Source organism: Schistocerca gregaria, chromosome 3 (genome assembly GCF_023897955.1).
Source record: "Schistocerca gregaria isolate iqSchGreg1 chromosome 3, iqSchGreg1.2, whole genome shotgun sequence".
Taxonomy (NCBI): domain Eukaryota; kingdom Metazoa; phylum Arthropoda; class Insecta; order Orthoptera; family Acrididae; genus Schistocerca; species Schistocerca gregaria.
The window spans coordinates 569530551-569641825 of record NC_064922.1 but is presented as its reverse complement, the minus strand read 5'-3'; the positions used below and the strand labels follow the sequence as shown (position 1 = coordinate 569641825).

The 111275-nt window shown below is 41.9% G+C and overlaps 1 protein-coding gene across 1 annotated transcript; it reads left to right on the top strand.

Moving 5' to 3' along the window:
- Positions 1-24589: 24589 nt before the first annotated feature.
- LOC126355906 (juvenile hormone esterase-like) lies at positions 24590-110595 on the top strand. The gene is made up of 10 exons (XM_050006418.1): positions 24590-24758; positions 28672-28806; positions 44120-44396; positions 47125-47310; positions 53051-53250; positions 61625-61775; positions 64298-64479; positions 83243-83372; positions 93205-93343; positions 110274-110595. Exons 1-10 carry the CDS (start codon positions 24693-24695, stop codon positions 110440-110442), a joined length of 1635 nt encoding a protein of 544 aa, XP_049862375.1. The 5' UTR covers positions 24590-24692; the 3' UTR covers positions 110443-110595.
- The last annotated feature ends 680 nt before the right edge of the window (positions 110596-111275 follow it).

Sequence of the window (111275 nt, the reverse complement as noted above, 5' to 3'; positions counted from 1 at the left end):
TGGCACCTTTCTCTTTCCTGGGGCCAGAAGAAGAATCTCAGTTTTCTCTTTCAGTCATATGTATATTATTATTATCAGTAATTTCGATGCAGCAGCTGTTACGTTGATTGCAGGATATCTATCGTATTTATTTGCCTATGGTATCTGTGAGATATAATGGATAAGATTCTTCTGGAAGCCCAATGGTCACTAGTCTCACGACTTCTATACACTAACGTAATGATCGTCCAATCGTTCGGATGTCACTTCTCTCAGTAAATTGAGAAATTCTAAAAGAATGTTAGATATTGGTTGTCTGTAAGTTATCAAACCCTCCGCCAAATTCCGACTCTCATTTCTGATCTCACATGTCTTCCAAATCGACATTCATTTCCTCTTCTATCACTCCAGCAGGCAGATCCTCCCTGCTGTAGGAGCCCTCAGTGAACTCATAGAAGCTCTCCGCACTCTCGTTGGAGTTTATGACGAAATTACTGTTTACTCTCAGTGTAGACGCCGACGCTCTTAATATTTTTAGGCTTTAGATGCGGAACATGTCCATCCGACGACCGTTTAGTTTTCGATCTCTTCACATTCTTTCTGCAACCATTTCACTTTAGCTTCCCCACATCTCCTACAAATTCCATTTCTAAATGACTTGTATTGCTGTGTTCCCTTCTTATCCTGAACGCCGTTGAAATATTTCCTCTGTAACTCAAGGATTTATAGCAGTTACCTTCCACGTCCTTTGATTTGCCCATCTTCAGTTATTTCAGTTCTTAGGGAAGTCCATTCGTCTTCAACGATTGGCAACTGTGGTATTCTTTATCGCAGTATTCTCGTCCTCAGAGATCTTCCACTGCACATCATCATTCCTCAGCAGCTTAGTGTCCTACTTACATAGACAACGATTGTTCTTTGCGATAGCACTGACATAGGCAATAATTATTCTTTACGATACTCTTACACTTCAGCCAACTCTTCATCAGAACTAGTGACGTGAATCTACACTCCTGGAAATTGAAATAAGAACACCGTGAATTCATTGTCCCAGGAAGGGGAAACTTTATTGACACATTCCTGGGGTCAGATACATCACATGATCACACTGACAGATCCACAGGCACATAGACACAGGAAACAGAGCATGCACAATGTCGGCACTAGTACAGTGTATATCCACCTTTCGCAGCAATGCAGGCTGCTATTATCCCATGGAGACGATCGTAGAGATGCTGCATGTAGTCCTGTGGAACGGCTTGCCATGCCATTTCCACCTGGCGCCTCAGTTGGACCAGCGTTCGTGCTGGACGTGCAGACCGCGTGAGACGACGCTTCATCCAGTCCCAAACATGCTCAATGGGGGACAGATCCGGAGATCTTGCTGGCCAGGGTAGTTGACTTACACCTTCTAGAGCACGTTGGGTGGCACGGGATACATGCGGACGTGCATTGTCCTGTTGGAACAGCAAGTTCCCTTGCCGGTCTAGGAATGGTAGAACGATGGGTTCGATGACGGTTTGGATGTACAGTGCACTATTCAGTGTCCCCTCGACGATCACCAGAGGTGTACGGCCAGTGTAGGAGATCGCTCCCAACACCATGATGCCGGGTGTTGGCCCTGTGTGCCTTGGTCGTATGCAGTCCTGATTGTGGCGCTCACCTGCACGGCGCCAAACACGCATACGACCATCATTGGCACCAAGGGAGAAGCGACTCTCACCGCTGAAGACGACACGTCTCCATTCGTCCCTCCATTCACGCCTGTCGCGACACCACTGGAGGCGGGCTGCACGATGTTGGGGCGTGAGCGGAAGACGGCCTAACGGTGTGCGGGACCGTAGTCCAGCTTCATAGAGACGGTTGCGAATGGTCCTCACCGATACCCCAGGAGCAACAGTGTCCCTAATTTGCTGGGAAGTGGCGGTGCGGTCCCCTACGGCACTGCGTAGGATCCTACGGTCTTGGCGTGCATCCGTGCGTCGCTGCGGTCCGGTCCCAGGTCGACGGGCACGTGCACCTTCCGCCGACCACTGGCGACAACATCGATGTACTGTGGAGACCTCACGCCCCACGTGTTGAGCAATTCGGCGGTACGTCCACCCGGCCTCCCGCATGCCCACTATACGCCCTCGCTCAAAGTCCGTCAACTGCACATACGGTTCACGTCCACGCTGTCGCGGCATGCTACCAGTGTTACAGACTGATATGGAGCTCCGTATGCCACGGCAAACTGGCTGACACTGACGGCGGCGGTGCACAAATGCTGCGCAGCTAGCGCCATTCGACGGCCAACACCGCGGTTCCTGGTGTGTCCGCTGTGCCGTGCGTGTGATCATTGCTTGTACAGCCCTCTCGCAGTGTCCGGAGCAAGTATGGTGGGTCTGACACACCGGTGTCAATGTGTTCTTTTTTCCATTTCCAGGAGTGTATATCTGCTGCTTGGGACGTCATACAACGGCTTTCTCATTATTATGTAATCCACCTCATACTCTCCCATGCCTGCAGGCCTTCTCCAAGTATAGCTCTTCTCTTTTGATTCTTGAACAGCATGTTTGCAAATACCTGCTGAAACTGATTTCAGACTTTAAAGAGGCTTCTGCTACCTGTTTTTTGAAACGGGGCCCACATTCTCCCTGGTCCCTGTACTGTTTTCCTTCATCTGCTACAGCGATCCAATACCAAATTATTGTTATATACGAAGTTACATGTTCAGTGCCCTCATAATCTCTCTACTCTTCATATTCTGCTCGAGACCTTAGCATATATTCCTGAAGTACTGTTGTTGGTGTTCCAAGATGCTACTCCAAGCGAGTGTAAAAATGAATGTGCGCAACGGAAACACTGAACGCGAAAATAAAGATTTGGCCCTGTCTGACTACCCTTGTTGTTCTTTAACATATAAATTACATAAATGAATGATTAAGGGAACTAGTAACTACAAAATGATAAATGTTGATTCTGCTTTTACATGTTTTGTAGATTAAAACCCCTTTCATATACTACAAATGTGCATATATCAATGTCCAATGGACATAAAGACATACAAATGAATTTCCTAACTTATATTACTGATCAATTGCTCAAATCTGTCCCTTCTTATAGCTACGCGATCTAATATAAATAACGCGAGATGACTGACATCATCTACGTACCAAACACTAGAAAACAATACTTTCAATGATGATCCACAGTGGTGTGCAACCTCAGTGGAAATAAAACATACGTGATCACAGCTGTTTAGCTTTATAGCCCTAATAAGCCGAGGCAATTAGCAATATCACCATACGTACTGCGTCCGATGAGTCGGAGTGATAGTTCTCATACACGTCTGCGACGATGGAAGAACTCTGGACACAAAATAAGAATCTCTTTCGGACACTAGGGTGGCAGAAGGTGGTCCTCTGACTAGTATAATCTAATACTGTCTTCTCTTCTATGTTTTCTAAAGATAAGAAACGCGAACTCCCAGCCACAACAACGGAATTCATATAACGTCTCTGCGTGCGTATAGGCAGAAGCAGTGCTTTCAGTAACTGAACGCTGAGTACTCAACGACGACTCCCTACCCGGAAATGAAGTCCAGAATCGTGTACGTTCGCAACAGTACAGTGGCTAACCATTCTAACAATAAAATCTCCTGAGAGAAAAGACAGCAAGACCGTCTGTACCAACAAAAGCTGATACTAAGCGACCGTCAAACACGGCGCTCAAAACAGAAGACCACATTCTCTCCACCGCAGGCTTCTCAGCAAAGCTCGGCTCCCTACCCTCGTACTTGCAGAAGGCGAATCATATACTCATTCACTCTCATCTGATACTTTCCCCTCTTTGGGGAAGTGTCTAAGGGAGTTTGTAGCCTTTCGGCTTTTACTCCACTTGTTTACTTGCGTGTGTGATTATTTCTGTTCAAATGGTTCATGTGGCTCTAAGCACTATGGGACTTAACATGTGAGGTTATCAATCCCCTAGACTTAGAACTACTTAAACCTAACTAACCTAAGGACATCACACACATCCATGCCCGAGGCCGAATTTGAACCTGCGACCGTAGAAGCCGGGCGGTGCCGAACTGAAGCCCCTAGAACCGCTCGACCACAGCGGCCGGCGATTATTTCTGTGATTTTTGGGTGTCTGCGTAATGTGATGAATGTTCTGTGTGTGTCTGGTACTTGCCTGAGGTTGGCGAGAGGCGAATCATATTCTCAAAACCATGGAATATTTTTCCTCACTACAGATTCTTCCGAACGCTGACGAACCATATATTAGTCTTTGGTCGTCCAACGCGGAAAGTTTGCGAGGAAATACCTATACCCGTTAATTAAGAATTCATTCAATGGTACGCTTCTCAGAGTAAAAATCCTCGGAAATAACCCAGCCTGCGTGATTTCCGAGGTAACGCTTGCTCGTTCCTATCAGTGGCGTCCATGATTTTCAGAGTTTCTGTAGTATTATCCGGTTACCCTTCCGGCTCCCCTACAACCGCTGCTATATTGTGCTTCAGCGCTCAGGCGTACCGGCCGTCCGTTCAAATGGTTCAAATGGCTCTGAGCACTATGGGACTTAACTTCTGAGGTCATCAGTCCCCTAGAACTTAGAACTACTTAAACCTAACTAACCTAATTACATCACACACATCCATGCCCGAGGCAGGATTCGAACCTGCGACCGTTGCGGTCGCGCCCCGACCGTCCGTCTTGGGCTACTTTCTGTCTTATGCAGACCAACACATCTGTGCGGGCTTTTCCACTCAGGGCCTGAGTTACGCCTGTCGTTTCATTTCCACTGGTGTCTCAACCTGTGCTAGCACAGGAAATCATTCATGACGCCATTCTGATAATAAAGACAACCATCACCTTTCATGGAGTAAGCGTTAACAACTATCTACAAGGTGTACGCGACAAAGTCAGTCTTCTTTAAATATTCAAATATAAGATCTACAGCCTATCAAATGATACCTAATTCCGTTTTTAAATCATGGAAAAGTATGTAAATGAGTGCTTCTAAGTGTTAGCTGTCATACCTGATGACAAAAATCCTACTGACTGTTCATAATAACTGCCTCTTTTCCCGACATCCCTATTCATAACAGACCGAGCGAGGTGGCGCAGTGGTTACCACACTGGACTCGCATTTGGGAGGACGACGGTTCAATCCCGTCTTCGGCCACCCTGATTTAGGTTTTCCGTGATTTCCCTAAATCGCTTCAGGCAAATGCCGGGATGGTTCCTTTGAAAGGGCACGGCCAATTTCCTTCCTCATCCTTCCCTCACCCGAGCTTGCGCTCCGTCTCTAATGACCTCGTTGTCGACGGGACGTTAAACACTAATCTCCTCCTCCTCCATATTCATAACAGAACCTGCAACTGTTATTCCATCGTCTGTTGCTGTGGATATGAACCTCCAATCTTCTAATCAGAATCCTTATCTATTTCACTTCACTGACTCCTACTATATCTATATTGAACCGCTCGGAAGCGGAACCTACGGATCCTAGAAAGGCTATAAAATCGTGCACAAGAAACTGCTACCGGTTCAAAAATTACAAATTTTTGCGAACTTATATTAAGTCCTCCGAGATAGAACACATTGTGGAGATCCTTTTGCAACATTTCTTGATAAACCAAAATGTAAAATATTTGCCAGATATCGATCGGCTAGTCAAAGATAAGCAAGAGCACTCATAGATCCTGAGAGACAATGACATAATTACGCTCTTCAATTATTAGCTTTGTTAGTAGTCTTCGTTTCTGTTTTTGTTCCTCATAAAGCGTGGACGTGGTATTATATTAATGAAAGTTTATTTGAATAATCACCAGTTTAAATCAAAACGAAATCTCTGCGTTTATCCCTATTTGTGAAAGCCTAATAACACACTCTTCTGGACCAATACGGTTATTATTTATACGAGATGGATACAGATAGCAGCGGCGATCTTCGCGACGGCGCAGCACAAAAATGGAGATGGGCGAACATGCCCTTTTCTTGCTTTGTGGCCGCCATTTTCAATTTATTTTTCTAATTTGGTCATTTGCCGCGACATTAATACGTTCATCACTTCTCTTTTTCTTACGAGTCCGATTCCTTTCGTTATAATTTTTATCTGAGTCTTATTTCTACCTTAAGTGATATTCTTTGCAACGAGGCCACAAGAAAAGGTAAGTCTAAGGAAATGCGTGCGCCTACCTCTCGCGCATATTCGTCATGTGTGATTGACTTTTACAATAATTACAATTTCTTACCATCATCCTCAAATGCTGTAGTTATTAGACAGCACACTCACTCGCGAATCTACGAGCCTTTTCTCGTTCTTGCAGCCAGTCTGGTGTTATACATTACTGACGTTTTATTAATATTCTGTGGCATTGTTACTTTCCACTTGTGTGTATTGCTATTGCTGCAACCCTGCTTTACCACTAGAATTATTAGGCGAGTTTATAACTAAACCCATTTTTCAAATTACTGCAACGGCTGTTGAAATAATCGGAAAGATTAAAAAACAACGGAGGAGACGAATTACAATGGCGACCGAGTGCCATGTCCATGACTGAACCAGTAACCAGTCAAATGATTAATTCTGAGATTCTTAAGTAATTTTTCCCACTTCCAGTATTGTATTCACAACTATTGTTCTTTGTTTCATGATACGCAGACTCAGTGCCGGATACATTTCCGTAGAAACACTTCAAAGCCGGTTATCTCTGTGAATTTATGACAACCTATTTCTCGGCGCTTTTCAACCGTGTTCCACTGTTCACGGCTGTTAAAACATTTGAATATCTTCGTATTTCATTTAAAGTAATTTAGTAGCAATGTATCTCATACGTAAGTAGGACCTACTTCTAAGAGCGTAACAACACCAGTGTACATGTGCTACGGCTTCAGACCAATCATCGCGTTTGTGTTTGTTTACATCAGGTTTATTCTTACGATGTATGGAGTATGGGAACAAGTCTTTACCAGCATGCCCTGTACAGAACTGCGGAATTCTAAGCGCCATCGGTGGCAAGACCAACTTTATAAAGATACAAACTATGATTGAAGTGCAAATGGGCGACATCATTTACCAGTCTATTTTCCTGATGGTAGAGGGCATAATAGACAGATGTATGTTTTGTATGTATTTTTTGAGAGACGTGATAAGATCGATTTTAAGTGAAGCGAATTCCAACTGTCTGTTAATGGTCGAAACTGCGTTATCGATCTGATTAAGGTGGAAGGTAGGAGTGGCAAACCTTCTCAGACGATACATATACAGATCCGAAAAATTAATCGGTTTCAGTGCCTTGACTCAGCATAGCAGTTGTGGCAACGCGTCCATCCTGAAGAAATTGAAGGGAAAATTGAGGAATCTACGGAAGTATGTTCTCAGGAAAAGGAAGAACTAAAAAATATTTTGTTTAATCACGCACGTGTATTCGACGAAAGACCTGGTGTTATTAAAACCTATCAGTACCGCATGGATGTTCTACCCTCCAACACTTCCTACAAAAAAAACTAACTTTACACCATTGTGCCAAAGTGAAGCAGTAACCCAAGAAATAAAACTAATGTTATCCTGGAACATCATACAAGCCTCACTCTCACCACACTGCAGACCGCTACTTTCGGTGAAGAAAGCTGACAACAGTGTAAGGCTTGTTCTCGACGTCCGTGAGGTTAATAAGATTATTGCTCCTGTTACTACCCGGCTAGAATATTTGGAAGAACAAATCCAATCACTTCCATGATCTCCGGAGCGTTGTCTTCTGATTGTGGAAAGTAAACAGCTTCTATTTTCGCCGGCAGATCTTACCAGTACTAAGTTTTGCATTTCGGGTTTAACGTCAGTACTGGAAGTCTCATAACTGTTCTTGACACAGTTCTAGGTCCCGATTTAGTAGACAAGCTCACCGCCTACATTGACGATATTTTAATCGCTACCGCTACCTGGGAGGAACATTTGGCCCTACTTGAAAGGATGCTACAGAGATTTTCGGCATCTGGAGTGACGGCCAACCTCAAGAAATTTGGAAATTTGTGGCAAGGACCATGGGACCAGATTGCTGAGGTCATCGGTCCATAGATTTACACACTACTTAATCTAACTTAAACTGACTTACGTTAAGGACAACACGCACACCTATGCCCGAGGGAGGACTCGAACCTCCGACGGGGTAAGCCGCGTGAACCATGACAAGCCGTCCAAGACCGCACGGCTACTCCGCGTGGCCAACCTCAAGATGTCTAAGTTTGTGAGAAAAAAAATTAAATTTTTAGGCCACATAATCTCACTTGCGAGAATAAAGCCAGACCCTGAAAAGATGATGGCAATAAAGAATTTTCCTTTTCCATATGCGAAACGGCAGCTTAAAGCGTTTATGGGTTTGTGTTCTTTCTTTCGACGTTTAGTACCTAACCAACAGCTTAGCAGTACTAGTTTGTTAGCATTGTTGAGAGAAGACAAATAGAAGATTTGGACACCACAGTGCCAAAATGATTTCAGTGAAATAAAACACGCTCTGATAAAGTCTATCATCCCAGCCCACTCTGATGTGAACCGTGACTTTTGCTTCGCCAACGACTCATCATTTTCAGGTTTAGTTGCTTGCCTCTTTCAGCTGAACAAAGACAGAGGCGCCGATGACATCAAAGTAATCATTTTTCCTAGCAGGACAGTTTCTGAAGGCGAACGAAGACATTCAACAACAGAGTTAGAGGCTCACTCAATCGTGTGGGCATTTAAAAAATTTCACTATTGTCTGTAAGGTAAACACATAAGAGTATACAGCGATCTTACAAAAAAAAGGGCTCTGAGCACTATGGGACTTAACATCTGTGGTCATCACACCTAGAACTTAGAACTACTTAAACCTAACTAACTTAAGGACATCACACACATCCATGCCCGAGGATTCGAACCTGCGACCGTAGCGGTCCCGCGGTTCCAGACTGAAGCGCCTAGAACCGCACGGCCGGCGCGGTCACACAGGGATCATGCTTGTAAAGGACTATAAACTTCGGAAGTATTTTTGGGATATGTGCAATAACTTGGCTAACTTACAAGAAGAAGATAAAAGAAGGAAAAAAGTAAGGTTTCACCTTTACGAACTTTACCATGACGTTTTGTTTTCCAGGAGACACATTGACAGTGATGTGTGGTGAGTTTGCATCCCTAAGACATGTCAAGAAAATTGAATTTGGCACACACATTTCATTTGGGAACACTATGGTGCCCTTAAGTTTCATCAGAAACAAAATATCTATTGTTACATCCCAAATATGTTTCGACACACTCAGCAGATTCTAAAAGCTTGTATTATTTGCCAGAAGGCTAAGCCTTCAAACCAGAACGGTGAAACGGAATTGCATCCCATCATACCTAAGTACCCACTAGAGTTAGTCTGTATTGATGCTACTGGATGCCTGCCTTCTGCTCGAGGAATGGTGAAATGCATTATTGCTGTATGCGATGTTTTCTCCAAGTTTGTGAAACTATATGCAACCAAATCTACCGCAGACAAGCCTATAATTAAACGCATTTTGAATAAATAGTTTACGTGTGTTAGAAAACGCCAAGCGACATCATCCGACAATGCAACAAATTTTACTTGCAACGCCTGCAGACAATTTTTAAGGGAACAGCAGACCCGACAGATTTTAATTTCAAACTATAGCCCACAATCTAATCCCACTAAAGAGTGTTTAGAGAACTTAATAGATTAATGAGAACCTATGTAGCAAGTAAGCTACCAAAAATAGATCGAATACCTAAATGCCTTCGAACAGGTAGTAAACAACTTGCCTATTTCTGACACTACTGTTCCAGCGTACGATTTAATCCATAAGGAGAAGTAGCACAATCGGTGGGTTAATCCCATCCCGATTACACCTAGGGGACAACTAAGCATGGAGGACAAGGTAAGACAAGTGCTGATTTCCATCAACGAAAACGCCAGACGAGAAAGAATAGGAGAGAATATTTAGCAAAGTCACACGTTAAATCGTCTTTGTTAGCTAAAAGGAATACGAAATGGCAAAGTACGTATACAGGACCGTACACCATAGTACATATTCCTCATGACATGCTACCTGACTGCGTACCCACACAATTGGAAAAATTAAAGGATTGTATGCACACCGAGATCTGAAGAAATTTCACAATGTTGAAGAATCTTTTACATCTAAGTTTATGCACATGAACAGTATTTATATGGAAGGATTATGAAAGAGATATTTTGTGGTTAATGTAATGATGTAAATATTATACAGCAACATGAACTCTTTATGTTATGCCAATCTTGTTTACATAAGAAGTGTTTGTGGATGCCATACACTATTTATCTAGGACACAATGAAAAATACGTGACTAGTGTTTGAGCATAGTGTGTATGAGCTAGTGGTATTTCTTTAGTTTTAAGTTTGCACGTACAGGCTGGGGAAAAAAGAGCACAGACCTACAATGGAAGCCAATTAGTTTGTAAGTAATTTTTTTACACATCTAGTGTATCAAGTATGTAAGTAAGGGTAAGTCACGCAAAAGTCTCACTCCCTAAGTCAAGATATTACACGATAGACACGAGTACACACTGTAGCCTTAAGGAAGGTTTTATCGGCGTTTCCACTACACGGAATTAGTAAATATCCTGTTGCAAGAGAAGCTGCATTAAGTGTGGTATGTTTTTTGTTTGGTGAGCAGCCCAGTTTTTTGGTGCTGAAAAGGAAATAAGCTTCTAATTATACTTATCGAACGACCTAGCCTAAGTAATGTGCATCAAGCTACACTTACGTTCTTAGAGTATTCATGTGTTTTGGTAGCGATACAGATATTTTTACACGGATACGAAGGTGATAAACATGCTATAGAGGTACCCTCAGTAAGCAGAGATTTTATGTATATACGACACCGTCATATATAAAATATAAGACAAGTTGGAAACACATGTCCTGAATAAAACTTTAGCCAGCATCGATGGCAACACAAATATTTATAGGTGCAGCTCCAAGAGATACTTCGAGACTTCACCTAACGTCGAAATCCAGGGAAGCTATTTTTAAGTCACTATTATCTAATGCAAGATTATACAATTTAGCACGAGCTCTTACAGTAGGGCCTACGCGGCATACCATTCTGATATGGATATGGATATAAGGGTTCTGTGGTCCAAAAACAAATCACATTGGGCATAGTCTATATAAATTCACACAAGCTTGAAAAAAATTTTACCTTCATAGTTATTGAATTTAGCATATGTTAAAACGAAGAACTAAGTAAGAAACACCTATTTTTTTATATTCACCAAAACAATTTCTACTCCAAGATACAGTCCTCCAAAGATGACACTGCATATAACATTCTGAAGATACGAATTATGGAAAAAATTTTGAAACGCTGTATCTCGGAACAGTTCTAGATATGTTGTTGGGGCTTTTTTATTTGTAAGATAACTACTTAATGGTTACAAATAAATCCTCCATTGGACTTATCTGTCAAATTTCTTTTACTATAGCGTTCTGAACCTTTTTATAATTATGGAAATTTGTTCCAAAATGTCAATCCATAAAAGTTTAATTTTTTCTGATGATCAGTACCATATAGTTCTACATTCCCTGAAAGAAGAGCTTCCTATTTTAGACTGAACAGGTTTTACAAACAATTGAAATTTTTGCCATACATAAAAACTGTTTTATGACCACATTATCACATAACAGGCTCATAAAAATCAAAACCTTGCCTTATTGGACATAATCTTAGATTTGAAAGATAAATAACTCATTTTTAAGCATTTTGAATAGTTCCAAAATGGATGTGAAAGGTCCAAAGACTTAAAGGTTTCAATTTGTACAACTTCTAAGCTCTCTGTTTTGTACTGAAGTTAGCCGGTCAATGAGCTAAAAATGTGTTCTACTGCTTCAGTATCTTTCTCTGACATAGAGTGATGCCTTCCTGTTGAACCAATAGGAACTGGAGCACTTACAATCTTCAAACCATTGTAAACAGGAAATGAGCACTGATGGCGTTATTGCTGTCCTTCAGTTAGAAACCTATATCCAACAGCTGGTCCATGTGATAGTATAAAGATCACTACAATTTAGTTTAACTCATAACTGGTATCTATAATTTCTGCAATCCACCAGTCACAGTCATACACACACGCCACAAACATCTCCCTTCTCAGGTTTTGAATCATAAAATTATCCTGCTGTTTTTGAGGTGGTGGCCGAACGAACTAAATTTCTTCTTTCTTGCTCTTTAAAATGCGTGCTTTATGAGTTCGCCCATCACTTTGAGTCCAAAAATGTGTCTTCTGAATTCTTTTAACTTAGTTTTTTTTTTACCATTCTCTTTTTTTGCTCACGGAATTATTCGATTTCCTCTTTGGACAAAAAAATGAGGGCAGTAGATGTGTAATATTTCACGACTCTCGTAAAATCCTCAGCATCCTGAATAGCAGCTGTATTTTGGTCTGCAAAGATTACGTTTTGTAGCACTGTGCTTCTTCAGGCCTCCCACACCATCACAAGGCCCCTTCCCGCGACCAGTAGCACCGTTTACCCAGTCAGTTGCCACAAGCGGCTTACTCAATTCAAACAGCTGGTAATGATTTTTAAGATGACTAGGAGCACCATCAGAAATAGTGATGATCTTTTCTGCCCTTGTTTCCAGTTGAAGAATTTTGCGCATTGCTAGCGAAACATGTATTGAGTCATACCCAGTGTCATTACTTATAACTGCAACACTTGCAGTCTTGTTTTGAAAATATGTTCAAAAATGGTTCAAATGGCTCTGAGCACTATGGGCCTTAACTTCAGAGGTCATCAGTCCCCTAGAACTTAGAACTACTTAAACCTAACTAACCTAAGGACATCACACACATCCATGCCCGAGGCAGGATTCGAACCAGCGACCGTGGCGGTCACGCGGTTCCAAACTGAAGCGCTTAGAACCGCTCGGCCACACCGGGCAGCTTGAAAATATGTCACTCGTGTAAAAATTGAAACCTAATCATTACTCCTGTGATACCCTTGTGCTTCTTGTGAGAGAATTACAGTCCAGTTCTCAATAAAACCAAAGTAAAGAACTAAACATAGTTCCTCAGCTTGTATACACCCTTTCACTTCTGCAATGTGTTGTTGTAATTTCTTCAGATGGTAGTGTGTGACTGATTTCGCTGACCATTAGCAAGTTCATCAATGAAACTGTCAAAGGCAACAGTTTTCTTAACTAGTGTATTTTCCTCTCATGTTGGATGTGTAAATTCTGCAGAGTTATCTGATACATCTTCAGGGCAAAGTGTCTGTAAAGACAGTCCTCACTTTCCTGGGCAGTCGGCCCATTCTTGAAACAAACAAGCCTCCCACTTTACGTCACAGACTACTAATGACTTTACACGCCCAACCAAGGTGTCATATGTCAAGTGCTCCAGTAAGTTCTTCAAAGTCACCACACAAATTTCGTGCAGTACACACATAAACAGGCATCTCTAGGAAGTTGTGGAACTCCCACTTAGGTCTTAGTGCATAAAATTTTGATCTTCCAATATGTGAAATTTTATAGATGTTCTTATTCACTGCAAAGTTTCTTTAATATTTTGAGTCATGCACCTCTTCCCTTTCACAACTTTTTGACCTTCAACTGTAACAGTTAAAGAGTCTTTTTTGTTGGCACTCTGGCGAGAACAGCCCATTTATCTTCCAGATAAAATCCCTGCACTATTTGAACTTGAGCTGCTTCTACAGGATGACCATAGTAGGGATCTGGTCTTCCAAAGACTCCTTTTACAGACCTCACGTTTCTTGATTTGTCTATCAAGTACTTTGATCATAACGGAACGTGGTTCAAAACTGATTTCTTTGTCTCTGGAATAATAGATAAGACTTGCACATTTTCACTGTAGAATGCACAATATTAAACAGCTGAATTGATATTTGAGGAAAAAACTGGCAAGAAGTGCAAGAAAGCTTTGGTTCATTTTCTGTTGAAGATGGAATTTCTACTTTGAAGAGTGTGGTCAGTTATACTGTAGTGTATTCATCGAAAGCTTTAGTAATTTCTCTGCACATTCTTGATGCACAGAGCTTACAACTCGGTTTCACTAACCGTTGTTTCTGAACACGACTAACGCCTACGCTGTAATTGACTAATTCAGGGTATATAATTCCTCTAGTGATGCAAAATCTGCATCATCTGCACCATGGCCGGTATAACCTTGTTCAAATACTATCACTGTTGTTATTCTGTCAAAGCATTTAGAACACAAAGAGTCATCACTGGAAACATCTTCACTTTGAAACAAAGTCTTCACATGAGAACACTTACTCCCAACCTGAAGAAAGTCTGTTTCTTTGTTTGTCTTGTATATCACTCTTTTATGGATATGCAGATAGTCAGCACACTTCATTCTCCTACAGCACCAGTCAGGAGACATTTTAAACAGTCCTTTTCACAAAACACACTGCAACTGTGTCAACTGGCATACACAGAACTCACTGGATGGTCTCAGATTTCTTAGCCGCCTCTTCAGTAAACAAGTTAGCACTGAACAACTGCAATACAGAAACGTGCAATGAACAACCACGAGAAAGAAACTGATAAGGAACTACAACGAAGTGTAAGAAATACCTCCAAGAGTGAAAGCGAAAAGAAATAACTGCAACAAGGACAATAGAAATAAATATTGTAACAAAGAAATTGGTAAGAAGCAACTTCAGTGAATACATGCATTACTCTTGAGAGTAAAAATATGATTTTCTAAAATAAAACCTGTCCAAGTTGTGGGGTGGCAGGTGGAAAAATTTAGTAATTATATTTTCTTTTCTGTTGACGTTATATTTTCTTTTCTGTTGACGTTCTTAACACCGGCCCTCTAACTACGATGTTGGCAACCAAAAAGTGATTACTAAAAGAATGATGCCTGTAATTAGAGTTCACTGTGCCCACTCTGATGGAGAGTAAAAGTTATTGATTATTGAAGTTCATTACTCTGAGGATTTAGAATGATGGCTGGGATTCATAGAAAATGCACTTAACTATAACAATTTTCCCTATATTCTGAAAACGATAAAGTGTAAAATTCCAGACAAATGATTACCCATATCAGCTAATGTACTATCCGAGCTGTCCAGAGTCTCCGGCCGGTGTGGCGGAGCGGTTCTAGGCGCTTCAGTCTGGAACCGAACGACCGCTACGGTCGCAGGTTCGAATCCTGCCTCGGGCATGCATTTGTGTGATGTCCTTAGGTTAGTTAGCTTTAAGTAGTTCTAAGTTCTAGGAGACTGATGACCTCAGATGTTAGGTCCCATAGTGCTCATAGCCATTTGAACCATTTTTTTGTTTTGAGTCTATTGCAAGATCCAATTCCCCTAGATAATGAAACTGTTCACTAATCGTTATCGATGTATATGTTCAAAGTGAATGCTCGCCAAAATTTGATGTTAATACTCATCAAACGCCAAGCTAGTAGTGGTAGAAAGTCTGTCTTGAGGCGACATGTGAAAAAAGGGATTTCGCAAACTAAGACTAAATCAATGAAGTAATTTCACAATTAACACTTTACCCAAATGCGAAGTCAATGTTACGTGCATACCGTGTTACATAATTCGGCATCCAAGGTTGTTCCAGGCAACTGCACAAACGCGACGCAGCTTCTGACACGGAGTGCGCGCTGATACGAATCTGGTAGAGAACTGAGCCCTTACTCCAGCTCGCACGCCCTTATTTATATAGCCGCGGTGTGGACCGCCGAATCAGCTGCCGATAACATTTGCCTTACTGACTAGCTGCTGGGGCTAGCAGAACACCACTTGAAGTTACTAAATAATTAAGTGCCTCATTCGCTGAAGGCCAATGAAGCTCTCGATTTAATTGTACAATTAGCACACAGGGAAGTATCTGTAATAAAATTCTGATGTGGCTAGCCTAAATAATTTTGGCGAGAGAATTATTTTAGTTGTACTCTGTGTAATATATGAGCTCTGAACTTGCCTTTTGGAGAGACGCTACAGCTATAGTTTTATAGCTACCTTTCTGAAACTTCTCACATACTTGTTACTATAGCACATCTCCATTCTACCTAAATCTAAGCATCCTAGCTTTATCTAATCACATAATCTATCTTGTTTCCGAACTTTTAGGACACAAAAACCAGAAAATCATGAATTTCAACCAAAATATTACTTTGTGAGATCCAGCATGCTATTTCCATGAAATTACAATGAAAAAGGAATCTGAATATAAAGTTTGAAGTTTCTAGCTCCTTCCTGTTGCGCCGATGATTTTTACATAAAACTCTAAATTTAGAGAACTGTTTAAGTTACCTAACTGAAACTTAACGCATTATTATTTTTGCTTCATTCCTGACATGCTGTCAACTTTTCAGATTATTTGCTTTAATTTTGAGGTATTGCACAACATTCGTGACGTCATAGCTAGTTACAGAGGACTAAGCTGGCACACAATGGAAAGAATATGAATTTTATATTCCGTGAGTTGGCTGCTTCCCTACGAACTTAAAAGTGGAACCCCTCCTTTGCAGAGAATATAGTGCTACATGGTAGTAATCAGCAGAAAAAGTTCTAACTTTCCGGGATTAGTATCTTTGGAAAAAAATTAAATTATTAAAAAATTCAGAAGACGACAATAGGAACCTTTGGCAGATACGTCCAAATGGAGGATACCATTGTGATCAGAAAGCAGTTATCTTTGACATGAAAAAAACGTCTAAAATGGTTCAGATGGCTCTGAGCACTGTGGGACTTAACATCTGAGGTGATCAGTCCCCTAGAACTCAGAACTACTTAAACCTAACTAACCTAAGGACACCACATACGAGGTGCATTTAAGTTCTAAGGCCTCCGATTTTTTTCTCCAGACTGGAAAGAGATAGAAGAATGCGCAATGTTTTAAAATGAGGCCGCGTTCATTGTCAATACGTCCCAGAGATGGCAGCACCGTACGGAAGATGGAATTTTACCGCGAGCGGTGAGAATGAAAACTGTTTTAAATACTTAAAATGGCGACGTTTTCCCTACTTGAATAGCGTGCAATCATTCGTTTTCTGAATTTGTGTGGTGTGAAACCAACTGAAATTTATCGACAGTTGAAGGAGACATGTGGTGATGGAGCTATGGATGTGTCGAAAGTGCGTTTGTGGGTGCGATAGTTTAATGAAGGCAGAACATGGTGTGACAACAAACCGAAACAACCTCGGGCTCGCACAAGCCGGTCTGACGACATGATCGAGAAAGTGGAGAGAATTGTTTTGGGGGATCGCCGAATGAGTGTTGAACAGATCGCCTCCAGAGTTGGCATTTCTGTGGGTTCTGTGCACACAATCCTGCATGACGACCTGAAAATGCGAAAAGTGTCATCCAGGTGGGTGCCACGAATGCTGACGGACGACCACATGGCTGCCCGTGTAGCATGATGCACCAGCAATGTTGACGCTCAACGACAGCATGCATGGGACTTTCTTTCGTTGGTTGTGACAATGTATGAGACGTGGATGCCATTTTTCAATCCAGAAACAAAGCGCCAGTCAGCTCAATGGAAGCACACAGATTCACACCCACCAAAAAAATTTCGGGTAACCGCCAGTGCTGAAAAAATGATGGTGTCCATGTTCTGGGACGGCGAAGGCGTAATCCTTACCCATTGCGTTCAAAAGGGCACTACGGTAACAGGTGCATCCTACGAAAATGTTTTGAAGAACAAATTCCTCCCTGCACTGCAACAAAAACGTCCGGGAAGGGATGCGCGTGTCATGTTTCACCACGACAACGCACCCGCACATCGAGCTAACGTTATGCAACAGTTTCTTCGTGATAACAACTTTAAAGTGATTCCTCATGTTCCTACTCACCTGACCTGGCTCCTAGTGACTTTTGGCTTTTTCCAACAATGAAAGACACTCTCCGTGGCCGCACATCCACCAGCCCTGCTGCTATTGCCTCAGCGATTTTCCAGTGGTCAAAACAGAGTACTAAAGAAGCCTTCGCCGCTGCCATGGAATCATGGCTTCAGCGTTGTGAAAAATGTGTACGTCTGCAGGGCGATTACGTCGAAAAGTATCGCGTTTCATCGATTTCGGGTGATTAGTTAATTAGAAAAAAAATCGGAGGCCTTAGAACTTGAATGCACCTCGTACATCCATGCCCGAGGCAGGATTCGAACTTGCGACCGTAGCAATCGCGCGGTTTCAGACTGTAGCGCCTAGAGCCGCTCGGCCACTCCGGCCGGCGGAAAAAACCTCTTACAAAATATCTAAAACTGTTACAGAGAGTCAGAATTTTTTAAAAAATTCCGAAATCCGCATCTTCAAAATGGTGTTCGCTGTGTCATCTTTGGAGGCCCGTATCTCGAGGCAGGAATTTTTTTGGAGAAAACAAAAAAATACGTAATATCCTTTCTTTCAGGAGTGCTAGTTCTGCAAGGTTCGCAGGAGAGCTTCTGTAAAGTTTGGAAGGTAGGAGACGGATACTGGCAGAAGTAAAGCTGTGAGTACTGGGCGTGAGTCGTGCTTCGGTAGCTCAGATGGTAGAGCACTTGCCCGCGAAAGGCAGAGGTCCCGTGTTCGACTCACGCCCGGTACACAGTTTTAATCTGCCAGGAAGTTTCATATCAGCGCACACTCCGCTGCAGAGTGAAAATCTCATTCTGGAAACATCCCTCAGGCTGTGGCTAAGCCATGTCTCCGCAATATCCTTTCTTTCAGGAGTGCTAGTTCTGCAAGGTTCGCAGAAGAGCTTCTGTAAAGTTTGGAAGGTAGGAGACGGATACTGGCAGAAGTAAAGCTGTGAGTACCAGGCGTGAGTCGTGCTTCGGTAGCTCAGATGGTAGAGCACTTGCCAGCGAAAGGCAAAGGTCCTGTGTTCGAGTCTCGATCGGGCACACAGTTTTAATCTGCCAGGAAGTTTCAAAAAAATACGTGTTTCTTACTTAATCCCGAATTTTAATATGTGCGAAATTCAGTAACATCTGAGACTATGAAGGTATCCCCCCCCCCCCCCCCTGCCTCAAGTGATACGGATTATGCCATTTACATGTTATCAGACAGACGAATATCTTGACTTGATTTTTTTCCTGACGATAATTGTGTACCAGTTATAGTCGATTGAAAATATTTTGTGGAAAGTTGAGAGGTGACAAAGACGTCAGTGATCACGAAGAGATACACATGTTATAATAGAGACGAGACATACTCACAAGTACATATACTGAGTAGCAGTTGAGTACTCACCAACCAAGTTTCATTATTACGACAGTATTTCGTACCATGTTTGAGTGTTTTAGTTCTGTTTTTCTTCTTTGTATGTAATTTTAGGTATACGATATTGTTTTACGTTTTAGTCATTTTGTTTACCAATTTTTGTGCTTTTCCCATGCATGTTTACGTGAGTGTGGATGACGCAGAAGTGTGACCCCCACAATTAATCGTGAATAGTTGAAAGACAGATTTGGTCTCACTTGGAGGCAATTTCTCTATGTACTCATTACTTCAGTCATTTACTTTTGTTACTATTCGAAGCGGAAGTGCATCTGTAGCACATTTCAGAATTGATTAAATGCTGCCGCTCTTGAAAACGTGTTCTCTTGCGCTTTGTTAGGAGTAGAATCATATCGCGGCCGTGGATTTCTATAAGAGAGGCACGTATTTTCTAAGGGCGTACGCACATACCAATCCGTGTCACGATTTAACTGAAACAATATGTTTTCAGTATGATTTGTAACAGGAGATGGAGTAAATAATTTATGTGGGAGTTAATTGCTATCTGCAATGTCGTTGCTGGTTTATGGTTTAGTCTATGTGCCATTTCCCCTTCATTCTGGAACGCCACAGCAATGTTTTTGGAAAGCATTTAGAATTCTTTCCGACACACGTCCTTTGTATGTCAGGCTGACAAACTTCTTAACTTTAATTTTCCTAGAATTATTACTGATACCCGCAAATATGTTTTTGATCTTGTTAAACATACGTTTAACATATTGTGTCCTGTGTCCATTAGCTGCTGCTACTTGCTTAATAATGCCTAGTTCTTTCTGCAGCTCAACCTCATTTAGTGGCAATCTCAGGGCTCTGTTGCACATTGCGTGAAAATACGCTCTTTTATGCTTGATTGACTGTTTCCCATAGTTAAACCTTCATCTTGATTAAAAACCTTGTCGTTAAAGATGAAACTATTAAAACTCAATGTGAACTCTAGCGTATCCACGTGTTCAACGAATTCACCAATGCTCATTGGGCTCTTTTTTTCATCAGGTTTTTCCTTATAATTTAAAAAGTTTCTTCAATTGGTATATTAGTGTAGAGGTCCACGATTTCAAACGGGGCTACGTCGGCGTCCTCTCGAATTGCAAAGTCCTAAACCAGCAACGACAAAACAAATCAAATACAACGATTTCGGATTGTACAAGATCAATTGTGCTGAATGTGACAGTTATTAGATAGGGCGGACAGGGAGGAATTTTGAAATTCGATTCAGGGAACATTGCAGTCATAGCAATCGGAGAGCATTTGGAGCGCATGTAAAGGATAGTAAACATGACGTGAGCAATATAAATGAACAAATGGAGGTGCTACATAAAGCTCCAAAAAGTCTGTATCTCAACGTGCTCGAAGAGATTGAAATATATGCTCATCAAATGAAAAACCCAGATTTACTACTAAATCAGCAAAGTGATTTTATGCACAGGAGTTATTATCAGATTTTTAAAGACATGTTTGAGGCTTACTCTTGAATGCAACAGCACGCTCCAATAAGAACCAGCAGCAGCGGAACGGCCGTCAGCCTACTGGCGGCGAGGTGAACTGAGCGAGGACTTGGCGGGGCGCTGTGTACGTTCTGACGTAGGGAAATTCTCTCCACCATCAATCAATACAAAGAAGAGGAAACGAACATTTTCGAAAAGAACATATATCTTTTAATTATATTTTTAAATTTATTTAAAATTTTTTAAATTAGCGTAATTTATTTCAGCTCATGTTCCACTCAAAAAAGGTTATTCATATGCTATTTCTTTAAAATTGTCTTATTATGAAAAATATAGTCGCCGTTAATACGTATGGTAAAAAAATAACAACTTAGTACATATGCACAAATCATACACATAGAGGGCACTTTTTACTTTTACCAATCAGGTTTCTCCAAACTGTGATAAAAGATTTTAACAGATTAAAAATTACTTTATTTACGACAGCGAACCAATAGTCTCTACTAACAGGTTACTCTGTAACTGCAATATATGGTATGATGGAATTCCAAAATTTCTTTTGTAAACTAAGATAGTTCTGTCAGTAACTATGTCTCTGTTGATAATTATATTTTTAACTTTACCTGACAGATCTGAAGATGGGCTAGCCTGAATAAGTAGCCACCAAAGACTTAAATGCCACATTTTTATTCAAAGAACGATCGCGGCAATCCCAATAAGACAATCATGTCTAGTTTGTGTAGACATAATTACGCTCTTTAATCTTTAATTATTAGCTTTCTGTTCTTGTTCGTCATAAAGTGTAGACGTATATGTGAAACCTGGTACTATATTTACGAAAGTTTATTTTAATAACCACCAGTTTAAATCAAAACGGTATCTCCGCGTTTATTATTATTTATGGAAGCCTAATAGCACATTCTGGTGGACCAATATTGTTTTTATTTATACAATATGGATACAGATAGCAGCGGCAATCTTCGCGACAGCGCAGTAAAAAATGGAAGTAGGTGAACATGCCCTTTTCTTCCTTTGTGGAAGTCATTTTCTTTTTTTTTTTCTTTTTTTTTTTTTTTTGATTTGGTCATGCTTAGAGGTGAATGAGTTAAGAATACATATTTTCCGAACTATACCTTCTAAAACGCATTGTATAATGTTTACTAACTGTTTTATGCAAATATGTGTCTAAACCTGACAATGTACTGACTAAATCGGAAAATGCGTAAAAAGGCACATCAAATATGTTCTATGTCTGAAACCACTGGGACTAGGTCTTACGTCCATATGAAGTTATTTGCTTTATATTGTCGTTGCTGTCATATCGTGAATAGTGAGCATTAGCTGACAAACCCGGTATTGCCACCTTACGCATTTTGTCATTTTTCTATTAGAAACGACAAAAGATGAAGTGTGTTTGTAGTGAAACATCGAAAAAGTTTCACTTTCATGTATTTTTAAAAGTACCTTTGCAGTTATGAAACAGTCCTACTAGGAAATATGTGTAATATACAAACGGTTAAGTGCAGCTTCCAAATTAAAAAAACATGAACTCATTTAATGTACTCTAGGTGCAGCTACTTCGCGTGTCTACCATGCGAATTCGTAAACGTCTCCATTGCAACGCTTTTTCCAAGCTCTCTATCTGTATACGGCTATCGTTTACGCCTACAACCGTTTCGCTTCGCTGTTGAAAGCTGTCAGAAGCGCAAACAGTTGTCAGGGTTTTCCCTGAGTTGACTCGACTGTAGCAGTGTCTTAGAAGAAAATCTCTTAGAAGTACATTCAAGACACGGCGTTTTTTTCATGTATCTTATTTTAATGACGTCACGACTATTGAAATATGTGACGTACAGTTATATATTTGTGTAGGTACATTCAGTGATATGTGCGGATACTTTCAACGAAATTTGTACAATGGAAGCAATAAATTTAAACGTTACGCACAATGCATCAGTTTTTCAAGCATCTCTGTGTTTATTGCTTCATGTCTTCTGAAATTAGTGTGGTAACATGATATACTTTTGCGGTACATTTAGTGGCATATGTGAATGCTGCCTGCGAAATTTATTGCGAATACAGGCATCAGCACAAATGTACGACATTTAAACGTCATTCATGATGCGGGAGGTATTCATGCACCTCATTGTTTATGACGTCATATCTCCTGAACTGTGATAGGTAGGTTTTGTGACTGAGGGATGTGTGTACTGAGGCCCGTTGCAATCGGTCCAGTAAGTTAGGGGGAACTGTGTAAAACAGATACAGACACGCAGACGCACTCACACACGCACACATACACACACACACGTCAATTTTTATGATATGGGTGGTTTCGTCCTGGAACGCCTTGTACTTAGACAAACAGGGCTTAGTACGAAGACTCACAATTATATACCTCAACTGCAAAACCCCTATAGGACAGCCAGCAGGAGTGGCCGTGCGGTTCTAGGGGCTACAGTCTGGAACCGAGCGACCGCTACACTCGCAGGTTCGAATCCTGCATCGGGCATGGATGTGTGTGATGTCCTTAAGTTAGTTAGGTCTGATTAGTTCTAAGTTCTAGGCGACTGATGACCTCAGAAGTTAAGTCGCATAGTGCTCAGAGCCATTTGAACCTGATAGGACGAATAAATGTGTAAAGCTAGGATCATTTGTGGACCGGAACAACTTTACTTTGTAGAAATATTTTGACTGAAGAAGTTGTAATGTAGAATAAGAATTTAAAGAATTTTGCTTTGGAAAAGATTTACACATCACATAGAGGACTAGTGAAATACTCTGATGTGGAATCTATGCTATCTGTGGAACAGTAGAAGGAATCACTTAACAGTATATGAAGAGCAATACTTTCAAACGAGCTCCAGAGTAGGACTCTTAACTTTTGGAGCTTGTTTTACGGAACTGAGAACAGAGAAAACCATTCTCCGTATTGCGTATGTTAATTTGCTAATAATCGTGTTTAACTCTGAACTATTTTAAGTTGGTGGATCTTTCGTGAATTGTGATTACGAAATGGACTTGGTTTTCAAGTATGTTTGATGATTGTTTAGTTTAGAGATTTTGATACCATTCTCTTAACACTCTCAACGTAACTTTACTGCTTTTGATAAAGGTATCTTCTGGCTGTATTTCAATTGATTAATGTAGGATCACTTCCCATCTGTCGTCTAAATCAGTTTAGAATTTGCAGTAGAACCCGTGTTAATAAATTGATCTTTCATGTTTTATTTTATTGTATATTTCCGTGTAATGTATTAAATCGCAGTTCTAGCCTACGCATAGTCTATTTGACTGCAGCATCACAACTACGGGTTATTATTTACACCGAATTAGCTGCGGGGTATGAAAGCAGACGTGCACGCCTAGACCATGTAAGGACATCGAGCTGTTCCTTTTAAACAGCGTTTTGCATCGTGCACAGCCCCTATATCCAAAGTATGAGTAACCGCAGGTAAGGACGCAACTGGTTTTTCTCGAATGGATTGCAGTATCTTTAAAAACGTAACGTGTTACTGTTGAGTCTAAGTGGTTTTTAATTTTGTCACTGCCTGTTACTCGTGGTTCTCTTGACATGATCACAGTTTTTCGACGTGTTTAGCAGACTCATGGTAGATGTAGCCCTGACAATAATTTCGAATTTCTTCTTCCCTTTTTCGTACAGATATCCTGTATGCTTGTGGTAATATTCTGTGAATGACCACTCTGTGATACCTTTGTGTAATTTTCGTTGCTACAGTGCTTCTATACAGACGGGTCGCATAAGCAGAAACATGTAGTCCAATTACTGTTTTTTTATCTCTGGACTGTAAAGGCATTAGACGCTCCCACTTCAGTCACTTTCTTGAACCCACTCGACAGACACTTTATCAAGTAATCTGATTAAAATGTGATAGTGCAGATACAGCGACTGGGCACAAGGGACACAGTCTGCATAATCTTTGTACAGTGACGCACTCACTTGGGACGTGGTTAACAGTTTGTGCCACAGCTATAAGGCAGTTAACGTGCCCCAGTGTATTGTATCCATGCAGTCAATCCAAATGTCTCCCACGTGCGCCCTTCTGGTGCTCTCGTTGGCGGCCACGGTCAAGGTAAACGCAGATCCTCCTTTAGTGATATCTCACTTGTGACATTGTTACCTTTCTGTTTAACAGAGGAGTTCAGGAGGAATCTGTATTAACAGCTACGATCTGCTTTCTTAGAAACAGATTGAGATTTACAACATCCTATAGTGTAAAACGAATATTTTTAATATTTTATAGAGATCTTTGTCGAAAGTCGAAGTACTATTTCCATCCTCATTGTATTCCTTGGTTCCTAATTTGCATCATCAACTCTCTGGTCCTTATATGCAAGTATTGAATATTTGTTAATCGTTTTAACCCTTTCAATATACCGTAGATCTGTCTGTGTGCATACGCCTTGGGTCACTTTCGTCATTGGAGGCTGTACTCTCTGCTTTCACATCTCCTCGTCCTAAAAGGAAGTGTTATTTTGTTCAGTATCATAAGCATATTTCAACGAATCTTAAGTCTCAAATTTTCGACTCGTGGAAGAAACACTTTTCTTTTCGTCTAACGGCAGATGCTGTGTCTGATTATCTATTTGCTATCAGGAATTCATAATGTTTTGGCTTATCGTGTTTTACTCTAAACTCTAGTATTTACAGAGAAGATAATGCGATCTAGATCCGCTACCACGCTGCAAATCGTGAAGCGCATAGAATACGCCTCACCGTGGTTATCTTGATGCTTGAACGCCGGGTTACAAGAACGTCTTCCTATACTTCTATTCGTCTCATCGAACTTCTATAGTTTATTTCTTCGAATTTATTAAACTTTGTGAATGTGCATGAATGTAATATGTCCCCCCTAACGAAAGATATGTCGGGAAATTTGGGACACGGGATGCATAGAGAAATGTTATACAAGAGGAAACGAATGAAGATTTGAGGAAAATCTTCTCTCACGCATAGAAACTAAACGTCTATCTTAGCACCAGTTGTAAGTTTATGGTTTGTGTGTCCGCTGGTAGAGGCCCCACAGTACCGACAGATGGCTCACTAGCTCACTCAGTTGCTAACGTGCGTCTTGTCGAGACTACGATAGCTTAGCACAGAAGGCGTTCTGCGTCTTCGTTTCAAGGGATGCAATAAGGTGAGAACAGTGAGGGACTATGCCGCCTATGGACCAAGGAATTCGACGGCCGAATGAGCAGTTTCAAGACACTAGTTGTTGATGTAAGGTGAAATCCATTGGTCATCCCAGTGATGTAGAAAACATTCATGTGAATTTTGTACGATGTCCACACAAGCACTCTCGTCGTGTTAGTCGAAAATGAGCTATTAACCATGTTGCTGTCCACATGCCGTTGAGTAATCTTTCTTTTTCAAACAATGCTGAATTTAATTGCAACAAGAACTTGATGACAGAAGAACACGCTAGGGTTATGCGTGGTTATGAACGTCTAGATGAAAGATAACAATGTCATTTCAACTTTAGTGTTCACTGATCAGGCTACATTCCACTTAAAGGTGTAAGTGAACCGTCACATAGTAAGACCATGGAGAACACAGCTGTCACGTACTGTAGTCGAGCACTGGAGAGACTCCCAAAGGTTCACGTGTTTTGTGTCGTTTCCCGAAAAAACATTGCGGAGTGCTCTTTTTTTGAGAACGTGTTGAAGTTACGGCTGCTTATTCAGCTCCGAAAACATACTGAAAATGATGCACCACCACCATTCTGGCACCTTCTTGCCAGAGCGTTTCTTAACAAAGAGTTTCCTCGGCGACGGAGTTGGTTGTAAACGGTATCCGGCTATCGCATTTTCCCACTGGTCTCTAACGTCGCCTGACCTCATGTACTTGGCTTTTTTTGGGATGGTCCATGCAGGCCTCCGCCTACGTGCATCCTTTCACAGTAACTGTCACCGAGCGAGGTGGCGCAGTGGTTAGCAAACTGGACTCGCATTCGGGAGGACGAGGGTTCAATCTCGTCTCCAGCCATCCTGATTTAGGTTTTCCGTGATTTCCCTAAATCGTTTCAGGCAAATGCCGGGATGGGTCCTTAGAAAGGGCACGGCCGATTTGCTTCCCAAACCTTCCCTAACCCGAGCTTGCGCTCCGTCCCTAATGACCTCATTGTCAACGTGACGTTAAACACTAACCACCACCACCACCACCACTAACTGTAGCTGAATATCGACGGCACATAGAATTATCAGAGCAAGCAGTGTCTAAAGACACACTCGGCAAAGTATGTGTGGTACCCCTTCATCTACAATATCCTTGTTGTAGCGTCTTTCAATGTGCTGTATTGTGTAATAATAATCTGGGGATAGGGTGAATGCTTTTGTTTGAATTACAGATCAGTTGCAGATGATCTGCTTTTGCTAAGTCAGTATAATAAATCACTGGCCATGCGAATAATGTTGTGCGACTTTTCGTTAGTGCTATAATCTCAATTTACATTGGCATTATCAGGATCTATGATTCAGGAAGCTCCAGTACGAGTGCCCTCTGGAAGAACTGAACCCCATATAAGTAAGTTATTTGCCTCGCGGTTTGAGGCGCCATGTCACGTATTGTACGGCCCTTCCGGCCGGAGGTTCGAGTCATCCCTCCGGCATGGGTGTGTGTATGTTGTTCTTAGCAGAAGTTAGTTTCAGTAATGTGATGGTCTAGGGACCGATGACCTCTGCAGTTAGGTCCCTCAGGAATTCACACACATAAGTTATTTAAGATCAGTTAAGAATGAAAAGATAAACGAGACTTTTACACTTAAAATGCGTGTTTCTCTTCGAGGTACTTCATTCTGGAGCATTCGGAGGTGTGAAATCAAGGCAATTAATTGTCTGATGACTTACATTTTTCAAGATCCGTCTCTCTTATGAGGAAAGTGACCTATTAAGAAGAATATGCTCTAACGTGCTATGAACCTGGTTTCTTATCATCGGAAGTGATTACGGCAAATTACCATGATTTGCTATTCAAACGTCAACTGATAAACTTTTAGAATTAGTGAAAAGCCTCACATATGATAATAAGAAGATCAACTCCACGAACCGTCTCAGTCACTTTCAGATCCACTTGAAAATGGCCTAATTTGAAGGTTGAAACCATTCGTGGTTTTAATAAATTTCTTATTAGCAACTGGACAGGGTTTAATTAATTGATCATCCCGTAGCGTAATCAACACCCTCTGAATATGCAGAAACTAATAAACATCACAATACTGATCCCAAGAAAAATTATCCAACCATCTCTGGTATTCAATTCCGGAAATTATGTCCCTACTCTTATTTATTTATGAAGATACAACACCGTTTAAGGCAAATATTGCTGAAGATACGCTGCAGGCAGGTTGGAGCGAAGAAAGAGTAAAATAATAGAAGAGCTACATCCAGCATGAAAGTGATTTTCCTTCATTTTCAAAAGTCGGGTTCTCGTCTTTTTGAGCTCCAGGTCCAAAAGCTTTCCTTGGATATTTTATATCTATATCGACTTCGACAAAAAATCCTTCAATGTGTAAGAATGATCCTACTGACAAAAGTGGAGCAAAAAAATTTCTGACTACAGTTGTTGGGAACGATGTTGTTGAAGAATGTAAAAAATATCCTATTACTGCAAACGATTTCTCAGGAAAAACAAATGTGTAACTTCTGTTTCAACTCATCATTTTTTGATTCTAGTAATTGTAAATAAAAATGCATTATTCTCATAGAACTTGCGTACATTGGTGCTACACATCTAGTTATTTTCCTTTTATAACATTTTTCAGAAATTTTTGAAAAATCAACCAAACAATTGCAATAGTCGTCTGGAATTGGACTACATGATTAGCTCATAGAATAAAAAAAAATATTCCAGCTGCACCACCTTTGGCTTAATTAACAGTTGTGTATTCTGTGTTACATTTTGGGAGTTGCCTAGCAGCTGACTACAATAAGAAATAATTACAATAATTTTTGTAGTGCTGTAATCAAAGTGATGTAACGTTACTACAGGGTGACGAAGTGCTGGTGACCGTGCAGCAGGGCACGCTGAGAGGGTTCACGGCGACGAGCATCTACAACACGTCCTACACGGCATTCCTGGGCATCCCGTACGCCGAACCACCGGTGGGCGACCTGCGTTTCGAGGTGATTCCCAATAAAGTCAGATATATTCACGCTGTTCATCTTTAAACTAAATGTATGGCTTCATTGTTTTACCGAGGCTTAATCTGAAAGCATGCAGTCAACGAAGTATTACTTAATAACGCACAAAGGAAACGTAAAATGTGACAAAAGAAAAAAAAAAAAAAACAGCCTACATCGGTATGTATGTCTCCAGACTTCGTGGTCTCGTCATTTCTTTCTTCAATTTTCGTTTCGACACTTCTGATGGGATTTTCTTCAGGATAATTGAAAACGACATTGCTTTTTGACAGCGTTTTTGTAACAGGGAAAAGATCATGAAGAAGAGTCCGTCAGACGTACAGAAACGTCATTTACATAAGAAAAAACTGAAGTGGGACATGATGTGGCCAAGTGGCCTACCAACTTTTACCTTTAGTGAGATGGGTATGTTGTTTAGTTAGGAATGATTCACAACTGCTACAAAATTAAAATGCAAGTATTTGTGTGTTTATGATCTCATTCTGTTGCAGAGATATCAGAGTCCGAACTACGAATAATAAAGTAGTTCTGGGGGCACTAATTGGTTCATCCTTTGCTTGCCGTGGTGGCCGAGCGGTTCTAGGCACTTCAGTCCGGAACCACGGGGCTGCTACGGTCGCAGGTTCGAATCCTGCCTCGGGCATGGATGTGTGTAATGGCCTTAGGTTGGCTAGGTTTAAGTAGTTCTAAGTCTAGGGGACTGATGACCTCAGATGTTAAGTCCCATTGTGCTTAGAGCCATTTTAACCATTTGATTCATTCTTTCAAAGAGCTTATATCCAAAAATAATTACAATTTACAAATGTTTCAGAGAAACTACTCTTTCCAATTTCTCATTGATAATACTACCACCATTTGACTTTAACTACTTTTTTTTATTATTTTCCCTATTGATATTTCGGCGTCTAAGCATATAGGACTGGTATGACTGCATAACATGTCCTCATCAGAATATTATAATTTACTTACTGATCCTTCACAGATGCACTTACTAAAGGCCAAAAGCCGACATCTTGAAAGAAGAGGTAATAAACAAATTTACATGAGATGGTAGCAGGCTTGTAGTTTAAGGACATCATTTTGATTGTAATCTTCACTAAGGAAAGATCATCTACGTGTCTTCATTTGGAGGTGCGCTCACTCTGCTGTTATTAACTTACTGATTAGGTGTTAAGGTTTAGCGCACAAAGCATACAATATTCCTTGTCTTGTTTGACATTTTTCTTGCTTCATTTCTAAGCAAGATGTAGATCTGCATCCTCACACTTTACTCTTTCCGTTTCTGGCCACTTCTTCAACCAGCAAATCGAATCTGTGAATAAAAGAAAAGATTTCTGTGGCGCCGTGGCTTAGTTGCTAACATCTAAATTGTGGATGCAAAGGCATGGCAATTCCATCCCCAATCAGTTCCAAGACTTCAAATTTGCATCCGGAGACATTGCTAGCCCATCCATCGTGGACAGCATATTGTCTTGTTTCCACGCTGTACAGAGACGGCTGCAATGTTTCGGATCATTTTTCTCTTGAGGCACACAGTTTGCCTCTTTCGAAACAAATAGCTTCTTAACGTACCTCATAAGGCATTTGTGATAAATTATTGCACATTTTTTCACCGTTTAAATTGGCTGTAAATAAGGGCAAACAACCACGTTTCCAATGTCTAAACATCGTTTGATCCACTTCGCAATGAACGTCTTTGAGTTTCTAAGAATTTTAGCAGCAGCTCCATACGAAAGCTTTCGTCCCTTTGGATGGTTTACAAGGAACACTGCCTCGTGACGCTTCAGATATTTTGCACTCATTCTAAACTACAACCGACAGATCAAAACATTCAACTCACACAGTTTATCCATACACTGTGCAAAAGCGCATTAATTTCAGATTCGAGACCACTACCAGAGATGCGGACGTTATCTTTAAAATTATGGTGTACACTTTCTCGTAGAACTGAGTGTATATCACTGCTGTGTTGAAATCAACATTCAGGCGTGTGATGGCTTTACCTTACAAGAAAAATGAAATAGCCCAAATTCAATATCATGTGACTTATCCAGCATAAAATTGAAATTTGTGAGGTAACTGTGTATTGTCAAATATCTCTACGCATTAATTACAAGGTAATCTATTGAAGAAAGGTTGGAGGAAGACGCACAGCGCCCAAGCCTGCAACATATGTAACAACGAACTGGTAGAAGCCATGAGTGCAATAATGACAGGTGTGTGCAGTCGAGTGATAAGATCCACCTGCTGGTTCTGTGCACTCGTAGCCCATACACACGTCCTCTACCTGTTCTTACCTGCTTTGCAATCGTTCGTACGCTGTACTTCATATGGTGTGTCATAGCTACACCTTGAATTAATACAAACGCAACTCAGGAAGAAGACCAAACACTATTAAATAAATAGCACACACTGTGGCAAAGACACACTATATTTTAGAGCTCCAGTGTTTTCCAAATACTTTTGAGTACAGTAGTAACAAAACAATAGCAGACACAGCCGCCACGACCCAGAATTTATGGAGCCTATGTGGTATCCACAAAATTATACTGAGAAGTAACACATTTGCATTTAATTCAGTAGTGACTCTCGTCTGAGATCACAGTAATACTGATACCACGTGGAACTCTGAAACCAAATTTACAGGGTAGTTTTGATTCTGACAGGGAACTACGCACCGTTTTCTCCCAGATATCAACTACTGGCACCTACACCATGGACAAAATATCACCAGTGACTTTTTGACACAATCCCAAGAAAGTTCACAAAAGGTTGACAACCATCGCCCTACTTACCAGCAACAAGATGATGAAATGAACCACCATAAACATTGTTGATATAAGTTACCAACTCTAAGGCTGTAGATATTGCCACACTCAAGGATGAATCTTCAAAGGAGCAACAAAAGTCACTTCCTGTGCAATTGTTTATACTTTCACTTTCTCAGTCTAAGTTGAACGACGAAAAAGTTTATTGTGCCATTAAGTTGGAACTGCCATCAGCTACAGATCAATACCAGAAGCATTCGATTTGTACAGGGCCTGTGAGTATTAGAAAATGAGCTTGGTCAGTGAGCTGCCAGATCACTGTTAGGTCTCATATCGTCTCCATTGATTTTAAAACTCCAAGACATTTGAAAATCAATACCTGCAATACAGTTTTCTGCCACAACGAGAATCTTAACTGCAAATACAACCTCTTAGTTTTAAATACCTTTATCTTTCACGTCTATTACTTACACCTCCTCCTTCATTCCTGACCTATTTTGTCATATCATTTACTTTCATTATATTAGCTTAAAAATCATAAATAACCTGCAAAAGATTTAACTGCTGGACATAAAAACTAAGACACTTGAGATTCCTGATACTACCCAGTTCATAATGCCTACTCCTCTGTTCCCTCCTCTTCGCTTTGAGTCTCACTTCCTGAAACTCTCTCCCACTTAACAGCACTCATTCACGACATTTGTTCTCATGGTTGTAGTGATGATCGTTGCATTTAGAGATAGTTGTGAAAGGACTCCTGTCTCTCTCTCTCTGCGTTGTTTCCTTCGGTTGTGAGACCTACTAAAAGATATGGGAAAATGGTGCGGCATCATCACCTCATTTCTTGTTGCAGGCGGCGTCTCTGACTTCCATTAAGATTCATCTGCTTCTCAACCGACGGTTTGTTTCACCAACCTCAGAACTTGGCCGTGAAGTGCTACCCACTGCACCAATTGGCGATATGCATGATAATTCTTGGTTACTGTCTGCACCCACTTCACTTTTTCTTATTTCTTTGTCATGATATCCTCTGGATTTCATTCGCCTGATTTGTGAAAACATTTCTTTTCCTAGCTTCTAACAAAAATGAACAAAAAATATAACCAGTTTAGATAGTCTTTCAAGTCTTCGGAATCAAACAAACTGAATTAACGAAAATTACACATTGTAGGCCAAAGGCATTGCCACAGTGGTGACACCGGTTCCCGTAAGATAACCGAAGTTATGTGCTGTCGGGCTTCGCTAGCAACTGGATGTTTGACCGTTCGGCTCTGCCGAGCGCTTTTGGCGATTGGGATGCCCTCAGCCCTTGTGTGGACAATTCCAGAGCTACTTGACTGAAAAGTAGCGGCTGCGGTCATGAACGGCCGGGAGAGCGGTGTGTTGACCACATGCTCCTCCATATCCGCATCCAGTGAAGCCTATCGTCTGAGGATGAAACGGCGGTCGGTCGGTACCGCTGCGCCTTCCGAGTCTGTTCGGACGGAGAACGCATTTCAGGGTCGCACTTCCATGTCTCCTACACTAGCGCTTAAGGCTGCTTAGTCTACTTTATTATATAACTCAGGCTAGACACGTACACACATATATTTATAACGTTCAACGTTGGTTAGTCTCTTTTCCTAGATTTAAAGTGACGGTTTATGAAATTGCAGGTTAATGCTAACCTAACTCTGTCAAAGACTCTGTGCCACCTGTTACCTCTGTTTCTAACCTTGTTTCGTTTCCAACTGATATTTTATTACAACTCTCTAACAAGTACATTCCTGACACTGTTCACACCAAAGGTCTCTTGCTATATCTGCCACTCTTACTTACCCTTTTCGTTGTTTTATCCAGGTATATATTCAAAGCATCGCTTCCGGCCACTTCTTATCTATGACCTTCTGGGTTTCATGTTATATGACTAGTAAGATCTTTCCAAAAACCTTACTTATGCCTCAAAATTACCTTACCTCCCTTTGTTCGTGATATATCAAAACTCACAAAATAAAAATTAATAACTGTTTAAATAAAAAGTCAAAAAATAAGAAAAGGAAAAGAGCAGAATAAGAAAAAAAAGAACTATTATATAGTCGACACAATTGATCAACTGCGAAGCTTCTCAAAGAGCTGGAAATCACCTACACTTTTTCTGCATTTACTGACTATACGTCTTAAAGTCTAACTCATTTCTTAACCCAGAAACTCTTTCTGATTTGGTATATACCAACCGAGAGGCACTGGTATGCGGAGATGTGTCTACTAAGAAAGAACCACTGCAAACTAAACTTCTTGATCTCTTGGGACACCTTGTGCGAGTGCAGTTCTGTTTTTACTAACAAAATCGCCTGGTTTAAATATGGTAAGCCTCCCATTATCATCATGCCTTTTCTTTTCTTCTCTGCTCCTCGGCCGAATGTTCTATTTTATCCGTAGTTAGTTCTTGCCTCCCAGGGAAAATAACTATGTAGCCAATTATATACGTGAGTTATCTTCCAGACATTATCTCACATTGTGTAAAACCAGTGATATTATGACAAATGTTGTAAATAACATCTTAAAAAGACAGAATAGAGCTTTTTCAGTTTGTGGTTATCCAATGACAAAAGGCATGGCATAACTGATTCAACAGGTTCCTCAGTTGCTCAATCGGGTTGCCTTGTGGAAAACACGGTGACTTTTTGATATGTCTAGTGCCATTAGGTTTGATCCTATTGGGATGCAGTTGCTCCCAATGACTGCATTTATTGCAGTTACTAAAAGGTACAGCAATCAGTCGTAAATAAGGTTTATTGCGCGTCGAGATTTCGGTCACTGTGCAGCCATCTTCAGTGCAAAAAGATATAGAACCAGTTCCAATAAGGTAACATGCATGCATTACTAAAAATAAGGTTTTATTAGCTTTACATGTCAATCAGTTGTAAAACACAAACCAGTAAATGTAAGTTAAAACATTAAAACCATATACCAGGTGAAACTTCTGGCAGATTAATTGTGTATCGGACCAAGACGCAAACTCGGGACTTTTACCTTTCGCAGGCCACTGCTCTACCATCTTTTTATTCTTTATTTATTCTTTTTTATCTTTTTTTATTTCATCTTCTTTCGAGGGAGTCGACAGTAAACAGACGGCGGAATGTCCTGGTCTTCTACTCGTTCAGCGATGGTGAAACACTACATAATTACCGTTGATGTCTCTCTTCAGTCGATCATGCGCTACATCTCAGTCTCTTCTCGCACCCGGTGCATCCCAATGGTTTGGAGGGCGAGTAAACAACGACACTAAAAAGACAAACGTACGACGCTTCGCGCCGTAAAACCGTCTAATTGCTCGTTAAATCATGTCAAAAATTTAATAACCCTGCAACGCTCCCACTAAAAAAGTACGACAATGTTATACTCTTAATCCACCCAGTGCCGTTGTGACGACTACTAGGGAAGTAAGTGACGTAGGGATTCATGAGTTCGATGGGCTCTACGGACTTGGGCGTCCGTCGCAGCAACAACACCAACATGCGTCGTGTGAGGTGCCAGCAGTCGGCAGCCGTACCACGAACGAAACGTTGCGTGTAGGTGTCAACAGCGGCGCATCCGGGGCAGAGAGGGTCCTCGGCAAGATGTATCACGTGTAAGCGTTGTCGGCTGGGAAATTTTTCAGTCGTTATCACATACCACAGCGCCCTGACCGTGGTGGGAAGGAAAGGCGAGTGTACGTTACTTCACACCCGTCTCCAGCCAAACGCAGGATGGCGTTGTTCAACCACATTAGCAGGCAGCGTCCGTTGAAAGTAGCGGCAGAAGTCCTTGACTACAGGGTCTCGCGTGGTCGGTAGGACATCCAACAGATAATTCATGTCGACCAGATAGGTTCGAATGTGACATAGTTCTGGCGTGATATGCTCAATAGGAATCGGCGACAGGAGAGATTGAGGCATCAGCTCTTGAATAAGTGTACCAAGGATGGTGTCCTTGTCCGAAGTACGTAAGCGATGTATCGTACGCAAGAAGAACAAGAAGAGAGAGCGCGCCCTGTTGTGTACGTTTATTATTCCAATGGGGGCCTGCATGTGTGGGCAATATTAGCGTCTCCTAACGGTTCTTGAACACCCTACCCTCGCTGACGAAATGACCTAAGGCCGCCTGGAACTTGTCAGCTACCATAGCGGCCGTTGGGATCACGTGTGTGTAGTGATTAAGAGGTAGAGGTTGATGTTGACAAAATGTACACATATGATCAAGTCAAGTGTTCGAATGTTATGGAGACGAACTTGCATGCGGATGACATTAAGCAGTCTGCGATACTTATGTGCTGCTGTGCGCTTTACGTTCCCACGGAAGTTCACTCTCAAACAGTTCATCGACGGGACTTTGGTAATGGGCACCGGCCTATTCATATTCAATATTCTGGCCTCATCCATGTAGTGCAACATCGCTTCTGGCCACCTAGCCGTATCGCTGATGCCACGCGACCGCCGTACTTATATCTTATGCCGAATCGAAAAGAAAACTATATCGTCCGCACAAGCACAACATTTAAAATGCACATAGTGGAAGCGAATGCCCTCCAAAGGCTGTCGTAGACCATGACGTGCAGGCTCGAGGGCAAAAGCGAAGAGAAAGGCTTACAGAGGACATCCTCGTCGCATAAAACGCTGAATAGTGAACTTTGGCGGGCGGTAGCCATTGACAAGGACTGTGGAAGGGCTCAGTGGATGAGACGGAGAACCACACCTGCTGATATTTGGGACAGTCCCGTCTTCTCGAAGACAGCCTGCTGTGAATGGCGCTCATATTGGTCAAATGCGTGGTCTAGCTCAAGTGCATGCCGACGTGAGCGCCACCACATCTCTATACGAGCTTAACGCCCTGTGTATATTACTGCCACCTCCCAGACATGCTTGGTCGGCATGAATGGCACCTTTCAGAATAGGGAGTAGGCGAACACGAAGAATGAGGGCGAGTAGCTTGTAACCCGAATTCACTAACGTCAGCGGCCGGAAGTCTTGTGGTCTGTACCGCCCGTTTGGCTTTAGCACAGAGATGATCAAGCCCTCCAACAATTCGGGGTGTGGGGGGTGTGGGGGGAGAGGGACGCGAAAGTCCGGATCCAAGAGTTCGCAGCACATCTGCTGTCAAACTTCCCCCATCATGTCAGGAAAGGTGCTGTAAATTTCAAGCGGTCCAGGGGATTTGTTTCTCACGCGCCCCGCGAAAGGGCCATGCGCATTTCTTCCCACGTGACGGCCTCCAAGAATGTGGCGTCGCCTTGCGCCCTTCCCTAAGGTGGCATATCGTGCAGGACGTCCTCAGTGTCATTGTCACGCCGTCGATCTGCTTGATAGAGAGTGCGGTAATAGTCTGTGAGGGCCCGGGAGATTGTGGGTCTCTGCCCGTTGCCCGTCCGCAGAAATAATTGCTATGATGAATCATCTCTTAAGGTGTCTCCGTTCTCTGACGATGTGATAAAGAGAAGCACGTTCCTCTGGGATGGAATCTTGCAGTATCGCTCGAACCCGCGTGCAGTGCAATCTGTCAACCGTGATCTGCAGAAGTCGTGCCTGTATCCGGTTGACGGCCATTTAGCGTCCTGGTGACGCTAGTTTTCGCAAGACAGTGCAGTAGAACTTAGAGGTCGATCGGAGCCAGAGAGCCCTGTCTCATCCATACGCCATAAGCGTGCGGCGAAGAGGTGGTTTGCCGCAGTATGTCCATCGTGTTTAGGAATCAAAGGTATGACGCCGTTTTTTCACATTTGTGCCAGGCAGCAATGACAGCTACACGGCAAGCTCCTTCCCGGAGAACGTCCAAGGTCCTCTACTACGGCTCGTCTGTTGTCGTGGCAGAGTCACGGCGCAGATGAAGGCCTGATGGTCAGTGAATGCAGTGGGCCACAGCTCAGCACCGACAGCCGCTGCCAGAAGACCTCTGGAGACGTAAATCGTGTCCAACCTGCTGGCCAAGTGGCTGGGGAAGTGTGTTTATCCGGGTCGGTCACCGTGGATTAGTGTCCATGTACCATGCAAAACGAGATCACTGACCATTGCATGACGGGCTGGACATAGGAGCGGTCTGACCTTCAGGGCGTAAGACGCTGTTGAAGTCCCCGCGGACCACGAAGTGCCTTGAAGCAATGGAGCTACCTCAGTGGAGTAATCGCTGTCGACGCTTAGCAGTACCAGAAGGGGCATACAGATTCACAAGGCAGCACAATATGAGCACAATGCCTCTCGCTGATGGCAAATACTGAATATCCGTTGGTTCGATGGCGTTGCATAGTTGTATGGCCGTACCACCACCAGCGTCGGAAGCTGGGTTGACGTATGACGCGTATCCATAAACATGCAGGCGCAGATCAGGCCGTACGTCTTGAAGGAACACGATATCAATGTCCGCCGCTCGAATGATGTCCTTTAACAACTGGGTTTTGATTGTGGAGCTAATACGGTTGACACTGACTATACCTATCCGATACACCTGGGTCATTTGATAGTACGATGACTTATCCTGCTGTCGTTGAAGCCAGTAAGCGCCACGTCACCCGTCAGACCGTCCCTGCCATCTGCACCGTATCTATTATTGATCGGCTAAGAAAAGATGTCGGTCCGACGATCCGCCGGCCGCGGGCATCTGGTTGTCACTCGAGCCTGATATCATTCTTTCCGGCTACATCTCGCACGCCCAGTCACCAAGCGTGAGGAATAGTACGTTAGGCGACGCATGACGTTCATCTGATGCCTTAGCCGCAAAATCACCAGGAGCTCGTCGGTCAATTGAGCATCGTGACTTGGCTTTGTTCTGGGACAGATCTTACCAGCAGTGAACCGGAGACCGTTGGAGTGAGATGCACAGTACCGCTGCATGTGGATTTAGCTCGTCGTCCTGCAAGGTGTCACCGTCTCGCGAAGCATTTCCTGCAGACAGCCTTTTCTTTTCTTTTCTCTCGGCGACTTCTGCTTGCGGGAACGCGTGTCCGCCTCCTGCGGATTGCGACAAGTAGTAGGCACCCGCCGCATCTCTGTGTCCGAGCTCGAACCTATCATCTGGTGTTCTCCTTCCTCACACGGCTGGAGTGCAGACGTGGCCGCTGCCATCGAGCACGGCGACGTTTCCAGTGGAGGCTGCGTCGTCGTGGTCGTGGAAAGCGAGCCAGCAGGGGTCCGTAACTGTAAGGGAACAACGTCCACGTCCGTCATGTTCCTCGCTGCCTCAACGTATGTAACAGGCAGCGTTGTCGGTTGCCATGTAGGCGTCGTGTCTGCACGTGGTATCTGGACGAAGCGTCGCTGCAGGCATTCAGAGCGTACATGCCCTTCCTGCCCGCACCTTCAACAACTTCGCCGTTGACCGCCATAAATGACGATCGCTAGACTGCCAGCAACGGTCGCGTACGATGGGATGTGTTTGCGCTGTTCGATTCGCACCTGACGCGCTCCCTGCAGTGCAGGATACGTCTGGAACGTTTGCCACTTTTCTTCCACGTGACCTAGTACTTCTCCGTAAGGCCGCAGCGCCTTCGCCACAAGCGTGGCCGGAACGGCAGCTCGAAGATTCGGATGTTCCGAACGCCGAGTCCTGCATGGTCAACAGTCACTGCACCCACCTTTCCGTCCGACTGGTAGAAACGATATCTATCGGTGGAACGGTGAATAAGCCGTTCTCTCGCTGCTTCATCGACAAATTTCAGGTAAGCCGTGCTGGAGATAATTGAAAGATGTATACCGAGAAGTTCCTGTGGATAGAGGTGCATTACTTCAAGCAGGAAACGCTCTACTTCGTATGCCTTAGGTCTTGCGTACGGTGCATGGAACGTTAATTTGATCGTGGCCTTTCTGTAACAAAGCGCCATCGTCGTTCGAGGTGATCTGTTTACACTGTAATACCACAACCCGCGCGAGTAAACAACGGCCCGCTTGTGGAGCGCCGCAGAGAGCCCCGTGCACGTCCGCTTCGCAACACGGCTGAGAGACGAGTTGACCATCTGAGCAACCCAAGCACGACTCACGACACGTCCTCACAGCCTTACTTCCGCCAGTACCTCGTCTCCTAACTTTGAATCTCGGTCCGGCACACAGTTTTAATCTGCCAGGAAATTTAATATCATTTCGCTGCAGAGTGAAAATTTTATTCTGGAAGCATGTACACGATGTTTCAGGAGCAATAATAAATATTTTAGGAGGCGGGAGTATTGATGAACTGCAATAAAAAGTGCCCTATAACATGTGTCCAATTTTTTTGAGAATAGAGATAAAGCCTCAGTATGTAACACAAACACACTTAAAGCAAAGGGAAATGAAGACGTTCACGGTTGATTTTCAAAAAACATACAGCTTACTTCAAGGTACATTTCATTTCTCTTGATAACACCACATGTAGCTCTTCTGAGGTCGTCTTTGAGTTCTTTTATGAGGGCTGCATTACTCATGTGCCGAACTATCAAATCGGCTCTTGTGGTTAATTTTTCTTTGTAGACTTTGACTTTCAACCATCCCCACAGGCAAAACCCAAAGGGGTAAGGTTCGGGAACTTTTGTGGCAGTGAAACGTGACCATATCTACCGACCCATCTCCAGGAGAATGTTAGGTTTAGATGATGTCACCTGTGCAGGAGCCCGTCATGCTGGTTGAGCATGAAGGCACTCTCTTCCAATAACGCTGGAAGCTCATTTTCAAGAAAGTACAGATAACAGGGTCGTGTAACGTGATGCGGTATCACAACAGGCCCAATCAGCTGATTGTCTGTCAGACCACACCACACATTTACAGAGAAGCGTTGTTGAAAATGTGTCTCCACAATGGCATTGTATTGGGTTTTCTTCAGACTACTGATATGTGTTATGCCTTCACGAGCGATAGTGGCTTCATCAGGAAGTGTAAAAATGGGACTAGACAAAATTCCAATAGTCTATCTTTATGTTCGATTCGAAGGTGTTGAATGAGCTGTAAATGATAAGGATGGAACCCGTACATACGTAATGTCCGCTATATTCTTATATATGGAACATTGATATGTGCAGAAGTTCTACGTTAGCTTGGTGAAGGACTACGTTCTACCGACTGGATAATGTCTTCTACTTCATCCACAGTCTGTTCATTTACACGTTCAGATGCGATATGACTGCTGGGCACTGTACGAGTGTCAGACAGTGTATTGAACACACGAGAGAACACTTTTGAATCTGGCAGTCTGGAGTTAGCAAATCGTATGCCGTATTCTCGAGAAGTAGCAACAGCGTTTCAATTACAGAACCCTTACACAAACAACATATCGGCTTTCTCAGCATGTGTAAATACGTGGGGCATGTTTACACGCTGGAGTACACTGGACTTGGCCAACAAATCACAATGAAAACTTTAGTGGAAACTAATGCATAACTTCACAAATTGAACATCAACATTCTATTGCTGACATTCGATAAATACACCCATAGCAACCCATAGTAACCGATGTATCAACAACCGAAACCAAAATGCACTGAACTCATTCTTATCTCTGTACTCAATAAAAATTGGACACATTTTATATGGTATTTCTATTGCAAATCACCTGTACTACCATCTCCCCAAATATTTACCAGTCCTCGTGAAACTTGCTGTACATATTCCCATAGTGCCAACTGGACTGTTCGTGTCAAAGGGTGAGTTCGCATTGAGACCATTGCTTCCATTTAGACAAAGCTTGCTTCATTGTACGCCATATCAGTCTACAGCACCCTTTTTACATGTTTGATGCGATGGCGGCACGTTTTCATATAGTATATTTTACCATCTGTTTATTATTCTATGCTTCTAAATCACGTACGTACATGATACATACAAGGTGTTTGCAAATAGAAACAGTCACTAATATTTTACAGTTACACATTATGATAATTCTGTAAACTAACCAGCAGCATCAGTTATTGCTACACACTTCACAACAGAACATAGTTTAAAAAATGCAAATCGTCTTGTTCAAAATGCCTAAGTTAATAACATTTTTATTAAAACCAAGTTACTCATTAAGCACAGTTGAAGCAACAGGAACAGACAAGAGTGGTGCTGTAAGCTGTCATACCATGAAGGTTATGTCAAGAGGAGCAGAAACCTTTCTGCTTCAAAATTATGTTTCTTGCAAGTATCCTAAAACAATACATTATAATTTACAATGTCTAGTGTTAAAACTAATAACCTATAAAATGCATGATGCAGTAATGTGTGAAATAACTAGTTGGGTAGTTGATTTTGGGGAGGGGACCAAAAGCGTGGTCATCGGTGCCATCGGATTCGGGAAAAACGGGGAGTGAAGTCGGCCGTGCCCTTTCAAATGAACTATCCCCGCACTTGCCTGAAGTGATTTAGGGAAATGACGGGAAACTTGAATCAAGATGGCCGTACGCGTGTTTGAAACCTCGTTCTCCCATGTGCGAGACCAATGTGATAACCACTGCGCCACCTCGCTCGGTGAAATACTTAATGTATGCATTATATGCGATCTGAGAGCGTAATCACAACTGGGTAGCCATTGTTACATCAGTGTGTCCGTTGAGAGAGGCCCACAGTAGCCAAATCCCAACGAATTGTAAACAGTTCCAAAAACTGGGTGCTTGTCGTGGCCTCACGCTCATTAAACTGTGTCTTTCGAGACAACGCTTGATGGGAAAAGATTTCAGACTATTCCAACAGGTACATACGTCTTCCATTCTCGCATGGCTGGAGTATCCTCACCTATGAGGACAAAACTGGTACACTATGTCCACTTTAAAGAAAATGGCAGCTAATGTAGACCATTCCGAAGCATTTTTGCGATCCAATGTGACATGATCGCCAAATAGCTTCCAGACGGCTACCATTTTGTCACACATAGCAAACATCCCAGTGGGGATATTCATTTCTATAGACAACTGACTTAAGGAAAAGATTACTTTTTCCAGTACTTTTGTTTTAAAAATTGTACCCAAGTTACGCGCGCTAGAAAGCGACAGAATTACTTTTAGTTTTGTAGAAACAAACGTCATCCTGCTAGTAATTTTACTGTAGTATGGTAAACAAATGTGTTTAATATTGCTATCTTTACCTTCATATACAACAGTACTTTTAATAAGACGTGCGTGTTACCTTATTGTAACTGATCCTTGTTCGAAACTCCTGGTGAGAAATCCATCTTTTACGCGGACGTCGAGCACGGTCGATTATTAGTATCTGATTTGCCGCTATCTTTTATAACTTTACACAAATGCAGCTCATGGTTGTGTATCATTTATTGACCATTGACGAACTGCCACCATTATAAAAGGTGTGACACCTTAGTTATAATAAGAACCTGAACATGTTTAAAACCTCGAATGGTTATAAGGCAGTCACTTTCGGACCGTGTTGTTACGAGACAGTAAAATATACATGATTAACGTTAAAAAAAAAACGACAAATTGCAGGACGGTTTCCTGACTGGATAGGGCTGAAAAGGTCCTATGAACATGTGTCCGGGGATGCATGGTTGTCACGGCAGATGGCGCTGACGAGTGATAGATCCTCTGATCACGCGCAGCGCGTTTCTTGTGCTTTACACGCTGTGTGATTGACGCAGCGTGTTGTAAGCAGCAGAATGGTCCGGTATTAATGTCGGGAACAAGCAGAGGTGGTATTTGTGTACTGCCAGGATTGTGGAAACCGTCGAGAGGCACATGTGTATACTAAAGCAAGTACCCTTACAGACACCAGCTACATCATACAATATTTCAAGCTAGTTTTGAGCATCTGTGTAATATGGTTCCTTTCAGACAGAAGAACGTGCCGGTAGACGGCAGACGGTGCAAAAACAAGATCTGAGGACCAGGTTCTACAGGATATTCAGGCGAACCCTTGTACAAGTTCCAGGAAAGCGGCCCGTCAACACGGTGTAAGGCGAAATATCCTGATTGACGACCGGTACTATCCTTATCACTTGTAACGAATGCAAGGATTATTAGCAGCTTGATGTTTCTTTCACCAGACCATCACAACTATGGGATTTATGTCATCTGCTCTGTTTACCGACAAAGCAATATTCGTGTATGTGTATTTAAACCAGAGACCTAGAAACGACGGAGAGGCTGCGTCCCACCGAACTTCTGAGGTCATTAGTCCCCTAAAACTTAGAACTAGTTAAACCTAACTAACCTAAGGACATCACAAACATCCATGACCGAGGCAGGCGACCGTAGGGGTCTCGCGGTTCCAGACTGCAGCGCCTAGAACCGCACGGCCACTTCGACCGGCAAACGCTTTACAGAGAGAGAGTCCGGAACATGTGGAAGAGTGTGTAAATGCATGATGCAACGTGTGAGCACGTGGACTGCATACCATTGAAGCCACTTCAAAGATCTGTTGTGACATTGATGTGATACAGCTATGTACTGTGTTCCAGGACAAATTGTTATCATTGCACGCACACCGTCTATTTCGACCATGTTCATAGGATCATTTTCCTCCAAATCCAATCAGAAATCCGTCCTGCAGTTTGCCGATATTACCAGTGTTCACGCTGTGTATGTACGCGTGCTACATAAGCTGACAGTTAATTTTCGACAGCCTCCGCAAGTTGCCAGCGGCTGGGAGGGCGTCCGCAACGCCACGGAGTACGGCAGCGACTGCGTGCAGGAGACGGGCGAGGGCTCGGAGGACTGCCTCTACCTGAACGTGTACGTGCCGGGGGTGCCGCAGGAGGGCGCCGGGCTGCCCGTGCTCTTCTACGTGCATGGTGGAGGCTTCGTCAGGGGCAGCGGCTCCAACCAGAAGTTTGGGCCGGACTTCCTCGTCTCGTACGGAGTTATACTGGTCACCATAAACTACCGTCTTGGGCCGCTAGGTATGTATTACACAACGTACAATGCAGGCAGCTGTGCTAAGGTAGGACTGTACTTCTAATCCTGACACTCAAATACTGGGATAATTATTGTAGTGGACGTAAATGAAAGTCCGCGTATAGCTGCATGACTTGACTGGAGGTGCATACCTCAATCTTGCTATTTATGCGTAACGAGTTTCCGGTCTTGGTAACTGACATAGGGCTGGGAGAGCGGTCTGCTGACCACATGCCCCTCCATGTCCGCATCCAGTGACGCCTACGAGCTGAGGATAACATGGAGGCCGGTCAGTACCGTTGGGCATTCGTGGCCTGTTTGGATGGAGCTTAGTTTAGGTTTTATGCCTAATGAGTTACCTGCATTTCCTAAACAAATTCTATAGATGCCTCAAAAAGGCGAAATGCGTCTATAAAGCTTCTGGTTCATTACAATCTATGCTACTTTTCTTCTTGAAAATATATCAATTATGCTCCTGAACCTTGGCTATATTTACAAAAAATATGGTTACGTATACGAAGTGAATTATCTCATTGGAACACTTGCTACAGGGTGAGGCAGGGAGAGAAGCTTCCGAGAATATATCCAACGTGAGTAAAATACTCGATGTGTGACTGTACTTTTGGTACAACCGCCTCTGCTTTTAATTTCACGGTAGGTTGTTTTGCCTTTCTATGCACTAAATCAGTCTTTCCGAGACTCACTCTTTCTCGACTTCTTCAGATTTTTCATGCAGCTAGTTCACCGTCAGATCCGTGCATATCCTGTTTATTTCACTCCTAAGTGACTTTTATTTTACTGTTCTTGGATTTCCAAAACACTTTTAATCTCTCTTTCACTGATCAAATGAAGTATTTCTTCTGTTATGCATAGCTTCTTCGCAGTTACCTTCCTAGTACCTACGCTTTTCTGTACAAATAAAGGCCACTCTCCTGACGCCTTCTCTGCACCATTTGCCTCGATACATCACGTCCAGTGGGTGCTGTGCGATCAGATGCCAGTAGCCGTGCAGTGCTATGGCCGTACCGTCGAGCCCTTTCAGCCAAATAAAGGCCATCCCTCCCTGATGTCACAAATGATTGGCCCTTCCCTGAACTTCGGGATACAGTTTCGGTCCGTATAAACTGTCACCATATCCGAGAAACTGCAGAACGATTCACATTAAGCCATCAGGCTACATCAGCTTGCTACTGTTCTGCTCTAATTATTCTCATGGCCTTTCTCCGCAGAGAGAGTGGTAGGCGATTTCTCTGTGCCATATTGAACCGACTCTGACTGTGTACACAGCGATTGTCTGTGTGGGACTATTCGGTAAACAACATCCCGTTTGTTGACTGCCCTGACGTCATCATTGGCTTGGTTGTCCGTCGACCGGAATGCCATCTTCCTTGCAGAAAACGATAATACGGACAGTTTGTATGACTACATCGTGAATTAAACATAGGTCGGTGAAATAGCGGTTTTTTGCTTTAATTTTGAACGATAGTGTCTATATGTGGTGCGTGTTCTTTTGAACAAGACCGAAAGAACAGATATTTGGATCCTGCAGTCACTATGAATCAACACACAGAAAAATTAAAGACATTGGTTGTCAGCAGGAATTGACTGAAATCAACGGGGAAGTTGAAAATTTATACAGGACAGATATTCGTGTCTGATTTGTCTTCGATAATTTTTTATTTAATAAATCGGTTCAATATATTTCTTGATTTTTCATACTTTGATGTGTCATTTTCGTTACAGTATTGTGTTTGTTATTTTCTCTTATTTTTTGTATCATTCCTTTTTCGTTTGGAATCTGCATGTGTCGCCTGTGAGCTGTAACCAGGACTGCTCATCTGTTGGTAATGCGGCAACTCGTGTACCCAGTGTGACGAAGTTTCAGCTAACCAATGAAAAAGAGTAATATTACAGTTTGATTTTACTGGTCAAACAGAATTTTTTTTTCTATTTGATGAAGCGTTCATCACCTGTTAAAGTGCAGAACTGATGTTTTGCGACTGGTTTCGAACCAAATGGTTCATTCTCATGCCTGAGCTACTGAGACAGAACTGATAATGCAGTGAAAGTGCAACTGTGACATATTTCTTAGCAAACTCTTCATGAAATGTTAAAAGAGATGTTGCTTGTCCTGTATCGGCGAAATGTTGATACTGAAATTTTTCCGTCTTGAATTTGCTCGTAGAGTTTAACTTTAATCGCTATGAACAAAGCGAGTTTCATTAACATTTCTGCTGCTGTTGTTGACTGACGTATTCTCGGTACATTACCCATCAGGAAGTTGTGGTTCGGTCAGGACGTGGGCATAAATCCAGGGCTACAGCACGCGTCATCTGCCACAGTTCAGACATTGTCTAGTTTTAATCAAATATCGACAGAGCAACTCGTGTTCCCATCATAACCCAGGATGGCGGCTTGCACCATTGTTCGCGATGTACAGGCAACAGCTCTTGTGAAGTGACTTGCTGCGTTTGTGTGCTAACAGGTAACTGGCAGCCGATGTGACAACATTGTAGTGGCAAGTAACGGACGTCCACCATCAAGCCATTTTACTCGCGCTATAGAGGCTTTTGTTAGAAGATGGACCACGCCACTTATCAGTATACATATGTTTGATGAGAAATTTTCGAAAGATGAAATTCGAAGTTGTTGCCTTCTTTGTATCACCCATCATCTACCAGATGTGTGAGGTCCAGACACGATAGCGCTGTTAAGATGTCAGTTTGATCTCAGGTTTCCTGAGTGCTAGAGACGTGGTGATCCCTGGCAACGCGGGACTCAAGGACCAGCTGCTGGGGCTCTCCTGGGTGCAGAGCAACATCGCACGCTTCGGCGGTGATCCTCAGCGTGTGACGCTGGACGGACGCAGCGCTGGCGGCGACGCTGTCTCCCTGCATCTAACGTCACCTTTGACTGCAGGTTTGTACAAGGCAAAGTGAGCCTTACCAACATGACAGTAACAGGCTGCGGGGTTTGTCAAGTGAATATGCACCAATTTTCGGACTTCGTCGTCTCCTAGTGTAAGGATACAAAATCGTTCGACGGTACCATATTCTTTGGGAGGCTGAATTGTTGTGTAACTAACAGTGAAGTTAACAGCAAGTATTTCTTCTTAGTAATTAAGTGTAACGGAAGGCAACATATTAACTATTAAGTGTCGATGCAAAAATGCTGTCAGCTATATCCAAGGTAGAAATAGGTACAAGGGATTCGGAACAGGCACACGCTCTCTGCCTTTCACCTTCCCTTGTTCGCCTGTATATAATTTCTTTGCCCCAAAATACATAGATTCTAATAGCCCTGATAAAATTTGCTACCGTTAATTGAACATTTTAAATACAATGAAAGGGGAAGGAGTGATCACTAGGTCAGTTCACTCCGGCTCATATTTTTTCAAGTGAATAGATCCCAGCCTTTTAGTGTCAGTCTCTACCTTCTGCAGTTGCCATAAAGTTTTCATTGGAAACGCTTTCCTTCAAAAAATTTCGGTAACTATGAAGTGGGTAGAAAGTTACAACGTAGACTTGTCAATATATCGGAATTCATCAGCTTAGCTGTGTTGAAGCTGCTACTTGAGCAGTGGAATTGGATGATAAACATATTTCCTTTTCCAATAGCACCTTTCAAACGTATATTATTTTTTGTCCAGTTGATACGGAAGTGTTCCTTAGTTGTGTAGATTCGAGAGGCGCTCCACAAGTAGTACAACACATTTTCCCCCTCCTGCTTTGGTTGAAAAAATGCCATGGTTGTTGTGGCACTGTGCGGAATATTCCCGCCTTGACTACAGTAATTTCATGTATCTACATCTACATTTATACTCCGCAAGCCACCCAACGGTGTGTGGCGGAGGGCACTTTACGTGCCACTGTCATTACCTCCCATTCCTGTTCAAGTCGCGTATGGTTCGCAGGAAGAACGACTGTCTGAAAGCTTCCGTGCGCGCTCTAATCTCTCCAATTTTACATTCGTGATCTCCTCGGGAGGTATAAGTAGGGGGTAGCAATATATTTGATACCTCATCCAGAAACGCACCCTCTCGAAACCTGGAGAGCAGGCTACACCGCGATGCCGAGCGCGTCTCTTGCAGAGTCTGCCACTTGAGTTTGTTAAACATCTCCGTAACGCTATCACGGCTACCAAATAACCCTGTGACGAAACGCGCCGCTCTTCTTTGGATCTTCTCTACCTCCTCCATCAACTCGATCTGGTACGGATCCCACACTGATGAGCAATACTCAAGTATAGGTCGAACGAGTATTTTGTAAGTCACCTCCTTTGTTGATGGACTACATTTTCTAAGGACTCTCCCAATGAATCTCAACCTGGTACCCGCCTTACCAACAATTAGTTTTATATGTTCCGATGACTGGCGGTTCTGTACGTAGCCACCCAAATGGCGTCTGTAGCTGAGGTGGGGACAATCATAAAATCGGACACGCTTAGGCTCTTGGAGAACGTGTAATACGACCTGTCAATGAGCAAAAGCAAGGTGAGTCGTTTCGTAAAGCATCTCACGTCATCGCAATATGGTCACGCAAATCTGCCCAATCTCTGGCGTGCCGGCCGGCCGCACACACCCCCAGAAATTGAAGAAACGACTTCAGTGTGTTCGTCGCGATAAAAAAAAGCAAATGAACTCCATGAGAACAAAAGACCTGGCACAAGTCTGTGCATCCAAGAGGAGCTCACAAAAATTCATTCTACTGTTCCTCATCGACCCCATATTCCTGGTCTCGCACCTTCAGACCGCCATCTGTTTGACCCAACGAAGGACGCACTCCGCGGGAAGCAATACGTGAGTGTTGTGGTGGCTATTGATGCAGCAAGACATTCGCTCCAAGGTCGACCAGTACAGTGGTATGGTGCGGGAATACGGGCCCTACCAGTAATGTGGTGTAAGTTCATCGCATTGAACGGAGATTATGTTGAAAAATAGGGTTTTGTAGCAAAGACAGCGGGAAATAATATGGTGTATTGGATCTTGGATAAAACCCACCTGTTTTCAGACAAAAAGTATTGCATTAATTGCTGAACCCCTCCCGTAGAATCGACTTCGTCAATTTTAGTGCAAACCACAAGCTACTACCTACTGCTTTGAGTTTCGTTTCTTTCATGAAATTAATTGGTGCGACACGACATTCAAAATGACACAAAGGCGCACCAAACCCACAACATTCATACAAGAAATGTAATCGCAGTTGCGACTATCGACAACCATCAGCTATACGAGGGAATGACGACAATTACATTTGTTCAAAATGTGTTCAAATGTGTGTGAAATCATGTGGGACTTAACTGCTAAGGTCATCAGTTCATAAGCTTACATACTCCTTAACCTAAATTATCCTAAGGACAAACACACACACCCTTGCCCGAGGGAGGACTCGAACCTCCGCTGGGACCAACCGCACAGGCCATGACTACAGCGCCCCTAACCCCTCGGCTAATCCGGCGCGGCAATTAAATTTGTGCCGGACCGGAACTCGAACCAGGATTTCCCGATTATCGCAAACAGTCACTCCATCGCCTTTTTTTTCTTTCTGTCATTGTTAAACCGCAGTGTGTTTTCGATCCGAGTCCGGGCTACCTTCCTGTTTTTCGAGTTAGTGAACCGCGTATTTTCTTTTTCTTTTTACCGTTCTTTATTGTACTTATAAATAAATCTTACAACAATGGTTTTCGTCATTAGAAAATACAAGAATTTAGTTTGGAATGTTGATAACAAAACAAATTTATATATGTGAACATAATAATCATAGTTCTTACTTCAAACGCCACTTTTCCCAAAATTAACTTTTATCCATTGACAACAAATTACAGAACACAGGTATTTTTTAGGTATACAGAGTAAAAAGGATAACATAAAACTCTTTTATTTAACAATTGAAACAGGAAAGAATAACTCACAGATGCTCTTGTGGTCCAAAAACGAATCGGCGACAGCCTGTTTTGAAGACACCGTTTGGGGACATGCCTTCAGAAAGCAACGTTGAACCTTTGGTGATCATGAGAACAGAGCTGCACCTGTCAAACCCACTCACTGTGGAGGTTGAAATTCCGCGATGGTTCGAAAGGTATGCTCCCTAAGTAGTCAGCAATATGACTGGTATTTGACATGTCTCATCATGTAGTATTGTTAGCGAAGATCTTAAAAAAATCATTTATGTTCTTGGGTCCATTTCTGGTACCCAGGGATAAAAATCCAGTTTGTGCTTGAGAGGTATCTATATGCCCGCTGCAGCATCGCAGAAAGGGTGTTCGTTGTGTCATCCACATGGCAACTCAGCTGAAGCGATGCAGAGAACCTATTCTGGAAAACTTCAACACGAAATAACACTCGTTTAACGCACAGCTCTAAATATGACGAACGTTAATATGTACTCTAGACCATATTTCAGTGCTAAAAGTTGCCGGCGGATATAGGTATGATGGAGGAATAGAGGTATCTGTAGTTAGAAGCACCAAAGAGTTTTGCCCAGCCGAATGATTTCCTACATGGGGCTGATTTTACTTACCCAAGTACTACTTTCAGATAGTCCCCGCAAGTGCAGAAAGCTTGGAAGCACAAGGCAATTGACTGTTCACTTCTTAATCCTCAAGGGACAGTCAAACATTTCTTCTTTGTTCCAGGAGGACCAGTCTTTCCGATAAATACGTTTAACGGACTGCCGGAAGTGTCTTTTCTTGTGTCTTTTGTCCATCTGTGACTGATTTCTGCAGACCAGAAACAGAAGCCTCTTGTTCTACTGATGACATGGTGTGGTCAGTGATGCCACACTTCTTTATCGGGACTGTAGTGACACTAATCGTTACAAGTCTCTGTCTCTCTTTTTGTGTCGTTGGTCCACCAAGTCAGAAACTTCCAGAAGCCTCTTGTTCGACTGTGAGGTATATTGCCATTCTACACGTTTACCTTATTTATTTGGTTGCGACAACATCGAATTTGTTGTGTTGTTTGCATCTAGATGGTAAAACATAGGTGGAAGAGGCATTTAATGGTATTCAAGACCAGAGAAGTAGTATGACTATGATTACTAAATCCTTAGTTGACTTCGTGAAATACAAGGATGGTCTGGAATATGTTACGTCTCTGATACCGGCATTCTTTAAAAAACACCAGTGGCACTATCACTTTCCTTTATTTCCCAGTTTTCATGTAAAAATCTTCGCACACGAGATAAGTTCCTGAGTATTCATAGTTAATCAATGGTTTGCAGCACACGCCACGTAATTATCTCGCTAAAGTTGTAGGTCTCCACTGTTTATCTTCCGTGTTGTACTATAAAAGCAATCAATAGCATACTAATCCGATGAGACCCGTGACCTCGCTGTTTGGTCTCTTCCCCCATACAACCCATTCAAGTTTATGGGACCCATGCTATAAAAGACTCACAGGGTTTTTATGCTGCAGCTACACACAGTAATTACGATTTGAGACTGCTGTCAAATATAGAAATTTTAATTAGACACCTGTTTATAATGTTCTGTATACCATGTAAACAACCGGAATGTCACCGTAGGCTTCCGCGGCCGTTGTCAATGTCAATAAAATTCTTCTGGGTTAGAGACCGCATTGTCATTTATAAAATTCCAATTTTATAAATGACAATGCGGTCTCTAACCCAGAAGAATTTTATTGACAACCGGAATGTCGTTTTTTGTAGAGAAGCATTGGTTACAGAATGACAAGCCATTTACATTAAATACCTTACTTCCATTTGCCTACGGTTCCTTAGAAGAAAAGGGCGTACAAACAAACAATTATACTGTGACTGGGTGACTAATGCTGTCAACAAATGAAAACTCGTGCTTAGTGAACAGTGATATCGTGTGTACGGTTCGTATATCCTTACGTGCCATAGATTTACGTGACATTATTTTCATTTTATTTGATTATAGCTTATTCTTTCACTGTATTCAGGCTGCCTATAATGATAGGTACGCGACAGCAGGTCGAATAATATTCTCCTTTTGAAAGAGTACGGGAAGGTACATTGCTGACTGCCAAACGGGAACAGTGTTACAGCTTCAAACATTTGCAGTACTTCCTTGTGAACCACGTTGCTCTTCACCCGTGGAAAAGCTTTATTCTCGCATACTGATCCATGGGTCGTTTAGTATTTGAATAGGACGTGAGAAATTAACTCCTGAGTTGCAAAATGAAGTTGCAGATTCACGCTGCGAATAATACTTGAAGATGTCACACAAGTGGTGTTACCAGGCTCGAAAAAAATTCACAATACCATTTGACACTAGTAGCAGGCGGACACAGAATAGACAGTAACTCTACAAGAACCGCTTCCTTCACCTACAAGTCGAAGTAAATCTCTCTGCTCCACTTGAGAAACGGAAGGTAGGAGACGAGATACTGGAAGAAGTAAAGCTGTGAGGACCGGGTGTGAGTCGTGCTTCGGTAGCTCAGATGGTAGAGCACTTGCCCGCGAAAGGCAAAGGTCCCGAGTTCGAGTCTCGGTTGGGCACACAGTTTTAATCTGCCAAGAAGTTTCATATCAGCCCACACTCCGCTGCAGAGTGAAAATCTCATTCTGGAATTAAGTAGTGCTGATCATACCACAGACTACCCTACAAATGCTGACCACCACGTTTAGCCATGCATGTATTGAGTGGCTGACGCGTGTTTGTACGCCTGCCGCAGGTCTCTTCTCACAGCTGGTGGACCAGAGCGGCACCTTCGCCGCCCGCATGTCGCTGGTGCGCGATGCCCGCCACCACGCCTTCGCACTGGGTTCTGTTCTCGGCTACGAAGCGGAAAACTCGCAGCAGCTGGTGGAGTTCTTACGATCTGTCAACGCCACTGACCTTCTAGTGGACCAGTCGCTCTTAATGACGGATGAGGTGAGCCCTGCTGTGTTGTTGTGTCAGAAGATTTCACGAAATTGAAGGAAACATAATACGAAGAATAATACTACTTCAGGCGCCGAAACCTTCACCTTGGTTTCAAAAAAAGAAAAAAAAGAATGATTCGTCTCAGCAAGCGCTCTGCGGGCATTTAAATGACAATATTATTAGATCGCTGCACATTTCATGGTCAAAGGAAATCCGAGGATTGCGAACACTTTTGTGACGAAGTATGCATCAGTCATCAAGTAATATAACGCGATAGACCACCAAGTAAAAGTGCGGATATTGTAGTTTTCAAAGGTTCCTATTTACGTTTCATGAGCATCCCTGTTATACTTTTGTGAGGGCCTAAATGTTTCGATTTATAAACGTCTAAAAATCTAACTAAACAATCTTGCTGAAGCGTATTTTCTCAGTACAAATCAACTAATAAGTTTTTCTTCCGTTATTTGAACCTCTGAATCATCCCAAAAAGCTGCAACAGCAGAAAACCTTTTATTATCTTTTTTGTTTAAATATAACTCAACTCATGTGCATGACAAACTTAAATACAGTCTTTCACTATTTCCTTACTCCTCCCTCTTAAATTACTTTTCCCCTGAGTGAGGAATGTGGGATCTGTTACAGGCTAGTTAGAAATGATCTTCGTCTTCAGTCTTATAGGAAATATATCTTCCTGGCACAGCTGGAAAATGCAAGGAAGGAACAGACCAGTCTCTTGGGAGGCAGAAGAAAAGAGGTTGATTTGGAACTGGCAGTTGGTAAGAAGGCTGGGAGAAAGAGAAGTGACGTTATGCTTTCACTCAAACACGGTGGGTATCAAGCACTGTCAGAGTTAAAAGGAGAAGAGTGTCAGTGGGCCTGGAAGCAGGACATTTGTAGCACAATTCAGCCGTCATCTTGGACAGGGTTGTGCCTTGAGAAATGGGTGGTAACCTGGACAAGATAGTGTCTTTCACTTGTGGCAACAATTTACATTTTGTCAATCTTTTCTGACTTAATGCTCGGTAACAATTAGATAGAGCTGTGATGCGGATTAATGTGTGGTTGGAAATGCCACCAATGGCAGTTGCCTTTGCACATGTTGCTACGGTGATCGATCGGGACTAATTTCGACAAATTAACAGTTATAGATGAAGCCTCAACAACAACAGTTAATGTAATTTTATGCTCAGGTACAAGCATAAACACAAGTGTCATAGACTCCAACAGTAGTACCCTCACAAACATAAAAGCAGAGCATTCTGGTATGTTACTGAACAGAGAGAGAAAAACAAAATCACAATAACATACAAACAAAAGAGAGAGGATGAAGTTATAAATGACCCACATCATCTAGCGAACTATATTAAACGTCATTTTTCAGGTACTACAGTGAAATTACAACAAATAAAACACCTGTAAAATTTTGCACTAAGTACAATGAAATTATTACCAACCACATTACAAGAATTCAGTAAAATTGTTCAAAACTTTATATGAAATATCAATATGTGTGTTACAGACAGAGTATGCAATCTTAACAAACACACTAAATTAATATTTTAGTTACTCAAATCAGAGAATTTTCAAAACTATTAAGGAAGATAATGTAGAAGAGTTAGAAAATTTTTAGCTAATTTTCCTGCTGCCAGCATTTTCAAAAGTATTAGAATGATATATGGAATACAAGTTAATGAATTACTTCAGTAAGTACTACCGTCTAAGAGGATAGCAGCAGGCATTCCAAAGTGTTAGCTACACAGAATCAGCTACATAAGAACTTACAGATGTGGTACTTGATGGCCATGACGGGGATTAGTGCGCCATAAACATACCCTTAGCCCTTTCTATGGCTTCTTATAGTCTTAATCATGATATTCGACTACCTAGAGTAGAATCATTAGCAGAAGGGGTGTACTTAATTACTGGTTTCAATCATGCCAGGCAGGCAGGTTACATGGAACAGAGACAAAACTGAAAAACGGCTGAACTCTTAGTGAAACGCTTGTACAAACAAAATACAAAAACGTGTGTGTTTTTCGATATAGCGTATTAGGATCAACACTCTTCCTGTTACGCATAAATGACATAACCCAATAGTGTTATTCATGAGGAATAACATCTATTCGCTCATGACATTAATATTACAATAGCTGAGAAAACAAGCGAAATACTTGTTCGAAAATCAGATAAAACACTCAAGGAAGTTTATCATTTCCCATCTTTCAGTAAACTTACGCTGAACTACAAGAAAACAAATGCCACGACTTTCATGTCAGGATAAAACTGTTCTATTAAATGTAGGTGGTACCTCTACAGAGTGGATGACAAACACAAAATTCATAGGAATAACTAGTGATTTTCAGTTGGCGTGATACGACCATGCAGGGCCACCACGACCCAATCAGTTAAAACACTGGACTACATGATCTTGTAGATACCTAGGGACTTCAAAAGTTACCACGTTTGAATACTCCACAGTCTATATCAGAAAACACTTTCAATTCGCTACCGAGAATGGCAATAACAACTGATTTAACTATTATAGTATATCTTACCTGTATTTATTAATGGGTAAAATGGTCTCAATAGTTACTGATCGCCGGCCGGAGTGGCCAAGCGGTTCTAGGCGCTACAGTCTGGAACCGCGCGACCGCTACTGTCCCAGGTTAGAATCCTGCCTCGGGCATGGATGTGTGTAGTGTAGTTAGGTTAGTTAGGTTTAAGTAGTTCTAAGTTCTAGGGGACTGATGACCACAGCAGTTGAATCCCATAGTGCTCAGAGCCATTTGAACCATTTCTCAAAAACAGACATTAGCACTAGGTGATTCTTTCAGTTTCTTCAGATGAACACGGATGATTTTGAAATAATACTGTAGCTGTCAAACTGAACAAACGTCTTGCAAAGTCAGATGATAAGAGCAGTGTCGTACGTGATCTACAAATTCATATATAACTCGTTTACATAGTTCTGTATTTTCTCTGCTGATGCAAATATATCCAGGAATTGCTGAATTAACAAGCCTGAATTAACCTGACGAATAGTTTTGTTAGAATATTCTTAATATGATAAAACATACTTTGATTGCTGTAACACTGAAATGACCTTGGAAACAACAGCATACAGATTTTCACTACACTAACACTTACCTTCATAAATTTATTTTTATATGTATTATTCAGAAAAGGAAAATGGAAGTTCACCTCACTGAAACAATGACATATGAACTGTTGAAACAAAGCTGAAATAAGGCACCCCAAAAGATCAACACACAGTACTGTAGAAGCAAAAGCCAATTTCTTTCGTTATCTAAATCTGTTATGTGACAGTATACAAATAATGTAAGTAGGCCTACTTTAACCTAAGCAATACCCACATTTTGTAATTATCTTTTTAAAAGAAATATATATTACTTTTAATTAAATCTTGTACCATATTCTATAGTTCATTTAAACTTGTTCATTTAAACTTCATCCAAAAATGAAGGCAGTAGCAGTGGATGTGACTTTTCACAGCGAATGTCACACAAATATGTTGTTGAAAGTGAACAACAGTTACCGAAATGTGTAATTTTTTATTTGTTTGCGCTATTCATGGATTCGTCCTCTTCCCTCCATATTGTTAGTATACATTTCCACCGCTAGCGTTGAACAACAATACTAACCTGAACGGCGATAATTGAGCAAACTGGCTGTTAGTTAATTAAGATTTCCTCGTGAAGTTATTAAAGAAACAACAATTGGTGTATTTCTGTTAAATTCTACTATGTATTCGTGATTCTCGTTCATGCAAATAGAAATCTTAAAGTGAGGGATCCATCCTAGGTAACACGCAGGCTGGTGTGGCCGTGTGGTTCTAGGCGCTTCAGTCTGGAACCGCATGACCGCTACGGTCGCAGGTTCGAATCCTGCCTCGGGCATGGATGTGTGTGATGTCCTTAGGTTAGTTAGGTTTAAGTAGTTCTAAGTTCTAGGTGACTGATGACGACAGATGTTGAGTCCCATAGTGCTCAGAACCATTTGAACCATTATCCTAGGTAACAGCATTATAGTTCTATAATGTAGTTTCCACACAGATTGTACACCGTTACAAGACACTGAATTACACGATAACAACTATTTTTCAAAATAATCATTGTGATTTGCAGTTTAAATTGATGATCACTCAAAGCGTCAATCGTACAGTCTTGGGATGCCGGCGTCGTCGAATGTTGTAATCTCGTGGAAATATTGGTCGGCGACAACAATAATGTAGAACAGCTCTACATCCGAAGCTAGCGGCAACTCATTAATTTTGTGTCGTAGCATAAGCTTTTGTCTCGGTTTTCGTCCCTACCGTCTGGAAGTAAAGAATATCAGGCTTGCGAGAACCTCGCATGCTGCTAAATTAATTCACTCCTCGCAAATGGAAACAAGGATAATCTGCCGTTTTCGAATCTACCTCGCTGTGCAAGTCTCCTGTTAACACCGCAGCCCGCGAACGAATTCCGTCTGTCTCACCAGCCCCTACAACTCTCTTTACTCTATCGTATTCCTGTGACTATCTATTATCACTATAAGCATTGAATTTTTTCTAATAAAGTGTACTTCATCCAAAACGCACTGAAAGCGGTAAACCTTATATTTGAGGGGTACATTACTAATACACATAGACATTTGAAAATAGAATGTTGTTAGCAGATTATGGCTATAGAGTACAGTCATCAGTGGATAATAGCCAGTGTTGTCTAGCTGCTGTTCAGATGTGGAATTCTGTTCCCGAGAAGAAATGCGTAAAATGTGAACACAGTTTTCAAAATACAGCAATGCAGTAATCTGGCCAACTGCAAAAAAATCTTAAAACATTGGGTATTTCAGTTACATATGTGAGTACTTTTCCCAGTTCTTAATATACATGAAAATACCCTTGATGATCACTGCAGGAACAGTGAGTACATACCCATGGTACCAGGTACTGACCTCATTTGCATTTAACAAGGAAGAATAAATTAAAACTCAAAAACTGCATTTGTACAATAATTCGCGCAAGAAGGCTGAAGAGATTAATAAAAATATATTTATACAGGTGGTAAAGAAGTATCTGTTCAGCAACATACGTTTTACAGCGAAGATTTACTTACGTAACAGTGTTTTTGGTTTCCTGAGAACAGTAGCATTCACATATTCGAAATGTAATACCCCTACGCCGCAACTACTCTTGTCTACTATTGGCTGTTCGTTTCAGTTCCGTGTAATTTTCACACGCTTCCCTTTCTCGATGTCTTGCAAATACTTCAACCTAGGTCGTTATCTTATTTTTTGTCTCACCACTATTTCTTCAAGAATATTACACATCGATATATCGATAGTCTTTTCGATAAATAATTGTATGAGTTTCAAAGATAGTTTCTTGCATGATATGTCGATATATCTATATCGAAATGGCAATATCAAGCAGCAATATTTTTATTTTTTTCCGCAATATACGATAAATATTTGAAATTGTTCTTTTGAAACTGTAATAGAAAATAATTTTAGTTTCACCGTGTGAAAGAGTCTTAATACTTTTTGAGCTTTGATCACGCTGTCTTTCTTTTTGCCTGTGTCAAGCAAGTATAGGTGGCACAAAGAAGTGGTCCGACTGCAGAGGGGGCAGGCGGAGGGGGGGGGGGGGGGGAGGAGTTTGTGGGAAAGGGAAGTTGGCGGTGAGAACAGAAGAACAGGATTCCCGAAGTGAAGAAATAGCATTAAAAAATTATCGCAACTAGTGTTTTATTTCTTTTCATCAGCGTTCTTCAAAAACAGCTACTGAAAATGAAAAACAAAAATCTAAGTAACAAGACTGGTCTTGGTGGGCGGAGACGTGTGAGGGGAAATGGTGATGTAACCCGCGCTCGGCGCTACCAACTGAAACTGCAACATTTAACTTCACCATGCAGTTTTGAAATTACAACTGCTAGGTCGTTCGGGTTGGCAGACTTGAAAAGACAGGGAAATCGTCATAAAGTCCTCTGGACAAATCCCATATAGGTCGAAACTGAGCGACAGACAACTTTTATCACGGCACTTACATGCTGTTACCATTGTTAGCAACGGGGTTATTGCCAAGCATTGTTTTACTTTCTGTTCGTGTTCTTACGGGGATAGGCAGACTGTTGGCTTGTTGATGTACGGAATATCTAACAATGAATCAATACTTAAATATACAACTCTAAAACGGGCATTACATATACAAGTCCAAGCGATATTTTTATAGGCCGGTACATCTGTATTTTTTCTTAGATATACCGATATTTTCCCTAGATATCGACTTTCAATAACCATACTCTTTTAAATTTCGATGTATCGGATTCTGGATATTTTTAAGAATATCAGCAGTCTCGGTGTGAATACTAACCCGAACTCCCACAAAAAAGTAACGCAAATTTATGTAAATGAAAATTTAAATGTTCCTTGGTTCCAAATAGTATGCCTCCGAAAGTTAGACACCGATTGCTTTGAAATTTTGACAGAATGTTGGATTCAAATACGAGCGCATATCTGCGTACCTATTAGAGCGCCATATTCCATAGTAACACAATTAGTAAAGCAGATAACTTGTTAGCAAAAACCTCATGTTCCACTGTCTAAAACCTTAAATATCCGAAAGTTCTTCACCAATCCCCTTGATGTTTCCATGCAAAGTTGCATTCAAATAAATAGGTATATAAATACACAAGATAATTTTTACACAATACTCTAATGAACATACAGACAAGCGTAGTCTATATACTTTTAGTAGATGTAATATATAAATATATGTAGTAGCCAACTATGAAACATTGTTAACCATCAGGAAGATTCTATTTATTGGATTATTGGATTATAATTAGAATACTGCTACAGAATCAGAATTTGGAAGATCAATAAGTGAGACTCAAGGTCAAAGAGATTGTGAGGGAGAGAGGGGACTAGAGGAGATGGGGAGGAAGACATTGACAGAGGAAGGGAGAGAAGGTAATGGACATAGGGGTTGAATGAACGGAGCTGGGAGGGGGAGGTGGAGGAGGAGAGGGGGAAGAAGGAGTTTAGGACGCATATTTAAGTGTCATGCATATTAGAAATGCGCGTGTTCTCTTTTCTTTCCTTTCCATTTAACCACACTGAATTACACCAAAGAGGGCTGGGGGCAGCTAGTAAACAACAATAATAAAAAAAACCTGTAACTTGACACTATACTTTAGTGCTGCAATGTTTCATTTTACTTTTTTATTTACTGGAATATATTAGTAAAAAAACTCTGTAACGTATAATAACATCACGTTATGCTCTTTGCGAGGTCAACGTCTCACTCGTTATGGAGAATTCTGATTTAATTTTTCAGTCAATCAAATGAGAAGTTTCTGTTCACAAAACATAAACAATGAGATCCTGATGTCAACTGATAGAGTCTTTAGTGAATGGAGTCACTGCCAGTCACAGATGAGTTTACAGTGTAGAACTAGTGTTTCACAGTATCAAGTAGCTTGTTCTCAAACGGCACACAGAAATAAAGTGAATGAAGCTGCGTTGTTATGAAATGCTTGGCACTGAAATCTGGACGGAGGCTCCAGTCTCCATGGGGCCAACGTGGTCTAGATTTTTGTGTGGTTTGCCTATATGTATTTGAGACTAATTCCGCCATGGTTCTTGTTACAAAGCGAAGGGCAACAATCTGTCTCGTCCCAGTCAAATTAGGCCAGTAAGTGCGTAAAAGTCTTTATGTGCATGTCAATATTTTAGTCGTCTGTTCTTGAACTATTGTGTCATGACGCTTTCTGCATACTTGTATAAATAATCCATGGATGAATAAAACTGCTACTATTACTAAGTCTTGGATCACCTTCCCTACCACGGCTTCTATGCGTCCGTCACTTTCGTATCAATTTTTAAAACGACACCTAAATATTCGAGTATTGTGATGCGCTTGAGAAGTAATCCATTCATATTGTACTCTAATTTATTATTTTCCTTACTTTGTATATTATCTTACACAAACTGACAGTGCACACAGACAGTATCTCTTACGTGTATCTCTCTGGTTATTTCCTTCCTGTGGGGTTTCTTGATGAACGAAAGTTGCATTATACAATTACATTCATGGCGCTGAAGGTGAAACGGAGTTATGATTGACAATATCAGACCATAGTTGTGCACACAGAGTACAAATTGTCTGTATATCTGTAGCATTACAAATTAAATTCTTGTCGAGAACGTGTAAATGTGTGTAGAAATATCAAATTTATTGTTACACAATCAGTTACCTGCTTACAATGTTGTAAAAATAAATTAGAGCCAATCGATTTATGTTACGTACTGCGAGTGACACGCTTATAAATCTTTGCACTTAAAATGGAAATTTAATGCAGTGTTTTCGTTTGTCTTTCAGGAAAAACTGTATTTCTCTTACAACGTTTGGGCACCTACTATTGAACCGGATATCGAAGGTGCTTTCGTGCGAGAGTCTCCAATTCGGACTGTGAGTGCAGGCACTTTCAACAGAGTGCCCATCATGATCGGCGTTACATCTATTGAGAATGGTAAGTGTACGTAACGAGCGTGTCTTGACTACGAAAAACCACGGTGTAATGTCAAATTACTAAAGTCACCGTTTAAAAATGGTTCTACGCTGTATTCCGATTATCAGTATTGCTTCGTTCTTCTTTTTACTACAATGCTTATCAACTAAAGGGTATTTGGGATCATACACTGAAGGGCCATGACACTATACTACCTACTTAAAAACGCGTTGGACCACTTCTGGAGCGCAATTCAGCAGTGATTCTGCGTGGTATGAATTCGACATGTATTTGATGGGTTTCCTGAGGTTTGTGGCAACAGATGCCTACGCACAGGTCACACCCTTTCCGTAATTTACTGGCTGTAGGTTTGTGGGCGCGGACCTGGTGATCGATAGCGTCCCAGTTTGGTTCCATCTGATTCAGACAAGGCTAATTTGTTGGCCAAGGCACCAACGCCAGTTCACTTTCACACTCCTCAAATCACTGCAGCACGATTCCGACCCTGTGGCACCGACAGTTCTCCTGCTGAAAGATGCCGTCGCCGTTGAGGGAAGTGGTTACAGGTGTTCCCTAATAATATTCACGTACAGCACAGCTGTTATGGTGCGTTCGATTACTACCGCAGGTCTCATGGAAGCGCAGATGAATGCCGCCCATAACATAATACTGCTCTCACCAGCCTGCGTCCGGGCCCCCCTATGTGTTTCGAGCAGCCGTCCGCCTGGATGGAGGCGTATGTGGACACGATCATCGACCTGGTTTAACAATAAACCGGATTCATCCGATAAACCTTCGCTATCCCATTGAGTTGCGGTCCTAACTCGGTGATCCCGTGTCCACTATAGTCGTAATTGACGATGTTGTTGGGTCATCATGGGAACACGTAAGAGCCTGCTGCTGCGGAACATTATCCTCAACGCTGTACACAGAATTGTGTGCTCCAAAATATATGTGGCTGCGCCAGCACTAACTTCCGTCGTCAGATCTGCCACAGATCGCAGTCTATCTTGTTTTAGAGAGTGGACCAGCTTCCGATGCTATGTTCTGTGATGAGGTATAGACGTCAAGCTTCTTGTCGCTTATTCGTGATTTTAGCATTCTTCAACCACTTTCCAATAGGTGCTCATGACAGCAGCACGCAAACATCCTACGAGTTTCGTCGTTTCCGAAATTCCCGCTCTCGGACACCGGGCCACAACAAATGGTTCAAATGACTCTGAGCATTATGCGACTTAACATCTCAGATGATCAGTCCCGTACACTTAGAACTACTTAAACCTAACTAACCTAAGGACAACACATCCATCCATCCCCGAAGCAGGATTCGAACCTGCGACCGAAGCAGCAGCGCGGTTCCCGACTGAAGCGCCTAGAACCGCTCGGCCACAACTGCCGGCCGGGCCACAACACCTTGGCATTTGTCAAAGTAGCTTAAGCCGTCGGATTTCCCCTTTTGTGCCACTTATCGTTCCTAGAATGGTTCCCTATCCGTCTCTGCTCCACTCCCATGCTTCTCTTACCATGTCACCTGGCCTCAACGTCACCAGGCAGTATACAACCTTGCGGTGGACAGTGGTCATAATGTTTTGGCCTATTAGTGTATTTCCGCAGCTTCTCAGATGCCTCAGCTACTGAATTGCCGTTAATTTCTCCAACTGCCTATTTGTTTAAGCCGAGCCGCCCTTTTTCTTCCATTTCCTCTTCTGCCTACCATTATCGGCACCAGATTGCTATCTTTCGTTTCGCTTGATATGTCCAAAATGCGCAACCTCTCTCTTCCTAGCTAATTGAGTATTTATGTCGGTCAACAGAGCTATGTAAAGTAAGTTTTTATATAGACTTCTAAGCACAGATAAGAGCTGAATGTTTTGTGATATTGCTGTAACAGTATTGTAAGTTACAATCATATGTTTAGGTGTGTAAACTATTCTTGAAAGAATAATGTGTCAATACAGCGTTTTATAACACTTCGGCTGTACTTAGGTGGCAACCTATGTAACCATCTTTATTTGTATGTTTTTATTTATTTGACAACACCGTCTTCGTTTAAATCTATGCATATTAAATATTTATATTTTATTAGATGTGTTTCAAATTTTGTAGTGAACACCGTCACTCTCGGCGATGCAAGAAAACGTCACTTGTATTTCTATTACAGATTGCTGATACTGAATATAAAGTTCTACACTAGGATATTACGTTGTATAAACGTATGACTCACGGCTAAGGCATTGAAGATGAAGTTTCTCAGTAACTCCATGATCGCTTTAAGCCATGTATTATATTCACTATAGATATTTACTACTTTCATATAGTGTATGCGAATGTTAAGAGTCGTTTGGTGTTGTGGGTCGTGAGATAGATGTTACAGTTTCTGACAAATTTATTCTTAAGAAATAATGAACTGGCTTAGGAAGTCAGTGTACATCATACTCATTGCCGAGTGACGAAGTTTTATGAAACAGTAAGACTTGACTATTTCATCATGATAAGTGAGCAATAAAGTCGATGAGTCATTAATCACACGCTGTTTCATCTAGGGGCCAATATTCTGAATGAAACAGACGTTGTTGCCAACCTCAACGAAAATTTTGAAGCTGTGGTGGGCCCATGTCTTCATCTACAGACGACGAATGAACAGACGCAAGCAGCACTTGCAGTTAGGAATTTCTATTTTGGCAACGAAACTATCAGCCTAGATAATCCTGAGCCTTTGGTCCAGGTAAGTAAATGATGTGATAATTAAAAATTCAATCCAAAGAATGTTATGAGACTTGTGTTTTGGTTATGACTTGTACAGTGGGAAGAATGTTAACTTGTATTCTGGAGAACTTTTGTTCAAATTCCAGTCTGATAACGAAGGTTAAGATTTTCCTTGAATTTGCGAAATCGGTAAAGATGAATGGTGGGGTGATTCGTCTGAATAGGCACCTTTAAGTTTCTTAGACATTCTTTCCCATTCCGAGCTTTGAAGTGAACCTTCAAGTGGGAAGTACACAAAGGAAAGATCGTCCAGTCATGTGGTTTGTTAAGATGCAAGTAATCGAAAAATTTCGCGTACATATTCTGCCGCGGCTAAAGCACATTTTAACAGCCATGGGATTATTTCTCAAAACCTGAGTGATTGCTGCAAGAAAAGGTAATAACTTTGGTGTTAAACACTTTCATTTACCGATCTCCCATCGCTGGGTATCTCTTACTACTTTTCCATGACCTTTTAACAGTGAAAGCGCAAAGAAAAAAAATCAATGCGCTCGGACTTCTTCCGATACAAGGATAGATTCTTTCTCTAATGCGGGAATGATTAATGAAAGAGCCAACATGAAGCTCAAATAGTTTAGTCATTGAACACTGCGGTTGCAAACCGATTCAAAGCGGCCTTCTGTGAAAATGCTAACTTACAGTTACGATTACTTAATGACATTTAACTGGGTACTCATATACTGATACCAAATAGAATATTTTTATATAAATTAACCCAGTAATTATTAAGAGAATAATTTATATCAGAAACACATTATGTTTCCAAGCAAGGTAAAGATGGTTAAAATAGTAAGTAACCTTGTTCAGACAAAAGGGGGATGCAAACACTTTCCTATTTAAAAGGTAAATGAAAAGCCGTGTAAGCAGCATCTTAGAAACTAGGAGCAAATCTCTCGTATTATATGTTTTAAGAGAAGGGTGTTATTGAGTACACAAAGAGGTTCATATTTTCCATTTTTTTAGAAAAAATTATTTTTATAGCTCGTCCTCCATCTCAAATAACCTCGTCGCGGACTATATTCTAGCCCATCAGCTTCCGCCTTCCTTCCTAAGTAACAAGTGGTATTAGTAATACTACATTTCGAGCATGGTTACGAGCGTATACGTCCTTATGAAACACCTCTGAATAGGCTTATTTGTAGCTGTCTGTCCACCATATCGTTGACGATAGTAGGGGGACAACCTATGTGCCAGGCCACACTGCCTTGTTGCCAAATTTATTCAAGATGGCAGCGATGAAGTCATCCAAGATGGCGGCATGTAGACTTAGCAATATCGCATCACGTCATCCAAGATGGCGGCTTTTGGGGGAAAATGAGCCAATTGTGCTATGTCCACTAACGTAACATTCAGAAAAAATGGCGAGAATTCTAAATTGTGGCGGGAAAATAGCCCAATTGTTCTATGTCCACTAAACTAAGCCTCCAGAAGGAAAAATAACGGCAAGTTTGAATTCCAACAGGATAATGCATGCAAAGGCCGTACTTGTCTTGTTATTATTATTGATTATCATTCATTAACATTCATTACTATTTATTATTATTTATTATCATTTATTATTATTTATTATTAATGACATGTCTCCACTAGCAAATTCCTTCCAGAAACAAATTCCAACACGATAATGGCTGCAAAACCTAACTTCTGTTTATTATTACTCATTAACATTCATTATCATTCCTTGTCATTCATTATCATTTATTATCATTCATTATAATTTATTATTATAGGCCTACCTCCACTAGAAAATTGCGCCAAATTCAAATTCCAACACGATATTGTCTCGAAAACTGTACTTCTACCTGTTATTATCATTTATTATTTATTCAAGATGTCTGATTTTCTCGGCGAGAAACCCATTTTCCTTACATCTATAACAAAAATCTATCACAAGTTCAAATCCAAGCACCATAATTGATCGCACATACGAACTTTCTCCCTCACTTATCTTTTTCACTGGTAGTCTATCATATTTGCATCAAATAATAAACTGCTCTTATAGTAACCTAAGTCACGTCCGTTGATTTTGCAGGGGGGAAGCGACTGAAGACTTTATTTCAAGCAGTGCGGTCATCACTTGTTCTCAAACACAGTCAGCACACACATCTTTAACATCGTAGTGCAGTCACCACGACGTCCGCGCTCCAATTGAATTAGTTCAAATCCTCGCCACCTCCTAGCCAGCGCGCTGAGACACTGCTGACACCTGTCTCGTGAGGCAGCCATCCACTCACGGTGGACTGGCGGTACGCTGGGGGCGAACCCAGCGATCGCTCCCACATCGTAAACATGTTTCCGCTGCACACGCTGGAACTTGCCGAATTTTACGTCACAGCGGTCCCTTGTCCGCTCACCACGTGTATTCATCGCCATCGCATGTTTCTCGCCAAACCTGTTCGCCTCGGAGCTGAATCACACAACGGGCGGTCGTTCCGTCCCAAAGTTGTTTTCCTGGGCACGTTAAAACCTGTCGATGCCGACCGCTCACTGTCCACCATGTGTCCCTGTGCGAGAGAGAACGGAGTGCTTCACTTTTGGCGGCAAAGTTTAAGCGACAGTGAAATCTGCCTGGACCGTGTAACAGCACGTTTGAACCACACTAGAACACCGGGTAATTGACTCGATCTTGTGCGCGCTTAATAACTGTACAATCGCTGCACCTCCACCCCGCTTACGTCACACACCCTCCATACAAGCGACGGACGTAGCCTTCTGTAAATACCTTGAAAATGACTCTTTATTTCACACAGTATGGCCATGCAGGTATTCCCAACTGACTTCTCCATGCTCACACAGCGAACCTCCAGAGTGCAGCTGACGTACACGCGGCCGGCTGAGCCTACTCCATCAGCAGCTTCCTGGCCGGCTGACATTAAGCGACCAGCGGTACCCGCACACCCCCACTCCCAGTGCACCAGGTAGGCAGCGAGTGGTGCCCAAGGGTCAATCCACAAACGGTCAGCCGCACTCGCCTCAGAGTCCGACTACGTAAACATCTTTCCGCGCCCGCGAACACTTAACGCTGGACAGCATGGAACCTGTCGACCACGTGCTGGACAAAGGATATGTTAGACCCCAGAGTTTGATGGGCAGTGGCATCCACCAGGACCGTATAACAGCGCGTTCGCTCGTCGCGAGAACGTTGCTAATTCACTCTCACCACCCGGCTATATTAAATAATTGAATTTACAATTTTATATACATGTGCACACGTGTTCAACTCCCCAATTTCAACTACTTTTTTGAGGGCCAGACAGCCATCTCATCCTCCTAGGAACCAGGGCCAAGTTTGATATCTGCCAGTAAACAAAGCTCACTAGCGCTTCCCACACCAACGTAAGAAAATTGTTTCAAACTAAGCCACCAGCACTCAACCTCTTCCTACATGTTTCTGGTAAATGGATCTACCCTGCACTAGGTCCATGGATGGAGGAACGAATAAATTTATTAAGGAATGGAGTATATCCGTCACACCGACATGTCCCACATCATACAGACCTGCAAAACACTCCTACATAAGTCATTTATAATGTTCTAGACACATGCCTGCTAATTGTAAACAGTTAAAAATAGCTCTTAGCACAGCCTATAGACATGCGAACCGCTCATAAATAACGCAAAACATTTACCTCCAAACAGCCAAACTGCTAACTTTCGGAAATAATTTCAGTGCATAGGCTGATGGAAGGAGGAAGGAGTGTACTTTATTTATTTGCGACATATCTTTTTGAAACTTTTACTTCTCAAAGGTTCCGATATGTAAGGCTGACATAAGGCAGTTTCTGAACTCCAGTAGTGCACTACACTTGGCAAGACAACCTACCCATTAAGATATTTTCCAATTCAGACCTGTAACTCCTCTACAGATAAATTTGTCCAGTTATTTGTCTACTCACTCACATTCTGACCAGATTGCTGTTATTGCGAAAACACAGCTCAGACTGCGCTGTGCTCCTCAGGGAAGTAAGGAAGGGCTGCACTTCATTTATTTGGAGCCCTTTTATTTAGTCATGGAGTATATTTGTCGCAAAACACCCGCACTGATCCAACTGTGGTCATGTGGCCAAAAACACGTATACAACTCCTAATAACAACACACAATAGCAAACAGCTCTTAAATAATGCGCTACACAATATCAGCAGACGACCTCTGTACTCTTAAACTCTCCAAATAAAGCACTGCACAGTGCACAGACATGCTCGCAAAATAGTGGAACAGACGCGCCCAATCACCACCAGCTGCCAAACTGACCAAAAGTGTCTGCTCGGCCTCCCCCAAACATGACCTCAACACAGTCGCATTCGCACCTATCACCGGAGAAATTGATATCGTCTATGCGCCTTGAAGTATGCTCCAAGGCATTCCGCGCTCACGTCCAGTCGTCGGGGAATGGGTTCCAGAGTCCCCACCCAAGTTTAGCTTCCGAGCGCTTGTGACAGCCGACACATGAGAAAGCTGCATTGTTCTTCTCATGTATACCGCCGGCGTCACAGGTCTGGACCTGCCTTCACGTCTGTTCTCACAATAGCTCATAGCTCGTTGACACACTTGATTATCGCGGCCAGGAAAACATTTACTACTCGCATGCAACGTAGGCGCGTGTAATCATTGAGAACATTGTATTTATTTTTTTCGAACAACTTATTTAACCATACAGTATATCTATCACTCTATCACAAAACACCAATCCCCGATGTGTCCTGGGCCATATTGCACAGCCCACAGACATGCACCCAATCATAATTTCAGTACACACTATAGCAAACTGCTACTAAATAATACATAACACAGATGTGTAGATCCTCTCGCAAAATAACTCAGCAGACGTGTGCAGGTACCCCCGCTGTGCACCCTGCCTGCAGGATCATGAAGTCACCCATCCGTCTGATTTCAGACCTCGCACAGCCCCTGATTGGATTCCGCAAGCGTTAGTTGGCGCGGCCAACGCGCTCGTCAGCGGTCAAAGCACACACACATACGTCCGACCAGGACCGTGATCCCGAGCCGTGACCTCCGAACCGGGTGAAAGTCCACTTTAAATCATCATAGTATAATTCCAAAGCGCAGCCTCCATACGCTAAAAACATCAGCCAGCACATGTCTTTACCTCCTATGACACTCCAGCACACTGCGCATTGCTCCTCACACGGCATTACACGGCCCTTTAACTACACATAACTACACATCCCTGCTCTCGCCTCGTCCTGTGACCAGCCATCTAAAAACCTTCTCAGTATTATTCTTACTTTACAACATATTTTTAAAAAAATAAGATCTAATTTACACCTTCCTCCGCACCTAACCTCACACGCGTCCCACCATCAACATACGCAAACGTCCTCAACCCTATCTTGACACTCATATATCACCCCACAAACCATGCCCATCAATCAATTTACCATTTTCATCCCCTTTTTCCTTATTACAAACGTAGCCTCTATCTAAATACCAATCAGCTCATCTTTCTGGCACTTTTAACAGTAAAATTAATTTTACATCTACCCAGAAATACCAAACGCCATTAAAGAGTCAAACTTTTATATAGAGCATCAAGCACATATCATACTCACACCAATATTCTAAGCCTGGTCCATATTTACCACCTCTACACTCAATTAAATATTATTACCATTGCCGCAACATTCTGCCAGCGCTCGATTTGTACCTATTTTTCGCTCTTAACTTTTGTCACTAGCGGTCATATATCGCTATCCACATAAAAAAAAAATCTCTCTCCTCAGTTTAGAGACTCCTAGATCCTAACACATAGCATCAATCAACTATCACTTGCTCTTATCTAATAACCGATCCATCAGGTCAGGGGGCAAGGTCATCCCTTTCTTTCATTCTTTCTTTCTTAATTTCAGCAGCAGACAGTTTTTTTTTTTTTTTTTTTTTTTTTTTTACTGTGGTAGGTCAACTGCACAACCAACTTAACATCACAATTCAGGAAACATATCCTCAAATACATAAACACACTTACTCAATTACACAGCGTACCTGCTCAGCACATGACCTTCAATATTACAATTCTTAATCCAGAAACCACCGAAACAAGTACTAAATGCTCAAACTAATCCCATAGCGCCTATAAAGCGAGTGTCCGAGCTCCGCCGGCAGCATGTCAAAGCCACATAACTGTCCATCTAAACAGCCATCCACCCAGTCCCAGGACCAGAATGCTGAGGAGGGCTCTCCCTATAGCTGCTCTCCAGCTATTGTCTAACGGCATGCAGTGCGCAAATGGATTCCTGAATAGCGCAGACCTCTAGCTCCCCCTTGCATCTCCAACAGGACATGTAAACAGTATCCCCTCCAGCCAGCGAACCCGACGTCAATCCCCCTTTGCTGCCAATTTCCACTCGCATATATAAAACCATTTCACTACTGCCAAAACTCACTTAATAATAAAAAAGCATTCTCCCTTTCTAAGCATAGATGAGTATGCATTTATCTTCATCCATCTGATCTCTGTAATTTAAGTTGGAGAAAGACATATCTACTACCTTCTGCAACCTGTCTATTAGCAGAACGATCTCAGTTACTACAACAGGACCTTGTTTTGACCATTCGCCGGAAATGCGTCCAATGTTGTACACCTCAAACTAGGTATAAGTACAATATATCCTCAACACCCTATCATCTTTATCCTCTACCATCAAACAGTGAAAAAGTCTCGAGGGCATCAATGCACTCCACCTCCAGTGTGAACAAACAGAATTCACAATACTCCCCCTGAATAACTTAAAGTGCAAATATCCAAAAATTCCTAACACCTCGCCAAATCCAACACCTCAAACTACAGATGCCTACATGAACAAAATCATATTAAATATACTCACAAACTGCAAAGATTCCTTTAAATTTTGATCAACCATACTCTAAGCGAATGAGAAGCTGCCTCTGCCCCTTGTTCAAACACTGTTTTCTAACACGCTTTTGCACACTGCCGAGTATTTCTTCTTTCTACCGCGACTTTTAAGTCATTGTCTGATTCTAAACTGACATTAACACGGACATGCGCGGCCTCTCACAGGAAACTATACCTTGCACCTTATAAACCATATTCTTACAGTCGATACCATAACATTGAATTATTTTAAATGAAGGAAAACCTGCTGGCATACTAGCGACTTCCCTCGAAAGTGATTGACCTCCTCTGCATTTAAACTCATACATCGCAGTGACTGAATAGTTTTCAACTCTGCATTCCATTTCTAGTGATTGGTCATTTTTGCACACAAGTACAGGATCACCGTTTTCGGTGCTACCAACCCTGGAAGTTGCGGTCCATCAACCAAAATTTCTCCCCCAACTCAAGCAAGCATTGTCAGTCAATCATTATGTCGTACCCAATGCACGGATGCGATGGCTAAGACACCACCCATCGATTGTAATATTATCCATCACAGTTGATATCACGAAAGTCCAACACTGGCTAATCATGTGACAGCTTGTTTTCTTAATTTCAGTATCATAGGTAAACCATACATCCTCTACTTTGCAAGTATCATTGCGACCATTCATAGATGATTGCTCAGCACGTACATTCACACTTACTTCTCGAACACATAAACACGATAAAATTATACCAGGCAACGCTATACATGTTCCTAAGACCTCATACACAGTACTCGATCAATCTCTCTGAGTATGGCAGTCACGGAGCTATGTAGTCCTCTTACGTTAAAAGACAGGCCTCACCTCGGCATTGACCGGCCTACCCCGCAACATCGCCACCCAATTATTCCTCAACCGAGCAGACGAATACAGCTACACTCCACCTCTCTTGACTGAATACAGCTTTTCTAGTCTAACCCATCCAAGTGCACCACATTTCACAAACTGTAATCAAGTCTTGGAGCTTAGCAGACCATATCGGTCTATAGTATCAGATCCCAGTGCCTTAATTTAATAGCATACAGCCGTACATATCGAAGCCTATGAGAAGTGAAAGTTTCAAAAAGATATGTCGCAAATAAATAAGAAGAACAAGAATGGAGCAATATTTATACACAACGTAGCTTGATAGATTTTTAAGCAAATAATCCAATCTATCATGTGTAAAGTATTGTTCTAGAGTCCATGATTGGTGCATCGAAGGTTCCGGTAGGAGAGAGAGAGAGTGAGAGAGAGAGAGAGACAGAACATAAACACACACTCCTAAGAGTAGAACGTTCACCAATTAAAAACGGGCAATAACCTTAGATCGCTTACTCTTCCGTCCTGTCAGACATTCATCCTTCTCCCCGGTCACCCTACGCTGAGCTCTATCCCAATCGTAATACGTTTTCTTTCTATGATACGAGCTCAAAATAGCCCTGCGGACACGTCTAGTGCCCTATGATCACACCAGATCACGAGTCAGAAATAATACTATTACTCCATCCTGTACTTGTGTGCAAGAATGACCAATCACTAGAAATGGAATGCAGAGTTATAAACTATTCAGTCACTGCGACATATGAGTTTAATTGTAGAGGTGGTCAATCACTTTCGAGGGAGGTCGCTACAACGCCAGCAAGCTCTTTTATATTCTCTGTTTAGATGGACAGCTATGAGGCTCTGTATAATAAAAGTTTGACCCTTTAATTGCGTTTGGTATTTCTGGGTGTGTGTAAAATTAATTTTACTGTTAAAAGTGCGAGAAAGATAAGCTGGTTGGTGTTTAGATAGAGGCTACGTTTCAAATTCGAAATGATAAATTGATTGACATGAGTGTCAAGATTGGGTTGAGGACGTTTGTGTATGTTGATGGTGGGAGGGATGTGAGGTTAGTTGCACTGGGAGGTGTAAATTGGATCTTATTTGTTTAGAAAAAATGTTGTAAAGTAGGAATAATACTGAGAAGGTTTTTAAATGGCTGGTGACGAGGTGAGAGCAGGGATGTGTAGTTATCTTTAGTTAAATGGCCGTGTAATGTGCAGTGTGCTACAGTGTCATAGGAGGTAAAGACATGTGCTGTTATGATGTGTTTAGCGTATGGAGGCTGCGCTTTGAAATTATGCTACGTTGATTGAAAGTTGACTTTCACCCGTGTTCAGTGTTCGCAGCTCGGGATCGCGGTCCTGGTCGGACGTATGTGTGTGTGCTTTGACCGCTGACGAGCGCGTTGACCGCGCCAACTAACGCTTGCGGAAGCCGAGCATGGGCTGTGCGAGGTCTGAAATCAGATGGATGTGTGACTTCACGATCCTCTGGGCAGGGTGCACAGTGGGGGTACCTCCGCACCTCTGCTGAGTTATTTTGCGAGCGGATCTGCAGGCTCTGCTATGCAGTATTAGGATAGTTTACGAGTACTGAGCGTATCTACACATCTGTGTGATGTATCATTTAGTGTGTACTGAAATTATGATTGGGTGCATGTCTGTGGGCTGTGCCACATGGCCCAGGACACATCTGGGGCTGGTGTTTTGTGATAGCGTGATAGATATACTGTATGGTTAAATAAGTTGTTCGAAAAAAAATAGTGTTCTCAATGATTACACGCCTGCAGCGCAGATCAAAGTGACTGGTTTTTGCGTCACCATCTTGGTGCCATGTGAGTAGTAAATATTTTCCTGGCCACGTTAATCAAGTGTGTCAATGAGCTATGAGCTATTGTGGGAATAGACGTGAAGGCAAGTCCAGACCTGAGACGCCGGCGGTATACATGAGAAGAACAATGCAGCTTTCACATGTGTCGGCTGTCACGAGCGCTTCGAAGCTGAACTTGGGAGGAGACTCTGGAACCCTCTTCCCTGACGACTGCATGCGCACGCGGTCTGCCTTGGAGCGTAATCTAAGGCACATAGGCGATCGCAATTTCTCCGGTGAAAGGTGCGAATGCGACTGTGTTGAGGTCATGTTTGGGGGAGGCCGAGCAGAGACTTTTGGTCAATTTGGCTTCTGGTGGTGTGTGGGGCACGTCTGTTGCACTATTTTGCGAGCATGTCTGTGCACTGTGCAGTGCTTTATTTGGAGAGTTTAAGAGTACAGTGCTCGTCTGCTGATATTGTGTAGTGCATTATTTAAGAGGTGTTTGCTATTGTGTGGTGAAATTAGGAATTGTTTACGTGTTTGTGGCCTGTGTCAGATAACCAAAATCGGATCTGCGTGGGTGTTATGTGACAAATATATTCCACGACTAAATAAAACGGATCCAAATAAACAGAGTTCAGCCCTTCCTTACTTCCCTGAGTAGCACAGCGCAGTCTGAGCTGTTTTTGCGCAATAACAGCAGTCTGGTCAGAATGTGAGTGAGTAGACAAATAACTGGACAAATTTATTTGTAGAGGAGTTACAGGTCCGGATTGGAATGTATATCTTGATGGGTGTGGTTGTGTTGCCAAGTGTAGTGCACTACTGGAGTTCTGAAACTGCCTTATGTCAGCGGTTCGCATGTCTGTAGGCTGCGCTAAGAGTTATTTTTAACTGTTTATAATTAGCAAGGGTGTGTCTAGAACATTATAAATGAGTTATGTAGGAGTGTTTTGCATGCCTGTATGATGTGAGACATGTCGGTGTGATACATATACTCCATTCCTAAATAATGTAAATTCAGTCCTCCATCCATGGACCTAGTGCAGGGTGATACCGTCTACCAGAAACGTGTAGGAGGAGGTTGCGTGCTGGTGGCTTAGTTTGAACCAAATTTCCTAGGTTGGTGGCGGAAGCGCTAGTGTGCTTTGTTTACTGGCAGGATTCAAACATGGCGCTGGTTCCTAGGAGGATGTGATGGCTGTTTGGCCCTCAAAAAAAGTAGTTGAAGTTAGAGAGTTGAAGACGTTTGCTTACGTGTATGAAATTGTAAATTCAATTATTTAATATAGCAGCGTGGTGAGAGTGAATTAGCGAGTGTTCTCGCGACGAGCAAACGCGCTGTTATACGGTCATGGTGGATTCTACAGTCAGTCAAACTCTGGCGCCAAACGTATCCTTTGTCCAGCACGCTATCGAAATATTCCACCCTGTCTAGTGTTTAAGTGCTCGCAGGCGCGGAAAGATGTTTACGTAGTCAGACTCTGAGGCGAGTGCGGCTGACAGTTTGTGGATTGACCCTTGGGCGCCACTTGCTGCCTGCCTGGTGCACTGGCAGTGTGGGTGTGCGGGCACCATTGGTCGCTTAATGTCAGCCGGCCAGGAAGCTGCTGATGGAGTGGGCTCAGCCGGCCGCGTGGCCGCCCGCGGTGGTCTCGCGGTTCTAGGCGCGCAGTCCGGAACCGTGCGACTGCTACGGTCGCAGGTTCGAATCCTGCCTCAGGCATGGATGTGTGTGATGTCCTTAGTTTAGTTAGGTTTAAGTAGTTCTAAGTTGTAGCGGACTGATGACCACAGCAGTTGAGTCCCATAGTGATCAGAGCCATTTGAACCATTTGAACCGGCCACGTATACGTCAGCTGCGCTCTGGAGGATCGCTGTGTGAGCATGGAGAAGTCAGATGGGACACACCTGCACGACCGTAATGTCTGAAATAAAGAGCCATTTTCCAGGTATTTACAGAAGGCTATGTCCATAGCGTGTATGGAGAGTGTGTGACGTAAGAGGGGCGCCGATGCAGTGATTGTACAGTTATTACGTGCACGCAAGAGCGAGTCAATTAACGGGTGTTCTAGTGTGGTCCAAACGTGCTGTTATATAGTGATGGCCTATTCCACTGTCAAGCAAACCTAACCGCCAAAAGTGTAGCACTGCGTTCTCACTCGCACAGGGACACGTGGTGGATGGTGACCGGGCGGCATCGACAGGTTTGAACATGCCCAGGAAAACAACTTTGTCAGCGAACGACTGACCGTTGTGTGATTCAGCTCTGAGGCAAACAATTTTGGCAGAAAACATGCGGAGGCGATGAATACACGTGGTGAATGACAAGGGACCACTGTGACGTAAAACTCGGCAAGTTCCAGAGTGTGCACCGGAAACATGTTTAAGATGTGGGAGCGATCGCTGGGCTCGCCCCCAGCGTACCGCCAGTCCACCGCGACTGGATGGCTGCCTCATGAGACAGGTGTCGGCAGTGTCTCCGCGCGCTGGCTAGGAGGTGGCGAGGATTTGAACTAATTCAATTGGAGCGCGGACGTCGTGGTGACTGCACTACGATGTCAAAGATGTGTGTGCTGACTGTGTTGGAGAACAAATGATGACGGCACTGCTTGAAATAAAGTCTTCGGTCCCTTCCCCCCTGCAAAATCAAAGGACGTGACTTAGGTCACTATAAGTGCAGTTTATTATTTGACGCGATTATGATAGGCTACCAGTGGAAAAAGATAAGTGAGGGAGAAAGTTTGTACGTGTGATCAATTATGGTGTTGGGACTTGAACTTGTGATAGATTTATGTTGTGGATGTAAGGAAAATGGCTTTCTCGCCGAGAAAATAAGACATCTTGAATAAATAATAAATGATAATAATAGATAGAAGTACAGTTTTCGAGACAATATCGTGTTGGAATTTGAATTTGGCGCAATTTTCTGGTGGAGGTAGGCCTATAATAATAAATTATAATGAATGATACTAAATGATAATGAATGATAAAAATATACAATTAATGATAATGAATAATAATAAACAAAAGTAAGGTTTTGCAGCCATTATCGTGTTGGAATTTGATTTTGGAGGTAATTTTCTAGTGGAGGCAGTTTAATAATAATCAATAATAATAAATTATAATAAATAATAATAAATAATAATGTATGTTAATGAATGATAATCAGTAATAATAACAAGACAAGTACGGTCTTTGCATGTATTATCCTGTTGGAATTCAAACTTGCCACCATTTTTCTTCTGGAGGCATAGGTTAGTGGACATAGCACAGTTGGGCTATTTTCCCGTCAAAATTCAAAATGCCCGCCATTTTTTCTGAAGGTTACGTTAGTGGACATAGCACAATTGGCCTATTTTCCCGCCAAAAGCCGCCATCTTGGATGACGTCATGTGATGTTGCCAAGTGTACATGCCGCCAACTTGTATGACGTCATCGCCGCCATCTTGAATAAATTTGGCAACAATGCAGCGTGGCCTGGCACATAGGTTTTCCCCCTACTGACGTTATTATAGCTAGATATAGGTGCACAGTGAAAATGACGCACTGCTTAGGAAACTAATTATTTCTCAGTTTTTCATACTTACTTCTCTCTGTAGTGCAATGGCAATAGGTTCTAGGGTATCCGCTGCTTAATTCACACGTTTCATAGATATTTCAACATCAATGCAAAAACACCTTTCCTTCAACTACCACAGACTTGAGTAGCTGCAAAAGTGTATCATCAGCTTATGGTGACTTCTTGGTTTCAGATAATTGAGCGCTATGGCAGACTATGAATGCATCACTGGCTCACCTATTCTTCCTATATCATTTAATAGGAAGACACCACAGATTTTCAACCCTATGGCATGTTGAAGCTTTGTAGACATACCGAACAATGTCAGCTGGCACTGCACTGACACCAGGCACCGGAAGCAGGGCTCGCATCCCCAGCTCAGTACTATTTTATCGTATCAGTAATAATCGTCTCTATAAAAAAATAGATATTGAAGTCATTTACCCGAAGATGGAACATAACATCGTCAAGTCGCATTTTCTACGAAATTACTCTGCTACGTGGCCGTCTCGCTGTAAATAGCCATAAACAACAGTTAACTAATCAGAACGTTACATGTTAAAGACAATTAGACATGAAGTGTGTCACAAACAGAGTAGAGAAGACAGGCAGACAGAGAAGCAGCAGTGTAAAATGTCTTAAAAGTAATCAACCATCAGCACTATATCAGCAACTACGTCTAGATATGCATGTACATGACTACTCCGCAATTCACGCTTAAATACGGGGCAGGGGGTACAGAGAACCACTTTCAGAGTATTTCCCGATCGATCCACTCTCGAATACCACACGGAAAAAGAGAAACCTAAATATTTCCCCGTGAGCTGTAATTTCTCTTGTTTGTTATGACAGTCGTCTCTTCCTATGTTGGCAGGAGTTAAAAAAATATTTTCGCATTCGGAGGACGAAGTTGGTGAGTGAAACTTCGTGAATCGGTCTCGCCGCAACGAAAAACGCCTTTGTATCAATATTTGCGGGTATCATATTGGTGACAATGTCTAGTATATCGCGATAATACGAAACGAGCCGCCATTTTTTGAACTTTTTAGATATCTACGTTAATATATCTGTTGCGATGCCTAACTGAACGGCCACTAAAACACAGTCTTTGACTCGTCTTCCCAATAGTCTTTATGGAGGGTTCAATTTAATCAGTAAGAAATTGTAATCGTAATGTTTTTTGTTCAATGAACAATCTTCAAATTTGTGCAATTGATCGTTTAACCATAACTGAACGGAAATTATTGTATAAATGTAAATATGGAATGGCGTTTTTGGCTGAGGTATCCCACGGGATAGGTTCAGTCGTCTGTCGGAAAGGCTGTTTTTCCTCCGCGTAAGTGTGCGGAGTGTAGCGTTGGAGAGTGAAGTATACGTGGTGTACTGTTATGCTTGTGTTGTTCGATGAAGATGAGGTATGCAGCAAAGGAGTTTCGGAGCTTAATGTCCCTTCTCAACGGATGGATCACAACCGGAACTATCACATTCCCTCATTTCATAATACACTCTGAGGTGGTCTGGAATTTAATCCAGCACACTACCCAAAAACTAGTGGTAAAGAACCTAAGAAAACTACCTCTCCTCTTCTCGACGGCTAAATACTTTCATTCAACACCAGGATTCGAACTGGCTTACTTCCGAGGCTAGGCCACCACACAGGCGTGCGTTATTGACCTCGACTACAGTGATGGGTAGGTTGCGAGCTAATACCAGTAATATCCAAATGAACATAAATTTCAACGCTGCTAACAGTCTGAGAGCTATTAATTTCTGTACCCACTCAATAGAAACTCAATTACTTGGTGCCAAAGCAAGCGGGAAAAGCTGTCAGACTCTAACCATGAAGTAGTATTTCCCGTGCCACATTTTTAGCTCTGAGAAAACGTAAAACAATTAAATAACTGTGCAGTCTCACTGCGCTGAAACATTTAAGACTGCAGAGCTCCCGAAAATTATAAAGCAGTGTAGCGGTCACCTCTCCGTTGAGACCATTTAGGGGGCATATAAGCTGATCTGGTGAGGTGGTGAGGCTACGTGTGCAGGAGGCCGACCTGGGGAACAGGTGTGAATGCCTGTCATAGGCTGTAAGGCGCCGCTGAAACAGAGCTCTCTGGAATCGTATTTATTATACGAATACATAGTGGCAGTTCTTTCGGACATGTCTGAAATAACAGACACCACACATTCATATAAATGATTCACCTTGATGGGCAATGAATCCACAAACTTCAGTACAGATGCACATTAACGGTCGATCTCCACGGAGAATCTAAAATTAGGGAGCGTAGAAGACATGGACGGGGACTGCGGGTTGGACAAATGGCCTTAGATGGGAGAGTGCGTCAGCTGGGAAGCGTGCCGACAGAGTCCACGAATTTTCGATGAACAATGTATCTGGGTTGCCAAGTGATTAAAGCGAATGCCTAGTAAGCAGGATATCCCGGGTTCGAGTCACGGCCCGGCACGCATTTTCATTCATCGTAACTGATTCGACATAAAGTGCTGATGCTGATTACGTTATTACGTTATATATTCCATATTTATTACTTGTAATTTACAGTGAGAACTGTTTTCTCCGGCGTGGTGGAAGGCACGATGATTAGCTCACGCGCATACGACAAGAAATGCAGACACAGTGTTCCGTCAGCTGAGGTTGTTGTGCGGGTCAGGACCCGCCAGCGGCTTCGCACACGTGACGGGGACAGGAGTCTGCAGGCACCAGCCTATCGTGGCTCACGGACAGCCTGTGCGGCCCACCCCAGTGCTCTGAAAGACGGGCGTGCACTTGAGCGGGTGCCAGCAGCATATCACGGACGGAGGATGTCGTGAAGCTAGAAACCCAGGACCCGTATCAGCAATACAGTGTAGAGCCAGGCTCATCTACATCTTGTTCCATCACGGGGGCTGACGAACAGTAATGGCACCTCGCATGGCTCTGCCAGTGGCTAAGTCCCACTGCAGTCCGCTGGCTGTGGTCTCGGAGGTGAAATCTTCTCTCGGCAGCTAGCAGCACATCACGAAACGCCATTTACAGTATGTAACAAACAAAGCTGTCATGGTAGGCTTCATATATCTGATCAAGATGTTCATAACAATCTGAAGATAGATTCTATCCGAAACGCGTCAAATATAATCATTGGTGTATCAGCTGGTGGTTTCTTATTGAGTGACCAATACAGCAATTGTGCAATACTCCTACTGATTTGCAGTATTGTTCCATTATTCCTACTTGATTTTATGTCACAATTACAAGCCTCTTGTGTCACATGATATGAGGCGGACCTGATTTCCTGCCATCTGCTCCAAGTAAGAACTTAAAAAATTTATATGTGCACGTCGTCTACTTGCAAGTGTCAGCTCATGTTAAATAAACACGTATTACAGCTGACTCTGTTCACCTGACAGTGACATGAACATAATAACTTATAAAATAGTTAATTCAGCCATGGCTGTTAGTACATGTTTACACATAAGATAATACCTACGTGCAGAATTCAAGAGCTTAGCTTGTATTTCGAATTTACCGCATATGAGATTCACTTGTTAAGCAAACAACTACTTTTTTATGCATAAACCCAAACATGTTACAAAACTTCTGTCCCAAAGCCACTGGATAGTCCGTATTGATTTCTGTGATACGTAAACACGTTTCAAGTAACAATTACCCTAACGACATTATGACAAAAAACCGTTCTTGTCCCTTGTTCTCAATACCTTAATTTTTCTATTATTGTGTTATGTAGAACCCGATGTACATTATTGGGCATCGGTGACTTGTCACCTGCAACTAAATTATGTTACTGTGCATTTTGTTGGCAAGTTAACAAATCACCTTATTTCCAAACACAACTCTGTTCTGCTAAACCATCTCGTGACTATATTTTGTGATTATTTAAAGACTGCTTTCAAAATTTTTTCTCTGCAGTCTCATTTGTTCGTAAATCACACACACAAACATCGTAGGTATTTGCAGAACCTCATTATCAATTAACTGATTCGGTTTACAAAACACGTTATTAATAAAGCCGTTATATGCCCAGCCCTGTTGATATTCATTTGTTATATCAGTTTGTGGCCAAATCTTAACATTTACTTGCAATTGCTCTTCCTACGTGTGTGTGTGTGTGTGTGTGTGTGTGTGTGTGTGTGTGTGTGTATGTGTGTTTTGACTTTTTGGTAGAGCTCTTTCTGATGACTTACGTATTCTGTAATGGCATAGTGTAGTGTTGTTGTTTATAATCTGTCTTCCTTCTGTTAATGGATTCTGAAAGTGCAAATTGATGATATCGATATGGTAGGATTTTAGCATTTTTAAACCACTTTCTGTAGCAGTTGAGTTATGGTTATGGATTAATAGGTGGTCACCAAATGTGCTATGAGAGCTGGTGCCTAATAGAGCTGTGAGACGATCTGAATATTTGGCTTTAAACTTACTGCATTTTTTCACTCTGTATAATGAATGATAAGTTACATATAAGTTGATATATGTCTGATCCGTTGGATCTGTCTGTAGATATTTTCTGTGTTCCAAAGCTTTTATATGCTGTGTTCTTTGTGCTGTGTCCTATTTGATGTCACTGTTTTCTTAAGATATTGCCTTTTTGTAAACTACTTTATTATTTTAGGTGAAGGTGTGCCATTTTGTTTTGTGTGTTGGCTCTTGCTGTGTTTGAATATGAAGTTTAGAATATCAATATCTGCGACCATAGTGGATTGTGCTCTCAGTAACGCAGGAATTCATTGATGTTCTGCAAGCACAACTTGATTCTTGTCGTACTTTATTCGATCGCGACATAAGAGAAACTATAAAACACCTTTCTGCCATTTTTATCCCCATTATGCTGATATGTCTACGAGAAATAATTTGTAGTGGTATATGTATAATGTCATGCTATTAATAATCATTAAATTCGATGAAATAGTTAACCTGAAATAATTAATCAGTAATTAACAATTATTGAAATGTTTAACGATATTCTGTGTCTGTCTGACACTAAAACTAATCAAGATGTACATCGCTCGTTTCCTACTGGCATATTTTTGTACCTGTATCTTCGGACTTTCTTTCCAAATATTCATTTTAATACGACTTCAGACTAAATTGCTATGTCTTAATTCTACAAATCGTCAGATAATAGAGATATATAAAATAATAATTTCGGTACATTGCACGATACATATTGTGTCTTGTGTGCGATCATTGTGTGTTGAGTTCTTCGGTATTGTTGCGCAAGGTCTTATGGGCACAACTTAGATCATCATCAAAACTCACAGTAACAATACTCAGTTGTAGATGACAAGCTACCAATATCCAACTATGTACAACGCGTCCTACAAACACAATAATGTAGAAAAATGAAGATAATGACATCAACAGAAAAAAACCGCTTGTAGGTCTAATTTCTTTTACGAAATTAAATATGGGATTCCCACTCGCACTATCAAAGATGTGCTGAAACATATTGGAGGTAATACCAGTATGTAAAAATCAGCTATTTGCATAACTGGTAGAACTGATATCCAGTAATTTTTTCGCTAACACTGTTACTGCAAGATCTGCAAATTCTTAATGTATTTGGAAAGTAACTCAAGAATATTCTGTACATTCGGCAGTAACACATATGTCTCATTTTCTTACAGCTTAAGGTGGACATAGATTTCTTCAATTCCACTGATGCACTCGTCAGGAGAATAGTGGAAGTTACCGATCTACCAGTCTACTACTACGAGTTCGACTACCGCGGAGAGAACGTACCTACAAACGAATGGGGTAAGTGAAGAAAAACTCGACACCAACTGCAATTTTATTTTGCACATCGCTTGTTTCGGTCCCCAAGGACATTATCTCAGCCTTCGTCCCTCATGAGACTTGAGATAATCACACTTGACATTGGCTTTGGGGGCCGAAACCGAAACTGCGTGAAATAAAAGTTTACTTGGTGTTGAAATTACGTTAAAATCATTCCCTGTAATTGAGGATGTTCTGTGTCTCCACCTAGATCGTGTCAGACACTCTGGACCAAAAAAATTCAGATCCTTATTACAGTATTACCTTTAGTTGTTTCTAAGTTTAGTTTGGAAAATTTTCGCTAGTTCAATTATTAAGGTTAGGATGTTCTTAATATGAAATAAGGAATAACCTTGCCTGAATTAGTACTACAGTTGTGACGCACGGATAACAGCTTATGGTATATATGTAAACAGAACGCATGAAGAAACACGGGGGGGGGGGGGAGGAAGGGGGGGAGAGATGGTCAAAAGAAAGCAAGGGAGAACACGGTGAACATTTGAAGAGAATTTGGGAGAACGAAGAAAAAAGAAGAAACCAGGACTACTCAAGTTCAATCGCTCTCTTCAAAGGGAATAATCGAAAATAATAATAAGTGATATATATGTATACTCGTCAGAGTTGAGCTACTTCTTTCCTCTGTTGACGAAACAAAAGGCTTATCTGTAACCAAAGTGCCATACGGAAACTTAGATAGTAGTCCTGATGTCTCTGATGCATTCCAAGTGTTCCAGGCCTGAATATTTGTATCAGGTAAAGCTTCAAGGCCACCATAATCTGCATGATTCCCCCATACAGTTTGTGTTAACATACCGCTGCAATGCATATCCGACGTTACTATCGTCGCCGTTGGAGGTGCAGTGTGCATGTTTGCAAGTGCTTGAATGTAATAGACATTGACCTTGCTGGCCAATTCAATAACCACCAGCTTATTGGTGGTCGAAAAGACTTTTGTGAACTGGGAATGCAGTTCATTTGTGATGTTTGTGCTGTGTTTGGAAGCAGTGTCTGTATGGGGGAATCATGTAGATTATGGTGGCCTTGAAGTTTTCCCTGATAAATGTTGTTGTTGTTGTGCTCTTCAGTCCTGAGACTGGTTTGATGCAGCTCTCCATGCTACTCTATCCTGTGCAAGCTTCTTCATCTTCCAGTACCTACTGCAGCCTACATCCTTCTGAATCTGCTTAGTGTATTCATCTCTTGGTCTCCCTCTACGATTTTTACCCTCCACGCTGTCCTCCAATATTAAATGGGTGATCCTTTGACGCCTCAGAACATGCCCTGTCAACCGATCCCTTCTTCTAGTCAAGTTGTGCCACGAGCATCTCTTCTCCCCAATCCTATTCAGTGCCTCCTCATTAGTTATGTGATACATCCATCTAACCTTCAGCATTCTTCTGTAGCACCACATTTCGAAAGCCTCTATTCTCTTCTTGTCCAAACTATTTTCGTCCATGTTTGACATCCAACAAGGCTACACTCCGTACAGATACTTTCGGAAACGACTTCCTGACACTTAAATCAATACTCGCTGTTAACAAATTTCTCTTGTTCAGAAACGCTTCCCTTGCCATTGCCAGGCTAAATTTTATATCCTTTCTACTTCGACCATCATCACTTATTTTGCTCCCCAAATAGCAAAACTCCTTTATTACTTTAAGAGTCTAATTTCCTAATCTAATTCCCTTAGCAACACACGACTTAATTCGACTACATTCCATTATCCTCATTTGCTTTTGTTGGTGTTCATCTTATATCCAAACTGATCTTCCCCCGAGGTCGGCTTCTTCTAGTTTTTCCATTCGTCCGTAAACAATTCATGTTAGTATTTTGCAGCTGTGGCATATTAAACCAATTGTTCGGTAGTTTTCGCATCTGTCAACACCTGTTTTCTTTGGGATTGGAATTCTTATATTCTTTTTCAAGTCTGAAGGTATTTCATCTGTCACATACATCTTCCTCACCAGATGGTAGAGTTTTGTCAGGACTGGCTCCCCCAAGGCTGTCAGTAGTTCTAATGGAATGTTGTCTACTCCCGGGGCCTTGTTTCGACTCAGGTCTTCCAGTGCTCTGTCAAACTCTTCACGAAGTATCGTATCTCCCATTTCATCATCATCTACATCCTCTTCCATTTCCATAGTATTGTCCTCAAGTACATCGCCCTTGTATAGACCTTCTATATACTCCTTCCACCTTTCTGCTTTCCCTTCTTAGCTTAGAACTGGGTTTCCATCTGAGCTCTTGATGATAATATAAGTGGTTCTCTTATTCCAAAGGTCTCTTTTAATTTTCCTGTAGGCAGTATCTGTCTTACTCCTAGTGAGATAAGCCTCTACATCCTTTCATATGTCCTCTAGCCATCCCTGCTTAGCCACTTGGCACTTCCTGTCGACCTCATTTTTGAGACGTTTGTATTCCTTTTTGCCTCCTTCATTTACTGCATTTTAATATTTTCTCCTTTAATCAATTAAATTCAATATATCTTCTGTTACCCAAGGATATCTACTAGCCCTCGTCTTTTTACCTACTTGATCCTCTGCTGCCTTCACTATTTCATCCCTCAAAGCTACCCATTCTTCTTCTACTGTGTTTCTTTCACCCATTCCTGTCAATTGTTCCCTTCTGCTCTCCCTAAAGCTCTGTACAACCTCTGGTTTAGTCAGTTTATCCAGGTTCCATCTCCATAAATTCTTACCTTTTTGCCGTTTCTTCTGTTTTAGTCAGCAGTTCATAACCAATAGATTGTGGTCAGAGTCAACATCAGCCCCTGAAAATGTCCTACAATTTAAAACCTGGTTCATAAATCTCTGTCTTACCATTATATAATCTATCTGAAACTTCTATCTCCAGGCTTCTTCCATGTATACAGCCATCTTTTATGATACTTCAACCAAGTGTTAGCTATGATTAAGTTGTGCTCTGTGCAAAATTCTACCAGGCGTCTTCCTCTTGCATTTCTTACCCCCAATCCATATTCACCTACTACGTTTCCATCTCTCCCTTTTCCTTCACTCGAATTCCGTTCACCCATGACTATCATATTTTCGTCTCCCTTCACAATCTGAATAATTTCTTTGATTTCATCATACATTTCTTCAATTTCTTCGTCATCTGCAGAGCTAGTTGGCATATAAACTTGTGCTACTGTAGTAGGCCTGGGCTTTGTGTCTATCTTGGCCATAATAATGCGTTCCCTATGATGTTCGTAGTAGCTTACCCAGACTCCTATCTTTTTATTCATTATTAAACCTACTCCTGCGTTACCCCTATTTGATTTTGTATTTATAATCCTGTATTCGTCTGACCAAAATTCTTGTTCCTTCCGTCACCGAACGTCACTAATTCCTACCATATGTAACTTTAAACAATCCATTTCCCTTTTTAAATTTTCTAACCTACCTGCCCGATTAAGGGATCTGACATTCCACGCTCCGATCCGTAGAACGCCAGTTTTCTTTCTCCTGATAACGACATCCTCTTGAGTAGTCCCCGCCTGTAGATCCGAATGGGGGACTATTTTACCTCGGGAATATTTTACCCAAGAGGACGCCATCATCATTTAATCATACAGTAAAGCTGCATGCCCTCGGGAAAAATGACGGCCGTAGTTTCCCCTTGCTATTAGCCGTTCGCAGTACCAGCACATCAAGGCCGTTTTGGTTACTGTTACAAGGCCAGATCAGTCAACCATCCAGACTGTTGCCCTTGCAACTACTGAAAAGGCTGCTGCCCCTCTTCAGGAAACACGTGTTTGTCTGGCCTCTCAACAGATACCTCTCCGTTGTGGTTGCACCTACAGTACGGCTATCTGTATCGCTGAGCCACACAAGCCTCCCCACCAACGGCAAGGTCCATGGTTCACGGGGGCACATATGATATTGATTGGAACACCTGGACTATAACAGACAGTACAGGACTGCTAGCTAAGGTCCCGTATAGTACTTTGGTTCAAGATAAGCCCTTTGTTTTTTCTACTACAAGAAAAAAGAAACTAAACTTTGAAGGGTACTTGTCTATTTGGGCCAAAGTAGACAATAACGATTGTAAAATAAGGGTTGTAGGTGGCTGTATGCTGTATTATAGGCAATAAATTTGACCGTTATATCAAAAGTTTTGCATCAGCCGGGTTCCCAGAACTCCTGAAGACAGACGTTCTGCCGATACTGTATCATTGAGACAGACTTTTTGGCTGTTCAGAGATGTCACTAAACTCGCCCAAAGATGTAAACAACCACACATGAGAAGCGCGTATTAGATGGAGGGGGTCCGGCAGCCGATTAGTTCCAGTCTTTCCACCTAGAAACAGGCACATGCTTCGTGTTGTCTGTAGTTCAACCATGCCTAGACTGTCAATACCGCTGAACAATCATGTTCGCATTGTTACTTTGTGCCAGGAAGGGCTCTCAACAAGTGAAATGTCCAGGCACATCGCAGTGAACCAAAGCGATGTTGATCGGAGATACAGAGAGAGAAGAACTGTCGGTGACATGACTCGCTCAGGTTGCCGAAGGGCTACTACTTCAGTGGATGACCGCTACCTAAGGATTATGGCTAGGCGGAACCCCAACATCAAAGCCACCATGTTAAATAATGATTTTTTTCTGCCACAGGACGTCGTGTTAGGAACAAACAGTAAGCAACAGGCTGCATGATGCACAGCTTCACTCCCGACGTCCATGGCGAGATCCTTTGCAAACCACGACATCATGCAGCGAGATACAGATGAACCCAACAACTAGCCGAATGGACCGCTCAGGATGAGTGTCGCACATGCCTTCTTCCAGAGAATCGTTGGTGACGTGTTTGGAGGCAGCCCGGTCAGGATGAACGTCTTAGACATACGTTTCAGAGCATGCAGCAAGGTGGAGGTTCCCTGCTGTTTTGGGCTGTCATTATGTGGGACGACTAAAGCCGTTGTTGGACATGGAACGCGCAGCAATGGCTGCACGATACGTGATCGCTATCCTTAGACCGATAGTACAACCATATCGGCAACATATTCGCGAGGCATTCGTCTTAATGACGACAATTCGCGCACCCATCGTGCACAGCACGTGAATGACTTCCTTCAGAATAACGACATCGCTCAACTCGAGTGGCCAGCACGTTCTTCAGACATTAACACTATCGACCATGCCTGGGATAGATCGAAAAGGCTGTTCATGGATGACGTGATCCACCAACCTCTCTGAGGAATCTACGCCGAATTGCCGTTGAGGAGTGGGACAATCTGGACCAACAGTACCTTGATAAACTTGTGGCCATTATGCCACGAAGAAAACAGGCATGCATGAGTGCAAGAGGACGTGCTATTGGCTATTAAAGGTACCACTGTGTACAGCATTCTGGATCACCACTCTGAAGGTCTCGGTGTATGGTGATACGACATGCAATGCCTGGATTTCATAAGGAATAAAAAAGGCGGAAATGATGTTTATGTTGATCTCTGTTCCAATTTCCTGTGCAGATTCCCGAAATCTCGGAACCGAAGTGACGCAAAATTTTTTATATACACTATGTGATCAAAAGTATCCGGACACCTCCAAAAACATACTTTTTCATATTAGGTGCATTTTGCTGCCACCTACTGTCAGATACTCCATATCAGCGACCTCAGTAGTCATTGGATATCTTGAGAGAGCAGAATGGGGTGCTCCGCGGGACTCACGGACTTCTAACATGGTCAAGTAATTGGGTGCCATTTGCGTCATAAGTCTATAAGAGAGATTCTCACAACGCTAAACATCCCTAGGATATCCCTAGGTCAAGTGTTTTCGATCTGATAGTGAAGTGGAAACGTGAAGGGAGACATACAGCACAGAAGCGTGCAACCCGACGTCGTCTGTCGACTGACAGAGACCACCGACAGTTGAAGAGAGTCATAATGTATAATAGGTAGACATCTATCCAGACCATCACTCATGAATTCTAAACTGCTTCGGGATCCACTGCAAGTATTATGACAATTAGGTGGGAGGTGAGAAAACTTGGATTCATGGTCGAGCGGCTGCTCATAGGCCACACATCACGCCGGTAAATGCCAAATGACGCCTCGCTTGGTGTAAGGGGCGTAAACATTGGATGACTGAACAGTGGAAAAAACATTGTGTGTAGTGATAATCACGGTACACAATGTGGCTATCCGACGGCAGGATGTGAAAATGGCGAATGCCCAGTGTACATTATCTGCCAAAGTAAAATTCGGAGGCGGTGGTGTTATGGTGTGGTCGTGTTTTTCATGGAGGGGTCTTGTACCTCTTGATTTTTTTTTGTGCGTGGCACTATTACAGCACAGGCCTACATTGGTGCTTCAAGCATCTTCTTGCTTCCCACTGTTGAATAGCAATTCGGAGATGGTGATTGCATCTTTCAACATGATCGAGCACCTGTTCATAATACACGGCCTGTGGCGGATCGGTTACACGACAATAACATCCTTGTAATGGACTGGCCTGCACAGAGTCCTGACATGAACCCTATTGAACACCTTTGGGATTTTTTGGATCGCACTTTCCTCAGTACAGCACCGTGAAGAATGGGCTGCCTTTCCCCAAGAAACTTTGCTTCACCTGATGTAACGTATGCCTGCAAGAGTGGAAGCTGTCATGAAGGCTAACGGTGGGCCAACACCATATTCGATTCCAGCATTACCGATGGATAGTGCCACGAACTTGTAAGTCATTATCAGCCAGGTGTCCAGATACCTTTGATCACATAGTGAATATATATCTAAGCAACAACGAAATAGGATAATAAAAACGTGCCTGGTATTATGAAACCATAATAAAATACAGGATGCGTCATAATTAATGGCGTAAACGCATGCAGTTGAAATTAAATGAACTAAGAGCACAAACGTCCGGTAAGCAAGGGTTCTGAAACCTCAAGAGGTATTGGCACTTCTTCCTCTTCCATACTGCGAAACAAATCTGCTCAACCACCAGTACTAGTTTAAACCAATAAAAGAAAAAAAAGAGTCCACTTAATTTGGGATCTGAAGTGCATATGTATAAGGCTATGAGTAGTTTTCATTTTCACTACTGCGAAAGACGTATGTTCAATTGAACAGCTCTTCACGTTTGCGTTGTAGAGCCCACATTTACTACACTTTCTTGTTTCTAGTACCGTGTACTATCAACTGTCTGAATTACGACATTAATTATACCTATTGGAAATAAATAGTCTCAAAGACTCATACACAAGAAATGCTGCTGGGGATAATAATGATTCAATAAGAGCAGCGTGTACACGTAGCGTGAAATTCAAATAAATATTTCTTTTATCAGGTAGTTATATGTAAATACACCATAAATTACACGAGTGCATTCGGCCGAACAGAAGACCGAAGCCCCCTCGCTGTGTCCTCATTTTTGGAATGTTGAAGGCTGAAGTTTCTCATGATGAAAAAATGGAAAGAGCGATCTATATTTAACTTGATGAAACATTTTATAGCCAAGATCGCATTAATTAATATTTATTACGACGACCGGTTTCAATAGCTGGAAGTGTTATTCTACGATCTTCAAAATTTACTGTTTATAAATTGAACACGATTTACGAAAACTAATTGAAGATCAGCAGATGGCAGTATCAGCAACTGAAAACGGTCGTCAATAATAAATATTAATAAATAGGATCATCAGTGTAAAACGTTTTATCAGTGTCGAAGGCATACGTCAACAGCCCCAATGTGTCATCCCATCAAGTATGATTTTGTTGGTGTTAAGCAATAATCGCACTGCAGTGGTTCCCACTGACCCTCGCAGCGAATGAGGGGTTCGGATAGTAACCAGTGGTGATAGAATACCTTACCTGTAATATAAAACAAAACTGCTTTAATGGTACTGAAAATGGTAGCGGCGTCCGATATCAAAATTTCGTAAAGTCCACTGACATCAAATAATACTTTTACATAACCGAACGCCGCCTATGTCGTGGCTGCACAGGTGGGAAACAGCCAAGAAACCCCTCGAAAAACATCTACACTTATTGGTTTCCGAAGCTTCAGTGAGACAACCGCCACATTTGTCTGCTAGCTGCGAAATCATCATATATTGCTTGGTGTCCTGCGAAGGTGTACTAATAGAACATATTCTACAGATCCGTATCATCGTTCTTATATTGAAATCCACACCCTTAAAAGTAAGTTCCTCAGAAATATTGACACAAGTACTGTATACCTTTTAGAGTAACTGATGACAGTAGGCCAAAAGTGCCAGGATAAGCTCAGCGAGGACTGTAATCTTAGGGCGGTAATAGAGTGCCTTGCAATAAACAGTCGAGTCCTTCAACAAATGCGGTTTAGCCTCTTCACCGCTGGCCAAGCTGCTTGTTACCTGCTCCTGGGTTTCAGTCTCCTCCCGATACCTACTGATAACCTTTAACAGTGCGGGCAACAGCTGTAAAACGAAATGGAAGTAACATATTCAGAACCTTAACAGGACATCAGCAGTGCACTTCCAACACACTGCAGAGTTTCACCTTTTAAGATACATGAACGTTCCGAATGCACTACCGAATGACATAGTCAGTCAATTCATTGTAAACTCAAAAAAGTAGAAAAGTGTTTGGCACTGAAGTAGAGGGCACACAGTACAAGGCAATGCACAGGCGCTACCCGTACACACCAGAAACGAGACTCGAGGTACCAGGAGAAAAAGTGGCCAGAGTGCTCCTGTGCACACGACGAAGTAGACAGCCATTGGGATGACAAAGAGAGCACTCAGCAGTGGTTTTTTTTTCCTCAAAAATTTTCTGGGAAATTTAGTTTACAGTTTTCCAAGTGTCTTTAATACGCTAAAATGAGGTCCATGTTTCGTCCGCCTGCTAAGCCGCCAGCCGCCAAGTGTCTCTCTGATGCCGCTGGCCAGGTGAGCCATTCGTTCCGCTCATTTCGGCAAGACACCACGTGTTCGCTCCAGTTGTTCTGTAGTGGTCACCGGTGGCGCTAACTGCGGCCTCCTCTGATAATTCCAGTGCCCTTTTGCTCTCAGCGAGAAAACTGCTTGCAGCTTTGGCACCACCTGTAGTTTCGGACGGGACTACAACCGTGCCGCGATAATCACGGCTTAGTGGTATCGTACCGTATTTGAAAATGATTAGCCCTTGTGCTGTGCAAAGTAACGCTAAGAAATGGATGAGCGAAAGACTCTCATTGGTACCAGTTTTATAGAAGAATACAATGATGTTCATAAGCTTGGATTGAATATATATATCAGATTCTTCTGTGTTTCGACCAGAGAAATGTCGCAAATGAAATGTGTCTGAAGCGCAATTCACAAGGTCGTAGATTGGTTCGCCTCGATGATTTGACTGCGTAGCTTTGCTAAAAGAAAGTGATTTTTAGCTTCACTCCCTACCCAACTGCCACGGTTCACGTGGCTCCCTTCGTAGGAGGTTCAAGCCCTTCCTCGGGCATGAATGTGTGTGTTTTCCTTAGCGTAACTTAGTTTAAGCTAGATTAAGCCTTTGGACCAAGACCTCAGTAGTTTTGTTCCATGGGAACTTGCCACAAACTTGGCGGTGGGCAGTGCGCTCGCACTAAATTCTGCTATTGTTTTTCCCAGAGGCTAGGTGACTGCTTTGTATATTCTTATTATTGAGTGTGCAGCGAAGTGCTACAAGACTGCAGATTAATTAAGATTTTTTCCTTGAGGAAGAGGTTTCTTGGTTCAGTATCAACCTTTCCCAAATTAATGAGGGACGTCATTCTTACACTGTTGTTGCATTCTGTGTAATTATTTAAGGTACTTGTGCAACCCATCATGCAGTGCTGTGACCAGTAATTTGTGATCGGTACACATCTCTGTTTCAGGCGTTGAACACGGTGGAGAGCAAGGCTTCCTCTTCCTCCATTATAATAACGATCTCAATTACAACTTGGACCCACAATCTGAAGAGGATCGAGTGCGGAGGAATATGCTGCGTCTATGGACCAACTTCGTAAAATACGGGTATGAATACTTCTTCTTACTAAATATGACTGGTACAAAAGTTTGATTAGCAGAGGAGATCAGGTGATCTCCATAGCTAAGTCCAAATATGTGGTATATTAGTGTCTGTATGTAAATTATTGTTGAAGAATTTTATATCGTTTCAGAGCTTTGTAGTATTTGTCATTCTTATGTAATGCATAATGCTGTATTTATCAAGCAACTATTACAACTTGTAGAAATAAAATCACATTTGCGGTCTTCCGTATTACTAAGATGATTTATGGAAGGCACCGATGTTTTACTTTAGTAGTCCTCCCCACGATATCACTATCAGTGCGTAATGTACCAAAATTTACCGCCAAAAATTTTATTCGCTAATTAGAAAATACGAGAGTGCCTAATGTATGTGAAATTCTCCAGAAGATGACTACAAACTGAAATTTTTCATTATGCGAACGAAATGGGTTTTGCTTTTCATATTCCTTAGTCAAGAGATTCCTTTATTTAGCTGCTGCAGAGACTACTTGGTGGTATATACAGAAATGCGTGTTAGAACGTGAAGTTGAGCGGGCCGCCTAATCTTATACGTCGCACAAATACATTTCAAGACGAAAACTTGTTCCTGCTTTTCATTTGCTTGCTTTGAGCAGTTATACGCGCAGACCTGTGAGGGAAGTATACGTCATTAGCAGTTACCTTAAAAACTAGAAAAAGAAGAACAGTTTGATAAATTCGTTAAATATGTTGTCAGCTGTGCACCGTGCTACTCTCTGCGAACAGCGTCGTTGGATCTCCTGTACGTAAGCGTCGACATGGTGTAATCGGACTTCAGTAGACCTGCTACATATCCCAGCTGTTACTAAAAACTACATGCAGCATCAGCACTCGGGCTCTGAGATTTAGCGACACACTGCCTTGGAGTTGAACAGAAAACAGTTACAGTAGTAAAATATCAACATATGCTTTCATTCATGGGAGTGAAACGGCTTAGTCATGTTAAAGCTTATTAAATACTTAAGTGTCATTGAGACAATCCGTCAGCCATCATGAATATATTTAAACAAAATAACAATTTATTGAAGCAGTCCGATATGCAGAGCTCCGCAAAGAAAATACGAGGAAAGATAGATGTTTTAATGATACGTCGACGACTTCAGTTGATTGATGAAAGGAGGAAGTACAAACATGTTCCGGGAAAATCAGGAATACAGAAATACAAGTCGCTGAGAAATGAAATAAATAGGAAGTGCAGGGAAGCTAAGACGAAATGGCTGCAAAAATGTGAAGACATCGAAAAAGGTATGATTGTCGGAAGGACAGACTCAGCATACAGGAAAGTGAAAACAACCTTTGGTGACATTAAAAGCAACGGTGGTAACATTAAGAGTGCAATGGAAATTCCACTGTTAAATGCAGAGGAGAGAGCAGATAGGTGGAAAGAATACATTGAAATCCTCTATGAGGGTGAAGATTTGTCTGATGTGATAGAAGAAGAAACAGGAGTCGATTTAGAAGAGATAGGGGATCCACTATTAGAATCGGAATTTAAAAGAGCTTTGGAGGACTTAACGGTCAAATAAGGCAGAAGGGATAGATAACATTCCTTCAGAATTCCTAAAATTATTAGGGGAAGTGGCAACAAAACGACTATTCACGTTGGTGTGTAGAATATATGAGTCTGGCGACATACCATCTGACTTTCGGAAAAGCATCATCCACACAATTCCGAAGACGGCAAGAGCTGAAAGTGTGAGAATTATCGCACAATCAGCTTAACAGCTCATGCATCGAAGCTGCTTACAAGAATAATATACAGAAGAATGGAAAAGAAAATTGAGAATGCGCTAGGTGACGATCAGTTTGGCTTTAGGAAAAGTAAAGGCACGAGAGAGGCAATTCTGACGTTACGGCTAATAATGGAAGCAAGGCTAAAGAAAAATCAAGACACGTTCATAGGATTTGTCGACCTGGAAAAAGCGTTCGACAATATAAAATGGTGCAAGCTGTTCGAGATTCTGAAAAATGTAGGGGTAAGCTTTAGGGAGAGACGGGTCATATACAATATGTACAACTACTAAGAGGGAATAATAAGAGTGGACGATCAAGAACGAAGTGCTCGTATTAAGAAGGGTGTAAGACAAGGCTGTAGCCTTTCGCCCCTACTCTTCAATCTGTACATCGAGGAAGCAATGATGGAAATAAAAGATAGGTTCAGGAGTGGAATTAAAATACAAGGTGAAATATCAATGATACGATTCGCTGATGACATTGCTATCCTGAGTGAAAGTGAAGAAGAATTAAATGATCTGCTGAACGGAATGAACAGTCTAATGAGTTCACAGTTTGGTTTGAGAGTAAATCGAAAAAAAAGCGAAGGTAATGAGAAGTAGTAGAACTGAGAAAAGCGAGAAACTTAACATCAAGATTGATGGTCACGAAGTCAATGAAGTTAGGGAATTCTGCTACCTAGGCAGTAAAATAACCTATGACGGACGGAGCAAGGAGGACATCAAAAGCAGACTCGCTATGGCAAAGAAGGCATTTCTGGCCAAGAGAAGTCTACTAATATCAAATACCGGCCTTAATTTGAGGAAGAAATTTCTGAGGATGTATGTCTGGAGTACAGCATTGTATGGTAGTGAAACATGGACTGTGGGAAAACCGGAACAGAAGAGAATCGAAGCATTTGAGATGTGGTGCTATAGACAAATGTTGAAAATTAGGTGGACCGATAAGGTAAGGAATGAGGAGGTTCTACGCAGAATCGGAGAGGAAAGGAATATGTGGAAAACACTGATAAGGAGAAGGGACAGGATGATAGGACATCTGCTAAGACATGAGGGAATGACTTCCATGGCACTAGAGGGAACTGTAGAGGGCAAAAACTGTAGAGGAAGACAGAGATTGGAATACGTCAAGTAAATAATTGAGGAAGTAGGTTGCAAGTTCTAGTCTGAGATGAAGAGGTTAGCACAGGAGAGGAATTCGTGGCGGGCCGCATCAAACCAGTCAGTATTCTGATGACAAAAAAAAAAGTCCTAGTCGAGCGATGTCGTTATCGTGAAGGAAGTCATTCACACGATGTGCACGATGAGGGCATGAAATGTCGTCCATGAAGACGAATGCCTCGCCAATATGTTTCCGATATGTTTGCAATATCGGTCGGAGGATGGCGTTCACGTATTGTACAGCCTTTACGGCGCCTTCCATGACCACCAGCGGCGTACGTCGGCCCCACATAATAACACCCCAAAGCAGCAGGGAACCTCCATATCGCTGCACTGGCTGGACAGTGTGTCTAAGGCGTTCAGCCTGATTGAGTTGCCACCAAACACGTCTCCGACGATTGTCGGTTCTAGGCATGTGCGACACTCATCGGTGAAGAGAAAATGATGCCAATCCTGAGCGGTCCATTCGGCATGTTGTTGATTCAATTTGTACAGCGCTGCATGATGCCGTGGTTGCAAAGATGGACCTCGCCATCGACGTTGGGAGTGAAGTTGTGCATCATGCAGCCTACTGCCCACAGTTTGAAATGTAACACGACGTCCTGTGGCTGCACGAAAAACATTCAACATAGTGGCGTTGCTGACAGGGTTCCTCCGAGCCATAATCTGTAGATAGTGATCATCCACTGCAGTAGTAGCGCCCTTGGGTGGCTTGACTGAATCATGTCATCGACAATTTGTCTCTCTGTATCTCCTCCATGTCCGAACAACATCGCTTGGGTTCATTCAGTGACGCCTGAAACCTTCCATTGTTGAGAGCCCTTACTGGCACAAAGCGGACGCGATCGAAGAGCGGTGTTGACTGTCTAGGCATGGTTGAACTAGAGACAAATATAAAGGCCGTAAATTCAACTAAATACCTAGGAATTACAACTACGACCAACTTAAACTGGAAGAAACACATAGAAAATGTTTGGGTACACTTGGGTACACTTAGAAAACGTAACAGAGCTTCTATGGAGACTGCCACACTACGCTTATCCGTCCTCATTTAGATTAGTTGCCGGCCGCGGTGGTCATGCGGTTCTAGGCGCGCAGTCCGGAACCGTGCGACTGCTACGGTCGCAGGTTCGAATCCTGCCTGGGGCATGGATGTGTGTGGTGTCCTTAGGTTAGTTAGGTTTAAGTAATTCTAAGTTCTAGGGGACTGATAACCACAGCAGTTGAGTCCCATAGTGCTCAGAGCCATTTAGATTAGTGCTGCGCTGTGTGTGATACTTACCAGATAGGACTGACGGAATACATCGAAAAAGTTCAAAGAACTGCAGCAGCCTTTGTATTATCGCTAAATATGGAAGAGAGTGTCACTGAAATGATACAGGATTTGTGCCGGACTTCATTAAAAGAAAGGCATTTTTTGTTGCGAAGGAATCTTCTCATGAAATTCAAATCACTGACTTTCTCTTCCGAATTTGAAAATAGTTTGTTAACACCGATCTACATAGGGAGAAACAACATCGCACCACTATAAAATAAGGGAAACCATAGCTCGTGCAGAAATATACAGGTGTTTGTTCTTTCAAGGCGCTATGCGAGATTGGACTAATAGAGATGAACCCTCTGCCAGATACTTAAATGTGATTTGCGGAGTAAGTAACCACCTAAATGGAAATGTGGAAAGCAACACTGGCCATGTACCTCTTCCCTGGTGGAATGACTGGAACTGATCGGCTGTCGGAGACCCTCCGTCTAATAGGCGCTGCTCGTGCATGGATGTTTACATCTTTGGGCCGGTCTAGTAACATCTCTAAACAGTCAAAGGGAATGTCTCTGTTATAAAACGTCTGTCTTAGGAGTTCTGGGAACCGGGGTAATGCAAATCTTATTTTGACGTGTGTATCTCAACTAGTAGTCACACAGCGTAAATTTAGGCTCGTTACTTATGTATAGACTCAGTAAGATTTTTCAACTGTAATAGTATTACAATCTTTATTGCATTCACGAGCCGACACTGGCTGTGAGGAAGCAAAATTGGATCACATCCGTAACATAGATTTCTTTTGTTCCATTAAATGTGTACTACTGTGCCAATGGAGCATAGTGTAGAAAATTTCGTCCTTTAAATTTGTAATAACTGTGCATTACTTGACATGTTTCATGTTATGAATAACACCTGCACATACACAGAAAGTGACGAAGTAACGCGACCGCTCTTTTAAACAGTGTTTAGGTCACAGCGAAGGGAAAGCCGAATACTGTGTGTTACTGTCGGAACACTTAGAAAGTATACTAAATCTACCAAAAGAGACTGCCAACATTACGCCTGTCAGCCCTCTTTTAGTTTACTGCTGTGTGGTACGGAATCTTTACGATGTAGGATAGATAGTTCCCTAGGGAAGGACGTGTCTAATTTACGTCTCAGTTCTTACTTAATCCGCGTGTGCGCTCCCCGCACTGTGTACATTAGATAACATTGTACGCGTGATAAAGATTTTCCCAGGCCATGCTATTGTCTAAACGAAAACCATACCAATTATCAGACGTCTAACACCCGCATGCTACCTTGTGGTATGTAGTGGAGAGTACTTTTGGTCCCCGCTTCATTAGTGGATGATCTGTGGAAAGAACGATTGTTGATAAACCTCCATATTACCTCTAATTTTCTCGCTGTGGTCATTTTATGAGATTTATTTAGGAGGTAGTAATATCTTTACCAATTCTTCCTGGAACATATTCTCTTGGATTTTCGTCAGAAAACATCGTGATGCACCGCTCTTGTACAGTGTACCCCAGCAGTTCGTTTAGCGTCTCTGTAACGCCTTAAAGTCCCTTCGCCATCTAAACGATCGCGTTCTTAGAACTAGACTAACTATTCCATTAATGTGACCTGATAATGTTCTTAAAATCTATAGAAGGAGTGTTTTGTAAGCCACTTGTTTTGTGGATGAATTACACTCCGCCCGCATCTCGTGGTCGTGCGGTAGCGTTCTCGCTTCCCACGCCCGTGTTCTCTGGTTCGATTCCCGGCGCGGTCAGGGATTTTCTCTGCCTCGTGATGGCTGGGTGTTGTGTGATGTCCTTAGGTTAGTTAGGTTTAATTAGTTCTAAGTTCTAGGGGACTGATGACCACAGATGTTAAGTCCCATAGTGCTCAGAGCCATTTGAACCAATTACACTCCATTAAGATACCACCAATACATCTGAGCCTAGCGTCTGCGTATCTGTACATTTATTTTTATGTGATCGTTCACTTTATGTTCACTGGATGGTTATTTCCAGGCATTCCGTGATTATTCATCAATCGTGTAACCATACAGGACTGGATATTTTGCCCTATGTGGGTACAATACATCACACTTACTTAAACTCATTGCCAACTCCAAGTTCCTATAGCAACCATCGATCCTCCGCAAGTCTGCCTGCAATTCGATACTCTCTACTCTCGTTCCCATCTCCTCATCTGCAACCAGCCTCACGAAGTTTCAGACTTTATCCACAGGATAATTATATTGGTGCTGCTGCTTTGCAGGTTAGCCATATCCAAACAAGTGACATATTATCGATAGTGCCAATGTGTGATCCATATGTATTTTTTACTTCTAAAGAAGAAGTTATTTACCACTGAAGTGTCATGTGCATTTGTACTAGAAATATAATGTACTTTCATAAATAATAATATGGAAAAGTTTATTATGAAACAAGATCCAATAATTTTTGTTCAGAGAACCTTAGGAGTAGTTGCATACAATGATAAGCAATATGCACATCTTTCACACACGTGCTATTACTCTCCACCCCACAACACTTACACAAATACGATATTTCTCGGTTTATATGTGTTGAAACACAATCACCCCGCCCCCCTCTATTTTTAATATTGTTTGGCAGCCAAATTATTCTCTTTCACATTGAAGTGGTACATGCTGAAAACACTAATCTATTTACAACGTTTTCGATTATTGTGATCAGTATCTTGGAGCTGTAATCATAAGTGTGCATCACGAAAAGCAACTTTCGGGAATATTTTGTATGCATGGTGCTGTTCTTCACACCAAAACACTTTCCTATGGAGGAAATTTAGCGGTGTGCATTCGGTAAAGGAGCAGCCTCAATTTATCTTAATACTGTGAGATGTCTCTCCCAAGTGAACATTACATCCCACCGAAGGAAATGTCTAGAACAACTGAAGTAAAAACAAGGTAATGACAACCAGGTGTTAATGTCAAATGGTATCCTTGCTTGGGGACTCACTATAATGAATGGAAGACTTTGATATGATTTTAGCTGAAATAAGACGGGTTGGTCTTTGCAAAATGATGCAGATAATTTAGATATGGTAATAACACTCTTTTGCTTGGATCAAACATCAATTCTATTCCTTCGTTCACGATTAGAGATCTGTAATCAAACTTACGTATTATGATAAGAAATAGCATGTGTTTTGTATGCATAATGGTACCCTTAGGACTGCATATTTATTGGAAATGGAAATGAGCGTATGGCATTGTGTGCCGGGACTCCCCTATTCGGGGAAGATCGGCCGCCGAGGGCGAGTACTTACTGCATTCGACGCCACATTGGGCGACTAGTCCGTCGGAGATGGGGAAGAAATGATGATGAGGACAGCACAACACCCAGTACCTGAGCGGAGAAAATCTACTGCCCCAGCCGGGAAGCGGGTATTCCGCCGCGCTTACCACTCAGCTAACGGGGGCTGACTATATATTTATTAAAGGATAAGTTAAAAGGTGATGACATGTTTTAAAAATAATTGATTTTCCGTATTTTTTGTGTACACATACACAATGCTATGACATTTTAATTGCATGGAACAAGAGGGCGGCATCCGACAGCCTTCTAAATTTAGGGCGTGTAACTGGAATTGTTAACATGGTCACATGACCAGAAGCGTCAGCATGTTGGATCCTCACAGTAAATAACAAGACATGATAACCGCACCTCATCAATGTTCTGTGGTACCAGACAGTGTCATCATATCTCGCTCCGAAGTGCTAAACATCACTCAGCTATTAGGCAAGCAGATGAGGCCAACCGATGAAGTGTTTGGTTTGTGTCTGTTACTGAAGACTCTGGACAATCTTTTATTACCATTGGTAACATGAATTACTCCATAAATAGCATGCTCCTTAAAAAGAAAAATTTACATATGCATTGCTTGACTGTTTCGAGAGAAAATTATGGTGTTTAACGTCTGTAATCATGTGAGATATCAAGAATAACGAAAGAAGTGCTGGTTTGTAATGTTAAAGAAAAAAAAATAAACTTATCTACTGACAAATTCTTCAAGATCATTTCTGCAAGACAGGGTGTAAAGAAAAAAAGTACCACTTTTCCACAAGGGAACATGACAAAAGGAGGCATATTCGAAGAAATGTGTTAGAATGATTTCGAAGAAATACAAAAATCATGTGTGTGTAACACAGACTGATACTGTCTGATATTAAAGTGGATGTCAAATGGATCAACAGCCTAGAGTTTGCAACATCATCGTATACACGACTGTTATCTCATGGACGTGGATATAATCCATGAATTTGCTGAGCTTTGTACGGAAATGGGGATGCATGACTAACTAATATCAAACCACGAGTTTGGTGTAAGAGGAGACTACCAAGGAAAAAGGAATGTGATTGGAAGCAACGATAAGGCAGTCAGAATACACTGATGAACATGGACAAGATCCTGTGGTAGAATAAAGGCGTTCAATAGAGCAGACAGAAAGCGAAAGAGGAGCTCATGTAGGAGTAGTAAAAATTTTAGTACCTACAAATACTTTCGGTAATACCTAAGATACCGATTTTGGTTTTTTGTATTTCATAATAATTTACTTTATTCAGTAAATGACTGTATCGATTACAAAGGAGGCAATAATATCATCAAAAGCAATGGATGCCAGTCTTCTGAAAATGGATATCTTGTCGTCATGGGGAAATAACATTGGCCTGACGAGAGACACCTTTTCGAAATCTCGCACCTGTGTATGCAACGCTTCACAAAACGGCATCTCCTACATTTCAAAGGCATTTTAAGGAGTTCAGAGTAGTACTATATAAAAGAAGAACATTTTGTGCTTAGAATAATGTCAATGAACACATCTACATTTACATGACTACTCTGCAATTCACATTTAAGTGCTTGGCAGAGGGTTCATCGAACCACAATCATACTATCTCTCTACTATTCCGCTCCCGAACAGCTAGCGGGAAAAACGAACACCTAAACCTTTCTGTTCGAGCTCTGATTTCTCTTATTTTATTTTGATGATCATTCCTACCTATATAGGTGGGAGACAAGTGTTCACTTTTTAAATTAGAGTGAAAATTCCATTCAGATGTTGTCAAATGGCAATTAGTCATAACACAGAACAAAAGTACCACATTTTGTCAGAATAAAAGGGCAGAGGATTCACTAATTTTTCTCAATTTAGGGCCAATTTACTTGGTTTTAAATTTATATACAATAAAGTGTGCTATAGGTCTGAAGGGGTTAAGCACACAACATGCAAATTTATATTAAACAAAATGTACCATTTAGCAAAAGGCATTTTAAGGGTAAGATATATGCTGTATTTGTTTTCCAAATAGGTCCAACTAAACAGTTGTAATAAAATTAAACTTTGAAATGTATTATCTCAAAACACCTGTTTTCCATTCCAAAGTTTCACTGTTTCATAACTTACTCAAATTTAGAAGTATAAATCTATTTTTGAAAGAGATGTTCATAAATTTTTGCTGAATTTAAAAATGAAAATAACTCAGAATCTAATATTGGCAAGATGCTCCTTTTCGCTTTCGGTCTCAGATATGTCAAAACACAAGTGCAGGAGTGAACAAAGTTGATGGTAACCATTTTACAGATTTTATAAGGTGCCCTTATATGCAGCTGTGAGAAACTTTTACTGTCTAAAGAACATGGTATTGCCAGACTAGAAGTACGATTTATAACCATGGAACGGACTGCGTGTTTAGATCTGTCAAACAATATTATTCCACAGGTCTTAGGGAAGAAAAAGAAATACTATGTCAAACAGACTTGAATCATTCTTTATTAAAGTTATTATTTCTCTTGGTACAGTTAATGCTTGTGTCTACAAAAACTAATACTGGATCTGGAGGGGATCAAAGTCAAAATATGAAAGCTGAGGCATATGGTTAAAAGAAATTCCCGTGAAGGAAGAATATTTACTACTACCAGAGAAAGAGCAGCTTATTGTACACGTGCAAGTAAGGCTAACAAATTGCTTTAATCAAACTGTGTAGAAAAACTTGTGGACAACAGTGGGATACAAAATTTCTGCTATAAACCATTTGTATTGAAGTAAAATGTGGACATAAAACCCACCTTCATTATGAGCATGCTTTAACAAGGAAAGGCGACTTGCAGGAGAGTACAGCAGTGTACACATTGTTCAGTGTAACAGCCTGCGATGGATTCACTGCCACAGAGTTTCCACAGGCTGACGGCGCGACGGCTCTCAAACACTAGCTGTTCCTGTTTCTTTCCAACATTTCGCGTGTAGAGTATACAACCTAAAAAACACGTCAAATGTGAACTGCGCCTCAGTCAAAAATTCAAAACCAGAAAATTAAATTCTGCAAGCAGTTTCCGTTATAATCAGCAGTTTTTGTCGTAATCAGCAACTATTGGCTGGTCTCTGAGGTGTTTCCGCGTGTTGGTGGGGAGGCTTGCGTGCCTCAGCGATACAGATAGCCGTACCGTAGGTACAACCACAACGGAGGGGTATCTGGTGAGAGGCCAGACAAACGTGTGGTTCCTGAAGAGGGGTTCGAATGGCTCTGACCACTATGGGACAACTGCTGTGGTCATTAGTCCCCTAGAACTTAGAACTACTTAAACCTAACTAACCTAAGGACATCACACACATCCATGCCCGAGGCAGGATTCAAACCTGCGACAGTAGCAGTCGCACGGTTCCGGACTGCGCGCCTAGAACCGCGAGACCACTGCGGCCGGCCCTGAAGAGGCGCAGCAGCCTTTTCAATAGTTGCAAGGGCAACAGCCTGGATGATTGACTGATCTGGCCTTGTAACAATAACCAAAACGGCCTTGCTGTGCTGGTACTGCGAACGGCTGAAAGCAGGGGGAAACTACGGCAGACATTTTTCCCGAGGGCATGCAGCTGTACTGTATTATTAAATGATGATGGCGTCCTCTTGGGTAAAATATTCCGGAGGAGAAATAGTCTCCCATTTGAATCTCCAGGCGGGGACTACTCAAGAGGATGTCGTTATCAGGAGAAAGAAAACTGGCGTTCTACGGATCGGAGCGTGGAATGTCAGATCCCTTAATCGTGCAGGTAGGTTAGAAAATTTAAAAAGGGAAATGGATAGGTTAAAGTTAGATATAGTGAGAATTAGTGACGTTTGGTGACAGGATGAACAAGACTTTTGGTCAGGCGAATACAGGGTTATAAATACAAAATCAAATAGGGGTAATGCGGGAGAGGGTTTAATAATGAATAAGAAAAGAGGAATGCGGGTAAGGTACTACAAACAGCATAGTGAACGCATTATTGTGGCCAAGACAGATACGGAGCCCAGGCCTACTACAGTAGTACAAGTTTATATGCCAACTAGCTCTGCAGATGACGAAGAAATTGAAGAAATATATGATGAAATCAAAGAAATTATTCAGATAGTGAAGGGAGACGAAAATTTAATGGTAATGGGTGACTGGAATTCGAGTGTAGGAAAAGGGAGAGAAGGAAACGTAGTAGGTGAATATGGATTGGGGCTAAGAAATGAAAGAGGAAGCCGCCTGTTAGGATTTTACTCATAACACAATTTAATCATAGCTAACACTTAGTTTAAGAATAAGGAAAGAAGGTTGTATACATGGAAGAACCCTGGAGATACTAAAAGGTATCAGATAGATTATATAATGGTAAGACAGAGATTTAGGAACCTGGCTTTAAATTTTAAGACATTTCCAGGGGCAGATGTGGACTCTGATCACAATCTATTGGTTATGACCTGTAGATTAAAACTAAAGAAACTGCAAAAAGGTAGGAATTTAAGAAGATGGGACCTGAATAAACTGAAAGAACCAGAGGTTGTACAGAGTTTCAGGGAGAACATAAGGGAACAATTGACAGGAATGGGGGAAAGAAATACAGTAGAAGAAGAATGGGTAGCTTTGAGGGATGAAGTAGTGAAGTCAGCAGAGGATCAAGTAGGTAAAAAGACGAGGGTTAGTAGAAATCCTAGGGTAGCAGAAGAAATATTGTATTTAATTGATTAAAGGAGAAAATATAAAAATGCAGTAAATGAAGCAACCAAAAAGGAATACAAACGTCTAAAAAATGAGATCGACAGGAAATCTCAAATGGCTAAGCTGGGATGGCTAGAAGACAAATGTAAGGATTTAGAGGCTTATATCACTAGGGTTAAGATAGATACTGCCTACAGGAAAATTAAAGAAACCTTTGGAGAAAAGAGAACCACTTGTATGAACATAAAGAGCTCAGATGGGAACCCAGTTCTAAGCAAAGAAGGGAAAGCAGAAACGTGGAAGGAGTATATAGAGGGTCTATACAAGGGCAATGTACTTGAGGACAATATTATAGAAATGGAAGAGGATGTAGACGAAGATGAAATGGGAGATACGATACTTCGTGAAGAATTTGACAGAGCACTGAAAGACCTGAGTCGAAACAAGGCCCCCCGAGTAGACAACATCCCATTGCAACTACTGACGGCCTTGGGAGAGCCAGTCCTGACAAAACTGTACCATATGGTGAGCAAGATGTATGAGACAGGCGAAATACCCTCAGATTTCAAGAAGAATATAATAATTCCAATCCTAAAGAAAGCAGTTGTTGAAAAATGTGAAAGTTACCGAACAATCAGTTTAATATGCCACAGCTGCAAAATACTAACACGAATTCTTTACAGACGAATGGAAAAACTAGTAGAAGCCGACCTCGGGGCAGATCAGTTTTGATTCCGTAGAAATACTGGAACACGTGAGGCAATACTGACCTTATAACTTATCATAGAAGAAAGACTAAGGATAGGCAAACCTACGTTTCCAGCATTTGTAGACTTAGAAAAAGTTTTTGACAATGTTGACTGGAATACTCTCTTTCAAATTATAAAGGTGGCAGGGGTAAAATACAGAGAGCGAAAGGCTATTTACAATTTGTACAGGAGCCAGATGGCAGATATAAGAGTCGAAGGGCATGAAAGGGAGGCAGTGGTTGGGAAGGGAGTGAGACAGGGTTGTAGCCTATCCCCAATGTTATTCAATCTGTATATTGAGCAAGCAGTAAAGGAAACAAAAGAAAATTTCGGAGTAGGTATTAAAGTCCACGGAGAAGAAATAAAAACTTCGAGGGTTCGCCTATGAGATTGTAATTCTGTCAGAGACAGCAAAGGACTTGGAAGAGCAGTTGAATGGAATGGACAGTGTCCTGAAAGGAGGGTATAAGATGAACATCAACAAAAGCAAAACGATGGTAATGGAATGTAGTCGAATTAAGTCGGGTCATGCTGAGGGAATTAGATTACGAAATGAGACACTTAAAGTAGTGAAGGAGGTTTTCTATTTGGGGAGCAAAATAACTGATGATGGTCGAAGTAGAGAGGATATAAAATGTAGACTGGCAATGGCAAGGAAAGAGTTTCTGAAGAATAGAAATTTGTTAACATCGAGTATTGATTTAAGTGTGAGGAAGTCATTTCTGAAAGTATTTGTATGGAGTGTAGCCATGCATGGAAGTGAAACATGGACGATAAATAGTTTGGACAAGAAGAGAATAGAAGCTTTCGAAATGTGGTGCTACAGCAGAATGCTGAAGATCAGATGGGTAGATCACATAACTAATGAGGAAGTATTGAGTAGGATTGGGGAGAAGAGAAGTTTGTAGCACAACTTGGCCAGAAGAAGGGATCGGTTGGTAGGACATGTTCTGAGGCATCAAGGGATCACGAATTTAGTACTGGAGGGCTGCGTGGAGTGTAAAAATCGTAGAGGGAGACCAAGAGATGAATACACTAAACAGGTTCAGAAGAATGTAGCTTGAAGTAGATACTGGGAGATGAAGAAGCTTGCACAGGATAGAGTAGCATGGAGAGCTGCATCAAACCAGTCTCAGGACTGAAGACCATAACAACGGGCAAAAATTCACGGTGGGTATGGTATGAGGTTGGAGTTAAGGTGACCTGACACTGGCGTGGTGTGGTTGGTGCAAAAGGATAGCCACAGCCATACTGAGCGTAGCACTGCAGAGGAGTGCGACATGCGTTGTCTTGCGTGGTCAGTATGTGTTGCATGAGCGAGCCCGTCACGTGCAGTATCTTTATAATTAATTACTCCTTTACGGATGCCCTTCAATGTATTACATATTCTTGATGTTTAAATACTTATAAAACCAGGTCTTCCATTGCACCTGACTCCATTTTTCCGTGTCCATTCCTTTCCTTCTCCAATTCCTGACTCCTATCGCTTTGAGTTCCTCTTCCATATCTTTAAGTCATCTTTTTGTGGGCCTTCCCTGTGCATGATTGTCTGATAATATTCTTCCTTGCTTTATTTTCATTGCAATATTCATCTGCCCAGAAAGTTTTTGTAGTTGTTCTCCACCACGTGTTTTCTTTCTCTCTCACTGTCCTAAATATATCAGACAAAATCTTCCTACCCCATCTCAGTAACCTGCAATTTCCTTCATAGCCTTTAGATTCATAACTTACGTTACTGTAGGTATTAATATAGTCTGTTATATTTTAATTATTTTATTCCTACAAACATTTCTGGACTTTAATGTATTCTGAAAGGAATCTGTTTTCCATTTCAACAGCTGTCCTGTTATGTTCGGCCAGTGTGGAACCCACGTATTTAAACTCTTCCATTCTTTGAAATTCTTTAGCGTTTATTTTTTTGTAGTCTCTCCTCCTGATGTTCCATCATCAAATACATTTTTTGCCTGTGTTCACTTCCAGTCCTAACTTCCGTGCTGCTCCTTCTAACAGAGCATAATTATCCTTCAGGCTTCTGTCATTCCTCATACTTAATGTTACATCATTAGCGTACGAAACCACGTCGACCCATGGGTTAAATAATGTACTCCCAGGATCAATCGGCCTTTGCGCATTACCTTCTCTATTGCTACCTTAAAGAGTAGTGCAGGGATCACATCTTCCTGCCCTCCCTACATGGAACTCTGCTGTCAACTTTTGTTCTATTCTGTCCTTACAGAGTGTTACTTTCACTCACACTGCTATCAGCCTCAATGATTCTAGTGGGATCCTAAAACCCTTCATACTTTGGAGGGTCTATTCCTGTCTAGGCTGTCACACGCTTATTTAAAACCGATGTACAACTGATGCAGTTGCTTCTGATATTCAGGAAACTTCTGCTGTAAATCATGCTGTGTTTAAATGAAGTTTAGCCATTACACCAATCGTTTTATGTGCATGCACACTGCAACAAGAAAAGGCGACTCGTCGAACAGCGTGGACGCCTACACATTGCAGTGTGCGACCGCCTGTGATCGGTGCACTATCTCACAGCTCCCTCATGCAGAAGGGTCTATGGCTCACAAACATTAGCTGTTCGTGCATATTTACCACATACATAGAAGTGTATGACTCGATAAAGGCGTCAATAGTAAATTGACTCTCTGCCTTAGTGATGAATAGTTCAATTGAATTTCTACAAGCAATTTTTGTCGAGTAATGTACTAATATTATTCAGGAGCTGTTAGATGTGCTGGCACATTCTCTCCTTGATATTCCTGTGCTTACTGGTGTCAAAATATAAGTTCCTTGCACGTCACTCACAAGAGGCGTGATGTGGCGCTGGGGTTGGGAGAAAAGACAGTTCCAGCTCTGGCGTGGTGTGGGTGCCACAAACAAGTCGCAGCACCCCTAGTGAGAGGTCCCATGTGGAAGACGGCAGAATGTGCTGGCTCATGTAAACAGCGATGTATTACGTGTCTGAGCATGCCACCTGCACACGAAAAGTATAAGAACTCTTGCCCTGTATTTTCGTAACACATTACTGCTACACACTTCTATGTACGGACTCAATAACGTCCCTAATTGTTTAAACAAATAGATCATGAATTATGTGGCTGTTTTAAAAATTTTAAATAGGCTATCTCACTAAGATTTTTACTTAATTCGACGTCGTCTTACACTGAATTATGTCCACTGTGATGTCATGGGGTGACGTTGAGGGTGGGCTAATATGAACCCTTACACATCCATCATGTTGGTAGCTCTTTACCTTCCTGCCATCGTGGACCGCCATGTTTGATTTTGGCACTCAAGTTGGGGACCATGTTTGATCAGAAATTAGTCGGGTAATAAGTTGATTTGGTAAAAGCACTAAACTGAATAATAAATTGGAGCTCCTAAATAAACACACTGCATGCAAGTTGACCAACCAACATTAATGGGAGGGGCAAAGGAGAGGAGAGAGTGTGTACTTGACCATGAAGGGTGAGGAATGGGGTCACAGATCATTGGGCCGATATGCCCATAGTTTCAATACTGTCGTCTTATACTATATCATATTCTGCAGTTCATCAACTATTTTATCTGTGGTTGTAGTTCCGATGCATTCTACACGTTGCTTAAGAGTAGTGATAACTGAAGGAAGACTAGTATGATGGAACAATATTCAAGATTATTTAAATGTATGTTACACTATGCAGCTACTTTAGGCTGCCGTATGGACAAAACTATGAGATTAAGTCTAAACTTGTCTTACATTATTGCGCAACATGTACCCAAAGCATGTAAGGAAAACTAATTATCGTTTACATAATACTTATCTCAAGGCCACTGGCTAGAAGTCTATGCTTCTCCTCTTTCGTCTCTCTCTCCTATGTTATCGCTCGTTAACAGCTACTGTAAAATAGTAAGAAAAATCGCGTAAGCGATGTGTTAATTTTATCTGTAGGTAACATATTAAAATGAAATGCAATTACGGTTTCATTAGAACGTTTTCTACAGGAATCCAACCCCCGAGGCGGATCCTGTGGTGTGGGAGCCCTATAACGTGACCAGTCGCAGCTACCTGCTGATGCAGGCCAATTTCACGCTCGCACACAACAGGCTTGGTGAGCGCATGGACTTCTGGGATGAGAACGTGCCATTGGAGGCATTCCCCGGGACCTACTGACGAGAGTGACATGAGACTCTGAATACTGGCTTAGCACTTCGACATTTAGAAACTTTTATTCAATATTTCACGCAAGCTGTTCTGCATGTATTAAAAGTAGCTTTTTACAAAAATGATTAGGAAATAAAATATTAGTCTAGATATTTCTTCCTATATCTCTGCTTTGTGTTCTTTGTTTAAAAAAGAGACGTATCCGCACGTCACACTATTTGTTGTTTTGTACTACCAATATTTATTTGGGAAATTATAATTACGGTACCTTTTCTCTGTAGGTAACTGATTCCTTCGGAATAACTTCTTTCGATCGTCCTATACTGTAATAGAGTGCCGGGTATTCTTTAAGTCAGAGGTGTGGCTTCTTTAGAAACCTCGGTTGTCCCCACGTTTCAAATCCTTTTGGTAAGTGCGCCGACCTTGATGACGTCAAAGTCAACAAGGGGTTAGTTTCTGTCCACACACATCTGCCATGTGGGCATACAATGTTCGTCACAGAGAAAAAGTCAAAACTGCAAGTTCACAGAGCAGTCTTGCTTCCAAAATCCTACAATGCTTATTTCACAAGAAACTTCTAATAGAATGTGAATTTCCTCAATTTGTATAATTGTTTTACGAGCACCAACAAGAGGAAATTTTAAGAGATTTACTTCGAATGGTAGACAGTGTTGTGCCAAAATGGTTTATCTTGATGTAAAAAACTACAGGTAAAAGTATTGTATTCGGTTCCAATTTTAACATTTTCTGAGAACTACGAGAATCATTCGATAACATAACATGCTTAGACACATTCATATCTGATGTTATCAAATTATGATGAAAACCCCTGTTGTATAAGG

What these genes read in the sequence shown, in the direction of transcription:
- LOC126355906 (XM_050006418.1), top strand. Translation starts at nt 24,693, where the DNA reads ATGCAGTCAATCCAAATGTCTCCCACGTGCGCCCTTCTGGTGCTCTCG. An exon ending in CGTTGGCGGCCACGGTCAAG is followed by an intron (nt 24,759 to 28,671) that starts GTAAACGCAGAT and finishes ACGTTACTACAG; the next exon opens with GGTGACGAAGTGCTGGTGAC. An exon ending in CGTTACATCTATTGAGAATG is followed by an intron (nt 61,776 to 64,297) that starts GTAAGTGTACGT and finishes TGTTTCATCTAG; the next exon opens with GGGCCAATATTCTGAATGAA.